At 42.9% G+C, this 139,295-nt stretch overlaps 13 protein-coding genes across 26 annotated transcripts; 1 reads left to right on the top strand and 12 right to left on the bottom strand.

The window, feature by feature from the left end:
- Positions 1-19,835: 19,835 nt before the first annotated feature.
- Positions 19,836-33,584, bottom strand: rassf8b (Ras association domain family member 8b). 4 transcript variants are annotated; one of them, XM_061667469.1, is made up of 9 exons: positions 33,493-33,584; positions 26,392-26,560; positions 24,624-24,974; positions 23,762-23,964; positions 23,441-23,644; positions 23,288-23,362; positions 22,930-23,052; positions 22,351-22,504; positions 19,836-21,222 (listed from the first exon to the last, which is right to left on the bottom strand). In XM_061667469.1, the coding sequence occupies exons 2-9, from the start codon at positions 26,528-26,530 to the stop codon at positions 21,122-21,124; spliced, it is 1,350 nt and encodes a 449-aa protein (XP_061523453.1). In that variant the 5' UTR covers positions 26,531-26,560; positions 33,493-33,584; the 3' UTR covers positions 19,836-21,121. The 4 variants fall into 4 exon arrangements, with proteins under 4 accessions (XP_061523453.1, XP_061523454.1, XP_061523455.1 ...); XM_061667470.1 differs by lacking the exon at positions 33,493-33,584 and adding an exon at positions 31,850-32,152; XM_061667471.1 differs by lacking the exon at positions 33,493-33,584 and adding an exon at positions 29,900-29,986 and having other exon boundaries at positions 23,762-23,961.
- On the bottom strand, positions 33,532-41,552 carry pkp2 (plakophilin 2). Of its 3 annotated transcripts, none has more exons than XM_061667466.1 (13): positions 41,229-41,552; positions 40,236-40,306; positions 38,968-39,503; positions 38,768-38,903; positions 37,947-38,154; positions 37,688-37,865; positions 36,905-37,022; positions 36,670-36,831; positions 36,396-36,572; positions 36,034-36,187; positions 35,765-35,957; positions 35,604-35,676; positions 33,532-33,619 (listed from the first exon to the last, which is right to left on the bottom strand). In XM_061667466.1, the coding sequence occupies exons 1-13, from the start codon at positions 41,413-41,415 to the stop codon at positions 33,554-33,556; spliced, it is 2,259 nt and encodes a 752-aa protein (XP_061523450.1). In that variant the 5' UTR covers positions 41,416-41,552; the 3' UTR covers positions 33,532-33,553. The 3 variants fall into 3 exon arrangements, with proteins under 3 accessions (XP_061523450.1, XP_061523448.1, XP_061523449.1); XM_061667464.1 differs by having other exon boundaries at positions 35,604-35,691; XM_061667465.1 differs by lacking the exon at positions 33,532-33,619 and adding an exon at positions 34,324-35,516 and having other exon boundaries at positions 35,604-35,691.
- Positions 41,553-45,315: 3,763 nt separating this feature from the next.
- nudt4b (nudix (nucleoside diphosphate linked moiety X)-type motif 4b) lies at positions 45,316-53,354 on the bottom strand. The gene is given in 6 exon segments (XM_061667996.1): positions 45,316-45,551; positions 45,553-45,641; positions 46,490-46,577; positions 46,812-46,856; positions 47,551-47,661; positions 52,935-53,354. Coding segments are annotated over 6 exon segments (570 nt in total). The 5' UTR covers positions 53,031-53,354; the 3' UTR covers positions 45,316-45,410.
- A 5,530-nt stretch (positions 53,355-58,884) lies between these two features.
- Positions 58,885-61,702, bottom strand: ube2nb (ubiquitin-conjugating enzyme E2Nb). The gene is made up of 4 exons (XM_061668096.1): positions 61,590-61,702; positions 60,074-60,320; positions 59,859-59,999; positions 58,885-59,292 (listed from the first exon to the last, which is right to left on the bottom strand). The coding sequence occupies exons 1-4, from the start codon at positions 61,617-61,619 to the stop codon at positions 59,225-59,227; spliced, it is 486 nt and encodes a 161-aa protein (XP_061524080.1). The 5' UTR covers positions 61,620-61,702; the 3' UTR covers positions 58,885-59,224.
- Positions 61,703-62,682: 980 nt separating this feature from the next.
- On the bottom strand, positions 62,683-63,700 carry mrpl42 (mitochondrial ribosomal protein L42). The gene is made up of 5 exons (XM_061667999.1): positions 63,553-63,700; positions 63,281-63,341; positions 63,135-63,219; positions 62,878-63,041; positions 62,683-62,792 (listed from the first exon to the last, which is right to left on the bottom strand). The coding sequence occupies exons 1-5, from the start codon at positions 63,629-63,631 to the stop codon at positions 62,747-62,749; spliced, it is 435 nt and encodes a 144-aa protein (XP_061523983.1). The 5' UTR covers positions 63,632-63,700; the 3' UTR covers positions 62,683-62,746.
- Positions 63,701-64,055: 355 nt separating this feature from the next.
- Positions 64,056-69,089, bottom strand: pwp1 (PWP1 homolog, endonuclein). Its single transcript, XM_061667821.1, has 15 exons — positions 68,929-69,089; positions 68,714-68,772; positions 68,491-68,627; positions 67,590-67,675; positions 67,418-67,514; positions 66,926-67,036; positions 66,719-66,849; positions 66,571-66,641; positions 65,958-66,054; positions 65,818-65,879; positions 65,644-65,752; positions 65,484-65,574; positions 65,275-65,396; positions 65,090-65,195; positions 64,056-64,997 (listed from the first exon to the last, which is right to left on the bottom strand). The coding sequence occupies exons 1-15, from the start codon at positions 68,992-68,994 to the stop codon at positions 64,909-64,911; spliced, it is 1,434 nt and encodes a 477-aa protein (XP_061523805.1). The 5' UTR covers positions 68,995-69,089; the 3' UTR covers positions 64,056-64,908.
- Positions 69,090-69,348: 259 nt separating this feature from the next.
- On the bottom strand, positions 69,349-79,288 carry ano6 (anoctamin 6). Of its 2 annotated transcripts, XM_061667652.1 has the most exons (20): positions 78,998-79,288; positions 77,542-77,612; positions 77,025-77,153; positions 74,834-74,899; positions 74,081-74,371; positions 73,902-74,015; positions 73,706-73,821; positions 73,190-73,324; positions 72,986-73,091; positions 72,820-72,880; positions 72,568-72,713; positions 72,399-72,476; positions 72,096-72,324; positions 71,843-72,012; positions 71,643-71,740; positions 71,429-71,559; positions 70,974-71,179; positions 70,712-70,908; positions 70,329-70,434; positions 69,349-70,250 (listed from the first exon to the last, which is right to left on the bottom strand). In XM_061667652.1, exons 1-20 carry the CDS (start codon positions 79,086-79,088, stop codon positions 70,026-70,028), a joined length of 2,766 nt encoding a protein of 921 aa, XP_061523636.1. In that variant the 5' UTR covers positions 79,089-79,288; the 3' UTR covers positions 69,349-70,025. The 2 variants fall into 2 exon arrangements, with proteins under 2 accessions (XP_061523636.1, XP_061523637.1); XM_061667653.1 differs by lacking the exons at positions 77,542-77,612; positions 78,998-79,288 and having other exon boundaries at positions 74,834-74,927; positions 77,025-77,148.
- Positions 79,289-80,125: 837 nt separating this feature from the next.
- Positions 80,126-86,585, bottom strand: ints13 (integrator complex subunit 13). Of its 4 annotated transcripts, none has more exons than XM_061667599.1 (18): positions 86,208-86,585; positions 85,851-86,101; positions 85,700-85,774; positions 85,042-85,244; positions 84,862-84,942; positions 84,651-84,741; positions 84,449-84,577; positions 84,132-84,155; positions 83,003-83,087; positions 82,834-82,926; positions 82,655-82,744; positions 81,997-82,175; positions 81,763-81,927; positions 81,534-81,688; positions 80,865-81,095; positions 80,661-80,791; positions 80,420-80,552; positions 80,126-80,335 (listed from the first exon to the last, which is right to left on the bottom strand). In XM_061667599.1, exons 2-18 carry the CDS (start codon positions 86,073-86,075, stop codon positions 80,299-80,301), a joined length of 2,127 nt encoding a protein of 708 aa, XP_061523583.1. In that variant the 5' UTR covers positions 86,076-86,101; positions 86,208-86,585; the 3' UTR covers positions 80,126-80,298. The 4 variants fall into 4 exon arrangements, with proteins under 4 accessions (XP_061523583.1, XP_061523582.1, XP_061523581.1 ...); XM_061667598.1 differs by having other exon boundaries at positions 86,182-86,585; XM_061667597.1 differs by having other exon boundaries at positions 85,851-86,585.
- A 998-nt stretch (positions 86,586-87,583) lies between these two features.
- Positions 87,584-93,510, bottom strand: si:dkey-14d8.1 (zinc finger protein 35). The gene is made up of 7 exons (XM_061668295.1): positions 93,307-93,510; positions 92,364-92,572; positions 92,000-92,092; positions 91,840-91,929; positions 91,535-91,645; positions 91,195-91,318; positions 87,584-90,599 (listed from the first exon to the last, which is right to left on the bottom strand). Exons 1-7 carry the CDS (start codon positions 93,329-93,331, stop codon positions 88,948-88,950), a joined length of 2,304 nt encoding a protein of 767 aa, XP_061524279.1. The 5' UTR covers positions 93,332-93,510; the 3' UTR covers positions 87,584-88,947.
- Positions 93,511-94,146: 636 nt separating this feature from the next.
- Positions 94,147-99,453, bottom strand: LOC133397423 (uncharacterized). The gene is made up of 7 exons (XM_061668297.1): positions 99,332-99,453; positions 98,822-98,929; positions 98,693-98,749; positions 98,452-98,610; positions 98,224-98,383; positions 97,378-97,478; positions 94,147-96,616 (listed from the first exon to the last, which is right to left on the bottom strand). The coding sequence occupies exons 1-7, from the start codon at positions 99,341-99,343 to the stop codon at positions 96,497-96,499; spliced, it is 717 nt and encodes a 238-aa protein (XP_061524281.1). The 5' UTR covers positions 99,344-99,453; the 3' UTR covers positions 94,147-96,496.
- A 2,234-nt stretch (positions 99,454-101,687) lies between these two features.
- lmod2b (leiomodin 2 (cardiac) b) lies at positions 101,688-106,051 on the top strand. Its single transcript, XM_061667467.1, has 6 exons — positions 101,688-102,136; positions 102,610-103,020; positions 103,794-104,054; positions 104,131-104,340; positions 104,408-104,848; positions 105,796-106,051. Exons 1-6 carry the CDS (start codon positions 101,861-101,863, stop codon positions 105,820-105,822), a joined length of 1,626 nt encoding a protein of 541 aa, XP_061523451.1. The 5' UTR covers positions 101,688-101,860; the 3' UTR covers positions 105,823-106,051.
- Positions 106,052-107,808: 1,757 nt separating this feature from the next.
- waslb (WASP like actin nucleation promoting factor b) lies at positions 107,809-120,180 on the bottom strand. Of its 3 annotated transcripts, XM_061668025.1 has the most exons (11): positions 119,769-120,180; positions 115,980-116,114; positions 115,805-115,891; positions 115,223-115,319; positions 114,383-114,406; positions 112,839-113,019; positions 112,680-112,722; positions 111,605-111,758; positions 109,565-110,091; positions 109,379-109,487; positions 107,809-108,962 (listed from the first exon to the last, which is right to left on the bottom strand). In XM_061668025.1, exons 1-11 carry the CDS (start codon positions 119,871-119,873, stop codon positions 108,901-108,903), a joined length of 1,524 nt encoding a protein of 507 aa, XP_061524009.1. In that variant the 5' UTR covers positions 119,874-120,180; the 3' UTR covers positions 107,809-108,900. The 3 variants fall into 3 exon arrangements, with proteins under 3 accessions (XP_061524009.1, XP_061524010.1, XP_061524011.1); XM_061668026.1 differs by lacking the exon at positions 114,383-114,406; XM_061668027.1 differs by lacking the exons at positions 114,383-114,406; positions 115,223-115,319; positions 115,805-115,891; positions 115,980-116,114; positions 119,769-120,180 and adding an exon at positions 113,267-114,373.
- A 3,979-nt stretch (positions 120,181-124,159) lies between these two features.
- tmem229a (transmembrane protein 229A) lies at positions 124,160-126,959 on the bottom strand. 3 transcript variants are annotated; one of them, XM_061667786.1, is made up of 2 exons: positions 126,700-126,959; positions 124,160-126,598 (listed from the first exon to the last, which is right to left on the bottom strand). In XM_061667786.1, exons 1-2 carry the CDS (start codon positions 126,715-126,717, stop codon positions 125,765-125,767), a joined length of 852 nt encoding a protein of 283 aa, XP_061523770.1. In that variant the 5' UTR covers positions 126,718-126,959; the 3' UTR covers positions 124,160-125,764. The 3 variants fall into 3 exon arrangements, with proteins under 3 accessions (XP_061523770.1, XP_061523768.1, XP_061523767.1); XM_061667784.1 differs by having other exon boundaries at positions 124,160-126,113; positions 126,246-126,959; XM_061667783.1 differs by having other exon boundaries at positions 124,160-126,956.
- Positions 126,960-139,295: the final 12,336 nt, after the last annotated feature.

Consider the following 139,295-nt stretch of genomic DNA (forward strand, 5'->3'; position numbering starts at 1 on the left):
GAAACTGAACTTTTGCTATGAATACATTTACTGTAAAAGTCTTTTGTCTCTCCCATTTTGTGGCTCAAAACGACTTGTTCCAATCAGCAAAATCCATGTCCCCTGAAGCGATTTTTCTGTGTATCCTCTCAAAATTAAAAATTAATCGCTCAGTTTCCAAAACAGCTGAAGGATTGATGAAAATACTCACAGGCAAAACACATATCAGAGCATTAATGATTTCCACAGCATGTTCTCGCCTCAAATCCCACAGCTGCCTGTGTGGCTCCGAGTCCCTCACTGTCACATTGTTGAATGTGACTGTGTGCTGGCCCAAAGGCAGACACAGTGAATACAAGCAGAACAAACTCCAGACAATAAGAAGGCTGCACATCAATAACCGCTAGCCTGTAGCTTAGCGGGGGGGGGGGGCTTATTGGTTTAATTCTCAAAATAAGCAGAGATGCGAGGCGGCATAAGAGCAAACAACTGAAGCGATTGGAGGCGTTTATGTGTGTAAGCATGCGCTCAAAATCCAATCGAGCATATTTTTCAACACGTACAGAAGGCCTAGTGCAAATATTAACACTGCATCTATTGGGAAGCAATCTGGCCGTCACCATATTGTTGGTGTTTTTTTTTTTTTTTGCAGAAGCGTAAGCAAACAAAGCTGAACAGACAGCAAGCATCGACTCCGTTGTTTTGCTGCTGTTGGTAATCAGCAGTCAGTTCAATGGCCTATGCAGCTGCAGCTGCACAACGTCTGGCTTCACGCGCAGCGCCTGGAACAATAGCGCGGTTTGTGCGTTGTTTCGATTGAATGGCAATTTATTTAGCGCGTTAGCGCCGTGGAGGGTGGCACGGCAGGGTAATCCCACCATTTTGTGTGGCAGCTAATCAAGTTTTAGTTTAGCGTGGACCGTTTTTAATTACACTTTTAAATCTGTTTTCCTTCCCTTAGGTCATACATCTCTTTCATCTATCGGACTAAGAGAATTCCTCAGAGGGAGTTTCCTCTGCATCGAAGCACAATTGAAGGTAGATGAACTCATGAAGATCCCGCAATCGATCTTCATGAGACATTGGCAACATACAGCAATTACGAATGTCACGTCTCTGCTTTTACCAATAGAGCTCCTTAAAGCCTTCAAAAGCTGTAGCTTTTTTCTTTGAAGCAATCATCATGAGGGCTCCTTTCCCCCAAATGAATATAAACGATGCTGACAACAATGCTAACACGCAAAGACACACGCCCACGCGTACACTGACATCTTGGTAAAGTTGTCGTATATTCGTACCCTGTTGAACAGATGACTTTGCCTCTGTGATAATGTGAAGCCTCTATCTTAGGTGGGAGCTGTGACGTCTATTAGATCTATAAATCATGTTAGCTGGTGGATGGGGAGGGGGAGGCGAGGGGGGGCGTGCGGTGAGAGCTCAGGGTCGTAAATCTCATTACCTGAGACGGCTGGCGAACCCCCCGCTGCTGCCTCACCCTGTCCTCAATCTCTCCCATTATCAGCTGACCTTGACCGCCAACGCAGACACTTACACTCAATCAAGGCTGCACGGGTTGTGTGTGCGGGTGTGTGTACCTGTCATATTTTTGTTGCCACATTAAAGGCCCAATCCCCGCCGCCCCCCACCCCATCCTATCTTAAATGAGGCCGCGGGATACTTAAAGATGAAAATTGTTGATTTCTGCTGCTGCCATCTTGTTACGGTCTCGTTTGCTCGCACACAGTTGATCGATCTGTTTATGCAAATAGAGCTTGCGGTGATTTGTTTGTTAAATTAACAACGGAGAGACTGAAACCAAAGCTTACGAGTCATCTAAAAGGTGAAAGGGAAATAAGGAGCAAAACACATTTCAGTACACATAAGTTGCAGTCACCAGATTAGGAAATATAAACCCTGGCCAATTGGTCAGTTATCGACCCACATAATGATTTTGGTTATCTGTAAATATCAGCGGTGACACAACAGCCAAGACGCTCTGCTGTCTGTCTTATATTGTGGCCATTGTGCCAATTGCCTTATATGTTAACAAAGGCACATTTTATGTTAAGAGACGGAAGAGGAAGGTGAGAAACGATCAAACACGTCATTGCAATTACGGGATGCTTACTGTTATTCCCTGTACAGTGAGTGCAAAAAATAAATGTGTGCGTGTAAAAGCAGCTATTACGTGCAGGTCACTTTCTTCCTTTGAAAGCCCATCAGCACCTTGGATCGTGACTAAAAAAACACCACACATCTTAGTTGCACTTGCATCGAGCTCGGACCTGTGGCAGGTGGTATTAAATTAACTTGCGGAATGAGACTTACAACACAGATATCGCCACTGTAAAATATCGCTGAAGCATAATACAAAAAAAAAAGGGAAAACTATAGTGCTGTTTATGATGACAAATATGAAACCTGAACCCAGACTAATACCCAAATATTATTTATTATATGCAACGAAACACATATCGTCGCTGTCGAGCGGAATCCTCGTGTTTCCGAAACCACGACTTCTCAACAAATCGAAAAACATTACCTTGCTTGAGTTATCAAATATCGCATTGTTAAAGTTGGTATTAAATTGCTGTCATATACTTTTGCGTACCAACATCAACCCAACACAGCCTCATAATCGTATTCAATTTCGGATTTAATCCACTTAAAAAAAGAGTTAATTCAGACACGTGATCGTCGCCAGTTGTGCCCATCAAAGTCTGCAATCCGGCCAAGCCCCAATCTAGAGAAAAGGCTTCAGTACTTCACAAAAATTCCCAAACTCTATTTCAAAGGTCTAAGAGCCATTAGTGATGCAATTTAAAAGAACAAAAACAAAAAAAAAACAAAAACAATAAGATGACTGACAGTTTCAAAGGCGGAAATGAATCTGCACGCAAACTTACCTTGGTGGCTGAAGCATTACTATTAAATTTGAACAAAACAGGCCTTCTCAATGTATCTGAGCTACCTATTTCCACTTGTTTTTGTCAAAAACACACTTTCAATCTTGAGACAAGAGAATGCCGCCAGGCTCCCGCGGAGTCAAGAAGAGGTGGAGTTTTACGACACGTCGCAGAGCAGTTGAAGTGTCAAGAAGAGTTCATAGATTTGCTCTCAAGACATACTTTAGATTTGTTAATAATTTGTGACCATAACAGACGATGTGGGAACTATTAGTATCAATTTGTGAGGGGGGAAAAAAAGTGGAATTGATCATATTTGGCCATATTGGGTTTCAGCTTGAGAGTGATGATATGTTTCTATTAATATGGCTAGCCTGGCTAAAAGCTGGCGAAAAGATTTAAAAACAAAAAACAAAACAGTAGGTGGTTCTGTACCATAAGCAACACACTTCCAAAGGGTCGTTTTTACCAGCTGACTGCCTGCGAGACAAAAACAGGGAGTAAAAATGACACTGGATGCTGAGGGAACTTAGCAGTCGTCCGCATTGACACCCACTCCAAGTGCAGCGATATTTCTCGGTCAATAAACTTAGCGAAACTTTGCCAAACAACAAATCTCATGTAGGTCACAATGGGTGAAAGTCTTTTGTTGTCTGTAAATAAAAGCCCCGGTGATGCCCTCGGTTCTTCATCTGGCTGAGCTGAGCTCGCCAACTCTCCAGTGCCTACAAGCGGCACTCAAACAGACATAATGGATGTTTGACATCCAAACAGAGTCATTCGCTTTCTACACTCAATATCTCTTGGACTCTTCTGCCTTTGTTGTCCACTTCTGCCTTGCCCTGTGTTTTTATTTCTATTTATTATTATGATTATTTTGTTGCTTTTTCCATTTTCTTTGTGCTCTCCACGCTCGGTTACTCTCCCACTTAAAAGCACGGAAAAGATATTTTTGCGTGCCACTAGAAAATCATTGCATATAATTTAATCTGTGGCCTGCGGAATGTGATGGCATGTGCATGTGCTATGGTCTATAAAAAGTGAAATGATTTGACTGCAATGGAATGGGATTTATCAAATTAAAAGAGTCCTAGTGCGGACGGGGTGATAATTTCAGTCTTCCTCTTTACATCATTTCTCCCTTTTCCTTCCTCTACTGCCTCTTAATGGATTTTCATGCCCGGAGCACATTCAGGGCCAGTGCGGGAATCTTCAGCATTATGGTATATCTGTCTGCCTCCATAATAACTTATATGACAACACTCTCGGTTATCATCCAAACCGCAAAGTGTCACCGTTCCTCTACGGAGCCTTTGGGAAGAAGTTCACCCTGAATAATTCACCCGCAGAGAGCTAGTTTGCTCGTGGAGAGATGGTGAAAAGTGCATCATGTGTTACTGGAGGCATCGTCTGCCGGACGCCGACAGCTTCGGTCATGTTCGATGGCGGGACGAGGTGGACGCCGGTGATCAGTAGTACATCCGGATTCATGATCCATGAACAGTGACATCCCCTATAAAGCTATTGGAAAAGCTCTATCTTTCCATTGTACACCGCCGATTCACTTATCGGCATCATAACATCAGACTGCTCACCGCGTGAGGGGGTAAGTGCCACTCATCTTCTACGATAAAGTGAAAAGTTTGCTCGAATACTAGAAATCATTTCTTTTGACTCTCTCTGAGGTCGAAGTAAATCCCAGCACGCATTGAGCAAGGGCACACGCAATCATGGGTAACTTTCTCCTTTTTCCTCCTCTGACTATTCCTGATTGCAAAAGTCACTCATGGCAGTTCCGCTCCGGCGGGCTCAGGAACACCTGAGGGGGAGCACATCGCCCGTTTGTTTTTCCTGTGTCTCTTGCATCCGAGAGGGGAGCGGGCCTCATTAGCGTTTTGGCCCTGGTAGGGTCCCAGAGCCCTGCAACCTACCCAGCAAACCAACCTGCAATGGCCCCTTGGGCTTAGAGCCCAAAACACAACTAAATGAGGGAAAGAAAAGAGTGCGCTAGCATCCCTAATGCCCAAATCTTTACACTTCTAAAACACAATTATGCTAATTCAAGGAATCATTTGCCATTCCATCTCTGATTTAATGCAGCCTTTTAGTGGGGGAAAGCTAATTAGCGGCGTTAATTAACATGTGCGACACAAACTGAAGAGAAGTGCGAAGGAGCCTGTCGATCACGCGGGAGGAGCACGGCGAGAGCGGGGAAAGGAAGTCTGAAAGCTATGCAAATGAGGCACGCGGGCACCGCAGGGAGGTGCGGATCGCTGCCGCTACAACGCTTTCGGTAAATATCGGCGTGACCCCGAGACACAGCGGACTCATCTCATTAACACCGACAGAAAGGCGGCCCCCAGCGTCGAGCCGGCCGGGGTCGGCGGTCAACGATGCAACCTGAGATCGGCTCGGGCGCAGTCATTAAGCACCCGCCGAAACACCGTAATGCACCGTTTTAAATCCTCGGGTAACTATCGGAAGATAAAAGTCCTGTATGGTGCTCATCACGTTATGCGCCCATTTATAGCTACGCAAATGCAGACAGATACAACAATAGGGAATGACATTGAACAGGTCTTAGTGGCACCTTGGCAACAAAGATTTTCCATTTGATTGTGGCGTGTCTGTCGAGCATTTGTGAGGTTTTTCCAAAAAGTGTTTCAAGGTCTCGAGGTCAGAACTAGACCAGTTCTTCCATACCAAAATCATCCAACTATGCCTTTATGGATGTTTCTTTGAACAATGGGGGACACTCATGTTGACAAAAAAAATGACAAAATCCTGCAAAACGTCAAAAGGTCTTGGATTGCTGAAATGGGCACCAAAGAGGCCTTTCAGTCATGTTTCTTTAAATCAAACTGCAACATGTGGACACATAAATCACCTCAATCAGGCAGTATGACTCATGCCAGTTTCTGCAGTGCTATGAAGAAAATTGTTTGAGCAGCAGAGAGTAGAAAGATTGCACATAGCAGATGAAAATAGGCAAAGTGGAGGAAATGTACCGTTTAAGGCATCTAGCAAACAAATATTCCGTTCTTATTGACTTTGACTGAGCTTTCGGTGACTGCAGAATAGATTTGCGGTTTCCCAAGGATTGCTTCGCAGGCAGCCTGAGACTCAATTTAAAATATATTGCAGGTCTTTATTCACTCCCTTTATTTGGCTGCCTTAAGTGCTTTGTGTTTCTTTTGGTGGATTTCATTAGCAAAGGAAAGGAGCGGAGGATTACATTTTCAGTTGTGCTGCTTCAACTTAGATGAAGTGAATGAACATTACACAGCAATGTGATATTTTTCTCTAGAATTTTTCATTTGGTTGTAATGGAGTTTAATGGATATTAGCTACGTACTATGTTGGCTTTTCCAATGAAAAGGAACTTTTTTTAAACAAATATTAGTTATTTCTTGTGCTTTGTGAGTCAAAGCCATTGCCAGCGTGCCTTTGCTGAAGTTTTCACTTTTTGCATTTCCCCTCCAGCTTTCCCACTTGGGGATCCATGCAGCAGCAGAGGGTCACCAGTGAAGTGAAAAGTGCAGATACTTGAATGTTTGCGTTTGTACCACTTTAAAATTCATAGAAAATCTGTCCCCCTAAATCCTGGGCGTGGGTTGTGTTTGTGTTTTTTTTCCCTCTGTGTATGACCTTTCAGGACATTGTGCACATATAGCCTAAATAAATAATAAATGCATGTTTTCCCACCCGTACAGGTATTGAACGGAAGCCTGGGATTTACGACGTCATGAATACACAAGCGGTAGACTCTTGCTATAAAACATAATAAATACCGTAAAGGATCGTTTGTCTTGTCACGACTGAGACATCAAATGCTGCTCACACTCTATAACGGCTCATCTAAACCACCATCGATCATTTTCACATCCTTTTGGTATTTTTCTCTAAGGAGCCAGAAAGGGCAGTCAGGCCAACCTGTGTGCTCGGGAGTCTTCTCACAGGTTTCCACTTCTTTGTTGCACTTCAGCGCAACGTCTGGACCTAATGGACAAAATTGTGATGTTAGTGAAACACCCAGCCCATGAATTTTGAGCTAATGTTCCATGACATTTAAGAATAAATGGTACTTAGCTGGTTCAGTTGAAAACTGAAGGGGTTAGGACCGGTACCACTGCAGCAATACTGCTTCCTGTAAATGTGAAAAACGAGCTCTCGTTATGTAAAATCCAATTTCCGAAAAAGAGGGCCCTCTTTTTGTACAGGGCGCCTTCATTTTCATATCAGTCTGCGAGAGCAATAAGCTCAAGAGAATTCTCATTACGTCGGTACACAGTATTTTATATAAAACACTCATCAGGAAATCAATATAGTATGCCGAGGCTGGGATGAGGGAAAAAAACTAAACAAAAAAGGTCGTGTTGCTGTGGCTGGCGTCAGAAGGGCCTTTATAGTGAACTTGATTAAAAGAAAATTGCTTTCAAGTGCTCTCAGCAGGCCGGGAGGTTGAGTGGGTGAGCGCTTTCATGCAGTGCCACTTGAGTTTCACAAACCGGGCTCAGGAAACGAGATGAAGAAATGCCGTGAAAGCGCCCGAGGACAATGAGTGTGTGCCGGCACTGGCGACGGGGTGGCGCAACTTTAGTGCCGCCGCCGCCGCTGTCGTCGATACGTTTGCTTTCTGTTTCTCTAGGATGTCTGGGAAATTGATTGAGTTTCTCCTCCTCCACAGTTTTTCCTTTTTTTTTTTTTAGAATATCTCTACTGGAAGTTATTATCGCTTTGTATTTTTTTTGTGTGCCTTTTTTGAAGAGGAAGTTTGCAGTCAATGTCTGATGTCCTCTGTAAAATGTTGCATAGTCCTCATAATCACTGTCATTCATCAGCGGAAGTGCCGGAAAATAAATTCCAGGAAGGCGTGTGCAAGCAATATTTGTGAGTTTTAGCTTGTCAAAAATTCACCTGTCAGCAATATCAGATTCAAGGGCCCCTTAATTTTCTAGCTGTCAAGAATATGGAATTTATCCCCCCCCCTTAAAATCAGAATGACAGCAGCATATCAAACATCTCCCTGTTTTCCCTGAAACGCTCACGCAATTGGCTTTTAAATGGACGGAGCCAGCGCCAGTGAATAATTTAACTACTTCATTTTAAAGGAGTCTGATATCGCTTTTCTCTCTCTTTTTTTCTTTCTTTTTTTTTTTACCGCCAACTGCCCTTTAGTATTTGAATATGATTGTAAATCCATTACTGCGCTAGTTTGAACTTTTAGAACTGATTTTCAAAAATTAGACGAAATTACATTTGATTTAAATATCAGCCCCCGCCGCCATAACCCACCAGCCACAGAGGAAAGATAATGGACTGTGACTAACAGGTGCTTCCGGACCGTTAATCTGCATAAAAACGCAGATTTATTAACACATTTCAGCGCTTGTGACTTCACAAATAGTCCCTGCAAAACCCTGGAAACTGCGATACCGCACCGCAACACATTATCAGTACTTACCAGAGTCATACAATCACCGACACTGGTGCCACCTAGTTGAAGAAACTGACACCCGCTGCAGGAAAGAAATATGAAAAAGGAGAGTCATATTTTTTGTTGTTGTTTCCAAAGCTTGAAAGACAAGACATGATTGCATGGTTGAGCATGTGGCAGTTTTTTTTTGTTTTTTTTTTATCTAAACATGCCAGCTGTTTCTAGTCGTAACGCCAAGCTAAGCTCATGAGTGCTTTACATTCGCCGTTATGAGTAAGGAGAATGAGCATCAGGCCTACAGGCTTCCTGGCACTTGATTTATTTCAGTGGACAAATATCTTATTTTGAACTGAAACAATGTGCAACAGGGCTGACAGTTGTACTGACTTGACATTAAGACAGAACATGTAGCCCGGGGACACACGGCGCCGGCCGGAGACATGGTGGGACACTCCAGTGACCACGGTCAGACGGGTGCAGCGCTCGTCCTGACAAACTCATCCGGCACGATCGATAGCTGCCCGGGACGGCGCAACTTCTCGTCACGGGCCGGCGAACACGGCGCCGTCAAGGTCTGCGAACGGAAGATAGGCGCCGGAGGGGAGCGAGGCTTGATTTACGAGCCGGAGTCAAGATGGCGGCTCAGTCGCCCACGTACGGTGGAGCGTCTTCCTGCCTCATCAGTCATACCCTCCCTGACCGCCTGCCGTTGGAGCCAAAGTCCTTACGCCGTTTCGTTAGCTTGGCTGCTGACAGTTGGTGTAGGCTGAGATGATGCTAGTCGACTTTGAGATCGATGGTGGTAACCCCATTGTTGGCCTCGTGTTCATCTACAAGGATCTGAAACCTACGAAGCAGATCCACTTCTAGCGACCAGATTTTCTAGAAATGCCAAAAAGCAGAAGAGGAAGACAAACGTAACGGTACTTTTGGTGTCACTGGACTGCTGTCGCCTCTTCTCAGAAGGTTCTGGTAGTCCTGGTGGTTCAACCTTAAGACCCTCAAGGAATGCCTGATCTTTGCAAATACATTCTTCAAGTTACTGACTGTCCTGATCAGATATCAGCCCCTGAATCGCTTGTTTGCAGTCAAACTGATAGCTTAAGGTGCAGAGACTTAACTAAAATGTATGCGTTAGACCCCGAAGGAACTGATCAGTGAGCCGCCTGTGCATAACCACCCTTTTAAGTCCTTCCAACATACCGCATTTACCACCCCGCACCCATGGTGTGCATATACACCCTGCTTCCCCTCCCTCTCCTGGGGCGTATCAATATTCATAGGTCTGCCGGGTGCGTTTGTGCGATGACTGCCTCATTAGCCTTTCATTCCCTGGCGCGAGGGCCTGTCAGCGCCGACAACACAGCGGCGTTTGAAGTGCGCAGAACAGCTGCTCGCATTGATCTCCATCCACTTTCTTTGCGCGCGCCAGTCCACTCGCAAGCAGATGCTGCCCACAGGCGCCGACGAATACTTGCATCGAGTGTGGGCCCCGCGTCGGTTGCCGTTGCGCGCCGGGGCCCGTCGCTACAACTGCCAGCGTATATTCCCGCCTTGTCGCGTTGGCACTCGAGCGTGTTCGTCGCGACATGTCAATAATCACGCTCATTTGGGGGATAACACGTCAAATTATCTGCATTAGTCATGCAGATGTGTCACCTGCGGTACAGCTTTCTCATAATGCCCAGATTGGCTTATCGTCTTGTATTAATACGCACAGGCAGGAAACGAGCAAAGATACGGACTCACGTTGTAGGAGGTTGGACAAAGACTCCAACAACATATGTAATTCTGCCTTCAAAAGAATATTTTAAAAATTGCTCCAGGTGAGCGCCACATTTTGTTCTGGTGTTTCCGCCCAACACTTGACGGCTGTCAAGCCGGGAAGGAAAGAGAGGCTCTGGCCACTCTGATGACATCATAATATCTGCACACTGGCGCTAAGACACTGCGCTAGTCCACTCAATAATTGCACACTGTTCTGAGGAATCGTATTGGCTTGCACAAAGAGCACAGTAAAAAAATAATAAAATAAAATAAGACAGAGGGAGGAAGGTGCACGGGTCGGGCTGTTTGCCTCCCTGCAAAACAGGTTCGGCGGATCGATACAGCTGATAACATTAGCGCACCTTTAATGGCACTAATGAAGAGAGTGGTGGACAGATAGCGAGACCACACCAATGGTCTGTTGGCTGCAGTGCCACAAGGATCATCACATTTTTAAGCGAGAAAATACATATTTAAGGATCAAGAATATACACGCCATAGGTTCAATCGATTCTAAATCGAACAGTGGAGTTATGTTCGGAAATTAGCAACAGATAATATGAAGTCATGAACACAATACTCTCAAGTTAAAGGCACAAGCATCATTGCAAAGTTTTCCACTGGGAAATTTATCATCGTGACAGAAGGCTATCAATATTCAAATGTCAACGGCTGACATTTTGATAAAGCAGACCCTATTTTCTATGACACGCGAGACTAAAAAGACTAGCTACAACGATGCTTGGTGGGAGAAGAAGGTCTTACCTCACAGCGGGCGTCTTTGCTGGAACTTCAGAGGCGGCCGGGAACTTGTCGGCTTGAGGATGGAGACCGATGAGGAGATGCTGCTCCTTCACCCTCGCCTCCTCTTTGCCTCTGGCTCCGCTCGCGTCTCACTATCAAACCTCCCTCCGATTCGGCTCGCCCTCCTCTTTTTTTTTTGTACTCCTCCCCTTCCCTAACCCGCGCACCCCCTCTTTCTCTCCATCCTCCGACACCGCCCTGCTTCTCAAACTCCGTTTCACATAAAAAACAGTTTCAGAAGCTCTGTTCGGTTGTGGTGTATTGTTCCAAATACAGATGTGTAGATGTGTCATTTGTGACCAGAATGTTCACAAATGGAGACCTTAAGCTCAAGAGCTCAAGCTTCAATCAAGGTGAAGTTCTCTTGAGACAACATATGATGATGAACAAAATGTTTATTTGACAGTCCAAAGTTGTCTGGTGGATCGATGAATAATATATTCAAATGATCTTTCAGGGATGATAATAATGAATTTGAATTGTATGTAACACACAAAGGCAACATTCTTTTCTAAAATCTAATGTCAAGCGGATTATATTCACTTGACTATGTGGCCAGGGCACGACTGAAATCATTACCTTGTGTTTCATTTAAATATGGTTGTCATTAGAGAAATGGCTGACAATTTGGCAGTAGAAGTGCAGATGAAGAGCAAAGGAGGTTGGAATCTGTGTCTAATGGGCTGAGAAATGGTGCTTGGATTAAAAAAGAAAAAAGATTGAGGCACTTAAGGTTTAGCAAAGTGCTTTGAGTAAAAATAAACCTCACAGCTGTGCCTCTCTTCCTCTTTGAGTGGTGAATAAAATTCAGTTGTTACCTCCCAAATTTTCAGTCCAGATGACCGCTGGTGGATTCCACAGCCCATCTCTTTCTTTCTCCGCTGCCTCTCTCCCATCGAGAGCCCTCCACTGCCTCTGCCCCTGTTTCCATAGTGACACTTTCCCCGACTCTGGCTCCACATAATCAAGTGAGCCAGGGGTGGGGGTTGCAGCCGAGCGTGGGGGAACCAGGAGCGGGGGGTGCTGAAGGAACGGCAAAGATGGGGAAGATGAAGGGAAAAATGGGGGGGCAAAGAGCAGCAAATAATAAACACAGAGAATGTCAATGATGGTTGGTCTGCGGCAAACGACGGCTGTGCCTTTCAACGCTACTCGCGCCTCGTGTTGGGTTCAGATCAGGTGCTTTTAAAAGAGCGGCATATGGCTGACATAATTATCAACGCTCATCAAACAACAGGGCGGCCACTTGTGCGCGGTGTCAATGCACCCAGCAGCGAGGAGATAAATCGTAGGATGTGATCAATCTGAATATTAATGCGAACGCTGCTCAGCATGCGTGCACGGCGCCAGGTGGAGGCGCTGGAAACCTCCTCCGGTGGCGGAATAAAATCATGCACAACATGCAGGCAGAATATGATTCCGCTGCACCATTCCAAGGGACAAAATGTGGTTAAGTCACTCATGGTGCCGCGGAGAAGGGCTCCACAATGACTTGATGATTTTCCTACAGCTCCTGAATGGATTGCATTGAAAATGGACTCTCACATTCACAGTTTTAAGACGATAAAACCCAATGACTTTCTGCGAGCTGCTGACTCCCATCGCCAGGGCCATCATCATATAAAATGTTCACTAAAATCTCAACATTCATGTGAAGGGATAAAAGCAAAATTGACACTGACGTGCTTAAGTCGCCAAATGCTTAAGCATTTGGCGAAGGATCACAAATTTGAATCCAACTAATAGCTATCCCCATCAGCCTCAGGAACATTTTAACGATCATGTATTAAACGTCGCGGCACGGTGACCGACTGGTTAGAGCGTCAGCCTCACAGTTCCGAGGACCCGGGTTCAATCCCCGGCCCCGCCTGTGTGGAGTTTGCATGTTCTCCCCGTGCCTGCGGGGGTTTTCTCCGGCCACTCCGGTTTCCTCCCACATCCCAAAAAACATGCATGAATTGGAGACTCTAAATTGCCCGTAGGTGTGACTGTCAGTGCGAATGGTTGTTCAGTTTGCATGTGCCCTGCGATTGGCTGGCAACCAGTTCAGGGTGTACCCCGCATCCTGCCCGATGACAGCTGGGATAGGCTCCAGCACGCCCGCAACTCTAGTGAGGAGAAGCGGCACAGAAAGTGGATGGATGGATGTATTAAATGTTTAGTGCTAATTTGCAATTATTACTTATATACTTTTAAAACTTATCAGTTTAGGGGTATTATTTATACGTTTAATAAAACGTAGATGGCTAAAAAGACAACTGGGAGGGGGGGGGAAAAAAAAATCAAAAATCACATCAATGCTATTAGCCTAACGTGCTACGGCGCGTCGAGAACGAAATAGACATTAGCTGAGGTCGTTTTGGGGTAATAATATCAAATGTATATTTGCTTGAAGATGCTCTACAATGAAACTTACCTCATACGTCGTTGCTGGAAAATGTGCACGTCTCAAATGTATATGTGCTTAAAGATGCAATACAATGAAACTTTCCTTACACTTCATCGCTGGAAAATGTTCACATCTCCAGGTAAAACAGAAGGGGGCGCTAGTGAGCGAAGAAGAAAGCAGGTACAGCGGTAAAAGAAAATGACCGACGAAGAAGAAAACTATACAACTATACTAACACAAAATATGCAAATAAATGTCCTTAGATTATTTTGGCTGCTTGCTTGCCTGCAGCATACGTACGATATACATATTCATTTCGACATGAGCTGTACTAGTTACAAGTACTAGTATAAAGCCGCTAGCATTGACCGTCCAGCACAGGTCACAGCTCCACTCCGGTAAAGGTTTCATTATTTACTACCGCAGGAGGCCATTCATCTACTTTAGCTACCACTGTTCCCCTTTTAAATGTGTCTCCGGGAGGAAAGGGAATGATTGTGTCGACGCAGATCATTATTTCACCGAATTAATCACCGTTGGAAGGGATTATCGTCAGGCACCGGCTTTTCCGGCGTGATGAACGACACCGCGCGTGAACTTTTTCACTGTCGATCGATAGTCGCGTCCCCGTGAGCGTGCGCACGCGCGTGGCCCCCGACAGCAAGGTCAGCGTGGGCACGCGTGGGCCTGCGGGTGCAGATTGACAATGGAATTTGTACAGCGTGGATGCCAGGGGTTCTATGAATGTGCCTATGAAACACCCCATTCATTTGCAACCTTGAGCGGCCAGGCGTGCCTTTACAAGCAGGGATGGACATTTGGCACGTGCTTGGTGCGATATTAAAGCGTTCATTGCCCAAAGTAGGCAAACAAAACGGACAGGAACAGATCAGCACCAAATGGTGTAACTTCATAGATGAGCAACCTTTGCATAAGCATCAAAAGCATGCATTATTCATAAGTAGGCAATATCACCTACCTTGCAATGGTAAAAGTGAAGACAAATTCCTGTAGCCACAACTCTCTTTATCCGGATGCCCAAACAAATGGTGAAGCAAACACAGCCTCCTTGGAGATATTAATGGGGAAATTATTATTCTTCATCAAACATAATTTGCATTTTCCACTACCTTTGGTCTCTCACAAAAACAACATTTGGCTTTGCATAACAAGAGATAGCACATTTTCGTGATTTGTTTTTAATAGGAAAAACAGCACTCTTTAATGTTGTACTTTACAGTAATGCCATTTAAATTAAATTGGTTTCGCCACGGTTTTGCATTAATTCACTGGACAGTGTCCTACTCCTTATGAATATACGTGTAGACCGTGGTCACAACTCAGTAAGCTGCAGTAATATTAGTTGTTCTTCGCAGAGGATAAAGACTATATGTCAGTGTGTGCTGTTGTCGTATTATATGTGGGTATGTGGATATGTTTAAGTGAATTATCTGTCAAGATGCACACACGACAAAAGCAATCTCAGTCCCATTTGTTTGGATCGGTCCGAACTAAACAACCATTTTGGCAGGGGATGTGGTCACTTATGTATATTTGCAGGAAAATTGCCCAAACTCGTCTTCTCACGACAGGCAGAATTGGATCCCGGGCTTCCCCCCGAACCGGCAACATGGCTGTCATCCACTCCAGTAATAGCCCGACTACCTGGCCGTGCACAAACTTGTCTCCCAGATTTATGTCTGTCCAACTCTAAATCCCAATCTCAGCCTGTTAGCCATGCCCGGCTTTAGTTTAGCTGGCGGAGTGACTGACAGCCGGCTGATTGGGGAGCTGTGGATTCCGGTGCCCTCCAGTCAGATCGTGGAGGGATTGGACCAATTACTGCTCAAGGGCACGGAGACGAGGTGCGCCGGGTTGCGCGTAACCTCGGCCCCGGCGTGTTCACGCCAGGGATGCGGAAGGGAAGAGATTACAGGAACTCCATCAGCACGGGCAGGTTATGTTCAAACGTAATTGGGTGGAAAAAGTAGTCAGTGTGGAGAAGGAAAAAAAACCTACAAAGGAAAAGGCGGGGAGGGAATTGCCAGATAGCACGGTCAGCGTTTTTTGTGAGCTTTTCTTTATCGGGCCATAAATACAAACAGACCGAATTAATTAAGCGTATCGAGCTAAACACTTGACATTATCATAATAAAGAACAGCACTTGTTGCTCCTTTTGGAAACGCAACACTCTAATGACATGAATCATTACCACCATAGTGAGATCTCGCAATTTCAACCCAAAAGGTTTGTCCCATTGCAATTTTATTTTCATTGTATTAAGTAGATGTTATGCTGGTAGCAATGCATATGGGTCAAGCTCCCACAGCTCCCCAGAAATGCTAACATCAAGTCAAAAACGTCCACCCTGTCATTGTCCACCACATCGTCATTATGAATGAGTGATTCTGAGGACACCCAAGGCACTTTATAGTAACATTGAATGAATGCACATTTAAGGATTTACAACACGCTTCAGAACAAAGAAATGTTTCAAATTCTGTTACCGGCCCATTTTTTAAACTCTCTAATGACCTCATTTTGCAATAATACTGAATTTGGGTCAGTAAAATATACTTTATATTCAAGGATAAAAGGTATCAAGTCCATTGTGTCATCTGATCTTTGTTTTGTATTAATAGATTTACTGGCATACAATGCAGTTTTGCATTTTATGTGTGTGCGTGTGTGTGTGTGTCTTCTTCCAAATGATGTCTTTCATCTCCTGACTTCAGATGCTGCCGTCACCTTCTTCCATTATCTGGCAGAATGAAGTGTGACACACAAGGCAGATTGTGTTGAGAACAAAGCACAAGGATACACACACAAAGTAGTTGGAATAATAGAGAAAGCGATAAAGGAATCAGTTGTTCCTTGAACTCTTGTGCAATTTGAGGACACAAAGGGTGTTCAGTTGTTTAAAAAAAAAAAAAAAAAGGCAAGCACATCTGCCGTGGTGCCTTCAAGGACTTCAAATGGGTCCGGTGGAGCTGCTGCACGCTGGCCAACAGCAGCAGACTGGCTTAGCTCAGAGAATATGTCCGCAGCCTATAAAGAGATGCCAGGAAAAACCCTCTGAGGATGTTATTTTTTAATTTTTTTTTTTTTTTTTTAAAGAAACTAAATCCAGTCTGTGCACTGCAGCGGGGACTTGTGATTCATTGGAATCAAAGCTACATAATTCCTTGGCATAGTCGCTGTGGCTATCCCGGATCAGCTGTTCAAATTCACGCGACGACAGGAGCTTTCTTTCCAAGCAGTTTTTCTTTTGAACGGATAGTGTTGCATTGGATTGCTTGTAACATTGAAAACCATGAAATATCAAGTATGAAATTTGAGTAGGTAGTTAGTACAGTATAGGGCTTTTTGTGGCTTTTATTTGTAGCCGTATTTGAATATTATGTAATCACAAAATAATAGTTGTCCTTTTTCTTCAATATTTCAGTTTTAAAAAGTTTATTTCTGAAATATTTGTGATTATTTTTTGAAATGCTTGTCAATTTCACCTTTGTTGTCCTTTTTCTTCAATATTTCAGTTTTAAAAAGTTTATTTCTGAAATATTTGTGATTATTTTTTGAAATGCTTGTCAATTTCACCTCTATAAATATTTTAACATTTGAATTTGCCCAAACACTATTCATAATTATTCTCAATCGAGGCGTATCCAGTCATCTAAATGCACTAGAAAAGTAAAAAAAAGAAATATATATATATATATATATATATATGTATAAAATCCTCAATACCACAAAACATCTTCCTTCAATGCACCCATATTAACTTTATGATGATAATTTTCAGCCTTGAACAGTCAATTTGGGAGTAATAATTAAATAGAATGTAAAGAGTTATTAAGTTTGCGGATCATGATTTCAGGCTTCATACCCATTGGCATTGTGCTCTTTCTGGAGTGCACGCCTTGACCACCTGGAGGCAGTATAATACACCCAAGCATAATACACGAAGAGGTTTCACAAGTAAGTGACTCAGTAAACGGCAGTAACATGAGTTGTTTTTCACAGAGGATAAAGAATATATGCCTGTGAGTTTTGTTATATTGTCTGTCCACGTTTCGTTTGCCCATCCTTGACGTTTTCCACTGTGGACCTTCGTGAACTGTGTGCTTCGGCGACGGCTTGTATCTCGGGGAAAAAACCTCAATACTCACGACGTAAACAGCAGGGCGGCCATCTGCCTCGATCGGGGGAGCTGGGAGAAGAATGCACATAACAATCTCGTCGTAATAAGCAGCAGTCATAATTTACAATGATAAATGGAGGCCCGAGCGTCTAATACAGAGGGGAGACACAAATTAGTAAAACAAATAAAATTAATATTGTGGCGAAAGATGGATGGAGGTGCATCATGGGAAATCCGCAGCCATCGTTACAAAGCTCATCAGAGCACTGAGCGCTGCACGTTTTTCTTCACTGCGCCGCCGAGGAGCATTACAGTGGACGTTCCGGCGTGTTCGCATCACGCCGGCTAAATCAAGATGCCTATTAGCTCGTGTCACAGCTCGCCCTTCGTGAGGACCGAGCATCAGAAAAGTGATAAATGTATACCGCGGCAGCCATTTCCCATCGTGTCATTAAGGCAAGAGTGTCAAACGCCAACATTTGCATGTTAGGAAGGGCAAGGCGTCCCCTCTCCCGGGATCCTAATGAGAGGTGGTACATAGCGCACCCCCAAAAAAGATCACCCTGAGGACAGCGAGAAGGCTTCATTAAGCGCGCAACACTATGGGCTGTCACTCCTGGCAAAGGGGCGAGGCAGCCAAAAGGATGCCAAACAACAACACTGTAATAACGTTGACATTTAAAATAGGCTTCGGGTATCATATCCAATTTCTCCCTGTGCACACTTAATTCCCTTTTAATTGCTTTGCAGTGCTGGTCGCCGAATAAGGCTGTCTCTCTTCATTTATGAAAGTAAGGGGATGGGGACAATGTGTGTGTGTGTGTGTTGGTGGTGGGGGGTGGGAGGGTGGGGTCATCCGCTAAATGGAGGCACTGCCAAATTGCGCTGCCAATGCAAAGATAATTGGTAGCCCTTCCAAACCAAATCAAACACTTTATAAAAAGAGCTTTGATGAAACACTTTTGGAGAGCCAACTCCATTTGAAGACAGTAATTAAAGAATTAAACAGTGATTGGGACGAGATGCGTAATTAATGATCATCAAGTTGCAAAACACTGCGTCTTCGTAAAGGAGGTGACTTGAATGGTAATCAATTCGACATTTTACAGGCCAAGAGGCACATGAAAAAGGTTCTTGGGATGACCACTTTCTTTAACTCTTATAAACGGCACATTATCATCGACGACACGAAAAAAAATCCTATATTTGAACTTTTTTGTCTACTTACATCAGTAAGTGGCACGGCAATTAGCTATTACAACTAGTATACTATTTTATTGACAAGACCCCCCCCCCCTTTCTTCACTCTCTGCTCACCATGCATACCACAACCTGCCCTTTACGTTCCAGCATTCTTACGAACCTCCTCGTTCCCAAAGTCAGCCCTACTTTCGGACTATCTTTTCGGTTTAGAATGTTCTGTGTTGCCTTAAATAGATACATAAAGGCTACAAGTAAAACTTGTAACGAGTTGTACGATTTGAGATTTTTCTATTCTCCTAACGCAATTTTTTTTTGTTGCCATCAATCCCGTGCTCGGGTGAGTGACAGCGCGGCTCGTGCGCTCAACTTGGCAGCACCCAAGTTACTTTCATCCAGCGGGGGGGGGGGGGGAGAACACGCTGGTTAATCAAAGCCCATCATTTCCATAATTCATGGATGCCCATCTGTTTGCCACTTCCTCGCCTGCCCAGTGCAGAATAAACACATTCAGGAGAGGTGGCCAAGGGGTTATTTAATGACAGTGTCAGCTAGGCCATGCCCACACACACACACACACACGCCACAGTTGTCCATCTTCATTGTAAACAGTAATCCAATCCATCTAATGATGCGATATTTGCCTCATACGTGAGAAATGACTAATTGATTTTATGGGTTTCTATGTGTTGACATCCTAGTTGACTCCATATTCATCACATTTAGAAGATGTCAAAGCTTACGTATCTCACTTTCACGACACCTGGCTTGGATTTATATGGAACATCGTTGCCTTATTGAAAGGACAATGCTCCCGCATTAAGCTTTTTTTTTTTTTTTTTTGCCACATATCAGGTTTTCAGGGGTTAAATGGTCACAGATGTAATCCGAGCCCCTCTGACCTCTGATAAAAGTATCAAATAAAGTAGCGCTATAACAGCTAGGCCGGTGTGATGGGCAAGGTTTTGTTGCACAAGTCCCAAATTGAGTCAACTTTTGTTTGCGTTCTTGTCTGAGAACAGGTGTGCACTCGGAGACACATTAAAAATTAAGTTGTTTTCATCCTTTGTCCGCCAGATGAGGGTTTCTGCTGCTTTCGCCTCATCTGGTCTGGTCAACAAAAAGGTTACCTCATGTGTCAAGACACTTTCTACACCCCAAAAACTTTCCTGAGAAGGCGTATGACATTATATATATACCTTATGCTTGTGTAGCTCAGTCAATATCACCTCAATTGTGTAGTATTTGCACATTTTATTTAAAATCAACAGATGGCACAACAGAACTCCATAACAGGCAACATTTGTACATGTGGAAAAACATATCCAGCCTTGCTGCGGCTTCATTTTTTTGAATCACCCTTCAAAGCAATTTTTGTGTGTGTGTGTGTGTGTGCATATTATGGGTTCTATTCAATGCACACTTTCCAAGTAGTGCATCTTAAAATGTTATTTACATTTTCTTCACGGTAAGGCATGCCAATATTCTCTTATTAGTAAGTTACAGTGCTCCAGTCAGTCACTACTATAACGACGACACTATAGTGGATTTCTTCACTGTTGTTTGAATCAAATGGATGCTGTCCAGGGTGTATAAAAAATACATTCATCTAACCTTTTTATTTCATGTTTTGTCACACTAGCTTTGGTTCATAGTAGACATCTTTTGTTTGGATAAAAACACTACAGAGTCCCTGCTTTAGTCAACACAACAGACACGTTAGGATGCAGTTTAATGCTAGTTATTTCAAAGTGAATGGAGTGTGATTATTCAAAAACGTCAGTCTGCATAATCTTGGTTTTGCTACCACCTCGTGGCCAATCTGGGATGTTCAAGCCTATAGGCTTGAAATGTCCTCTCGTTTCGGAACTAAAGGATAAAGTGTTAAGAATGGAACAAAAAGCAGATATTAATGGCTCTCGGAAATTATAAAGCTAACTTGAGTGACGCTAAATCTTTGATGCACAACAGAACTTAAACAGTTTCCCGGTTTCCTTCATTTTTCTTCAAACTTCAAATCAATACAAAATAAAACTGACGGCTAAGAATTTCCCTGAATTGTGGCGAAACCCATTTTTTCCTCAAGTAAAAAACGATGCGGCTCTACCTACTGTGAGTTCACTTGATGTGCGCTTTCAGCACATCAGAGTAAGGCAATCAAATATTATGGTTGTGCATGATCGTGCATGTGTGCATTGCTGACATCCTGATAAGATTCTCTGCTATTGATGTTATTTTAGCATTCCAATACAAAAAAAAACATTCCTGTAGTCAACAAAAATACATCTGCTGGCCTGACTTGTCTTCTTTTATATATACAGCATTTGAACAGATATGAAAAGTTGCAAATGCACTGCGTATTGACATCATTTGAAGTCCTAAAGGTAGCTCAGAAAAGATGGGACTCCAGTTCCACTCAGGTTCAATTACTTGCACGAGAGTTTGGGTGACATCAGCCTAACTTACCATCAAAATATCGTCTAACGGTTACCGCTTTTCAAACGTAGATGCCTTCTGGGTTGAGTCCGGAGGATGTGGTGCTCTGCAGGGAGCGCAGGTCGCTGGGCAGGAGGCGTCTCAGAGAGGCGCAATCCTCGTCTGTGGCAAGCAAATATAAGAATGGTGAGTATTTCAATGAGCGCCTGAGAAAGGCTGAGGGGGTGATGTGTAATTCAGTTGGTATAATAGGGTTACACACATAAGCTTTTAAGCACCAAACAGTTGCCACATTGAATTCAAATCTACCTTTTTATACTGTGTATGACCACAGAGTGGCACTGTGCACACAGATGTGCAGGAATCTCCAGCTTAGCTAGGAAAATTGTGATATCGTTATGGCAGTTCTTCTCAAACTTTTTACACCAAAAAAAAAAAAAAAAAGTACTTAGTTCCCAAAGTACCACCATCATCCAAATACAAAATAAAATCGCATAGAAGGAAGTGTTCATCAAAAACAAGACAGAGGGTTTACTCCTAAAAAGTACACCCCTCTATTCAATAGCATGAGATAATGTTTCAAAACTTTTGACCAGTTGTATATTTAATATTACTGTAAGCCTCCGTAACATCATGCCAAAGTTACACATTACATTACACTGTGCTTAAATATAGGGGGAAAATAATGATTCAATTGAAATGTATTGTCTAAACAAGATATTGCAAATGTATTGGACTAAAGGGTTAAATACAACTGAACTGTACTTTGGCGGTGATTCTTTCACATATCACTACAGGCAGACCACGTACCACAATTAAGAGAATTAAGCCACACTAGTACAACGACTGTGCCTTACTAGTAACGTTTTAGTAATAGTAATTTAGTAGTTGACATATTCAGTGATGGTTTCTGGCATGTGCATTATGAGCGGCCAACACTCCCCAAAACTAAATAAATAAATAATTTTTGAAACGTTGCGATGTAGAATGTCTTTGTATTGCGTAATGGCGTTATTGGTGTTTGTATGGGGGATTTGCGCCGACTTGTGGAATTGCTATCCGTAGAAGAGATGCAGGGTGGGAAGCAGAAATAAATCAATATAACGGGGGAGCAGATATACAAGGACATCATAGACTGTGAAATAATCTAATTCTTAACAAGCAAGCAAGTTGAGAAACAAAGCCGTAAGATATTTTCATTTTTGCAATGCAAGATTTGTGTTTTGTAAATTCACTGTTTTCTTATTTCTAATTATTCTATTCACTCTTGTTGCATGTGTGTTTACATACCATTGTTGTTGTCGTCGTCATCGTCGTCGTCGTCGTCCCCCGCAGGTTGCTGAGCTGGCAGCACGGTCACCTTGGTGCCCGTCTGCTGAATGAACTGCTGCAGGTTGACCTGGCGAAGCTCTTTGGTCAGCTGCTCCAGCTCCTGCTCCTTCTCCTAGGTGGAAAAAAAGCCCATCTCAAGACATCATAGTAGGCTTTCTAGAAGACATAGCCTAGTTAAAAAAAAAAAAGTTAGCTATGCAAGTGCAGTCAAGGGATTGGAGACTTCTTGGGGCCTCTAATAAGGCAAAGAATGCTCTAATATCCCCCTTCCCCTTTCTCATTATGACCTCACACCCAGGGGGAAATTGTGTATACATTTGACGCTTTGAATCAAGTGCAGCAAAGGATCCTTCGGAGCCTTCCTGCAAAGTAGAGATTGAACTCGTCTTCCCTGTCCGCGACCTAATGAGCTTAGATTTGCACGGTTCCACTCGAGCGCGGAAGGATGGAATTTGCAAACCCCCGCGAGCATCTTCCTCCAACATTCGGTTTTGTGCTGGATGTGAAAAATGCTTCACAGTTGTTTGGGACACGGACCTGTAGTCTCTTGCCGGACTGGCCGAGCGAGCGTTCCAATGCCCTGCAACTGCTCTCCAGGCGATCCGTGTGGTGGCTCTGCATGCCCAGCTCGGTTGTCACCTTCTCCAGCTGGGCCTCCACCTGACACCAAACCAATAAAAAAACAAAACAAAACATTTAATCCCCCACAATTTTGGATTAGCACCAAATCGTACAGTCAACCCTGAATATGTATGAGTTTTGTGAATATTTGTGTATTATCTGTCTACATAATTGAGTGACATCTCATAACAAACCAATGTACCACGGCATTTGTTTCAATCTGTCTATGCATGCATTTGGCAATGTTTTGCAGTCCAAAATGAACCGACGTTACCTCCTCCTCATTGATCATGTGATACAGCTGGTCGTCCTGCAGCAGACGTTCTTGCTCCAGGCCACTTTCCATGCTCTAAAACACAGAAAGCAGTCATTGTTTTGACTTGAAAAACATACCAGATTTTCCACTGCGGGCGCTCAATAAAACAACCTGAATGCGTGCTAAGTATTCCGAAAGCTTGGCCTCGCAGTCGCGTACGCGGGCCTGCAGCTCAGCCAGCTGTTGCCGGAGTTGCCGCTCGCTCTCCTGCTCGATGTGCAGCTCGTTCTGCCAGAACTCCTCCTCGTCCATCTCGGCATCGTTCCTCCTCGCCTGCTGTTCCAACACCAGCAGCTCCTCTTCTAGGCATCCTTCCTGGTGGGCGGAAAATTGATTCAACTTAAAAAACGATGGCGTATAATATTATTAACGACATACAGGGTTTAGTTGGTTGCCAGGCAACACGGGCCGCTGATGAGGATCCCCACTCACCTCGCCGGCCTCCTCCCATTCCCGCAGTTCGGCCTCGCAGCCCAGCAGGCGGCTTTCCAGGACTTGCAGTTTGTCTCTCTGCAGCTGCACCAGTCGGCCCAGCTCTCGGGCCGGACTCCCCGAAGCCGAGGACCCCCCGCTGCCGCCCCCGACGACCCGGCTCAGGTTCAAGCTCACGCCGCGCTGCTGGGCGAGCTTGGCTGCTTAAACACACAGGTGGCAAAATAGTGGGTTGAAATGTCATCAACACAACTAACAGACAAACAGTCGACAACTACATGTTACTAGTGCGGCAAAACTGTGCCCTTGACAAACTAGTACCATTGTAGGAGCCCTATTCAGTGGCAGTTTCTGGCATGTGCATTATGTGGGGCCGCACATGGAGGCATTGCAGAAATGTTATACAATAGTAGAAGGCAGTTATTTTTTTTACTAGTAAGACAGTTGTTCGAATAGTACGCCCTAGTTGTTCTCCTAGTGTACTGAATTGTCTTATTTTGTTTTAAGACAACTTTGCCATACTAGTAGGACAGATACATGTTATCAGTGGAGGCAAAACTGGACTAGTTGACATCTGCACACTAGTACTACTAGTCAAGTGCTAGATGTTAACAAGTAGAATTGTATAATATCACTAGTAGCAAGGAGTGGTCAACGAGTTTTGCATCACCAGTAACGGAGTTGTCCAACTAGTGTGCAGAAATGTCCTACAGAAGTATGTCGATGGCCACAAATATATACTACTATGACGTTCCGTCAGTTTTGTAAAAGGAGCAATTTACATAAAACTACCGCATTGGTTCACATTAGATGGTTCTGCTGTTCCTAATTAAGCGGATGAGAAAGTAACTCCTTACGCTACCTTCCGTATCTCGGCTTTTTCCGAATATCTCCCGCAGACCTCTCGCTCCTCCGCTGAAGGTCAGAGACTTGCGTTTGGGCTCCCTGCGCTTGAGCGAACGGTCAGCCACCGACGGGCGCAGCTTGGCCAGCGGGGGCAGGCTCTGGCGGTAGAAGGCGCGGTCGGACCCGCGGGCCAGCCCATCCGAGGGGTCTCGTTCGCTGACGGACGGGCCGGTCCGCTGGAGGATGAGCTGCACGTCGCTGGCGTACTGGCCCCACTTGTTGAGCGACACCACGGGGTTCTCGTGGGGGGCCAGGTGGCGCTCCGTCTCCCTCCATTTCTCAATCAAGGTGTACCTGCCTGTGCGGCCTGGGACAAGAAGAATAAGTGTGTCATAACTCAAAACACCCGTATCTCAAATCATCTTTCCCATTGAAATGAATTGAAATGCCATTAATCCATACCACCCCCCCCCCCCTCCATATGTGTATATGTATATATATGTATCCATATGCCTGTGAATATTGTTACATTATCTGTTTACATCTGTTGCTTCAAGGTTTATAACAACGTGAAACAGATGCTATTTGTAAGACAAATGTTTTGCATTGGGTTTTTTTTAGCATTAAGGTAAACTGACCTTTAGCTAAAGCAAAGCTATGTGGTTGTTTTAAATACACAATGTTTAATCTCTTTGTTTTATGTTTAGTTTGAGAGTAGCCTAAACTTCATCTGGGCTTGAGCGCTTGAAGCCACATTTTGGTTAAATTGTTGATATCTGCAAAACTGTTGCTTGTTGTGGGTTAGTGGGTTAACTGCCACTATACAGCTCTCAAATGTTGTTATGTCAAGGCAGTGGGACAGGTACAGTTATTACCAATTCAATTTTCAAAGCGAGTTAAGTGTCAGAGGAGTTCACATTAAAGACCTATGAGGTTTTACTGTAGAAGCTGGTCTTTTAAGTTCTATAGAAAGACAATTGAGCTTTAACTATATATGGTCAAAGCAACCCCCATCTAATGGTGACCTTTGGCACTGTTCAACCCTGTTATTTCTATTTCCACTCACAGGTAATAACTGCACTGTTGAGAACTCTTCAACTCTAATGTTCCCACTTCTTTAAGGTGTAAGGTGGGCTGTATTTCAAAACAATTCTTCACCCACTCCCCCACAGCCGGTGCGGCAATGGAAAAGAGCACTCTTACAGTAAACATTAAGGAAGGGATTTTATAGCGGGCAAAATTCCACCTCAACAAAAACTGGGAACTGGGTTCAATGGTTCACAGCTCTGTGAATTCTGTGTCTGCGCAGATGGAGCGTGGGTGCGAGCAAAAGAGGCACATTCATCACCGCAGACCGCAGGATGCACAAAGGACAGTGAGCGCCATAACTCCTGCTCCACAGTCACCATTCAAGACCTTCAGGAGAACAATATCTTGAGCTGGGAGCTTGTGGGAAAGAGATATAAAATGGGACTCTTGGTGCATTTCAGGGCTGAATTCAGGGATGGAGTGTACAATTGTGACAATTTCTCAGCAAATTATGAACTCTGCAGGATGACACATATTGAGGAAATTTTGTATTAGGGCAGTACCCTGTCAAATCCAGCAAAAGGTGCTACTTTACGGATTGGTGATTCAATTGTAAATTTGATGTTTACAAAATAACACGTAATCCTAAATCAGCATTTTTGGGAGTGACTTCGTCAATGTGTGCATGCTATGCTATGAACTCTGCCTAGCAACAAGTGTCTATTGACAAGAATCAGTTTAATTCAGGGACTTACCGATGGCTTGAGCAAGCGCGATGACCACTTCCTGACAAGTGGTGAACTCGGTAACGCCACACACGATGCGCTGCACGCCGTCCACCCACACTTTCAGCTCCATGGCCTTCATCCAGACGCCCTCATTCCTCCACACCATAAGAGGGTGCTAAAGGGTTCAATGGCCATCCTAACAAGGAGAACAGCGATAACAGCATTGCTTTGGTGGAATCAGGTTGCCAAACAAACAATTAGAAGTGAGTTTATGAACTTCATTTAGACAAAAGTAGTCCTTTGTCGGCAATAAATTTGAGGGGGGGGGGGGGGGGTTGTCATCAATTGTTTGAGGATTTTCGCTATTCAAAGCCGGGCTCGAGCCCTATCCCCCACTAATAATGGGGTTCAGTGTATTTGATAGCTGCAACCATAAGTAAGACACATTCGTTCTACTTGTTCACTGAATTGTCTCACTTATTTTGTTGTTAGACAACGTGTAAAATTCGACCATATTCTACTAGTTAACATCTAGCGCATCACTACTAGTAGCGCAAAGATGTCAACTAATGCACAGATTTGCCTGAGCAGTGACATTTTTTTTTTTTTTGGTCCTACTAGTATGCCAAAGAGCGTACTAGTACACGGACCTCAAGCTGGATATTAAATATTTCGAATAAATGCTCATATGGCTTTTCAGACAAAAGGCCTCCCCCGCTTCTAGTTTGATTTCCATGCGGCAAAGCTAACAGCAGTTGCATGCACGCAGCTGGAAAGCTATTTCAAAAAGCTGACACAAGCACCTCGGCGGACTCATTATCAACCTGGCAGAGGCTGCACCCAACGGCGAGCCAGAGCGGCCGCACGGACCGCAGCAGAAGGCGCCGGTGCTTAGCGCTCGGGCCTTATTTTGTGCGCGCAAATCTCTCAGTGTGGGTCTCTCCATTTAAATGACGGGCTAGCGAGGAGTGTATTACAATAGGCACATTTGGCATCTGGCCGGGGAGCATTTGGCTGGGGAGCATTTAGCGGACGATGTGATGATGTGTCGCAGTTTCACGAGAGCGATTTGAAACGTCGGAGCAGAGTGTTTATTCGGCGGTGAATGGATCCACACATCACACCGTGGTTCTGTACAACAAGGAAGAATACCTTGACAGGCATCACTCACGAACATGTATTGTATGTACATACACACACTTAGCTGGGCATATCTGTGAGAAATCATACTCAAGTCTCGGGCTCAGCAGTGATGGGACATTGCGATTTCCTTGGAATAGTGTACAAGTAATCATGGGGCTATTGGTGATACGGCTGTTATTATGCCCAATGCGCTCTTTTGACTGGATTTATGTTGATAGTGATGTTTCCAACCTTTTTAAATCAGTTGATAATTAACGTGAGAAATCATGAACATGATCAGCATTTTCACTTTTAATAATATAATTAAAGGTCATTTGAGCCAATTTGTTTTTGCAGAAGTGTGTATCAAACTGGGAGCCCTTCGCATTTAACAGTACCCAAGAAGTAACTCTCACTTTCAAAAAGGCTGGTGATCCCTGGAAATTGTGACTCACAACGTTGTCTATACCACTGACTTTGGGAGTTTTTCTAATAGGTAGTCATTTAAATGTGATTATTATTGTAGTGGGGTCAAGTGCATTTCAGCAGCACACAGACGTTTTAAGTAAGTAAATGAGAAAAATGTTATTTTTAAAGCTGACTTGAGTGGGATTCTAGTGTTTTGTAACACGCAAAACGGCCAGTATATAGATTGGAGCCATTCGATTCAACCAAATCAAACTGTTTGAAAGTCTGATCAAAGTTAAGATTTCTTGGCACTTTTTCTCAGTCGTTTATTGAAATTTGCTTTCATTAAACATAGAGCTTGGCCTGAAGAGCATTGGAAGAAACCAGCTGTTCAGGGGCAGCTGCTGTTCTTTTTCATCCTTGTGATGAAAAGGCACTTTTCTACCAACTAAATGAAAAACACAGCACTAACTTAAGACTCCCTAATCAAATTTGCTGCGCGACATCACGAGCACTCCAGTGTGCTTCCTTGTGGAAACAACCTTTGATTTTCTTCACTTGTGAATAACTACACTTGCGCGCCCTTAAAATCACTTTGATGCCAGCCAATGGCAGCCGACGGATAAATAAATCATCCCAGACGTGGTAGTGAGTAAACAGCGAGTGCCTATTTTGGTGCAGCTTGCTTGTAAATCTATACACCCACATTTAGACGCCGCTATACGTCTTGTAGCCTCAGAAGCTTCCGGAATTCTCATTCCTCACAGGAAATAAGAAATCTGATGAAAGGGTGTGCACACTAGCTGCATTCTTGAGCAGCTCAAAATCTTCAAAATAGATTCAATTCTCAAAGTATTTATGTTCCTATATGGGCGTTTGCATTATGAAGACTGGCCACAACATTAGGTGAAACCTGCACAATGATACAATTCCCATCAGCAGCTAAAACAGCCTTAACTTGCACTGTTGGCCCATTTAAAAGCAAAATAAATAAACTCTACACAGCGTGTGCAGCATCTCCTTTATGATGTGACATTTCCACAGGCTTTTCTTTTCCTTCTATAATAATGTCAGCCATACTAAGTGCGACATTTATGGCTGCCAGGTCAGCACGGACGGCCAGTGTTTGGACACAATAGAACGAGCACAAACTGCAACGCAGACAAAAAAAAAAAAGCTACAAAATAGACAGCTGGATTCACAATACAGTACTTGGACATGTGCGCCGCCTGCGCGGTGAACTGAGCTAAACTTAGCTAAAACTTCACTCTCTTCGAGCGTCATTCTCGGGATGCCACAGGAAAGCGCAGCGAGGGAGGGAACACTGTGGTTACACTGCAAACGCTTGTGAAGTAATCAAGAAAAAAAGAGGAGCAATTCCCTTAAAATCATATCATGGAATATTAAAGTGACAGTGAAAATCACGCACAAACAGATGATGTCATCATTTTTTAAAGGACGACTTCACTCAAAACAAGCGACGTGCCGACAAGAGAGACCGCTGTGTGTGTGTGTGTGTGTGTGTCCACATGGCTAGCTGACGGCCTGACTGAATGCAAACAATTCATCACCATGGCGACGCAGCCCGCTGGCCTTTTGTGCCGAGCCTCGCTCGCGCAGCACAGATGACTGCATTGATCGGGGAAAAGTTGAGCAGAAAAAATTAAGAAGGTAACCAGCGCTTTCCTGTCACTGACTCTATCGAAATGCAGACGACATTATAAAGTAATCGATGTCTTCATCGCATCTCAGATGAATTACTGTAATGTACTTCACTTTGTGGAGTCAACCAGTCCAAAAATCCCACCACTCGCCTCGCATCCGGAACATAACTCCTATTCTGTATTCAATTGTCATATATTGTCTGTTCGACTTCTATCTACGTATAGCACTTTGTTACAACCAAGGTTTTTTTTTTTTTTTTTTTTTTGTTATCATCAAAAATGTGGTGAAACAGGATAGAGTTGCGTGTAAAGTGAAGATAAACAATTTTTAATACACATACCTGAATCTGTGAAGCGTGGAGAACAACAGTGTCACACAACCACAAGCACTATAAGTAAATGTGCTGTTTTTGACATTGAAATAAAGCTATATCTTTGTACTCTTTCATGGCTATGATGTTAACAGAAACTTGTGTCTTTTATATGTTTTCAGAGAGTTTAGCAAATACACAAAGGATGCAATCAGACTGCTATATGCTTGCACGCTAGCTTCATTGCCAGTCAGGCGAGATCACGCAACACTTGTCCTCGGGGAGACGCATTTTGGCCACGCTAGCAGTATAGGAGGACAGCAGCATAACAAGGAGCGTTCATGTCAGCAGTTGCTTTAATACAAAAAAGTAAATTAGATTAGATTGACCCGTGTCCCCCGGACAAGATATCAATTAGTTTGATGGAGGCACTCGGGCCGCCAGTGAAGTAATACGCTGGTGACCTTGTCATTTTAGTTGGCACACATGGGCTTCAGGTTTATTTCCCACTGTCCCATCTGACAGATATGATACACAGTAGAAAAACATGTGGCCTAGCACACAAAGCTCAGTTTAAAAACATCCAATGAGGACTTTCGCATTAATTTTAAGCATGGACAGTTAGTAGAACTCATCAAACCTTAATTGCCATTTTTAGCACATGTTGAGGTCTGAAGTACATGCTACAAATAAGCCTTCGTTAAGTGCACAAAAAATATCTGTGGTTCACTTGTGTTGCGCCATGCGAGGGTCAAAATATTAGAAATTGCTCTCAGTAATCTCCGTGTAATATCAGACACCCACAAACATGGCAAATTTCCAGTATTGGCAAATTATCAAAAGTGAACATGACTGTCTTTGTGTTAGGCTGCATGTTTTAGTGCATCTTTACATATTGATACGGACTGGTGTTGATACTGTCTGTACTCATACTCGAAAAAATGATTCCATACTTGGACACCGATACTACTTTACCGGCATGACATATAAGCTGTGTGTTGATACTTTAAGGTAAATACAGAAGTCAGTACTTTTTAGCCGGCCGCAAATTATGTTCTGGTCTGATACTGTGATTGAGTATCACTTCAGTTGTCCTGTCACAGTTTTATTTTATAACTTGTGGTATTCTCATGAATCAGCACTTTATTTTGCAGTTAACAAACAGAGGCAACCTGGCCTCCATACTCCTCCTTGTACATCCACCGGACTCTATGTTCTTCTTACGTGTCATCAAGACGTATTGGCATTATCAAGTATTGATACTTGGCATCGGCCTATACTAGTACTTGTACTCGGTGTAAAGAAAGGTTCTATGGGTGCATTCCTACCTATGGAGACAGTATTTTGACCACGTTGACACTAAACGACACCTCGCAGTCTCGTAAATTCAAACTAATCAGCTTGGTGGAGACAATAAGCCTGTAAGACTCTGAGCTCAACTCAGTGGGAGGGGAGTTTCTGCAAAAAGACCCACTCCAACGGGATTAGTTACTCAACAGCACTACAAAGAATTTTTAATGTTAAGTAAGTTCAGGATCGCTAAAGAAATAAAATTTAAAAAAAACAGCCTTCTCGGACGTGAAATTGGATTTTATCATTTCCTAGACTGTCGGCTACAATAAGATAAAACAGTATAACGATCATTTCAAGTGTTTTTAAATGAGTACAAACATGATGCAAGTATATTTACCTGAGGTATTAAGCATTTAGATGCATGTCCTCAACCAAGGACATATTGATGTATGTTATTTTAAAAGGTAAACAAGCACAATAATTTGACTTATTGTGTTTATATCAGTCCAACACAAGCTTGCTGCTGTTCCAAAAGCGGCAATCATTGCACAACCACTCTGTATCATGCCACGTGCATGCCAAGTCAAAGTATTCTGATGATTATTATTAGCATTGAATGCATAAACAAGCAGACATTAGCTAATCAGTCACCATAGGTTGGCTTGACCTCACCAAAACAAAACATACCTTCTCACAGTGTCCTGTTATGCTCACGCATGTTCCCCTCCAAGCAGTTTATTCCCCTATGGATTTAAAAACGGTCCCCTACTCAAGGAAAGGCAGCAGCCTACTTTGCGGGGATAGAGGGATCGATTGGAGGAAGGAGAGGAGGGGGGAGACGGGGAGATGTCGTCTGCTGCGGGCCGATGCGCGTCACGCCGCCGCCGCATGCGCACGTAAACACGGCTCGCTCGCACGCTCCACTCACCGGACATCCGACACGGAGCGTTCAGCATCCGCAGCTCTCTCTCTCTCTCTCTCTCTCACTCCCTCACTTTGCTGGTGTGTGCACACTGGCGAGGGCGGGGGGTGAACGAGGGGGGCTTGTAAACGTGGGAAAAGAACTGGGCCACTGCAAGGCATGACGGACCCGTTAAAGCGACAGCGACTGCCGCACTGGCCGGGACCTTTCAAACCGGAGCTTCTATAATACAGTGGCGACAGATGGCGCAATTTTGCATTTTTATTTTTTGTTTATATTCAATACAGAGCAGTGATTTAATCCATGGTGTTTATGAAGGAGGTGTCTGTCTGACCTCTTTTCGAACAAAATTAAGAGACCACTGCATGACAAATCTTTACTGAGATGCAAGGGAACTGAAGCATGTGTCATTTTCTGCATTCACAACATGGAGTGCTAGTACCACAAGTGGTACACTGGCTCCCTCTCGTGGTAGATTAAAGAATCACACAGCAAGTTCAGTTCAGTTGTATTTTACATTTTTAGGTCGATTTAATCTTTAAGAACAGTTTTTCTTTTTAAACTTTTATTTAGGTAAAGTTTTCATTTAACTTTTAAGGGCAATCAATTTATTTAACTATTTTTTAAAAACGTTTCACTATATTTAAGCGCAGTGTTAATTTTCTTACTGTGCAGTGGCTGACAATAATATTAAATATTTTCCTGTCTCGTTTTTGATGAATACTTGCGCTTATTACACTACGGGATTTTTAATTTTGGTCATGAGTATTTTGTTTTGGGTGGCACTCAGTGAAAAAAGGTTTTGCCTCTTCCCTCAGTGATCGCAAAAGAACTATGCAAAACTTTCTCAACTTTGATTATGCAGCATAAGGGAAAAAAAAAAAAAAAATCCCCAAAGGGAGGAAATTTTCTGCCTTACATTGCAGCTTTAAGTCACACTTCCATTGATGCACCACTCCATAAATATTGAAGACTTGCGAGTCATATCGCGCACGTCTCCAAAACAATTTGCCTCTCGGCGTGTAATTGATGGCTCAGGGATCTCTAACATTTTTTACATTTCTGTGGATGATATGTTTAGACGGATGACGAGCTGAAAACAACTCGTTTTATTTATGTGAGAGGGACTACAAGAGTACTGTAAATCATGCTCAATTTGCTCAAACGTGTTGATCGAAAATGAAGCAGGTTTTCATGTGGTATTTCAATTTTACAGGACAGGAATGAGCTCCGAACTCATATTCCGTAGCTTTAATTTCACTTGCACCCTGATTTCCTTGACATGTTTTCCTCTAAGCTTCTCAAATCAACCTCCCTTGATCCCAGTCTGGTCACGAGTACCTTTAAGTGCACTCGGACTTAAGCGTCAGACCGAAGCATTAAGAAGTTTGAAAAAAAAAGCACTCACTTTGTGGTCTTCGTCCTCCTTCGACCTCGGCACACAGCTGTGTGCGTGACCTGCGAGGTTCTCAGCATACCTTGGATACCCTCAATAGGCGCTTTGGGAGTTGCCTCGCTTGACCCAGGAGATGGCGCTGGGGTGGAAATATAAGCTTGTTACCTTAAAAGAAAAAACTTTTGGAAATAGAAAGGTAATATACGCTTACCTTCGAAAGGAAACCATCACATCATTGTTGTTCCCCCATGATGTAGAAAGGTATTGTATAATAAAACCAAATAAAACTAAAGGCTGTAACCAATTACAACCAAAACATTCATACAAATTCACATTTCTCATTTCTAAATCTCTAAAAAGACTGTCTCAGCAAAATAAAGACCTTAATTTGCTTATGAGCAACACCTAAATGCAAAATTAAAAGGCTTCAACGAGTAAAGTTATCAGGAATCCATTTAAATTACGATATTTATCTTGAATTTTGTGATTTGTTTTTGTACTTTCTCATTGTTTTCCTCTTTGGCTGCTTTGAGCTATCCATCCATGCATTATCTGTAACGCTTTTATCCTCACAAGGGTCGAGCCTATCTCAGCTATCTTCGGGCAGGAGGCAGGGTACACCCTGAACTGGTCGCCAGCCAATCGCAGGGCACATATAAACAAACAACCCTTCGCGCACACATTCACACCTACGGGCAATTTAGAGTCCTCAATCAACCTAGCGTGCATGTTTTTGGGATGTGGGAGGGAACCGGAGTGCCCGGAGAAAACCCACGCAGGCACGGGGAGAACATGCAAACTCCACACAGGCGGGGCCGGGATTTGAACCCCGGTCCTCAGAACTGTGAGGCAGATGTGCTAACCAGTCGCCCACCGTGCCGCGCTATTATTATCTATTATATTATTATTGTCACAGTTAGCCAGGTTAGCTCGCTAAGCTAACTGGAATCGTAACCGCCAAAGTGGCTTTTATCAGGGTCTGTCCTGACAGTAACAGGGTGGTTCTTCACTCCCAAAATTCTTGAGCGCTCGAGTGGGTTCAAAAGACACAGTACCCTGGGAAATACTCATTCCTTCTACCATTTTCCCCGGTGTCTAGACTTCATTAGCAGAGGATGAGCCTCTCCCTCGCAGCGGCCGTGTAAGCTGCACTGACGACAAAGAGGCCTATTGTTCAAAAGGATTTGGGTCTGTGCACAGCTTTTCCCCTCGCACTGGAAATCGCACACACTGCACCAAAATAGCTCTCAAACACACACACATAAAGCGAATTAAGAGATGATTAAAAGTTGACTGGAGTGAGTTCCGCAAATAGAAAGGCTGAGAGTTTAATCAGAGTGTTAAAGCACTTCAAGCGTATGAGGATTCGGGGGAATTTATGCATTATGAGTTGAAGGCCACTTGGGGACACATTAAAGGACGGCAAAATTAGACTTCATTAAAAATGGTGCACTACTGCGCTCTAGAGGATCAAAAACCAATAGCATACCCTAAAATGAGGAAAACAAGACAATATTAACCTTTAGAATGAGTTTTTAAAAATTCATACGTAGCCAAGTGTATATAAATATCTTTTCTTATTAAGTGGCTGAAGGTTTTCCTTGCTTCATTCACTATGATTTATTACTCTTGTTATTAGCTGTCACGTGTGCTTGTTTGTGGGCTTTGGCATTTCAACAACGACATAAGGTTGATGTTTTTGATGAACATCTCAAAACAGTAAAAAAGAGACACCAGCTTGTTTAAAGTTGCACAAGATATTTCTGTAACTGTTTCAGTGTGGTTACTTTTCTGTTGCAGGTGAAAAAACAAGTGCCAGTCATATTTTCTACATGATTATATATATATATATATATATAAAAGCTACAAAAATATGTAAGTCAACTATTGAATAAAATATGAATGCACTTCTATAAAGTTCAGTTGTGAACCAACAACGTGAAATGTTCCACAAAAGTGACATTTGACGTCTTCTAGATGGAGTTTACTGCCTTTGTGGTCCTTGCATTTATAAAATCAGCTTTCCTGAAGCCACACTGTTGAACACAGATCCATAAATTGTAAGTGGATGTCACTGTCACATCGAAAAAAAAACGAATGAGTCGGCCTCCATCATTGCTGACCTTCTTGTATGTCCCATGGAGATCGCTGTGCTTCCACATGGCGTGCAGAAGGAGACATGCTGCTACACCTGCTCTACTTGGGCCGTAACTACAAAAAGATGGATTTTTTTTTTTTAAGAATAAAATGACACATGACGGGCGTACAGGAGCTGCTGACTGACCCGTTGTCCTTCTTGCTGATGTTGCAGATCTTAGGGAGGGCGTCCTGGCTCAACATGGCTCGGACGTTCTGCACATCACTTTGGCTCAGGTTGAAGAGGATGTGACACAGAGACGCCGTCACGTCCGAGGGAAGGTCTCTCCCCGTGTCGTTATTGGGCAGAAGCTCCACTACCTCTGGCAGCACCTGCCTAACTACATGGTGACATATTTGTTGTTGTTTTTTCTTTTTAAAAAAAAGCTTCTAATGGTGATTAATGAGACAACTAACCAATATCGGGGTGCAGCTTGAAGAACCGAGAGAGGTTTTTGATGAGTGACACGGCCGTCCTCTTTACGTCGCGCTCGCCCTCCTGCAACATTTTCCTCACGTGCTGGAGGCCATTTTCCCTGTGGACGATGGTGTAGGCGATGGATTCCGTCACCTGCAAGTAAACAATTTGTTAGGAAAAAACATCTGCATTGATTTCTTACTATACTTTTCAATGCACAAAAGGCAATTCATGGGGATAAACTTTGAGACGAATTCACTTTGTTAATTGTCAGATTTTTCCACAAGAGGGAGCAGAAACATTCTCTTGAAATTTACAGTTGGGAATTAAAGAGTCCAGATGACGTCCGCTAGGCTCTCACCGCTCCGTTCCCTGCCGTGATGTTCTGGAGAGCTCCAATGGCCGCCTCCTGCGTGTGGTGTCGCAAGCTGCGGGCGATGAGCGACAGGTACATACGGATGGTGATGGAGCTCCACAGCCACTCGATGCCGCGGGGGTTGGCCTTCTCCTCAAGCAGCCTGCAGTGATCCTGCTCTTGCTGGGCAGACACGGGATACATTCTCACTTATAAGATTCAGTGGTGGGAAGTACCAAAGTATTACTACAAATATGAAGTCGTTTTTTTTTTTCTATACCTCTTTGGTCTTGGCGCTGCGCTGAGCGAAACATCCGACCGCCTTTGGCTTGGGCGTCACGTGTTCTTGCGATAGCAGGAGATTTGCGGCGTACTTATCGGGCAGCTCCGACTCGATCTGATAGGACAGGTTGTGCAGGATGCACACACAGTTCTCTGTGGACTTTTGGAGATGAAAGCATCGGATTAATGGGAGACGTGAGTGTCGCAAGAGGAAAGAAGGCTTTCAACGCTACCTTGTCGTCAGCCTTGTAGTCGGACACGGTCCGTCGAATGTAGTAGACCAGAGAGTCGATGAGGTTCTCGCACTCCCGCATGGCTTTCCTTCCATCTGGACCAGATGAGCTCAGGTTTCTAAACACAAAAACTTCAAAAAGTGAGTATTTTATTTTTTTTAAACAAACAGCAGCAGATGGCGTTCTAATGTTTGACAGGAGGCTCGTTGTAAAACAGTTCTAAGACCAAGGGATAGGGGTTTTCCAAACTGGAAAAAGCAGAACTTTCAGAGAGAATGTGATAATTCAGTCCTTAACTCTTTTCAGACTTCAGTTTCCACATATTGATGCACAACACTTATTTAAACCACCACCAAATGTAAGGTTTATTACAGTAGTTTTTTGTAATGGTTACTTAACAATAAAAACAATTGTAACACAATTTGCTCAGCGACTGTTTTTCTCAATGTCTTTATGTCTCAAAAGTATTCCCTGTCAATTGACTGTCTGTTGTCGTACTAAAGCATCTCCAACTACTGGAGACAAATTCCTTTTGTGTTTTTTTTTTGGACATACTTGGCAAAATAAAGATGATTCTGATTCTCATTCTGATGTCATTATTATACTGCCACCCGGTGGCCACGGTACACACAACCGAGGAAGCAGCACAACGTCCATTGAATTGGGTTGGCAAGGTCACAGAACAAATTCAACATATTGAGGCACATCTGTAAATTAAAAAAACTTTTGGACCAATTAGTTAAACGGGACAATTTTCCGCACATCTACAGTCATGTGGCGTACCTGAGGCAGCCAGTAGCATTGTAGAAAACCTCATCGTCGGCGAGCAATTCATCTTTGGGATTCTCCCCTTCGGAAACGCCCGAGCTCGGCACCAGTACGGACTGCGTGAGGACTGCCAGGGCCTCTCTGGAGAGGTTTTCCTTCAGGAGGTCATGAGAAGACAGGTTCCACAGGAGGCCTGAGAGGTTAAAGGTCATCAGATAAGGAAACAAATCCTGGTTGCGATGCATAAATGGTGCTTTCTAAGTACAAAACTGACCGGCAAGCTGTCTTCTGGTCTCTGTATCGTGACTGTTCTTCAGCACGCCCAAAATAGTGGCCAGGCCGGCGTGGTCCTTCACCTCCATTTTGTTGTCGCTGCTCTGGTACACCACGTTGCGCAGGGCGGCGGCAGCGACGCGCTGCACCTCGTCCTCGTCGTTGTGGAGCAGCTGCAGCAGCTTTTTGATGCCGCGCATGAAATAAACCTAAAAGAGGACTTTGAATGTAACTCACACACTGGTCACAATATTCGTCATTACACAGTAATCCCCCACATATTCACGGTTCACTCTTCACAAATTCAACTATTGATCTTTTTTGTTTTTTTGTGGAACCTATTTCCAGGTATTTGCTGCTTGGGCTGTTCGTGGAAAGTATGGAGCGTCTTTGCCACCTGTGCATGTACACATGCACAATCGGCACATTTTTTTCTAAATCAAATAATCAGAAAGACATTATTTGTTAGAGTAATGTAACTGTTTGAAGAACATGGGTTGTGGTACAGTTCCGGTTTGAACTGACTAACATTTTAGGGGGAGACGTAAATTACTGGCAGTTTTTCACTGTTCTTGGCAGGGCTCGGCCCCAATTGGTTTGCTGTAAGTCTGTGGCACGCCAAGGAACTTGTTTACCTTTTGCAATATACTGTATATAGCATGTGTGTCAGGCCCATTCCGAGCGCAGGGTCAACAGAAATCTGCGCCACCGTGCACAAATGCAGGGACGTCTGAGCTGTCAGCAATGTGGCCACTTGGTATTTGGTCGTGCACAGTGCCATTAGCGAGGGATTACAAGTATCGGAACACGAGAGGCTCAAACCGTCTTCCTTGCGTCGGCGCTCTTGAAACACTGAGATTGGATGAGCGCGGCGGCGTTGATCAGCGTGTACTCGTTGTCCTGAGACAGCAGGTTGACGGCCCTCTCCAGCGTCATTTCCGGAGATTTCTCGGACCTCCTGGGCAAGACGAAAAATCAGAATCTCCATCCATACAGTAAAATGTGTCAAAAAGAGGTCTTACGGAGTTGAGACATTGTTGGCTTGGATCTGATGAAGCTCAGCCCCCGCTCGCCCCCCCATGTCCGCCTCCAAACTGTTGCCCGATGGCGGGTACGTGTTCAGTCTGAGAAGCCTGTGACTTTTTGACATCCAGGTTACGTCGCGTAACCGGGGGGCGGCGGCCATCCCTTCGCTCTGGTGGAAAGCCGACTCATTCCAGCCTGACTCATTCCACCCGGACTCGTGCCCGCGCTGGCGAAACGAAGCGTCCGACCAAAAGCGGAAGCTCCCGTCGGCGGGCATGGAGGGGTTCGTCCGCACCCAACGCGGGGCCTCGGAGAGGGCGTAGCGCTTCTGCGAGCCCAGCGAGCGGCCGAGCGGGGAGCAGTTCCTGTGGGACACACTGCGAGCGAGCAGGGTGGATGGACCGAAATGGCGGCCGTTGAAGACAAAATGGCGCTGAGCCGTCTCGGGCGTCCCTGCGGGTGAGACCTCCACCCTCCTGGACGGCCTCCGCACACGCTCGGTGTTTGACAGAGAGCAACCAAAGCCATTTACCTGTGAAACAAGGTATCAGTAATCAGCAAGGTATCAGCAAGGTAACAATGTATCAGTATTTAAGGTTCATTATAAGGTATATAGTTAACTTACCATTAATAATGTACAGTTGTCCTTAATTATTTGATGTTTCTGTGCTAACGCGAGTTGAGGAGTATCCTTTAGACAAAGGGCTATGTGCTGCAACTCGTGGGTATTCAGTTCAAATAATACATAACAATTACATAGAATAAAATGCTTAAAATATAAAATATATGAATCAAACATATTGTATCTTTAGCAAATAAATGTTTTATATAAAATATAAAATAAGCAAAACTATCGAGAATCACATGATTACAATAAAAATGACAATATGCATAAATATATAAAAATAATGTAAAATGTTAATGTAAAAACAATACAAAAAGAGATCAAATAAAAATGTATAATATGAATAAATTAATAATAAACAAGATTAATACGAAACAAATAGATACATTAAAATATATATATATATTTAAGTATATAAATAAAAATCAAATAAATATATTTTTTTTAAATAGAAAAATACATTAAGTTAACGGTGTCATAACTGAGAGGCATAAACAGTTCAGCGTACAAACAAATTAGAACCATTTCTCTGCTTGCTTGAATTTGGCAGAGTGAATAAATCACAAAGTAGCTTCAGCATTTTCTTGTTAGTCACGCTTTAATAAATTATGAATGAACATACAGTAAAGTCAAACTTACCGCGGTGTGAGGCCTCAGTCCGTCCGCAGCGTCGAAAATCTTGGCGGCGCTTCTCTGTAAGTGGACACTGCCTGAAACAAGTCGATGAGGTTCAGTGGAGAGTGTTGAGTTGCACGCTGACGTAATCACCTGAACGCATCGCAGACACTTCCTGGGAAGCCGAACCCAAATATACTACAACACAAACGCTCATTTGCATGAATGGGTGACTGAACGATGATGATGACGCTCATCATATTTGGCATCCAATAAGCTCCAGAAGTAGGTCAACCAGTACAAACTATGACCATAATAATTAACATAGTATTAAAACAATAGCTGTGAGAGTGTCAATCAAAAGTGAGCATTGTTGACAAAGCTACTAGCTCTCATTGGTGAACCGAATGTTGTGACTGGTGTGTGTAAGCGCACAATAGGATGACACGATAACTCTGTGACCAGAGTCCAAAGTCTGTTATTGCCTCATCAATAAAAGGTAAATATTTGATACAGTTCAAGCCAATAAACTGCCTCCAAGTTGCTTTTTGGCAGATGAATGAGCTCGCTGAAACCTGTTGGACCACTAAAATACTATGTGACGTGCATTCCACTGCAAAAATCAGTTTTGCATTTTAAGTCAATCAAAGACCTCAATGCAATGAAAGACTACCTCACTAAAATACACCCTTTTATCCAGGTAATATTTACTTTTACGAAAGTTCTCCAGCCCTGAGGGTGTGGCTCTTCGAAGTAAATCTGTATACAGTAGTGTGTGATTAATTGCATTGGGTTTTGGTTAGTTTTGATAGTCTAGTCCTCATTTAAGATTACATGACAACAGCAGCTGAGAGTGAATGCAGTGAAGGTGGAGTTTAACTGACGGCAAAACACAGCAAGCTGTGTACTACTACTACTACTACTAATAATAATAATAATTACAGTATATATGTAAAGTATGTTTAGCTTCGCGGAACAATGCTAAATAATGACACATAAAGAAGAAGTCGTGTTTACCGTTGGACACGCTCCTTTTGGACTTCCGTGCCAACGTGAGCTGAACCTGCTGCTGGACCCGCAGGCTGCGGTCACTGGACGGAAGTCTCGCCGACGACCGAGCGCTGGGCTCGGCCGGCAAGGCCAGCGTGGTGTCGGTGTCCTGCCGGTGGTAGTCCAGCGCCGACTTGAAGAACAACTCCTCCATAGTGGGGCGAGGCTTTTTATTTGTATTTTTCTTTTTCCCCTTTTCACGGCCTCGTCGACATTGTTAACCCGAGTACAACGAACCCGTTCCGGTAGGAAACTTTTTTGTTGTTGTTGTTCTTCTCCTGTTTTGTCCTACTGAAAATCCATCCGTGTGGGCTAGTGACGTCATGCCAGGCGTGGCTAAATTTACCTGAGGTGTCAGGTGACGCCTTTGTGGACGAATTTGAGGTTGTTTTTTTGTATTGTTGTGTTTTTCTTACTAAAACACGCCCAGTCCCAACAGGACGTCTCCGTTTAGAACTTTGTTTTTATTTGTTTGTGCAACATATTTAAAAGGAAATATGTCAAGCAATGAGACCCCACACGCCCCTGTTTGGGCAGGTGGATGGATCTACTTTTTGTCTCCGCCAGATTTAATTTGCACTGTAATATTTGCATCTATAAAATGATGTATATTGATAATGTTTTAATAAAAATGTTTTAAATATTTTGTAAATAAGAATTTCATATTGTTAGACGTATTAGCAGATGCACCTTCACACTCTATAATAAGGTTCCAGAGTTGTATCCAAAATATGTCTTTAGAATGATGAAAATGCCAATTTTAGATTGATTTAACAATAGGTAAATCTTGTGGTTCTATGACACGAAGAGCTTTTTCTAATATATATAGAATGTACCCTCTCATGCAGCTAAATGACAAAAATATAAAAAACACTGTAGGTACATACTCTAAATAATTACACTCAAAAGGTTCAAAAGTATCAAAAAATGTGCTGTTGAAATGCTAATTCTTGATTGAGTTAACAATATTTTGTACTTACATCATACTGAGAGCCAGTGGCGGTTTCTGGCATGTGCAATATGTGAGGCCACACAGGGTGACGTTGCTGGGGGCAATAAGGTCCCCCTAAGATTTTTCCTTGATTCTAAATTTTAAAAATTTAAAATAAATCCATTGTATTGTCTCTCATCAAGGTGTCTAATAGGCTACACAGTGGCCTTCTATGACCACGTATTCTTTGTAAGGGTACTTTTGTATGGCTCTCATACTGTATGTTGCTAGGATACTATTTTTACTACAGGCTCCATTACCTGGTAAAGGGTCTTTGAATATCGCCCCTCTAGTGTCATTGCAATTTAATAGGGTGACAAAGTGTCACATTTGTCAGGCAGTAAGAGGAACATAAGAGGTGCGGGGGTGTGGAAATTGTTGGGAGTATTAACCCCATAGAAGCTTTTTATAAAAATGCAATGACATTTAACTTACGAAAGGGGGGAGAAAAAAAAACACCACCAACAGTTGCAGTAAGAGTTTACCCCCATTTGATGCCGCCCCCCCCACCCCTCCCCAACACAATATTTCCAGTTTAAAGTCAGTCGATTTCCACTTCACCGTGCATAAGAATCAATTACATCTCTCCTGGTTCCTTTGATTTAACATTCAAAGTGTGACAGAAACATCCTCAATGAGGCTTGCACCAGTTTACATTCACTTGCATTAAATACATGGGACTTTAGGGTGACTGAAGGTTCAATAATTGCCTGAAAAGTCAACGTTTGGGGATTTAATTTAAACATATCATGTGCTATTACATGACAGAAGGGATTCATCAGTCACAAGTTCAAAAGTACACTCTCGACAACACACACTTCCCCCCCCCCCCCCAACCCACATTAAATCATTAAAAGTGTATTTTTCTCTGTCTACATGAAATTTTCAAATTTGGCACATAATTCACTTCCGTAAGAACACTTTCACACAAACATTTTAGTGATGTTGGGAAACTGCAAGAGAGACTTTATAGTGAAAAATTAAATGGATTTTCTTCCAAATCTACCCAATAGAGTTTGGAGTCAAGGCTATTTGTTATTCCATAAATGCCTTTAGTGAGTTTTAATGAATTGAATTGCTTCCACAAAGACACATCCAAATCATCGTCAGGACTGTACAAAGCACACAGTGGGTGTGTGTTGTGGTGTGTCGGGGTTCTCCAGTTATTTGTACGTAGTTAAAAAGATACAAAACAGTTAAGTACAGGTTCATTTCAGTTAAAAACACAATTCCGATATGTTTCCAAAGGCATTGACAAATTAGAGCATCGTCATTCAGCCATCAGCAGAAGCAAATTTACAGCTTCTGTCTTATATTTGACTTTTTTTTTTTTTTGGCAGAAAGTGTATCAAAGCCTCCTGGGCAACACCATACATTTAAAAACAAGAGCAGCTCTAGTGAGTTCAAATGTTAAAGCAAAGGCCATCTAAAAAGGTGTGTGTGTGTGTGTGTGTGTGTGTGAATGTGTGTGTAAACGCTCGAACAGGAAGCAGCCCGTGGCAAACACGCACGTTATACTCCAGAGACCTTCATATAGTTTGAAAGGTGGGAACCAGGCGGCTTTTTCACGCGTGACATCACCGGCGGATGCTTTGGGAAAAGTGTTAACGACGAGCACAGCAGTGTTGTTGTCAGCAGACAGCATCCCCAACTCATCCACTTTTTTTTTTTTTTTTCTGGACTGAGGTAGCAATTCACAGACAGCGGGTCCAGCCTCGTGTGACCTTTGAACTGGCCAACAAGGGCCCAGAAATAATTACTAGTAATAAAAAAATACATCCAGCATGGGCCATACTTTCAATTTGTTCTACTAAGTCTACAACCAAAAAAAAAAAAAGAAAAAGTGTATTAAATACTGCTTTATGAGAATTTTTGTTTGTTTTGTTTTGAGTAAAATAAGTTTTTGAAATTACAGCAGGCAGCCAACATATGGACTGTGACAGTTTGGTCAAAGACACAGTTGAGGCACTGCAGGGGTTTGTTTTTAAAGTACCGGTAGTAAATTATTATCCTAATAGCATGATCGTCTAAGTCATTTTTAAGTAATTGTTACCAAAAAAAAAATCCTTGCTAAAAATTGCTTCTTTTCTCCCCTTGTTTTTCCAAAACATGAATATGTGACTTTGAAGATTATGCTATTAGGCTAATGATAGTTTAATTTGGAAAATATTGCTGTTCATATCTTATTACATTGTTTTTATTTTTTAAGTTGCAACTTTATGTACAGCACCTTTTTACAGCTGTGGATGTTTTTTTTTGGGTTTATTTTTTTAAAGTGCTTTAGAAATAGTCTGATTTGTAAGTGATACATTTCCAAAATTTCTTTGACTGTTATCTTTCTTCTATTAAGTATTTTTGTAACAAATCTACATTTTTGTGCAAAGAAATTGTGGCAAAAAAATAGGATACTGAGTTGATTTCCCCTTGAGGGATTATTATGAATATAATAAATAAATACAATTCATTTTTTCACATGCATTGTAATTATGAAATGTTCTTTTTCTATTATCTGTATATTTGATCATTTTGTTATGAACTATGACAATTTTACACTCATAATAGTCCAACTTTTAAATTTATTTTAGTCCTGAACGGTTACTTTTTTTCCCCTCATGAAAATGACACTTTTATTCTCACAATTTGACTTTTTTTAAATTATGCTTTCCAGTATTGCCCTAATACCCTTTGCAATGTAACATCAGTTATTAATGTTTTTTTGTTTTTTTTAATGCCAACTTGCGGTGACTTAAAATAGTTGATAATGAATAAAAACTAGGAAAAACGAGCACCTTCTATGTGGATGATGTCACCACCATGCACTAAAAGCCATCCTTGTGTCTGAAAACGTTCCCGCCATGGTCATGCTTTGTGTTTATTGACCACAGATTGTGTGTGTTGTGCCAAAAAGAGAACAGAAACATTCATATAAAGTACTATAAGGCATGCCAGCAGCATCCACGGCGTCCTCCTGCTCGTCACCGTGATAAAAACGTGCGAGTTTGCCGCATGAGCGTTGCCATCTCACTGCTCAATCACGTGAGTCCTTCTCAAGTTCTGGCAATGGCTTTGGTCCGTCCAGCAGGTAAGACTATTTACACAACTTGCTGAAGAGTTCGGCTTCCATGCGAGGCTGTACAAAAACGTCACGTATTGGAGTCCTATCTGCGGGAGGAGGCCAGCGTACTGCCCGTGGAAGGCGTGGTGGCCGTGGCGCTGTAGTGCGGGTAGTTGTCGTTGGCCGGCGGGCTGGCTAGGATGGAGTTGCCGTTGGTGGGCGAGCAGCTGAGCTGGAGCTGCTGGAAGCCTCCGCAGGTACTCGGCGTGCACGGGCTTGTGGCTCTGCAGCACTTTGATGGCCTCGTCCACCGTGAACCACTCGCGCTTGCGGCCTGCAGGGGGAGACAAAGAACAAATGTTGACACGTGTATGTCTAAAGTACCAAGTGGCAACATTGCTGAGATGAGTGGTGCACATTTATGCACATTTACATTTATGTTGCCCCTGCGCTCCGCATGGGCTCGACAGACATGCTATATATTGCAAACTCCTTGGCAGGTTAACGTACACACATAAATACAGGAAACCGAACGGGATTGTGCTCTGCCACCAATGTGGAAAATTGATGCCCCTCATAGAAATGTTTATATTAATAGTTTAAACACTAAATATACCCCAAAACTATCATCTTAAAACCCTTTAATATCATGTCAAACCTATCTTACAACATTACCCTTACAAATAAATGGCTTACAGATGATTTGCTTTTCAAAACAAAAATGCACCGGAATGATAGCAGACTCGCTGCAATTTCCACTAACCCAGGTTAAACTTCGCTCCTCCCGAACATACGTGTCTCTCAGTCAAGATGCATCACTTCAACTTAGTTTCCCCACATATTTGCTACTTACAAATTCACTGATCTGTGGATTTTTATTTTTTTTTTAAACCTATGCCCCGTTTTTTATGGAAAAATGGATCTTGTTGCCATTTTTGTGCTGAGTCCAAGCAGGGAACACTATTGCCTTGACACCAATTACTACTTTCCTATTATCCAGAGCTTTAACCTCATCTCGTGGCATCTTAAAGTGTTACTGGAAGTGCGCAAATAAGATAAATGGTGAAATTTCCGCAAATAGCTAAAGATAGGGTCCACAAGAGGAAAACAAAAGGAAAAAAAAACAAAGCGAACCCTGAATAGTTCACACATGGACAGACAGGAGTCAAAACGATAATACACCTATGTTGACCGAGTCTTCCCAGGCTTCCAATGTCTCGGTGACGGTCAGCACGTACACGTAGGTCCGGTGCTTCCGATCTTGGTTTTGCTGTTGGGAATGAGACGGACAGCAAGGACATTAGTTAAAATCCGAACAATAAATACTGGAACCGCCTTTTTGTTTGAATGTATTCTTTTCGATTGCTGTAAAAATTGACAAAAAAAAATTCTAACAAAATTAGAAGTTGTCAAATCTGCCCTGATGACAGTAATGATATGCGAAAGACTGGCAACTACTGGCAACTGGCCAGCTCCTGGTTCACGTGGATATCACAAGTCTTACCTCAAACACGCCAAGCAGACGTCCTAGCTTGCCCTTGACACCAGCCTGAGGAAGAAGAAGAAAAAAACGATTTTTTTTTATGCTTTCTTTGTTTGTTCTGAGTCAATATATGGCCCTCCAATGCTTTTGAATCGACACGACTAGCTTCCTTGGCCCAAATCCGAGCAAAAAAATAATGCAAAACGACATTAAGGTCCCTCTCCTAACACATGACATGAATTTATTTACTCAGGTGTAATTTGGGGACATCAAGACATACGACACATTGGCCATTCGTTTGTCCGTTCCCCTGCGAGCGGGCCCGCGAATGCTCGGGAATCCTGCGAGGATCCAAGTTTAGACCGCCGTCGTGCCTGAGAAGACAAGGGTCTCAGCGAGCGACGCCTCCGATGCAAATATCCTCACCTCAGATGCAAATACTGACCTCGGCATGCTCACTGCTGCGCCACCAAGTTCAAAAGGGTGCATTTTTTTTTTACCTTCACAAAGGAAATTATACACCCATCCATCTATTTCCTTAATACCAAGGAAAGACACTATGTTAAAGTAAGGAGGGGAGAAGCTTTGATTTTCAATTTAACAAGCCACAGTCGTGACATCTATAGGCAATTATAAACATTTTTGAGAGTGGTGGGGCGTCAATTACTCGCAGGGTTCGCTTCATATCACACGGAAACAGCAGAACATTATTGTATAAATAATGAAACATGAATGGAAAAGGTCTTTTTTTTTTTCCCACCTCCTCAAAGACTTCCCGCACCGCCGCTCCACAAGGCTCCTCCTCGGGCTCCATCCCTCCTCCGGGGACGATCCACTGGTCCGGATGCCGACTGCTGCTGACCAACAACACCTGTGCAGCAAAAAAAAATAAAAATAAATAAATAAATAAAAATACTATGGTTCAAAATAGGCTACGTTTTGTATAATAATTGTGCATTTGTCCCAATTTAACAACAACAGTTTGTTTATTTCGCTGTGACGTGACTGTCTTAGTATACAAAATCCCCCAAAACCAAACAGGGGCCGCTCAGTTTCTACCAGTACACTTGTGAGCACCCGCCAGCGGGTGGGGGGTGGTAGGGAGCTGGCATTACACGACAACTGCAGTGTGCGGCGATATATGCGGATCACTTTCTGGAAGCCTCAGTGAGGTCGGCGGCACAACACAGCTGCTGTAAACATTAGCACACTTTGACGCAGTTACTATATACACACACATACATACATATATGAAAAATAATAAAAGGATGTTTGTAATGGGCAGACAAGCATTTAATCCAACATACTGCAGCCCTTAGTTTTAAATACCAGCAATTCACACTTTAATGTGCCAATTTCACATAATAGGTCCAAAAATTCTCATTTACTTACTAAATAAACCTGAACTGAGAATCGCTGTCTTTAGAAAGGCAGCAATTCTGCTTACGTCTTACAGCTGCTTATGAAGTGCCAGTGTACCTAATGGAGTGGCCAGCGAGTGTACACACACCAGATGGGTCACGAGGAGCCAAAAATAGCTCAAGGGCGCACACTTGCACTCTTGTTACAAACTGCTGATTTAAGGTTTTTTTCAGTGCATTTTTGTTACAAATCCACAGTAAAATATAATATTCAAATAAAAAGCATCTTACGCAACAGATGGTGACAGACCCGCATGTGATCCCGCATAATCTGAGGAGTTGGCTGGCAACCTTAACAGGATTTGGACGGCGAGCAAGAGGCCTCTGTAGGGTCAGAGCGACTGCAAGATGCTTCCTTTTGGACACGTGCAGCCATCTTCTGGAACATATCTGTGCACCTTTCGGCTTCTATTGTAGCTGCAGTGTTACCACCGTACTAGTACGGCGTTCCCCCCGACTGTAGTTTAGGGATCAGCAAAATAATTAGCAATTTGAAATGTACTTGTTAAAATAATACTTTCTTCCTTCATTAGACTTTGACTTTAGTATAATATTTCAACTTTATCTTGGAAGAACACAACTTTATTCTCACAAGATGATGACTTTTTATTTTGATAGAATACATCTTTGTTCATGTAAAGATGATTACTTTATATTTCTGGAAAAATCATGACTTTATTCTCTAACAAATACAACTTTTTACTCTAAAAAATATGAATTTGGGGTTTAAAAGTTTCTACTTTTTTTCTCAAAAGCAGGCAACTTTTTAATTCCTATGGCAGTGCTTCTGAAACGTTTTATACCACCTATAATTTTACCAATTAAAAAAATGATTTGCTCTCAAAGTACCACCAGTAAGTAGCACACAAGGTCAAAGTTTTCATCAAAAACAAGGCAGGTTTTATGTCTGAAATTAATAAAACCACTTAGATAATGATTCCATTCAAACATATGGCACATACCTGTAAGATAAATAAAAATTGTACCTACATAAATGCTCTGTAAAGATTAAATTCAAATGTATTGCACTAAAAAGTTAAATACAACTGAGCTGTACTCTGGCAGTGATTCTTTCACCTCCCACTAGAGGGAGCCCATGTACCACACTTTGAGACTAAGAATGACCGTCCTATGGCATAGCAGTTATATTTAATTGGCATTAGGACTACGAGAGGGTCCTTGGAAAAATTTCTCTACCTGGAATCAAAAGGTCCGAGAACTCCTGACTAAGCGTGTTCTGCAGCTAGATGGTGCAAATGCCACAACGGTAGCACATAAAGGTGTTTACAATGTACAACAGGTGCAGTGGACAGTCTTTGAAAAGGTGCACAATGGAACTGTGACCCTCACGGTGAGACAAAAGGACTTATATGCCGAGCGGTCACCTGCTCAAAGTGCTTGCCCCTCGAAGAATTCATTCATTCTTTCTTTGCGTTTTGGGCGTGTTCCCACACTCCAGCCCTCGCCGTCCTGTGGAGGCTTAGCTCCGAAAAGAGGTGGGATGTGTGTCCAAAACAAAAGCTGGCGTGGATAGGACAAAACACAAACGGACCGTCAGGTTGCCAGGTGCGCGGCGGCAACACGGGGCTCCATTTGGTTTGACTTTAATGACTAGAGGAATTTAGCGCACCAAATCTACATACTACAAAGTGTGTTTAATTTGGACTCGTCATGTGGAGACGCTTGCTGATGTGCGACATTGCTGAGACGCCTACTGGAAGCTACTTAAATGCAGAAAATAACGCTATGTTCTTGGGAAAATAGGAGTCATGAAAAGTAAGATTCATTATGCAATAACACCAAACTACACTACCAGTCGAAAGTGTGTGGCAGTGAACAGTGTCTTCTACCATTTGAACGCTTGCGACAAAAACAAAATAACTCACACCGTCGTGCAAAGATAGGTCAGAGGACAAGTGACAGCTGGACAGAAACCCAGGTTAAATTTGGAAAGAGGGTCAGCAAGGGTGAAAAAATAAATAAAACGAAACCCCAGAAGTGTTTCCCTGACTGTTGAGCAATTCACACCAGCTCCCAGTGTGGCGCTTGCTTGGAGGAGGAGGAGCCACTTACAGTAAATCGCCTCAATAGAAGCCTGACAAATGTCATAAACTTAGCGAGCAACACTTCTCGGTAAAAGCTACATGCACGTCGTTCGCACCAGCGGAGGCGACAATATGCACGGAAGGTATCTGAAAGGACATCTTCGTGGAATTCAAAAAAGCACACAATCTGATCGTGTGAGCGAGCAAAAAAAAAATAATAAGAGTTGACTTCGTTTTTGTCGAATTTATCCATCAATTTTCACTTTTCTTGTTGAAGGTTGCACGGTTCCACGACCTTTCGCTCCCTGCTCACCATGCATACCACCACCCGCACTCTCTGTTCCAGCAGTTTTTAACCTCTTCATTCCCAAAGTCTGCACTACATTGGGTCAATCTTTTCAACTTATTAAGTGAATAGTAACTATATCACATTGTACAGTTTATTTGAATTTGCTTTTATTTTGCTTTGTGTTACTCTGCTGTCAGCAGCCATAGCAGGTGGCCATTGCAAATAATCTGCATAACGGTAAAATAAAAAATATCTTATAGTGGGTAGCCCATATCACCTTGTCAAATATGCTTCCTTTACCAATAAATAATTTCAATGAGTTTGTGGAACTTGTGGACATGAGAATAATCAGTAGTGTCGACATTTTCAAGTGTGGGAAGTAAAACAAAAAATACACTTGTGTTCTGCACACAACATTAAATCGCGGTGGTTATACAATAAGAGTACCTTGAATCTCCCCTAGTCACACAGCAACAGCAAAACCTCCGAGCGGGATATTCTGGACGACATAAACACCTCATCTAACCCGTTGAGGAACGCCTGTAGCTGTCAAATAGAAAAACGGGGCTCCTGATTATCACATGGCAGATGAAATAACTATTAAAATCCCTTGCTCTTTCACCTGCTATCCACAACTAACAAGCCAATTCTAAAAGTTGATGAGTCACAAGGGCCGTTTAGTCCCATTGTACAGAGTTGCAGGAGTCAATTTGGCTCTTCTTTCACAACAATCGCCTCTCATGTCTCCAGGCTCGGGCACTGATGGGGCAAAGTCCAACATCTAAGGCTGCTTTGGCCTGAAAAGGAGCTCTTTGTTACCAACTTAGATTACAGTCGCCGCTGGCGACAAAGCGAAGTCACCTCTGCGATTACATGGGCGCCGACTCGATGCCAGGCTCATAAAATTCAAATGGTCACGTGTCCAAACCTGAGCAGCAGTCGTACCCTCAGATAGGCCCTTCCTTGAAACACTCAAGACTGTGTCCTGTGGCCAATAACCATGACATAATCATTCCACAATCAACACTAGAACTGTTTTAACTAGTGTAGCACAGTCACATAAAACAAAAAAACTACAAAAACATTAACACACTTCTTCCCTCAGAATATTATGGTGTAAATGCTCAAAGTAGTAATTCTAGTTTGTGGGTGACTTCCCTATTTGTGCCGAGGCTACGCAGGAGGTTCGAGGAGCTTCTGTTGCCATCTTGAAAAATGTGATGGACTGTCGACTAACGTGCATAATGTTGAGGGATTGGCATCAGACTGCAAATTAGAATCCAGGCCTGCATGACGTGTCATAATTATTCATATAGATTAAAAACACATACAGGTTAAGCAAGAGGAGAGTGTGTAACAGGCTTGAATAAGACTACATTGTGATTGTCTACTGTTCCATACCATGATGGTGAGTCACTATTTTGATAGATTGCCCACTTGTCGCCTCTTGTGAAATCTTGCTGAGACATTTAGGCACAAATGTTTGATTGCTTTAAATTAAAAAAATAAATAAAAATCGAGGGACTGATCCGCTATTATGAGTTAGCGTCAACTTTCTGGGGTAACTATAGGTCACGGATAAGAATACCAACGTAAGGGGTGAGCTTAGAAGACAACAACTCATGCCCGTCAGCTCGTGTTCGTTATTTACATGCTACGGCCCCTTTAAATCCTCATACGCACCAACGCTATGCGCCAAACTGGCCGATCGAGATGCAGTAAAAGACATGAATGACACCCAGCTACTACACAGTAAGGTAGTGTTATGATGAAGGTCGGGTGACAATTGATGTATATTCATTTAAACACTCATATGATATGATCGATACACTCGAGTACGTGGGAAAACCCGGTGGCCGTGCAATAAAGCGCCTCGCCCCCTGCCTCCGCGCCTGCAAGCTAGCGAGAGGCTTCGCGGAAGTACATATGTTAGTGTTCAAAGTAAAAGTATAGCATCACAACCAGGCACGGGTCCAATACAAAAGTAGCGGAAGTGGATTACTTTGAAAACCCAAACAGGTAGTTTAGTGCTGTCAATAGATACCCCGATGACGACACTCGTTTTTTGTTTTTTTTCTTGACTCCTCAAACTAGCCCAAACTGGATGGTCCAAGGCGCATCAGTGGAAACCGTAGACAAAAAAAAAGGAAAAAAATATTTAAAAAAAAAAAAAAAAAAAAAAAACATCTAAATTTGAATATGTTGTGACGCATTTAGTGAGAATCTTAACGTAATCTTAACACTTAACGTAAGAATTGCTGAAGCCAAACGACGTTATTTGAAGTCACGGCCCCAGTTAGTGTGTGATGGACGGCGTATTTAGGTAGCGAGAAGGCCCCAAAAGTATACCGGCGTGTGTCATGTGCACAGCCACACGGCTTCCCCTTACCTCCTCTTCGCGCTCGTTCTTGAAGCACAGGCACGCCGCTCGCTTCTTAAAACCGTCGCCGTCGTACGTCCTGGTCTGGTTGGGTTTCAGCTTCATCCTGAATGCTGTCTTCACTCGAGGTAGAACCGGCGACAATTAGATAATAAATACCGAAAATAGGGGCTAGCAACACAGCCGCCGCATCACCACCAAAATCCTACAGTCAAGAGAGGAGGAGGGGACTAGTTGTGAGGCTCCAAGGTTTTTTTTTTGTGGTTTTTTTTAAGTGTTCCTCGGTTGACTATAAATCAGGAAAGCAGGTCGAATCTCCAACGGCTGGGTTAAGTTCTCTGGTAAGGGGTGAATGGAGACCCCCGACCCCGCCAGGGATTTTATGTAGACGGCCCTCCTCTGGGTCCATATGCGCATGGCTGCCGCTGACTCAGTACACAGCAGAGTGGAGTTTGACATATACAAGCCACGCCCCTGTGGAAGATGACGCGATCTCATTGGACGGATTATTCCGGATGGGCGGTCATCCTCGTCTGGTTAGCGTCATCTGATTGGCTGTGGTCTACCAGCAATCCACTGGCAAAATGCCCGAAAATATCAATCGATGGGCAACCATAGCAACCCGCTATCAAGTCGTGACAATAGGATAAACATAAGCAATAAAATAATATTTAAATCCAGTTGCATTTAATGACTACTTATCAATATTCTTATTATGATTTAATAAGTAATATGCCCTCAAGCATCAGAGCATTCTGATTGGATGCCTATTAAGCACTATGATCTTTGGGAAATGCTGTCACATCATTGCAGCTTTTAGCTTGTGGAAAGATATCAAATATTTCACAATTGGAAATCTGTTAATCAAAACTTCAAGCGTTTAAAAAAACAAACAAACAAAAAAAACTGTAATCTGGAAAAATACACACAAATAAGTGAGAAATCCTAGCTAATTTAAAAATTAAACTGGCACATAAGTACCATCAGCAACTGACAACTTTCACTTCCATTTCAAATAAACAAGCCTCAGGCTCTGGTAGTGTGCAAATGCCAAGAAAAAGGCATGCATAAAATATGAATTTGTCAGTCAAATGTGTAATTTTTAGCAGTCTGATCACTTTTCGATGTTGGAAGATTGTAAATGCCCAAGAGAAAGCTTTAAATGTCAACTGCTGACATATTGCAATACGTTTTGGATTTAGACACTATCATGTGGTTTGCAGTTTCAGGCAGGAATTCCCAACCATTGTGCAGTGAGATCATCAGGTGTGTTATGGGAAATTATCCACTTTCACTGACAGGAATTGGTCTGAAAATTATTTATTTACTACAAAGGTCCCCTATGAGTGAAAGAATCACTGAACACATACAAATACAAAATGAGAGAGCTATAACATGAAATACAATCAAACATACAAGAATGAATGAAAATATCTGCATTGCATTTAAAACCGAAGCAGCCTAGGTACAGTTCAGTTGTATTTCACTTAAGTACCATACATTTGCATTTACTCTTAAAGAAATGTTTCAATTGAATCATTGATGTACTTTTAAAAATAAAATTCTATATTGAAGTGTAGTGATTATGCTCACACTTTGCATAGTGTTACAGAAGCTTACAATTTATATTAAATATACTTTTTAGGACTAATAATTGCTTTTTTTATGAACAGTTGGGCCTCTAACTTTTGTGTATTTGGAAAGAAAAGTATCTTTTGAGGGGATATTTGGTGTAAAAACTGAGAACCACTGAGAACACACTTTGTGACATTTTTGTCCGGTAGTGTGCCGTGAGATTTTTTTAAGTCAAATGTGCCTTGGCTCAATAAAGGTTGGAAAACAGTAATTTAACTGAAACGCTGCGAAGATGTTGTGCTTGTAATGAGTGAAACCTGTACATACAAGCCGCACATTGAGTCCTCTTGACTCATAAAATTAGTGAGTACGTCATTTAAGTTCTATTAGTCACCCCAACAAACAGGCAAGCTGACAATGAATTGTTGGTGCTATTTTGTCCCCATTAACATGAGATTGATGAGATCAATGGCTCCTATTTGCGAGTGTAGCAAGCAAACAGATACCGCTGCTAAAAACTGCTTCCACTGACAAAACACGTTGAAAGTTAAATATGTCCCACATGTCATGACACTCTCATGTTCCACTCAGTGTCAGACATGTGATAGCGGCTGATTTAACAATGCAGTCGCTGCACTCATTCACTTCATTCGCATCTGGGCTGATAATGAATGCGTAGCACAGTCCTCCGGTGCGTGAGTGAAGTGTTCAAATGTGTCAAGGTGCATGTGGACCCTAAACCTCTGTTAACCTTTCACCTGTTAGCTGAGGAGAATCCACATCATAAAAGTTGAGATAACAGAAGACAGGGGAGACATCCCTGTGGGAGATAACGATTGATCAAAAGTGGGCCATGTGAGACAATCGACTTGTTGGTGGAGATAATGGAGTCGAAGTTGCAGACAATGGAGGCTCAATGGAGAAAAGGCCTTGGTTGTCATGAAAATAACACACTTGTCAGGATTGTGCGTACACTTCCAGTCATCTACACTAGTTGTCCCCAACCACCGGTCCGTGGACCGGTACCAGGCCGTGAGGCATTTCTTACCGGGCCACAGAGAAAGAATGACCAATTTATATCATTTCTGTTGTATTGCAATTTGCGTGTCAATGTGTTTTATTTTGAAAATTGACCGGATCGTCTTCGCTGCAACAGCTGCGCGTCTCAATTGACGCGTCGAGACTGCACAGAACGCTTCCGTTTCCGGTCCCAGTCGGCTCGAACGCTTCTGTTTCCGGTCCGAGTGGGTTGGCTAACGGCGGCAGAGCTCAAAGAACGAAATCATTTCATAAACTAATTTAGCTCATTACGTTTAATGAAAAGATTTGTTCTTTTGAACGTAACAACACTACATCAAGAGTCCTAATATGGGTTTATCGCAACAGTTAACTCTCACGTCCGCTCTGATACAGATACTGTCGTAGGTTGCTGCTCGACACAGGCAGAACTACTTTTACGGAGTTCAAAGTCTACTCTCATTGAGGAGCTACGGAACTGCAACCTGGTCTGGCTGCCTACAATAACTTCGACCCACACCCCTGCATCGGGTCCACTGTGGACGCACCATGAACGGCGAAGGGTGAAGCAGAAGCGAGGCAAGCGTGTGCGTGTGTGCCGGTCCGTGAGAAAAATGCCGACTCCTAACCGGTCCGCGGTGCAAAGAAGGTTGATCTACACTATGATCCGATCAATTGTGGCTTTCTAATCCTCATAAACTCACCCTTTACACCCCCACAAATATGTCTTGTTGACATTTTTCATCTTGCTCCAATGCGTTCTTGCTTGTTCCAACAGGGAAATGTTGTCACATTGTCACATTCACACAGCGATTGTAATCTTATTTAGTTGCGATGCTTCACTCGGATTACGCAGAGAAATCCTCATCTGATTAGCTCGGAGGCCTCCGATGGGATGGCCACAACATTAGGTACACCTGCGCGATGTAACGCCATCCAATACATGCGCAGGAAGCGCTATTTCCACAAAATCTTCCCATTATTACATAAAACTGCTGACTGAATGTTGCATTGAGATGCAGAATGTAGCGGCCGGCGAGAACTATGATGTTTGCACTATTTTCAGTGCGTTTTCCCCGTGACATGACTTGACCGCTCATCAGTATTCACACACTGCAGCAAAAAATCTCCCGGTGAAGACATTTTGTCTTAGCCTCATCCCTCCCTGAGGTGTGGTGCTGATTTATGAATGAGCTGTTATGTAAGGTGGGGGGGGGGGGGGTGGAGACCTGAATACAGGCAATGCATGGATTGAGGCGAGGGGAGGAGGAGGAGGAAGGGGCTTGAAAATGTGTCTGGAATTGCAGTGACATCACGTTCAAAAGGATTGTGTTTTTTTTAATTATTGTGGTGCTTTGCAGCACAGCGACGGCGCCTTTGTGCTAATAATTATTTGTGTTGACATTTTGTGTGCACTTGAGATGTCAACATGGGCTAAAAGTGCTCTCACCTCCTTCTCACTTGCAGTATGTTTTGGAAAAGGGATGAGGAAGATGCAATTCACCAACCTCTCCAGTAGGTTGTGCAACTACACGCTAAGGACGGTGTACTCACTTCACTTTATCGTCTATTTCTATTGTGCAAGTTGGCCGGGACGTATAACTGGAGAGAGCCATTGCCTTAAATATGACATGTACATTGCTCCCATGCATGTACCAGCACTCCTTGGACATTTTTTGTGGATTACTTCTAGTTGTCACATTTATTTCTATTGCACAAGTTGGCTGTTAGCATTAATAACGGATGATAGGAGCCATTGTATGAATTCCGACATATACATTGCTCCCATACATACATGTGCCAGTGTGCGGCTTTAGACTTTTTTTTTGTTGATTCCAAGTTGTTGTGTTTATTTGTATTGAGCAAAGTGGCTGTTATCATGAACTAGTGAGAGGCATTGCATTTTTTTTTTTAATGTTGATTATTTCTAGTCATTGTTTATTTCTATTCTTCAAGGGGACTGTTATGATTAACTGGCAGGGAAGGGTTTCATTACAGTAATTGATACAGCTACATTCCTACAAAGTGTATCAAACCTGCGCACTTGGGCGAGCTAAACGCAGCGGACGTTATGTGTCAAGTGGGCCCAAGCACTTACTGAAACACTGAACATTTGGACGTCTGCATTCAAGAGTTTAGAGGTTAAAATAAGTTCAGCTGTAAAGGTCACAGTACATTTAAGGTAGATCCTGAAATTTTACCTGAAAGCCGAATAGCCCTAACTTTTTGTTACTGTACATTATGAGCGTCTCTCTACCACCATAAGCAAGTATCAGGTGTTCGATAAAAGTGCTGATGCGGACCTAAAATGGGAGCCGGTCGTCACCTATACATAGTGTTTTCACCACTACGTATAGGATGCTCATCTGTAACCTGCTGTCGTCATCGTTTAGGTTTAGACCCTGGCTTCAAAACAGGTTCATATGACAAACAAGGCCGTCGGAGCAATAACGCCCTCGAGTGACAACAAGCCACGGTGATGAGTTAATAATTAGTCAAGACATATTCACATTGTTTCCTGCGAAGCCCAATGTCTGGCCGTTACCATGGGAACCAGGCCATTAACTTTCATCCAGGCGTCAGGGGAGGACTTGGAAGAGGACAAAAACAGTTTCAGCCTAGATGTAGCGTGCTATCACTAGATCACAGAACTAAACCTACAAGTTAACATCTGTGTCATACTGTACCTCAGAATGACAGTATTAGGGGGTCCCCTCTGTCCCCAGTAGGACTGGCTTATGGCGCCATCTTGTGGACGTTTGTAGGACAGCAGAGACAAAGACAAGACGAAAACATTTACAGTTAGGTTTTCTTAATTTTTTGGTCATAACACAAAATGTGTGATGCTGAAGCTGACATTACCTGAGAGTCAACAGCTCATTTCCATGGTCATGTAGAAAATACTACTCCTGCAATTTAAAAATACATAAATAATTAAATACGGAAATAAAGTAACTGTGACTGAGCAGATCAATGTCTACTAATTCAGTTGTAACATTTTGGTACCTGACAATTCTCAGTAGATGACCACAGTGCATCCTTATCCTGCCGTTCAAATGTGGCTGCTCTACCTAGCAGGGAAAGTTATGTACTACACTGCTTATGCATATACAAGTTTTTTTTTTTTTTTTTTTAAATCCAATTTTTTTAGACTACAGCTCCTTTCACTTGTAGCATCATCACACTGTTCCAAGTGAGCTGTCAATCACAGAACAGGAAATGTGTTTTAGCTTTCCTATGTAATCACAAAAAAAATAAAAGCACACCTTCGAGGAAACCCTACAATTTCAGCAACAGTAATCATTGGTAGAGTGAGTGTACAGTACACGACATAAAAAGACAGATGAGTTGACAAATGATGCATGTATTAAAAGTAGGACAGCTTTAATGCATGAGGATTTCATACCAGTGTGCGCCTGGCTCTTCCATGATACTGTATATGAACACATTATTCGTCTTAAGACTGTAGTGAGGAGGGTGTCATTCTCTGTCCATGCATTTAAATAGCAACACAGGGGAAGCGTGGAAAGGGAGAGGGGGGAAAAAAAGGCTCACAACCATTAAACGCATCTTAAAAAGGAAACAAAAAAAGTCACCCCAAAGGTCTGCAACAGTAGATTTCTTTCAAATAGATGTGGATTTATAATCTGATTTTTTCTGTCAAATTCAAACATTGACAGTAATGGAGTACACATCGCGGATCACATTCAGACGCCAGTGCTGCTACTGTGACGCTCGTTGTTGGAGTTTGCGTACAGCTTGGTCCATGTTCGGGCTGCAGGAGGGGGGGGGGGGAAATAAAATAATAAAAGTTAGTTTATCCCATTGAGTAATCGGATAAAAACTGATGTTGCATTATTAAACAACAAAAACTGCATGTGAGGTACTTATATTATTGTGGTCCACTTTGGGTCACCATCCGCACATTCCACATTGGAATATTTGTGACTTTGAGTTCTGGTCTGGTGAGTGATGTAGGAGTCACAGTTAACTGGCTAATTATCCTCGTTTTAACTAGCGATGGTAGGCTATATTAAACTAGCCAACACTGATATCTTGTGTTGGCGATGGTAGACGTGCTGTTGTCGTACGTTAGTTCGGTCAGTAGACAAATTGCTCTTTATCTTCTTTTTCAAGTGTGAAATTATCAAAAACTGTGGCCACTGTCTTTTACGCACTCTTGCCTCACTGCCTTCGTGCCAACTTATTTCTACACAGAGCGGTGCACGAGTCTGGAGTAACATTAGCGTGTGTGGAAAAATTCAATGCAACAAATCAGTGCTTCGATTAATCGTTTGAGCCAAAGAGTCAAAGTGTGAGTTTCAATCAAAAAATCCAGACCTGTCTCTATGGCGGTGCTTTCGCTCTTCTTCCACTGCTCGGCGACATCGTTTGCCAGGGGGTCGTCGGGATTGGGAGCGCTTAATAATGCCTGGATGGAGAGCAACACTGTGCGGATTTGCAGGGCCGGAGACCACTTCTCTGGAGGAGAAAGGGGAGACAATTACTAAAAAAAAGGTCACATCCAGAAAGCAACAAGTATTAAATGAGGTTACCTTTCAAAATATCTAAACATATTCTCCCCAGTCGGTCGACGTTCGGGTGGTAAATTCTGGTCATGAATCGCACTTTGGGGGCTGCCATGGGGTACTCCTCTGGGAGAAATAGTTCAAGTTTAAAAGTGCCTCCTTCAAACGGAGAGTCTTTGGGTCCCCCGATGTATACGTGGAAGTAGCGCGCGTTGCCTTCGTCAGGCGTCGCCGTGATGCCGGGTACGGGCTCTTGCATCAGCCGCAGCGTCTCCTGAGGACGAATCAGAACACATTTTGGGGATCACCGCATGTTGTGCCAAAATGAGCCACTCAAGATGGACTTTAAGAATTTCATTTGCAAATCACCACTTATGAAGACTCCTACTAAAAATGTTTCCTGGAGAACACAATATAAACTATTTGTTGAAAAACACACTTGTTTGCATTTATCTGCATTATCTTTGTAACACCGTGCCCTTGGTAAGGCACCAACAGCTAGCGTTGGCCACCAGCTTGACAGCAAACAGCAGTGTGACAGAAGATTCCAGTCAAGGTCTGATAGGCAGGCGAGTCGCCTTGGATAAAAACGGGGTGGTAAACTTTTCAAGATACCGCAAAGAAAGTTCCGGATCGCTCTTGGCATATCATTTCATTGATTAACACTTGGGCCTTGTATGTTAAAGTAGTTTAAAGTTGTTCGATATGGTGATACTTCGAGAGTAAATGATCTATTTTAGGAGGCACTTAGTTTAGAATGTTTGAGAACCACTGGTGTGTATGTAATAATATGAATAGGCGTTCATATATATGGTTTCAGTCATAACGGCCCTTTGAGGAAAACACTGACTGCAATGAGTGAAACACTTAATTTCATGCAAATCGTGACGTTTGTGCTTTGATGCACATGATCTTTTGATTGTCTCACCGAGGGAAGAAAAAGCCTCAAATTTCGATGCGACAAGGAAGTCGTTATTAGATGGCGTCTGTCAGTTAGCTTTGTTATGCTAATCGCCGTTCAATCCTGCTAAACTTGATTAAAAGCTGTGGCGGAAGTAGGCTATCTCTCGGGTCTAGCCCTGCAAGGAGCAAAGACCACCCCTCTTGATAAACTGTCCTGAGTGGACCTGGATCTTTGAACACATTTAAAGCAGGAATTGAACGGTTTGGTACTGTGAATTCTTGCAGTTAGAATGTGAAGCCACCACCATAGCGACACAGTTGCTAGCCTGGCGAATGCCATTCATATGGCCACTCGAAATGTGTCATTAAATTCGCGTGTTCACGAGTTTCAGTTAATATAACGAATTTAGAAATTTAAAAATTGTATAATCCAACGTGGAGAAGAGTGGACGCGAAGAGCGGAAGTGGCAAACATAACACTTCAGGCAGCTATCCACGGAGCTAACCGTGCTAACGTCAACCTCCGCGTCCCGAGGACAGCAAAAAAAAATAAAAAAAATACCCGTTCGCGTTCAAATAACACCCACGTCACGCGAGTCCTGTTACCACCCACGCTCAACGGTGTGTCGCTGGAGTGTACCTTGACAATCCTACGAGGCAAACCGGCCATCTTGTGTTGGCTTTTGGGGGGGATATTATTAGCCGTGCGGTCGCCTTCTCTTCGGCAGGCTTTATGGACTGAGCGAGCTAGCGAGCTAGCGAGCTAGCGAGCTGCCGGGGCGGGGCCCACCACGCCCGCTTCCGTTTTCAAGGGACGTCACAGGAAAAAATGCGGCCAGTCAGGATGGTCTGCTTTTTTTGTTTTCGATTTATTTTCTATTTTCTCATAAACAAAACTCACCTGCTTGGAGACACGAGCAAAAAATATATAAATTTAAAAATAAAAATATACAGTATATTATAAGTAACTTGGACTCCAATAACATCCCTGGGAGACACCACAAGTAATGGCCAAACGTGTTGAGCAGTAATTATAATTAATCATCACACATTGTTATCCCCTATCCAAATAACTTTTAACCCACTCCAGTACAATGCTTCTAATCCTTATTTTCTCTAATATGTTAAGTATAATGTCATAATTGATAGTGTCAAATGTGTTTTTGAGGTCAATGAATAAACCAGTTGCATTGCAATGGACAAACACTTGTATTTATGACAAAATTGAGGAACTTCTAAAATGAATTCAAATCTATTCTAAACAAGACAAAACGGATTTAGATTTTGCATGTTGGGACATCATAGTCTAATTATGTTACAGTAGTATTTGTACAATTAGTGTAACGTGGGAAGAACAGCATAATAATATTGAGTGATTATACAATAACATTAATTATGATACACACAATATGTACAGTGAATGAAACATGCGTTCTGCTGATATGCATAATAGTTACATTTCACATTGAAATGAGAAATGTACCATCATTTTTTTTCAGTGAATTTTGTTGATTGAATATTTTTTTTAATCTGAAATGTACATTTTGCTCAACTTTTAGTGTTGCAACATTATTTTGCAGTCTAGTATGTCATTGAAAATAATGATTCTGAAAGGAAAACTAAGGTTTTCTAGCAAATGTTGGGACGTACCCATTTCTGTTGAGCTTAATCTGTATAAGTAATAACACAACACATTTTATTTTATGTCCATAAAGGCCCACAATAACGCAAAATACTGTGCACAAACCTGGAAGTTTATTTTACAGAAACATGCTCATAACATATACATACAGACAACTATCTGTCCTTTGGAGTATTCTTTTTTATGCGTCTCATGTGGTACCTGTAAATATAGCGTGGGGAAACAACAGTAAGCGCATATAAAAAGAGCTAATTTTCCATTAATTGTGCATTGTGTGTTGACTTACTGTCCGACTGGATACCAGCGGTGTTTGGTGGTGAAAAACATCTTGCTCAGCTCCTCTATGGTGGGACCCGGTTTGTCCCTCAGCACCTCCTTGCTGAGGTGGGCCTTCAGCACCTGCTCGTGGGTCTCGGGCGGGCTACTGAGCGGGTCGGGCCTCTCGATCGGCTGCAATGGAGCAAAGGAAAGGTACATCAGATAACAATGCATGCAATGCATGATTGCAATGTGAATTATGTCTGTCCTGTACTGTACTACGACCTGGGTGAGCTCATAAGGAATATCCACGGTTGGATGGTAGCACACAACGGTCTTCCCGTCTGAAGTCAAACCGATCTCCACGTCACTAATAAAGAGAGTCAATCAATTACAGGATATTACAGTAATTAGTTTGACAATAAACAAACCTGCAGTCATCAATGGAAGGACCACGGACATTGGACGCATCTCGAACTGGACCCAAGAAAGCTGCAAAACACATTTTGAGATTGTTGCTTTCAAGTAAGGCCTGGTGGCTCGCTATGATCGCGATTTACTAATAAAATATACATTTTAATATTTTCAGCTGGTCAACAAACGTCAAGGTTAGCTGTCGTTAGTTTTACTCGGCATCGTTAAAGGTCAACGGCGCACATACAAACTAACAAATAGTTAATTCCAAATAAAAAAATTTACTTACTTTGGGCGAGCCAAAATCTGCTACATTTGGAAAATGTCGATATTAGACTGTTTATTTTGCTCAAGTGACCCGACGCCATGCTGTTACTTCCCCATGTGCGTCACTATTTGCTTCCGGGTGGGTTGGTGTAGCCTTTATAATTGGTTCCGCATTCCATTAGCTCCAAAGACGACGTCCTTTAATTTTTTTTATCAAATAATAAACTGCATACGCAATAGTCTGTATTATTGTTACATGTTACCAGAGCTTTACATTGATCTAGAAAATTTTACTTTCCAATTTCCCGGGAAAATGCAGACAAGGTGAGCAGGAAATAGCATAGGGTCTAATATTATTTTTTCATCTAACTTGTATTTGCAGACGGATTACAATTTATTTTTGTGAATAAGTTTACTTACCTATTTGAACGCCAAAAAATAAAAAATACCGAGTGTTAGATATATCTTAGTAGTTATCATTTATTTGCTTAGCTTGCATTAGTATTTTGCATTAGTAGCCTGCATTAGTATTATGGACAATATTTAGATAGAAAGATGTCTCGCCTTCAAGAAGATGACTCAGCAACATTTGATGGAAGGGCGCCTTGACCAAGGACGTGATCGGATGTGGTCGGGGACGGGACAGGTGTCGGCTGGTCCTATGTTTTGTGTTGTGTCTTAATGCTTAGAATATTATGTCTTGTAGAACTCTCCTATTTTCAAATAAATGTAGGAGCGACGGGGGAGATTGTTTAGAGCGTGTTGAGAGGCTGTAACCTGAACAATCTCCCATGCGCCCTCCTCATGAGTAAAATGACCAACGTCTTCATTCCTTTTGTGTTTATTCATAATAATGTTTGGTGAGATAAATCCAACACCGAGTTACTGTAAATTACACACAACTCACAAAAATAAATGGATTAATTGCAATCAGTCTTCTTATAAAGTGTAAATAAAAGATTTGATAATAAAAAAAAAATCTCATTTAATAACAAGACCGATTACAATTGAATTTACCCAATTGCAGTATGTCGCCATGGCTCCACCACTGTAACGAGTTTGCTCATAGTTGGAATAAGTTGCAATAAAAAAGAAAACATAACAAAATATGAAGCTAGCATATTCAAAAACTGTATTTATACATTGGATATACAACATTTTGATTAACACTTATACCAGTAAATATGTAAACTGTATTATTATTCTGGGAACTGTACAAAGGATTTGCAGCCTTCAGCAACAAACTGGTAATTCCAACAATATGAATGCATATATGAACTTGTGTCTTTGAGAATCTAACAAGAATTTGCCGTGAAAGCACATTGTTGTAAATGAAAAAGTACAAGTATTTTGATATGAGCAGACTGTCGTCGTGCCACTACGAGGTGTCCATCACTGCTGCAGCTGCGGATGTTTCAGATCCTGCATTCACCACCAAGCGCTCCCGACTACCAAACGTCGCAGCCACTAGAGGTAAATATCATCAACAATTAGACATTTGTGACAGAAAGGTCATTCCTTTTTACGGGAGATTGATTCCGGGAGAATTTTGGTCATACCTGCTGCAACATCGCTTATATCCCAAACCCGCAAGCCGTCTCTCTGTCCCCCAAAAGCGTATGTGAAGGGCCGATCGGGACAACATGCCGCACAGAACACCACGCCCTGTGCGCCCCATCGCAAACATCAAGTGTCACGCTTCTTCTTTCTTTGCCTCAATTTAACCGTTGCACAAAATTCCTACCATTTTCATGTCCCTCGAATGCACCAGAATGGGTTTGCCGCCCAAAATGTCCCAGATCTTGACGTGCTTGTCTGCCGACGACGTCACCAAGCAGCCTTTAATCTGGCTACTGAGATCCAAGCCTAAAAATTCATACAAAGTTGGAGAAGTGCAAACTAACAGAGAACAAATACCTTATTACTGTACTAAAGTAGATTTTTCATGCACACCTGACACTTCTTCATCATGTGCCTTCAGTGTGAAAATGGGCTTATCGGCGCGCGCATCCAGACAGTACACAAAGCCATCCTCCGTGCTGGCCTGAAACACAATCACAGATCACCGGCGCTGTTCAAAATATTTCAACCTGAAATAACTTATGTCACCTACCAGGAAGTTACACGGTGAAAAGTGGTTCCACACGAGGCGCTCGACTTGACCGCTGAATCGCCACGTGCGGTAGCCGTCCGGGCTGCGGCAGTCGTACAGGAGGGCCGTCCTGCAAAGACAGCGCGCCACGCGTTTCAAACATGCGCTCTAAGCAAATGTCAACGTGTAACATACTTGTCATATGATCCCGACAGGAGAGTCTGCGCCTCAAATGGGTGGAAAGTCAACGTCTGAACCTAGAATAAATATAACAGGAAGAGTAGGAGTCAAGTGTGATATTCATTTAATAATATCCCCATTAATCTGCATCATACTTTATCAGCGTGTCTGTGGAGGGTGGTGGCGGGTTTGGCTTGAGACAGATCCCACAGGATAACCGATGCGTCTGCTGATCCGCTGGCTAAGACATTCCTGAGAATTAAAATGGGACATGAAATATATAATGATGACATTTCAGAACATTCTCGTCACAAGAAATTTGCATTTGTAGGCTGTCGAGGAAATGCCAAAGCAACAGTAAGTAAGTACATTTTATTTCTATAGCACTCACAGTAGGACTCAAAGTGCTTCACATGGTTAAAATACAGTTAAAATAAAGCTAAATAAAGTTAAATATAACTGCACTGGAGCTAACAAATGTACTGTACTGAATTACAAAAAAGTTTAAGCCACTGTAACATTACACACAGTTTGAACATTTTTATTTATATATTTTTTTGCGGACCACTCTGGAGCGTAGCACACAGAGTATCACCTTTCATTAAAAAAATACATATATATATATATATATATATATATATATATATTTTATTTTTATTTTTTTTTCCCCCCCAGATTATCTTTATACTGTAATGTGTTAATGTAAAAAATATATCTACATCAGCCGATTTAATCGGCTGGGCCCTAATATGAATATGTATTACCAACCTGACGAGCTTATTCCAGGACAAATCCAACACTGCATCAGTGTGTCCTTCCACAGTCTCCGCGGATGCACCCTAACATCAACCAAAAGAGAAATGTCACAAAAAAAAAAAAAAAAAAAAAAGAAATCAGACAGCTTTAAAATACATACCTTCTTGCTCTTTTTCTTCTTCTTGGCCGCCTCTTTGCTTCCCAGCGTGAACGCGGGCTCCAGGCAGTCCACCACATCCAGGTCCCACACGTCGATCTGCGGCGTCATATTTCCCACGGCGGCATAGTTAGCTGGTCACACAAGGGAAAATTATACATCTCCACTAACTATTTAATAGCAAATATGACACTTGTGGTTTTATCTTACATAGAGTTTCCTCAGGGTTTGGATCAAAGTTGAGCCACTCGATGCTTAGCGGGTACGCCGGCAACAGAATGTCGTGGTGCACGTACAGAGAGTCCTCCTCAGCGTTGTACACTGGAATGGAAGTGATTAGGGTTGTAACATTATTTTTAGAATTGAGTATTCTTTCGCTTAATCAGTTAAAAAATTATTTTGCATTATTAAACACAATTAACATAAGCATGTGAGGCTCAGGTATTATTTTTGTCCACTTGGTGTCACTATCTTCACATTCTAAAATAGTACTTTGTATGGGATTAAAAGATGAGGGCTAAAACTGGTGAGTGACGTGGGCATCAACGAATGAGAGTACAGAGTTGGCTGGTTGTTAAGTCTGCGTGTTGAATGAGTTGTGGCCATCGGGAACTGATGAATGAATGCGTTCTGAATGACTTGTTCCATTAATTGTTTCAACCCTACTGGATTGTTCTTGGTGGCGACACGTCTGAGGTTTACCATAGATTTCCAGGTTGCAGCAGTCCTTGTCAGCCTTGCCAGACAGGATGAGGTTGTCGGTGGGCTTGATTTGGAATTCGTCTCGCTCATATTGATCCTCAAAATGGAGACCAAAGATGATATTTTACATTTAAAATGGCACACTTCCACATTCGCCGAGCGTTCAACTCACAGTATCTTTGAGCGTGATGTAAGGGTCCTCGTCATTCGAGCAGAACACGGTGAGCCCAGCCAGGCTGTCCCCAAGGTTGGCCGTTGCTACATTGGAGACACAAATGATCTGGTTAATAGACTCCCAAAAAATAATGTTGTACTAAACCTTGCTAGCTGTTCTCTTTAAAAGGCATGACAGTGGAGTCCCGATACTTGTATTTCTCTAATATGTATAAAACATATTTTTTAGTATATATACATATAGAGTCAAGAAAAGGCGACAAACTCTCGTGCCCCTGTGCACCTTCCAGACGCATGCGGTGTCATCTGGAATTATTTTGCCTACATGGCCAACCGCCAGGGCAAGCCGATAATTATGGCAAAGTCTGTCTGCAAGGCGTGGTAGAAAGCTATTGGAAGAGATTATCGCTGACCGGTGTCCTGAATTATATGACCAATTAGAAGAACGAAAGGTTAGCATGTGATACACTGACTTCCTTTTAAGTCAAACCAGTGTGAATTATTTTGTGATAATCAATCTTGTTCCCGACTGGTTGCATTTGCCGAGGCAATTGTGCACATATCTAGTCCCATAATACATATACTCTAGTGTATACACGTGAAATCTTATAGAGTAAACACACCTAAAAAAAATATATATTCAATTTAAATATTTTGTGTCAAAATGTTAAAATGTGTTTAGATTTTGTATTTTATCAATAGTAACCTAATTAGAATCCTAATATAGTGAATGAATAAAAATACAAAGAATTAGAATTTGTTTTGTCACCTATTATTCCACTGCCTTTACTCATGTGTTGGTATCGGCATCATTCAGTACTAGCATCGAGGTACTTTATGCAGGTATAGTATCGAAGAACACCAGGGGGGACTGGACAAAATGTGGTCAAATCCCTTACCTATGTCCTCTTCATCATATTTATCCAGGTCATATTCTCCAAGTTCATCCTCTTCTTCATTTTGCGCTCCGGCAACATCGCCAATATCATCGTCAGCTACAATGCCGGCATCCTCCTCCTCCTCTGCTCCTTGTTCCCTTATTTTAAAAACAACAACAACACATAATTCAGAGTTCAAGCATCATTTGAATATCCTGACTAAAAATACTGCACATAAACGCACCCCAGCTCCTCCTTCGCCTCATTGATGATGCGTTGCAGCTCCTCCTGACTCAATTCAACCTGTAAAAGAGCAATCATCTTAATAAACATCATCACTTCCTGAAAACCTCTGCCGTCATTATTTAAACAGGTGGATAGGTGTCAGACAATCTTGTTTACACATTAGGACCTGACAGGCTAACGTTAGCAAGCTAATCGTTCTACAACTTTACTTACTTTTTCCGGAATTTCCTTGGCAGCACCTTGCTTCACCCAGCCGATACAAGTAATTTGAGAACTCATGATGGATGAAATACACTTGTAAAATTGTGGATAAACTACTGTATACAAATGACAAGTCGTGAACCAAAATGCAAGAACTGGATTTGCCAACAAGCCATGTGGTTTCTGCGCACGTTGATGACGTCAGGTCATCACAAAGACACGCCCACCTGATCATAAATGTGAAAACTGGCGAAAACACACACTATTTTATTTTAATAACGCATTTTATAGAGTATAAAATGTCAACTAAAGCTGCCACATACATTTAGTTAAATCAAAAATAATATTAGCCAAGAAAACAAGAATAAACACTTCTAAGATGAAGCTATTTTGTTTTATTCCCCCCATGACAAAAATGACTTGAAGCACAAATTTTCTTGATAGAAAAATTTAATAGGTCTGTATAAAAGACAGATACAAATGAGAGAGGCCCTTTATAGTGGTTATAGTACCATCATAAAGCATGGAAATAATACAGCAGAGGTATTGCAGATAACTGTTTTAACACAGGTTCCAACATGCAGTCAAAAATACTGTGCAGCAGTGGTCACATAAGTTGAACCCTGTCCATAAAAAAGTGCAGCAGAATAAATTGAGTTTTCAAATACAAAATTCATCATTTTGACAGAAACATAATAAAACCGTGGCAAAGAGCTGACAGACTCTGTAAACATTACATTTTGTGACATGTGCCACACAGACTATTTTGCTGCTAAAATAAGAATGTCTCATCTAAAACACATTATTCCTATTATGCAGCCCTTTTCTAATGAACTCATTGTATGTATATATTGTGAGATTATTGGCATGTGATTGTAAAGTAAAAACAAAGTGTCTCTCTATGGCTTTCAATAATACTGAAATATGTCAGAATTTAACAGTTAGGCTTATCACGTGACCTGTCGGAAACACCAATTTACACCTTACATTGTATTCTCCTCTCTGAATCGCAACACATGAGCAGTGTTTCTCCTTACTGTCCAACTTGCTTGCTTATATCATCTTTGAAATTGTCAGTTTTGTTCACTTTCAGTCATTCGCAAGCATTTTCAAAAATCCAGATTCAGCTCAATTTCCTGGTTCGCCGGCTTGCCCTCCGAGTTCTTGTGCGCAGCGTCGTGGGCCGGCTTCAAACGCTTGGTGACCAGCTTGAGGTTCGTCTCATGCAGGATCACCTGGGTCAGGTACTTCTCCCGCTTCATTTGCTCTTTGACGGCGTACGGCACGTCGGGGATGACGTAGGACAGGATGAACTTGGTCAAGTAAACGATGTGCTGTCGACAGACATCCATTTGTAACTCAAGATAAGGTATTTTTTCTTAGAGTCTGAGACTTGCTGCTTGTGTTCCTACCTCGACAACAATTATAAACGCCATTTTGGCAGCGATCACATGCCAGTAGTAGATGTTGTACTCGTACTCCTTAGGGTGCCCAGGAGGGTAGCGGAAATCTCGATACCTGAAAAAAATTTGTTTGTTTGTTTGTGCGGTGAGAAGTAAGAAAGTACAAATACTTCATTGTACCTACATTTTTCACAATTACGTATTTGTCTTTTGACTTTTCACTCACTACACTGGAAAACAGATATCTGCACTTTCTACTCCTTACTTTGTCAAAATTGTGTGTAAATGTGGCGGAAACAGACAGTTCACAGGACTGTTTCAAGCTCCTTCCTAAACACTGTTACAACTGTCCCATAAAACAAAAGCTATTTATGGCGTTGTCCTCTTTGTACCTGCAGGTACTGATGTTGTACGGCGCGCTCAGAGGCCTGCTGAAGTTGGAGAAATCGCTGATATTGAAGATGGACAGGGAGCTTTCGATGTAGCCCTGCATGGTTTGAGAATCGTGCTCTCCATACGGGTACACGGAGAAAGACCAGTAGTAGACCAGCCGTGGGATCATGTCAGAGGTGAAGGCGATGATCATAGCCTGGGGACAATTCAAATGAATCGGCAATTGACGACGTCGTACGGCAAACTCGGACGGGAGCTCACATTGGTGGCGACGGCCAGGATGGCGACGCCTTGAAGGATGGGCTGCCAGGCGCCGATGTCCTGGGCCTTCTCCGGAACGATGCGGCGGAATTGCGTGGTGATTTTCCAGGCGTCCACGCGGATTTCGAACAGGTTGTTGACCAGCGCCAGGACCGGAGCCAAGGGGAAGGAGGCCACAAAAAGGGTGACGAAGCCAAACTGGATGACTGCGTGATTGGAAAAACACACCAATATAGTCATATCTACAGTGTATTATTATACTGTATTAATGTATTACATTATGCATAATTCTGCACAGTTAATACCATCCATCCATCATTTTTTTCATACCGGTTGTCCTCATTAGTTCTTTTTTTTTTGGTGAGCAAGCCAACATTTCATGCATTCTTTAATATTGCTTTGTGTAAATGGTGCTAGTGGGCTTTTGGCTTTTGAACGCTTCAACTTCTTCTTACCCATTTCCAGATACTCATAGAAGAGTCCCAGGTTGGACATGGACTGAAGCTGGTAGTCCTGCTCCCAGCGAGGAATCACCTTCTGCGACGACGCACGCGTGCAGTGGCGGAAGATCAAATTTTTCACCCACCTGCGAGACGCACGGTGTGGAGGTCACAGTACAGCTGAGCTCCTATAGCGGTATCGGCTCGTCGTGCATTTTTGATTTCTTACGGTAATAGGACCTCTTGAATGTTGTTCCAGATGGCTTTACCGCCCATGATGATTGACAGCTGAGTGGTCAGTTCAATCAGACATCCACCAGGATCACACTAATTTAAAAAAAATCACAATAATAAAAAATAAAAAAGCGAGAACACAAATCCAAACAAGTTCAACCAGTAAACATGCAAACAGAGGGAGAAGAACCTTACCTCCTCATTGCGGTATTTTCCCAAGAGGTAGACGGGTCGTCCGGGATAACCGACGGCTTTCCCTTTGGCGAAGGCGATGTAAAAACAAGACGAGTAATAGTTGACAAACTGGAAGAGGAACATCTTGAGCGTCAGGCTGTTCTCGTAGTCAGTCTTTGTCCTTGGCAGCTCTGTTAGGAGAAAGAAATATATATCGATATAGAGAGAGAACACTGTAAACATTCACATTTCTGTTTCGATTACAACGACTCACCAAAGTTGGTGATCCAGATGGCGACCCGCTCGTACAGCATGTTAAGGATCATGATGACCACGAAGCTGATGAGCGAGGCCGTGACCGACGTGGCCACCTGCGGCGTCACATACTCCTTGAGGGGTTCCAGCTCCTTCAGGTCCTGCGCTCGCAGCCTGGCCGAGAAGGCGAAGAAGGCGGCCAGGCGGTACACGGTGATGGCCACGATGGACGCCACAATTAGCAGGATCTGTGACGCAAAGATTAAAACTTTAACATGATAGATTTTGACTTAAAGGAACAACCTTGAAAGAATTATATTACCCAGAATAAAACTGTCCCCATTCCTATTGACACCCGAATGCATCGTCCACAGGTTGTGTATGGCACTTTTTCTTTCATCTAAATCACACAGACACACGCACACACATAAAACTACTGTAACTTTGAACCATTGCAACCAAACTGAGATGACAAAAAGACTGAAACTCACCCCTGTGACTGGGTTTTTCCTCTCGTATATACACTTGGCCTCATATTCTGGCCGGGGCGGCTCCTCCTGCTCCAGGAACTCCACAGTGTCCCACTGGTATTCCAGCTCGGCTTGGTAGCGCTTCCAAAATTCCAGGAACAGCGTCACTGCAGCGAGGAGACCAAGACAGACACATCTGCTGATTAGAAGAATGCCTGAGTAATGTTTGGGGGGGGGGGGACAATGACAACAACACTCAAATCAGAGACTTACCCCAGATTGCCATGAAAACTGCAAACACCAGAGTGCCAAAATTGTCAAATATGCACAGTTTCTACAAAACAAAAGAATCAAGTTTAAGACTTTTTGTACCTCATTATATTTTGGGGAGAATAAGATGACCCATCAACAGACAAAGAGATGTACACAGTATATTGACCTTTGACGCTTCACAAGTGCTGTTTAACCGCCAGTATTTGCACTCCTGGTCGCACTGCGGGCACATCACTATTTTGCCTCCAATGTTTGGGTCGCAGACCTCTTTGCTGCAAACACACGAGACAGCAGATGTCGTTGTTAAGGAATAGCTGGAATTAGCACACAGTGGAGATTAAGACTCTCTGTATGTACTTGCGACAAGTACCTCCACGTGCTGGTTTCTTGCGTTTTGTATCCGTATATGAAACAACTGAGACCCACAACAGCAGCCAGAGCCAACATGATGGTGTAGAAGCCCAACCAGGCGAAATAAATTCCAATCTTCTCACCGTAGTACTTCCTGTGGAAAAATTGTAGAGCAGTGTTTCCCAACTTTTATTGAGCCAAGGCACATATTGGACATTGGAAAAATCCCATGGCACACCTCCATACCAAGACCGTTTGTGAACCGAACATAGTGCCTGAAGATGTTTTTTCTCCCGAAATGTTGTTAATAAAAACTGTGTTCTTTGTTAACTGATGTTCCACTGTATTATGTTGTACGAATGGCAACAGGTGGATACACAGGTTAACTGTAATTTCTGCCATTTCCTCAAAGAGCATTTAATTATCCTGGCATAGACAGATGAACAAAGATACATCATTTGTGGTAAATAAATCATTTTCAGACAGCACACCTGGTTGAGAATCACTCGTTGAGCGCACATATGAATGATGTCACCTTATGAGGACTAGTGGCTGCATCTTGTAGAAGCTTTTGGGGTGTGCCCATTCTTTGTAGAGGCGGAACCTCTCGTTGGGGCAGCCTTCTTCTTGGGACTTCACATTGAACCTGCACTGGATCAACACATGACACGGGATGAACCTCCAGGAAACGTCCTGCGAGCGAACACCCACGGGTGACGGTCAACACTTACGTCGTGGAGCGGGTAGGCAGCTTTGTAAACGCCGCCGTCTAACAGTTTTCGGATGCCAAACTTCTTCAAGCTGCCTCGTATCTCATAGGGAGCTCGACTCAAAATGTAATAAGTCTGGAAGAGAGCGTCGTTGTCCTTCATTGTGATGCTCGAAATGATCATTTCAAGTGCGAGCTCACCATCCTGTTCCTCATGGATGACGTGAAGAAAAGGTCCTTGTCCTTGACGTAGAAGTACTCCAGACGGTCTTTCTCGAAGGGGGCGGTGAAGAACTCGGCCTCCTTGGTGATGAGGCTCTCGTCCGGGTAGAAGGGCTTGGTGACCACCGACAGCCAGTGCCACCACGGCGAGCGCTGCGACGACAGGTCGTTGGGTTGGATGGGCAGCTTGATGTGCAGCACCTCGGCGTACGTGCACAGCGTGTCCCACGGCATGTGCACTTTGACGAACATCAGGTTGTCGTCCGCCACCTGGATCGACGTGGCATTGCTCTTTACGTTGTATTTTATTATCAAAATAAAATATTTTATATGCTACATTAATTTAGCCATTTGGCCACAAAATAGGTACATTTAAATGTAATTATTTATTTAAATTGCTCCAAAAATAACTGGTTGTTTTATTTTTAAATAATAAAACAAAAATTCAAGTTGAATAAGTATTTTTATTTAAAAATTTAAAACAGGTTAATTAGTTCGAATTAAATTACTTATAAATATAAAATATGATAAAATAATGAAAAAAATGAGCATGGATTAATCATGAAAATAAACAATTTCACATATTTAACATACACATTTCAACCATCTATGAATGACTTGGCCGATCTTTACGACTTAAAACTTTGTCCACCCTTGGGTTCTACCACAACTCGCACACAGAGAAATCGCACACAAACAAACAAACAACCAAACCTAAAAGAATCCACTCACAGATCGTGTCGCCTCTAACTCCATTCCCATTTTCATCAGGCTGGCCTCAAAGTATTCCCGCCGTCTCTGCAGACCAGGAAGACACCTTATTATGCTGCACAAATACAACAATTGACTTCATAAGTACTCATTTGAGTAGTGCATTCTGGGATGTCCTTAATCTTGTGGCTTTCAGCGGGACCCAGGACGTTTTCCCACGTCTTCTTATCATTCCCATGAGAAGGCATAACATACACGGAATACCATCAATGGTTGTTTTGGCTGATCTGATCCAAGGCAATCCCTTTAAGAGGTGCATTTGGATATGGACACACTCACGAGTGACTGGAGGAGATACAGAATGGCAAAACCTGTCATGAGATCACCTTGTGGGAATGCATTTCGCAACACTGCAGGTATAAACAGAGCTCACGAGCATTCGGCAATACCTACTGTGCACCACCCAGTTGTGAAATACAGCAATAGAACATACTGTATGAGTGTGATGCTGTTCATTTATGTCCTGGCAGGGATTTAAGATAGCATTAAAAAAAAAAGAGCTACTACATAAATATGAATGGCTGTGACACATTTAAGCTGATGGAAAACTAAAACTCCCTGTGCAAATAGTAGTCCAGAGTCAATAGTTATTGAAATGCATAGGTTTCGACTGTACACTCACGGGACGCTACAATGGGTATACCCACCTAAACAATTTAGCTCTAAAATAAGAATTGCATATTAAAAAAGGGCTTTTATAAAAAAATAAAATAAAAAAGAAATGCTCAATTTTGATTAATTGTGGCTGCGGTTTAGAGTGAACTTATCTACTTCAGTGAAGAAATACATCCATCTCATCCATTTTCTGAGCCGCGGGCATGCTGGAGCCTATCACAGCTATCATCGGGCAGGAGGCGGGGTACACCCTGAACAGTTTGCCAGCCAATCGCAGGGCACATACAAACAAACAACCATTCGCACTCACATTCACACCAACGGGCAATTTAGAGTCTCCAATTCATGCATGTTTTTGGGATGTGGTAGGAAACCGGAGTGCCCGGAGAAAACCCATGCAGGCACGGGGAGAACATGCAAACTCCACACAGGCGGGGCCGGGGATTGAACCCCGGTCCTCAGAACTGTGAGGCTGACGTTCTAACCAGTCGGCCACCGTGCTGCCTAAAGAAATACAATAAAATAATAATAATGCAGGTTACATTTACAGACTTAGCTTTTTTTTGTTTTGTTTTTTAATATTTATTGATGGATTCTACGAGATTACCATATAATGCGTTCCCAAATATTTGACATAGATTCATAGTCTAATCATATCTTGAATAATAACGAGATGTTCAAAAACTACAGTCACTAAGTGTAAGGTTAAACTTAAGTTTAATGTTTGACTTTTTTCACATTGAAAAATGACATTCACTGGCAATGAAAAGGCATTTTGTGCGTTACAATATGCTTAACCGCATTCAAACAACAGTGTATGTATTTGTATTTGTGAAGCTTGGTGAAATACATTCTAAAATGTTGTTGGCATTTTGATGCCAATGTATTATAGCCTACTGTCCTTAAGAGTTAAATACAAAAGCATTGTACTTAATAAAATCTAGCGAACTTGAAAAGTAAAAAAAATTTACTATACTGGAATAAAAAAAACAAAAAAAAAACAGGCTGCATGCATAGCTACAAGCTTCATTCTAATATATTTGATTGAATTGCATGTTTTATATGTTGTAAATGTATTTTTTTATTGATTCTTTTGCATACCAATAGAGAGAACACGAGTACCACTAGTAACATTAGTAGTCGTAGTAAAGTAACATTGCAGTTTGAACATTAACACTGGACTTAAACATAGGAAAATAAAAAATGGAATAAAAAAAAAAAAAGCTCATAAAGATGAAGTACAAATGCATTGTAGCCTCCTGTACTTAAAGTTAAATACAACTGAACTGCACTACTTAAAAAACGTACGGTACTTGAAAAATACAAAAGAATACTGTGCATGAAAAGTACAAAATGTAGTGTACTGGATTAAAAATTATAAACCGTAATGCATGTTTTAAATGTGATTTTTATTTTTAATTCAGCGATTCTTTCGCCACCAGAGACAACCCGTATAGCCACACTTTGAGAACTACTGGTATAGCACATGCGGATAAAATACAGCAGGCCATTACTCAGTAGAGTTCCTCAAAATTACCTTTCGGCGTGCAAACGTATGTCGCTTCTCAAACTCCTTCCTGTCCTCATCCTCGTAGACCAGGATGAAGTCGATGCGCCGGACGCCGTCGTTGAAGAACAGCGAATCGGGCTTGTCGTTGAACTCGGCCTGCGGGCAAAAGCGCGGCCCGTCGGGTAAGTCGGCGGGCCGGAACGCGTACTCCTCTTTCTCCATGACTTCGTACATGTCGGGGAGGAGAGGACGGCTGCCCCGTGTCCTGCGACACGCTGATATGGCGCTGAGGGTTTTAAGTGTGGTCGCGGTTTATACGGGTGATGTGGCATGTGCAAACATTACGACACCCGTCCTCCACCTCCACTCAAACAATAAAACATGACAAAGCACGTGTAGCTGCTTTCAACAGTGTGGTTATTACAGTGGGTTTACTGATGTGGAACGATACCGCAGCATCTTATTTTATATTTGCAGTATATATGACATTCCAATTTATTGAGTCACACCTGTACTATGGAAATATGGAATATGCCAGACTCACCAGTTGCACTTTAGTTACCGTCGAACCTTCTGTAATACTGTGATATGTTGGTAGAAACTCCTCAGGGTAGACTGTAGAAGGAAACCAAAGGTTAAACAAATAAAATAAATGATGGATAGATTGAAATCGTGCAGGAACGCAACGTTAAATCCTTTCTAATTTTTGCTTTGGGTGGGTGGTGTATGGTTGTCATGTCTGCAATCTCAGCTAAATATGATTATCTACAGAGGCCTCACCACTTCCTCTCGAGCGCATCCAGCTGCCAGATAATAATCACACAGAGAACAACGATGCAACATTTGCATTCTTAGAGTGTTATTTATTTTAGACACGCAGCAAGGCTGGTTTGATGCCCTCCCCATTGTGAATGGTACTTCCTGCCTGTGTTCCAGCAGCTAGGGTCACACTTTTTTATTGTGTGATTTTTGGTTCGATATCACAATAAAGGAACAACACTGTACTTTGTATCTCCATGCTTTCAGTCTTAATAATGCTCCCAAAGTCTGGGTGTGAATAATTGATGAGTCATGAAAGCAAAGTGCACTCACTGACATTGGGCATCGATAATATCCTCCTTTCGAGAGGCGCCTGTCAAAATCGGTGCAAAATGAGCCACTTCATGCGGCGCTTCCGAAACAATCTCATCAGATACAACACAAGCTGAAAAATTCGAATAATGCATGTGATAGAGGAGCACAATTTATGCTGATGGACAGCTTCTGGATTTCTGCATTTTAATTTTTAAATTTGTTCCATTTCGGGAAATAGAACCAACACATCGATGACATCGCCAAAAATATGATATGCACGTTCAACAAATATGTTATGTGTAAGGACAGCACGGTGCAATTGTGTTTAGCATGTCTGCCTCACAGTCGAGAGATTCGGGGACCAGTCCAGGTGTATCCCAGTCAAGTGAATAGAAAATAGATGGACGAGACTGATTGGTTAGATGTATCTACTATTGTGACATGGCCATAAAGCAAACACACAAACCCACAACAAAAGTTTCCCCTTGAAAGACAGGTTGGACTTCATTCTCGCCCACTTCTACGATGCAGTGCGGTTCCACTCAAGGAATGGAAGCAACAACAAACGAGCTGTTGCTTAGCAGAACCACAACATCCCAGAAAATGTCAGCGGGCCCATGTGACATCCCTGAGGAACACGAAAGGGCTGTTTTATTTATTTATTTAATTATGACGGGCATGGAGACACGCCCAAGCGAGGGAAAAACACAAGTTTGTGTTGCCAGCAAGTCACAACAACACAGTTTAAAACACTGCAAATTGCAATGCAAACTGATTTCAACACAGTTTTAAGTAATGACTCATGCAGAGTTGGCATGGGCTTCCCTTTTGCCATATGTGCGCCTGTGTGGCCACTTTTGCGACTAAGCTTCCCAAACTAAATCAACAAAAGAAGTATTAAAAATCAGCTCCAGTGTCTGTCTCACCGACGTCTTCTGCGATCATTTCCAAGCGGGCATCTGCCTCCAGCTCCCCGGCGTCAGAGAGCGACTCCATCTCCAGGATGTCGTTCTCCATTTTCGCCTCTCTAAAGCGAAAGTTTTCGCTTATTGTCTGGAAGTCACAGCAGCTGAACGGCGCCGTCCCGCGTACATTCTTAGGTTAATTTCGCAACACTGACCAACCGTTCAGTACACTTTGGACCAAGTTGAGACTTTAGAGAAGTGGTATAACACGGGTGGGGTCGAAGAAGGAGGTGTAACGTTTCGTTTTCCACCGTAAATCCAAATTTGGTGAGGTGCGATGACGTCAGGCACGTCGACAACCCAAGATGGCAGCCTCCGTGAAATGACTTGACGATGTGAAAGTTTTTGTAACACACTTTAAAAATAGATACATGTTGATGACAATATCACGCATATCGTTTTACTTTTTCTTTTTTACTGTTACTTTCTCCCCGTAAATCAAAGTTTAGAGTCTAATATCAGATCACAGCAAGTTGGAAAACCAAGACGGCTGCCTACATGAAATCACTTCGATCTCGAATTTCTTTTCTTTCTAAAAAAAAAAAAAAAAAAAAACACACACACACACACACACACATTATAAAATCGCATCATAATTTAACTAAGAAAAATAACCAAACTTTTTTTTGCACGGAAGTCCGAATTTGGTTGATAATGACGTCACAGCAAGTTGATAAATCTATTTTGTTAAATTAATCCCAATTGTCACTCAATTTATAAAACTATTAAAAAAAAACATCAGTAATAGACTGGCTCCCAATTGCTCCTGTCATTTTGATGTTTGGTTCCAGTCTGTTTACTGTGAGATTTACCTATTTTTTTTCCAATCTCCAGTGACTTCCTTCTCATTGTTGCTTGCATATAATTCCGACTAAATGTTCCACTTACATGCATACTACTGCCATATATGTTTGCGTACAATTTCACGCCGTATATTCACTCTCTAATACGTCAAAACATCAAAACTTAGTTTTGTGAGTTAGTTAAGCCAGATAACATCGTGAGACTGTTTTTCTGTCAACTGATTGTTAATGAGCTACATGTAGGGTGTGTAATAAAAAGTGAGCATCATCTTAATGTATTCCAGCGTTCTCTTTTGTGTGCTTTTATTGCAATATACAATTCAAGAATGGCATATTTACAAAAATGGTTAAAAAAAAATTAAATTCTTCCTTTCATTTCACTGGCAAGTCGTGCTTTTAGGGCGTGACTGACAGCCAAATTTAAAACATACAGAGGCACCGCTGCTGGTTGGAAAAGTATCATCTGGACGCCTTGCCATTTTCATGAATGTCCATTCTGTAAACAGAGAAAATGTCCATTAATGCAACATCCGAGCATATGTGAGTTGATTTTATCTTTGGGAGTCGATTCCCAACTCACCCGTTTTCATCTTTGAGGTGCTGGTACAGCTCGAACTTGCTGTTGACTGAGCGCGCTCTGCCTATTAACTCCCGGCGCTTCCTGGACTTGGCAGTGATCCGATTGGTCCACAGAGAGAGGAGCGAGACGGGGCCTGTGGCGACACAAGGCATCAAGTTTAGATGACACTTCCAATAAAAATACATCTAAAATGGCTCACTCAAGGTTGGGAAAGAAAACACAAGCACCCTGATTCAATTACCTTTTGGGCCCTCTGGTGCTTCAACCTCGTCAGTGGCCAGGCGGGGTTTCTTGATGAGGGGCTCTGGTGAGTCCGGTGAATCCTTGATGACTTCCGACTCCTGATCCTCTTTATCCGGCACACTTTTCACCCTAAAAACAAAGAAGTGACAGTTACCTGATAAACTGTCCAGTTTGCACACACACACATGTGAAAGTGAGTCACCTTTCTGAGTCCTTCCAGCTTTTGTCCTCGACATCCTTGGCCACGTTTTTCTCTGCCCGTTCTTCCCTGTCCTCCCTCTTCCTTCCTCGCTTCTTCCTCTCCTCTTCCTCGGGAGGTTTACTGCGGCAGGCGACGATGCATTCCAGGACCCTCTGGTGCCTGTCGGTGGCCCCGGCGTGGGTTTTCACTAAAGTCTCCAGCTCGTTCCACATTATACGGTACTGCTCGTCTCTGCGGGGAACAAATCTCATTCAGGTTGATCAACACTACTCAAACAAGTTCACTTGTAAAGGTTATAGTGCAGCTGTGTAGTTGGTGGGTGAGTGCTCGCCACCACTCATCTTCAAACAACACAATTGATGAATTGCCTCGTCAAATGCAACCACTGGGGCACAAGTTTGCTTGTCACAAAATGATTCATACTCGTTAGACTTCTGTTTGGGGGGGGAGTTGTTTCAATGTGTCACCCTCAGTGAGCTGTTTGGCCATACCGCTCCCTCCTGTGGTCTGTGCGGTTTAGTTTATAGTATCTTTCGGCTTGCCCTGCCTGTCGGCCGTGTAAGCAAAACATTTCAACATCTCAATCTATGCGTCTTGATCCCTAACTTTTTGTGAGTAGTGTTTGAAAAAAAACAAAAACGATACACAGGAAGTTGTACACAAACCGACCTCTTGGGGCCTTTGCCTCTGGAACCCACAGTGGAGATAGGAAGCGGGTCGTTTTTCCTCTCCATGTCCACCAGGTTGTAGACTGTCTTCTGGCAGGTGAGAACGTCCTCCTCAGTCAGAGCCTCTTTCACGATCAGGTTAGCCAGAGGAACCACCTTAGCAGATGGGAACACATGCCAAAGGATGCCCGATTGATTATTGTGAGAAAGGCGAGGGATTATGTGCTCACTGCCTGCATGTTGAAAATGGTGGTCTGGGAAATGATCATGGGCCAGTAACGCGTGTGGCGTTCAAGCTGAGCTTTGGCCCGCTCCGCTGGCAGCTTCGCCGCCGGATGATGGGAGGCCTCGGAAACGGGAGTCAGGCGGTTTTCCTTCATGAACTCGCCAAAGTCCTGAAAGAGACGAAAGGAATCAGAAAAAAAACAGGAGATCTTTGGGCTGTGTTTTTGTAATAAACGCACGGTGATGCGATAGTCTGTCACTCGGCCGCCACAGCCCTCACTGATGGAGGGCGGGTCCTCCAGCATGGAACGGTTGTTATTGAGCACGTGCAGGAAGATCTCTCCTCCGTGGCAGCTGAGCATGTGGCTGATGACCTTTGACCCCGACTTCCTCGGCTGCTCCAGGAGCACCGATCGACCTGGAGCGAACAACAACAAATTATTAAATGCAAACGTATTGCACGTGAACGTTTACCAACAAATTTTTGTTTAAAAATGAATGTTCAAGATTATATGCAAATTGTCACTGCACCTGCAAAACTACAATTTTAAAGTATATAACAAAAAAAACCAAAAAAAAAACCAGTTTGTTTCGTTAATAGTTTGTTCGGAGTGACCAATAGTATTGATTTATAAAAAAATAAAATTGGCCAAATTGGCAGCAAGAAAATTTATTGTACTGTTAAAAAGTTGAATACAAATGAACTGTCCTTAGGCAGTGAGTCTTTTATGTACCACTACAGATACTAGAGATACTTATGTACCACTAGAGTACAACCACACTTTGAGAATCACTGCCTTAGGCAAAACTCAGTCGCAATTTACATCGCCCGTCTGTCTAAGACGGTGTTTGCAAACTGTTATTGAGCCAAGGCACGTTTTGGACTCTGCGGCTTACCATTGAGGAGAAAGTTGGTCAGACATGACGAAGGACGACTGTTGACGTCAGTGGGGGAGATGCGATAAGCTCCCGTGCAATAATGCAGTTCTGAATGCGGTTTAAAAAAAAAAAAAAAAAGTCATAGAGTCATTACACATTTTCAAAACAATTCCATCTCCCACTTGACTTGAACGCACCTATGGAGATGGTCCGCGGCGTGCACCATTTCAATGTGACCGTTTCTTTGAGTCCATTTTCCCGCGTGCTGGTGCCGGCCATATGCAAGTCTCCTGTGCCGCAAAAAAAAAAGTGACAGAATGAATAGTTTGTCTTCTTAACAGTTATGACCTGTTTCATTTTACTCACCACTTTTAAAGAACTCCATGTGGGCGTCCTTGTGATGCAGGAGCTCCACGTCGTAATTGGCCGACGTGTTGGCGTGCTGCTCTTCCTGTCCGTCCGCAGAAGAAACACAAACAAATACAACACGTTAGTATCCCGTCTAATAACAAAATACAAATTCTCACACACTGCTGATTTCATGTTCTGGTTATGCGAGGTGGATTTCTTTTACACTCTGGGGTGGAAGGGGAGGGTAAGCTATATGCTAAGAGCTAAAGGTGTGTTTCAACACTGAAGTGATGTTATCAGGATAACACAGTGGGGGATTGGTTGGGACTGTAAGTGGAAGAGTGAAGGAGGAACACACAGACACTGAACAGATTTAAGGGTGAAGAAGAGACAACACTGGTGGCAGTGATTTCAATGATCACACAATTTATTTGCTACAAAAAAAACAACAGTTTGAATAGATAATTTCCTTTTTAGCAACTACAGTGGTGCAGCCCACATTGTTTAACATTTGAACAAATGTGGTATCAAAAAAGGTGTCTCGGCCGTACTCAGATTGGAACAATTTTTTTTGATTATTTTTTAGAAACTCCCCAAATAACTCCCATTGAGAATGAATGGGCCACTGAAGATTCTCACAATTAACAGGTCTGACATCAATTTTAAAATTGCTCTATAGGGAAAGCCCCGCCTGTCGCACGGAGATAGCTGGGATAGGCTCCAGCACACCCGCGACCCTGGTGAGGATAACTGTAACGGAAGATGAATGAATGAATAACATCGCTCTGCGGTTGGAATGGATTCACTGAGTTTCAATTCACTTCAATGGGAAACAATACCTCAGTTTGAGAACATTTCGGTTTGGGAACCGGGTCACGGAACAAATTAAATCTGTAACCCAAGGTTCACTGTACAAGTAAATTGCGTTACAAGCTTATCACGGAATGAATTCAACTCATAACTTAAGGTACCACTGTATTAAAAACAAAACAATAAAGTCAGTGAGACCAGAGTTGTCTGTTCTTAAACGTCTCGCAGGTCATACACACACACAACCACACACACAACAAAAAGAGACGACACATGACTCGGACTCTGCCCCTTCCTCCGCACGTGCGTGTGTGTGTGAGAATCAAGTACTAACCTGTTCGCAAACATTTAATGTGGGCTATCAAAACAGAAAATACAGCATGAAACCAGCAGCAGGGTTCAGTCGCATCGACATGCAGGTGAGATGTACAAAACAGGGGGGGGGGGGAATAATAAATAAAAAAGAGCGTGAAGTTAGTCGTTGGAGGTGAGGAGGGGCTCGCGAGTAGAGAGCGGGCAAGCAAAAAGAGTGAGAACTCAAAGCAGACGTGAGTGGTGCAATGCATGCGGCTTGTGAGAACATGTTTACAAAGCAAAGGCATATTTGAATGTGTATGTGAGTATGGACGCCGGGGGTTCAAGGGCGCTTACCTTCATGGGGATGTTAGTGATGGTGGTGGAGGCCAAGTCGAAGTGCTGCTGCACCAGAATGTTGAGCTTGGTGGCCAAGTGCCTTCCTGCGCGGACGCTGTGGACCTCGCTGGTCAGCAGAGGCGACACCTGAGAGAAGGAGAAATTCAAGAAATAAATGCCGTGATATAAATATAAAAAAAGACAACTTTGAAGCATCCACCTCTTTCTTGGGCCGGTCCGACACCAGCGTGTCGTCCCCCTGGGGGTAAATGTGAATGAGGACCAGGTCACACTGCTGGATGCCCATCAGCCTGAAAGAGCCAATAATGTACTTTATATTAAATATGTATGTATGTAAAGAAGTTCAAATTCCAGGTTTTTGTGATGTAAAAAAAGAGACCGACAACAGCTATAAAAAGAAACAAACTGACCTGTCTGATCCTGCTGCTAGCTTGTTTTGCTCCAAGATGGTCTCCTGAATGCAGTCTTCTAACATGCGCACGTGAGTGTCACTGCAAAATTCAACAAATTACGATATGTAACGTATATAGTACTTTTCCTTTTTTGGTTGACGATAATAATGATGAACTTTCTATCACTGTCATGTCTACCTCTTAGCATTCGTTAGACAGATAATACGACCCCTGTTGGCGACCCTCTCGGCCGTGTCCATCAGGGCGATGCGCTTCTCGTGCTGCAGTTCAGTGATCTTGCACAGCGACTCCACCGCCGCCACCAGCCCGTGCAGGATGCTGCAGCATTCGGGGTCTTCGCGCGGGTTGGGCGGCCCCACCGCGGCCAGAGATGACATGAGCTGTCGGACAAGGAAACAAAGGAAATGGAACTACATATAGTCCACATTTGAATTTGTACAAAATAGCAGGCTTGCGTTTAATGCAGTGATTCCCAAACACTGTGCTTTGATGTGAGAGATAAACATGTGAAGAATTAAATCGTTTTTGCCACATTTTTTGCTTCAAGTCAATGTACATTGTACTGCTCCATCTGGACAGACATAGTTAGCTGCAGTAATGTTCTTATTTCACAAAGAACACAGAATACATGCCTGTGATTCCTGTGTATTGTCTGTTTCCATGTGTTGCTCCACCATTTGTGTTATATCAATTGCTTATATGGTTATAACAAAGCTACAGCGATGGTATTCCTTAGCCTGTCTGTGGCGTTTTGAGATGATCATTGTTTCAGATGCAATACTTTTTGTGGTGTTTTCCCATGAGATTTTTCTAAAATAAAAGGGACGTAACTAACCTCATGAGTGCTTTGGCAATCACGTTTCCAGCTATTCAAGAGGTGGAACTCTGAGTCACTCACAATGTAATTAATCTGTAAAGAAATATAGATTTTAAATGAAAGCATCTGGCCTCCCATTGCCGTAAGGAACCAGAACAAACTCACTAACCAGTTTGTCCAGTGGATAAATGTCATAGAGGATGCGGCAGTACTCCATAGAGCACTCCACGGCGCACGTCCACAGGGATTTGGACACTGGGGCCAAAGGGATGACTCCTTGGCCTCGGCTCTTGGTCAGCACATCACACTCCACCTGCTGGCGACTGGACTCAGCCATGTAGGGACAGTGATCCACCACAAAGACAGTCTTGTGAGCCACTGAGAACATCTTCATCTTGTAGGCCTGTGGTGAATGCTAAACTGCAAGGATGGTGGGGAAAACATCAAATTAAGTATATCTAATGAGACACATTAATAATTATGTATTATACATTACTCACGCGACGAAAATCTTTTCAAAGCTTACCGGTCAGGAAATTATCGCTTGAAACATGATTACACCAGAGTTTACATTTACTTGTCTGTAAACCTATTGGGAACACACTAATTATTCGAAAGATGTTAATGACAGCCGACCACAATTCATAAGCAGGCTACATGCTAAAGGAGCAAAGCAAGTGGCTATCGCAGTACGCTGGCCGATCGGAGGATTTTTGGGTTATTTTTGTTCTGTTTCTCTTTTATTCCCAGAGATTATTGAATACTTATCAGTAAATTAAATGTTATTTTCATCACAGTCCTCCATGATGGTTTCCAAAGTGCACCGAAGCACAGTTGCTAGCACAAAACAATCATTGGGTCAGCTAGCTAGGGTTGTTATTAGCGGAAATATGGCCAGCGGTGGTCCGCCACAAACTATCTCCCCCGAAAAGGATAAACGGTTCCGGCTTCAGAAGTTCCTAACGGAAGACAGAATATCTCCCGCAAAAAAAGAATATATTAAAAAGTAGGTACAATATCTGACGCATAAATAATATGTAGATAATAATTTAAAAAAAATTTATTTACTTGTCTACTTATTTGTCCTTTTGAGTGTAATTTTAAAATTCGCTTATTTTTGAGGAGTGAATCTTTTCTGAACATTTAAAAAACTCAGTGGGCCCAGACCATCTGTTTTACATGAGCTGCATTGTTGTCTTACATGTCAGATGTCACCGTCTCCCAGGCAACAGACAGTGAAGTCTGATGATTCAATTACGTACTAATGTATGTACTATGGGGCCTCGTACTGCTGCTGGCTGGCCATAATGGTCGAGGAAGGCCTCCTGGGGAAGGAAAGGAAGTGACTCACCTCTTGACTGTCCACTTGCTTTAAAAAAAAATGGCCCACATGGTAGGTTATTACACATCAAACTAAGCATTAATTCAAACCATGCATTGCAAAGACAGATTCTCATTAAGTGAGTCTGATCTTAATGCGCACTCTACAAAAAATGTTGTTAAAGTCAGACAAAATGGCCCACATGGTAGCTTATTAAACATCAAACTAATCATTAATTCAAACCATACATTGCAAAGACAGATTCTCATTAAGCGAGTCTGATCTTAATGCACCCACTACTAAAAATGTTTTTAAAGTCAGACCTCATGATCATCTTTGCAAAGGCTGGTTTTAATAGTGAGTAGCAGATGTACGGGAGGAGCTCAATTAAACATGAATGGGAGACAAAAAGTCACAATGGAGTCAAAGAGGGGTGGGAAATAAAGGGCTGAAAATTAAAAAGTCATTAGGACAAAACATTTTAAGTGTTAAGAGGGTGACTGCCTCAGGTCCAGTAAGGAAGATTAATGGTGGACGTCTTCACTGAATATAAATGAGTATGTGAAATAAAGGCACTAATGTACTCTTATCACTTTTATTGTTCTGAGGTGTCCAGCTATAACTTCATCATCATATTTGCATATAAAAAAAGAAAAAGAAAAATCTTAATACTATGACACTGAACGTTCCACTCGTAATCCATTAATGCACTCCAAATCAAAAGCAGAGCGTAGCCCAATGCAAATGTCAGAATACTACAAATGTCACAGTCAAGTCACATGCACTTGAATACTACTGAGGAAAATAATACATTGTCACTTTTTTTTTTTTTTTTTACACAAATGAAAAGGATTAATGCCATGCTTGCCTTTCAGTTCATTGATTGCATACACACAGACACACACACACACACACACACACACACACACACACACACACTTGCTACAGAAGAAAGCTACTTATGAGCAAAGCAAAATAAAATGTTACAAAGCTAGCTAAGATAAGTCATAGTTGATAGTAGAAGCAAAATGTAAAACAAAAGCCTGATTACAGATTAAAGTCTTGTGTTCACCGTTGGATGCTTTTTCAAGAGCCTTTGAAAATAACAGTTGTGCCTTGAGATACAAGTGGAATTCTTTCACTGACTACTCTCGATTTCAAATCTTTTCCCATTGAAACGAATGGAAATGTCGTTCCAGTCTTCCCCCAAAAACAACAAAAATTGCTGTATTGTAGATTTCAACAGAAAAATAGCACTCCATATCAGTGTACTTTATAAAAGACAGAAACAAATATCCTGTTTATTGAGCAACAAGTTATTGCCAACTAATCAATTATCAAATTAATCGACTATTTTGATAACTGATGAATCGTCTGGAGACCTTGTTTAGCTTTAAATTGTCTAAATTCTCGGAATTTCAGCCCCTCAGTAATAAATATTCTCAAATTTCTGTAGTCCTCCATGAAAGCAGGTTGATTACTCGTGTTAAAATTATTTTTAGTTGCAGCATTAATTGCGACATCTCTCTCCTCTCTCAGGTTATCAGTACGGCAATAATAGTTCTATGCACAGGATAAAGACTGAGTCCTGTTATATTGTGTTCAATTCATTACGTAAACGGTTAAAGCACTGCAACATAGATGCTTTTTTTTAGAGTTAGCATTAATCTAGCGGACGGAAGGGCTAAGGTGTTTTTTTTTTTTTTTTTTTAAATACGCAAGGTGCAATTCTTTTTTAGTGTGACACTAAACTTCAACGGGGAGTGGCAATAAACATCTTGAAGCCTCTTTTGAAGAATTGTTCACTCATTTTAGCTGCCAAATTGCTGCTTGTTGTGAAGTGAGTTGAGGCACTGCCACCAGACAGCACTTGTATCTCACGCTTGTAAGTCAAGGCAAAAAAAATGGCGCAGTCAATCGTATCTCAAGGCACCACTATATTCCATCAGTATTCGTCGATGCCTTCCTCCTCCTCCTCGTCAAACTTCCTCTTGAGGGAGTTTTTCTTCTGCTTGCCCCTGTTCCTGCGCTTGGCAGCTAAGTCCGGGTTGGCCTCGCGCAGGTGCACCTGCTCGTGGTTCTTCAGCAGGCCCGGCACGGTAAAGCCCTTCCCGCACGTGTCGCACATCCACGGCTTCTTGCACGAGTGAGTCCGTTTGTGGACGTTGAGGTGCGACGCCAGCTTGTACGTCTTGCCGCACACTTCGCAGCTGAAGGGCCGCTCGTTGGTGTGCAGCCGGATGTGGACCTTCAAGTTCCCCACTTGCGTGAAGCTCTTCTCGCATATGGAGCAGCGGTACGGCCTCTCCCGAGTGTGGATACGCAGGTGCACCCTCAGGCAGTACTTGCTGGAGAACTTCTTTTGGCACACGGGGCACGGGATCTTGGCTTTGGGGATGTGGTCCTGCTGGTGTCGTTTCAGGTCTGAGAGGTAAACGAAAGTCTTACCGCACTGGGAGCAGAGGTACTGGCGGTCGCCAATGTGGTAGCCCATGTGTCGCTTCAGCAGGCTGGGCACCAGGAAGCGCTTGCCGCAGCGCTCGCACATGTGCGGGCGGTCTCGGGTGTGCCAGCGCTCGTGGTTACTCAGCTTGAAGGAGGTCGGGAAGCTCTTGTTGCAGTGCTTGCACGGGAACGTCATCTGGCTGGTGTGGCACTCCATGTGCCTCTTGAAGTAGGTGGACTGCGTGAAGCCCTTGTTGCAGATGTCACAGTAGAAGGGCTTCTGGCCGCTGTGGGCCAGCATGTGCTTGGTGAGGCTCTGCAGCTTGGCGAAGCACTTGCCGCACTGGCCGCAGGCGTACGGCCGTGCCGTGCTGTGCGTCTTCAGGTGGTTGTTGAGGAATGCCTGCGTGCGGAAGCTTTTGTTGCACGACGTGCATGCGAAGGGCTTCTCGCCCGTGTGGATGCGCTCGTGGTCCATGAGCTTGGACTGGTAAGGGAAGCTTTTGTCGCACATGCTGCAGTTGAACCGGTCGGCGGGGGGCCTGATTTGCTTCTTTCTCCGGATGCTCGGCCTGGAGTAGTCGTCATCGCTAAGCCTGTCAAGGGGGAGCGGCGGCAAGGCCGGGAGGGAGATGGTGTTGGTGGCTATCTGCGACACCCACTGGTGCAGGGTGACTCGCTGCGTTTGGACCTTTTGGCCATCTTTTGTCACGGTGGAATGCGGCGACGCCGTTTTCATGGGCACCGTCACGACCTTGAAGGGGATGGATTTCAAGGGTGTTCGTGGTTGTTCCAACTTGTCTACCGTCACGGCCTCGTCGTCTCCTTTTCTTTGCTCCGCCTCCAGCCCCAGATTCGCCTCAGAAACCGCTGTTTGTGGGAGACCCTTTGCGGCTCCGCTACTGGCTGCGGTGTCGACTTGAGAGGCGGTGACAAGGACCGCCATGTCATCCGACTGGTCTGACATGTCACCTAAGTCGTCGTGGTCAGCGAGCGGGCTTGCGATCGGGGGGCTGACCACGGGCTGTGGGGGGGGAGGGGGAGGAGGAGGAGGAGGAGGGGGAGGAGGAGGCGGCGGAGGCGGCTCGACAGGTTTGGGTCGGAAGGCTAGCGACGAGAGCACACACTCGCCCACTGAAGACGAGATGGTTGCTGGACACATGGAGAAGTTTTGGTTAGGCTCCTCAATGAAAACAGATGTAAGAGGATTCACCACAGTAAAACCCACAAATACTGCAAAAACACAACTGCCTCAAAATGTGTTATAATTGCCTATATTGATAATCTTAAACTAGGGATGCAGCTATTGATTATTGACTGAATCAATTATTCTACCAATTACCCCATCGTTTAATCAGTAAAAAAATTATTTTGCAACTTGGAGTTGCCATCCTCAAGTGCTACACTGTAATATCTGTGGCTTTGAGTGTGTATGGCTTAAAAGGTCAGGCCTGATCTGGTGAATGATGTGGGAGTCAGCAAATGAGAGTAGAGAGTTGTCTGTTAGTCTGTCAGTTGTGATGTATAACTTCAACATACTTCCTTGATACCAATTACTATTTTTTTTTTTTTACCAAGGAATTTGGTAACTTTTATTTTGGAATTTGGCAACTTATGGCATTACAGAAAGAGCAAACAATAAAAAAAGCGTGATTAGGTGAAGAACACAGATCTGCAGGGTTTTACTGTAATGGCACCATTTCGTGTTAGGTCAGATAATCTGCTATAAAAGCAAGCTCGTTCATACCTTTACCAGACAGGAGGCCCTTGGACTGCTGGTACAGGAGGAGAGTTTTGAGGTCGCTGCCTTCGGGGATGAAGCCCCCACATGCGTCCAGATTAGTGGGCTCTGAGGAGATCATGGCACTGAGCTGAGGTGGAAAAAGATGACTCAGACAGTGTTGCAGACCCTCAGCTGCGAATGACCAGATTTGATCCATTTTGGTGTGATTAGGCAGAGGCAGCGCAGTTGAATAGTGGTTAACAGAGCCTCAGAGTACGAGAGGTCCTGGGCTCAAATGTGGAGTTAGCATGTTCTCCCTGTGCTTGGGTTTGTTTTCTTCGGGTATTTTTGGTGGAGTGCGTACCTGTGAGAGATTGGGAACAGGAAGCAGTTGCTCCAACTTGCACACCAGACCGGCGGTCAGAGTCTGCAGCGCCGTGTCAAACTTTGTGCCATACTGAACTGGGAACACTTCCTGTGGAATAAAACCCAATGCGTGAGCTTCGATGACAGTGGAGACCTCCAAAATCTGGGAAAGCTGACCAATGCCACAGTTACCATGGATACATCTTTTGTTATTCTTATTATACAGGCCCCATGAATCCACTGTATCCATGACAACTTGGACCGGAGCCCAACAATGTATTGTTCCATGAAGTCAGAGCGTACCTTAAAGAAGTGCTTCCTCTCTGTGGCGCTTTTCAGCAGATTCTGGACCAGCACCATGAAGTTGGTTTGACATTTCTCCACTTCCGCATCCTTTCGTGTCAGAAATGATTCAATGTTTAACACTGTTTATGTTTTAGAAAGAGAGTGTTCACATTCTTACCCCTGGATGTGTAGTGATCTTCAGTTTATTTATTAGTGTTTGAATAGTGCGGGAGTCTGGTTGACCCTCCCTCTGGAGTAAATCCAAAATGATCTAAAAGAAGAAATAAGTAGACAAGTAAAATAGTACCTTGACTTACAAGTCCCTCAACATCCCCAACCAATTTTTTCAAGTTAACAGCAGTAGCTTTTTTAGCTTTGTGTTGTGAGCCAAAATGGCATTTTAATTCATTTCAATGGGGGGAATTAATGTGCTATACAAGATAATTGAGTTATGGAACAAATTAAACTTGTAGGTGAAGGTATCACTGTACTGTATAGTAGTTGGATTCGTGGACATGTGTATAGTGAAGATACCCTCTTACCCTTGCCCTCAAACCCAAGACGAGCTGGGCCGTCTGCTTGAAACTCATGAGCTCCGGAACAGTCTGTGTCACCATGGTGACAAACTCCTCCACCTTCTTGTACTGACTGACGTTCCTCTGGCGGATCACCTGCCACATGTAGGAGTACGTCAGCTGCAGCGGGGAGGCCATCAGTCGGAGGGAGGCCAGGGGGAGAGCCCCTCCACCGCCTAGGCGGGCCACAACAAGCAGTTAGCGGCCTGTAAAACTAGCCACCCATCGATGTACTATTGTGTTTGTCTGAGTTAGGGTCACGTGAGGCGAGACTTTGTGCGAGAAGTGGAGTACACCCTGGACTGGTCGCCAATCAATTGCAGGGCACATATACAGTAGCGGTTTCTGGCATGTGCAGTATGTGCGTCCGCACACGGTGGCATTGCTCTGGGGGGGTTACTTCAACTCGCCCCAGAATTAAAACTTGAAAATGCAAATAATTGTACCATGCCAATGAAGATAACAATGTGCGCAAACGCTCGGTATTGTGCACCTAAAACCGGAAGAGTAAACAGCAATCGTTGTACATCAACTGCAAATGAGCCGAACCGTGCTACGTGAACGGAACGGGCGCCCAAATGCATGTGAGTTTTCATTAGAAACAACTGATCAAATAAAGTGCTTGATTGCGTTTACGACATTAAGGGAAGCAGCAAAACCCAACATGCAGTGGGCGATCGGAACATCCGGGCAACTCCTGTTTAATTTTTTATAAAGCGCGTGCAGGGTCTCATGTGCTATTTTACTTCGCCATGCAGGCCAAATTTAAGAGTGTGTGTAACATATACGGTCATCCTTAGCTGTCAATATTTAGCTTATGTACAGCGACATATTGGGGGAAAAAAACGCATTTTATTCAACTGTTCATGGCGGCAGCTGTTAGCTTGCCAACGTTAGCTTAGCAACTTACCAGCGCCCTCGGACCGCCTCTCCATTCTGTGGCCGCCGGGCAACGTTGCAAACTTACGTGGGTACAAACGAGTTACATAAAAGGCTGAAAGCGTGCTCTTTGCTTAAAAATATATGATAAAAATAAAATAAATTTGTAAATAAATGTTTTGCTCGAACGTCAAGCCAGGAAGAATAATGGCGACCGTGGCTAGTAGCTTTCCAAAACAAAAGCTGAGGTGTTTCCGGCGGAAATGACTGAATAAAATAAAAGCATCGCATAGTTGAAACTGAATGTTGCGTTTGGCTACCTCGGAAACCGGAGAGTTAATGACGGTACAGAGTAAACTTGTCAAAAATACGTTTATTATATTCTATTTCAAGACGGGAAAATCATAACGCCAAGGAAATTAATTTAACAAAGCGTTTAAAGACTTGTTAGATGTAAAAAAAAAAAAAAAAAAAATCTTACCTTTCAATGGTTATTTAACCGTGTAGCTAAAAATTCTCTTACAGAATGTAATAAAGTAGCATTGCGACGATCAATTGCTTCACTCCTCCTTTTGTCCTATTAGGAACACCATCTTTTCAATTACTATTCAAACAAGAACGCATTCAATGACTGTTTGGTTGTGCTCTCTTCCCCTTTGAAATTTGCAAAACACCACAAAACAGAACCCTCTCAAGACGATCATCATACACGTCGTTGTTCTTGCATTAAATACAGAGTTAACACGCCGTATAAACGTCACAACAAAATATGTGACAAAGTCAAAGAATCCAACACAAACAAATTTTTTGGATTGAAACTTTAATAATAATAAAAAATACATTTAAATACATGTTTCATTCAAGTGGGGCGCAGTGGTGCAAAACTGCACTGCGTCATACTGAGCTGTTTCTAATTGTACTGTAGTTTCATTTTTACATTGTGGCTAGATAAGGCAACCAGAATATTAGAAACACCTCTAAACAGGTTGTAGATTTGTAATTGTAGCCAAAAAAGAGTAGGGCCAAACACAGGATATCATTTCACACTTTTGAGTATACTTAACAAGTTATGATTATACATGTCTCTAAAGCTGGTAAAAACTGGCAAAAACAGTATAGAAGTGTTAGTCTTCAGACAAAAACGTGTAGGATGAACAAATGTGCTCAATGCGTTTTGTTGTAGAATGACTCACATTTACAAAAATACTTTCCCTGGAAGGGTCCGTAAACATTACAACGCTTTTGAATACTAATTTCAAGGAAAACACACACTGGATTGTACACTACTCACCAAAAGTAGGGATATTGGGCTTTTGAGGTGAAATTCTAGGATGAAACTGAAACGTTAAACAGTTGTGCATTCAAAAGTGTAGATCAGGTTAAATTAAGTTCACCGTTAAAGGTTGCATTTTAAGTTCATCATGAAATTTCACCCAAAAAGCCCCAAAATTGTTAACTTTTTAAATCTGTTTTAGCTGTTTGCACTCGTGTATATTTTAATGAAGGGGTTCCTTGGAACGCAATCATTGGAATACTGAAAAACTGTTATCGCAATATTAATCACCGTTCGCAGTTTTGTGCGGTCGGCAGAGATTCCTAGCGCGTTTATTCATCGCACTGGGCCGACATCAGTCGTGTTGGTAAGTGGCATTTCCCCCAGCCTACGGCCACGTCTTTTGTGGGCCGAGAACAAGCGTCCCTCTTATGCTCCTCATTGAGCTCATCCGCCCGTCCGTCCGTCCGTCCGTCTGTACATCGTCGACGCTCCTGTCTTCCCTCTGTCTGTGTGTGAGTGTGCGAGACACTCTCTCCACACAGTCATGTTCTCATGACCGAAACAGGATTGACTCAGTGAATGAGGCATTAGAAAGTCCAGCGCTTTTTTGCTGTGGCGTAGAAGAGGAAGAAGAAGAAGAAGTGATAGATCACGGGTGGAAGGGGGACACAATGGAGGGATTCACAGCCGGTCTAGCCGCGGCTATCTTTGCCATCTGCTCCGAGCTTTGATACACAAAGTGGGACCCTTGTTGAACCGCAGGCGCAGTGTTGTTTGCGACCGGCAGCTTTACCATCTGTGACCGATCATCGCAATGTCAACAAGTGCACAAGTGGCTCCAACGCATCACTTTCTATGTGTTTATATGCTGAGAAGGCATTCAAAGAAACACCAAGACATGCGTAATTAAACTCCAATGGCTATACTGTAATATTACACAATATATGTTAAAAAAAATAGTGGGACGCCTGTTTAATGTGTTGAAAGTCGAGTCGAAGTCGATTCATCGATGATGTCACTGATATCTCGAGCGGGTCCAAGGTAGAGGTTGAACTTGGGGATTCATCGGCTCAACCCGTTAGTCCCAAGTCATTTTGCCTTTGGAAAGTCAAATCAGATCACAGGTTACCTCAAGTCAAGACGAGTCTTGAGTCAAGTCACCTTTGCAGTCTTACCTGCAGTATCTGGTGTTCGTAAAGAGAGAAGACCAGTAAGGTCGGACAGTGATATGATTGGCCAATTTATCTCACGTGAATGTGTGTACAACAGCTCTTCACACCTCTAGTCGAGTCTTGAGTCTTTTAGTTTTTGTCACGTTAAGTTACAAGTCACCAAAATAGTCAAGTCAACTTAAGTCCATGTTGCGATGACTTGAGTCCCCATGTCTGCCTAGAAGACGCCTGATTCTAAAACCGCAGGTCATCCATTCCCGAGGTGTTTGATGATTGGTCTCCTTCCACAGAAACTCCATCCAAGCATGCTTTCACTGTGCTTTGTGAGCAAAGAACACAATCGGCCTTCCCCATGCACCCGCTTTTCCAATGCTCCAGAGTCCAGTGGTAGGACATTTTACACCTTGTAGCATTGCAGGAATCCATACGTGATGCTCCGGCCTCCATTTTTACATTGCCTTTAATGTCAGAGGAACACCAGTAAGTCAGTTGGAACACCAGCAACATCCTGGTTGCTTTACGTCTGCTTTGCTGCATTAACACCACTTGGATAGTAGAAATCGGAAAGCATGGAATGATGAAGTGGTTCTTTCCAGTTCCTTAAGTCCATATACGATTTGTATAATATGTGGCCCAAGAGAGTTCTGCGTCAGGGTAACCACACGCTCGCCGTCGCAGGAGGTGGTGTCAATTTGACTGACGTGCCACATCTCGGCAGAACGAGCCATCTGAGCCCGTCCCGTACAGATCCTTCCCCCCTTGGTCTTTATTCTTCATCTGCTTTCATGGGCCCTTTGAAGCGGGATGGAGACAGTCACGCTGGGAACGGTGTCACAAGGTGCCATTTCTATATCCTCAGCAGCGTGCTCTGCTAAATGTCTCGTAGATGTGACCTGAAGAAAATGACGATTAGTTAATCACCAAGCGGACGCCATTAGGTGAGCTAATAGGGAGCCATAAAACACTGCTGAATATTTTATGAGCACTTGTTAACAGGGATTTCCTTTCAGGAAGTGCTCACTAAGACAGGAGAACATCATTATTTATTGGAGTGGCCCTTGGAGATTTCATGTAATGGGATTTTTTCCCCCCCAAAATATATAGATATATTTTGTATTATTCATGTGTATTTATTATTTTTGGTAGTACTACAGTTTAAACACATTATTAGAATAAGAGTCTGGCTTGGATTCATTTTCTATTATTTTATATATTCAGCTAACAAGATGTATTGGTCGTAATAATTGACATGAGCTCCAGTTTGAGTTTATTACATTAATTTGTGCTATAAATTCAATAGCCAACAGAAAAAAAAATGTCATCCTCTTCAATAGACAAATTCTAAAATGGCTTTAGGCAAAACATAAGGCTGAAGTACTGAATTGTGCGGTGGGAGACGTGTCGACGACACCACGATATACTAACTATGCCAAAAAACATAAACTAGTCCTGTTTCAGTTTGGACACTTTTAAACAACTGTTTGCAAGGCGATTATATTGTTTGCATAATGTTAATATGTTCTCATAAACACAAGAAAGACGACAGAGTAAAAATAACTGCCTGAAATCGTACATGTCTTGCCGTGAGGCGGTGACATAGCGCTCATGTGAGGAAATACAACAGAACCGAGCGTTATAAATTTCATCCACTCACCCGCCATATGATGAGAGCGACGCAAGCCGTTACAGGAATGAACACCAGCAGCAACGGCGTTCTTTTCCACCATATGTAATCACGACCTTCCTTGTGATCCCCTGCGGGAAGGACATGTTATCGGAATATATTCCAACTACGAAATCTGATCACAGACTGTCCAAATCCCCTGATCTTGAGTTATATTCAAGCGTCAACCTATTATCCATACTAAAAACAGCAGTGATTGTAAAGTGATAATGTATGTCATTTTCAAATTACTGGAATCCAATTTTAGCAGATTAACTTTATTGATACACATTAGTGAGTTTGAATCACAGTTCTGTATTAACTATAAAACACATATTGGCAAGAAATTCTCCCTGTGCTTGCGTGGGTTTTCTCCGGCTACTCTGGCATCCTCACACATGCCCCCCCCCCCCCCCCCCCCCCCCCCCAAAAAAAAACCACACATTAGATTCCTTGCCCTACCTCGCCCCTTGACATCTGGATTTTGGCCTGTTTTATTGCCACCTCTCTCCCTCCCGTTGATTTTTGTGAACTGTGGGCTTGTCAAGCCCTTTGAGACTCTTTTGCCATTAAGGGCTATATGAATAAACTTGATGTGACTGAAAATTGTCCATGTTTGAGTGTGAGATTGTCTATTATGGCCTGTGATTGGGTGGCAATTAGTGCAATGCACTTTTCCCAAAGTCAGCTCAGATAGGCTCCTGCTCACCCGTGACCGTAATAAGGATAAACGTGGCTGGATATTGGTACAAAAAAGCAAAAAACTGCCCCACGGTCACTTCTGCTCCCCACTTAATGCAAATATTGGAAGCATCTATTATAAACATGCATGTTCACCTGGTGCATTTGCTGTACTGAGACACGATGGTGGCTTGCAGGAGAATTTGGATGTCTCTTGACCTGCAACGTGGAGGATATCCTCGATGTAGTTGAAATACAGCTCGTTCTTCAAGCTCCCCTCCTGGTAGTGACACTGGAAGACTTGCATCGCGGTTTCCTGCGTGACGACGTCCAAATAATTTCCCGTACGCAAAGACTGAATAGAGGACAGCCATGTCGACTTACCAGTTCCTGGTGGTCAAACGTGAAGCGCAAGCTCTTCAGCATGGCGATGAAGACCAGGATATTTTCCTTGTTGGAGGAGTCGGCGCCAAACATGTTGGCCAGGTTGCGAAGACTTTGCTCCAAAGGATAGACGTTCAACACCACCCAGCACGCACCAGCCTAAGAAATACACCATTGACCGAGAATAAGAAGATATTTTCTTTACGTTTAAGGTCTAAGGCAATATTTGTCACATACATACCACTTCTTTGGGAATGTAATGAAGCGGAATCTCATAATCGGAAGGGATGTTGTGCTTCTAAAAGGAGTGGCATCGATCTAATTAAAACGAACAATCACGTGTGGAAAATGTACGTTTTAAAAAGCTCACCAGAAGCGACAGCTTGCTCACATCATCAGTTATTGGGGTTCCAAATTGTCCACAGCACAGATTCAAACTTGTGAACAGACTCAGGAGGACACAAGGTGCCTTGAAGATCTGCAAAGAAGTCCTAATATTAGGGACGCAGTCTAATCATATAATAATGCTCATTTTCTGACACTGTCACTGAGTTGTACCTCTCATGTTGTGGCCTGGCACGATGAGTGAATGAAAATGCAATAGCATATAACACTGAAAGTCAATATTGTCTCACGGCAGGCTTAGCACAAGCTCATCTGCCTTTGTCAACATCATGAGTGAAAACAAATGTCAGCGTTCACTTAACACACATGCGAAAAAAAATAATAAAATCCACCTTTTTACTGCTACAAGAGATATCCTTTTAAACACAGAATGCCATTGTCCACACACGTACTCAGATGACAGCCCATACATTACATACACAATATACTGTCTGACAAATGAGTCAAAACACAAAAATAAAACAACCAGACTTACTTTCTCCCTCATATGGAGCACAAATGCAAGGCTGCCCAAATCCGCTGCATGAAAGTCGGTCTTTATAATCCGAAGCTGGAGATAAATGTGAGCCCGTATGTGTGTGTGTGTGTGTGTGCGTGTGCGTGTGCGTGTGTGTGTGTGCAAGGTCCAAGCAGTGAAACTTGAGGATGGGCCAGCCGTCTGCCTGCCTCCACGCAGACCGGCAGAGGCTTTTTGAAGGACTGGAGAGGCCGCCTACGGGCTGAGTCACCGTGTCACACGCTGACCACGTCTGAGACTTCTCCCACGGATCAACCGGCTTGTCACTGGCGCGTGGGCGCTTCGGCTCGAAACGCGGATGGGTGTATTCCATTCGGAATATGAGAGGGTTATCCCCGAGAGCTGCTCCTTTTGAATGTAAATGAATGCAGGTTGTTCTTCCGCCGAAGGAATTTTTGGCTTTGATATTCAACCAAGGCGCATCTACTTAACATATAGCATCCACAAATGATGTTATATACGTAAAAGCTCATTTTCAGACAACATGCAGTCGCTTCGTAATGACTGATGCTGTGACATCCCTCATTCCACTTGAATCAATAGCGGTCACAAAAGAAAGGTCCGAAAATGATCCTAAATTAAGCTCATATAAAACTAATAACAAAGCTACGCTAAAAATGTGTTCACAAAATTTTTTCTTTCCGGATAAATTGCATCCATAACGGCCGTGGATGTTTATGTTCACTAAACGTCTAACCCAACCGTTTACTGCATATTCGTCAAGTACGTTTTTCAACGGGTAGGTGTGTCTCGCCCACATTGTCGGTGACACTCAGCTTTGTAAACCACTGTAATGACTCACAGATCCCAGTAGATGGCAGCGTTGCATCGCTTTGGATTTGAGATCAGCACAGCTTTTGAGTAGAAGATAAAGATTAGGCAGTGAATGTTGGCTCGTCACGTCGGTAAATGCAAACACTCTGGGAGTCAGACAAGTTTGGACACATTACACTCGAACGGAGTATGCATATGTACGGCCGAAATCGAGTATGTGTCACGGTAATTAGTCAAAAGTCTGTGTCACGATGGTGAGACAAGATGACAGTTGAGTGAATGACAAATGCCATGTAAAAAATAAAGTCACCGACATTGAATTAAAGCAGTATATATATGTATAGTATATAACAATAAATCAGTTTGCTATCAAAAGCACTTTCTCAGTCAAGTTTTTATTTTTTTTTCATAGTTTGAGGTGTCACAAAACTAAAAACAAATATTCACGTCAAAGTCACTGTTCTGCTTGATGTTTCTTTTCACAAAAAGCTGTTTTTCTCCACTTTTTGGTCAGAAACCAGTGTTTTTGGTGAAACCAACCCATGTCCCATTGCTATTGACTGGCAATATGGGGAATTCTGCTTTGCAAATTTGTTAAATTTTTGCTTTGCAAATTTGTTTAATTTTGTGCCGAAATGAGCCTTAAGTATCAGCAAGGTCCCTCATACATACTTTACATTTAAATAAATACTTCCCAATCAATCAAAACTGAGCCTTATTATCTTTCAAAAGGCAGAATTTTTAAGACAACTGAATATTTCAATCGCATATTTGCCTTGTGGCCAAACACGTTTCCTGTTATATTTGAATTAATCCAGTACAATCTGCCCTTTGTGTGGCTTCCAGACCAGTTTTCTGTCACCTGCATCCTATTAATTCAATGAGTTGCATTTTTTTGTTAAGGTTGGTTGTTTCTCAGTATTCCCTTGTTGTGAGCTTGTCAAGTAGGCGGGACTTGGTGATATATATATATATATATATATATATATATATATATGTCTATATATATATATATATATATATATATATAGATATATATAGATATATATAGATATATATATACACACCTTCAAATACTACATAATACAAACAACAATATTAATAATTCATGTATAATGAATTATACATTCAAATCACATTTTCAATTCACTTAGAAGTTATGCTGAGATGCTGTCTCCGGGCGGAATTGCCAAAGAAATGAATTAAGGAGATGGCGAAAGCATACATCCAAGCATAGCATAGCAAAGCCCGTAAACCATGGAAATATACACCCCCTAGTGGCTGCAATAGGGATGGCTATAAACAATGTCCATGTACCCAAGAGAGGTTTGTGATGCCATGTCTCCATCTGTGTTTGTTATTGTGTTTTCTGTTCTTGGCTATGAACAAAGCCACTCAGGCATCGGTGACACGCCGCAACGATGACAGGCCGCAGCCTCTGAGCTCACATGCTTTTCGTGGCTCTGTTCCCTTTAGAGCGGCGGCCTCCCAAAAAAAGACGGCGCATCATAGGGGCCGCCATTTTTGCTACATACCCCTCTTAAGGCCGGGGCGGCAGCTGCGGGAGATTAGACGAGGCGAGGACACCAACGCGCAGATATCTGGTTTGGACTGGAGACCGATCGTGACTTGATTCAGAATTCCAAAGATCAGTTTTTACCAGAGAGTCTGTGTTTTTTAATGTGAGCGGTCTATGCTAATCCCGCTTTGGCGATGAGTTGTTTCGGATACCGCCGGGAGCTGAGCAAGTACGAAGACGTGGACGAGGATGAGCTCCTGGCGTCACTCAGCCCCGAAGAGCTGGCCGAGCTGGAGAAGGAGCTGGTGGACATCGACCCCGACGCCAACGTGCCCATTGGGCTACGACAGAGGGACCAGACCGACAAGACCCCGACCGGGACCTTCAGCAGAGAGGCCCTCATGAAATATTGGGAAGCCGAGACCCAGAAAATCCTCGAAAATGAAATCGCTGGAACCAGCCCTAAAACGGTCAGTAGCAAAAGATGACATGAAATTTGTCGTTCAGAATTGAATCGGAGGGAATGTCATGAGCACGTCTGCCTCACAGTTTTGAGGTTCTGAGTTTGAATCTGTGCTCGGGCCTTCCTGTGCGTGTTTGAATGTCTAACTAGGGCCCCTGGGGATAAGAGTCAGAGCCTGCACCAAAACTACTCCGAAAATATTAGGATTATGAACTATTGATACAAATTAGTGCATTTGAACCACGGTTCTGTATGAAATATAAAATACATTATTCACTTGCGTGGGTTTTCTCCGGGTACGCCAGCTTTGTTCGACCTGCCAAACACACATGCATGTTAGATTGATGGATCTTGATCTAGATCTCTCCCAAAGTCAGCTAGGATAGGCTCCAGCTCACCCCAATGATAATAAGCGATTGGTGAATTTGGGACAAAATGTCCTTGTATAAGCAACAGGCTGTTTAAAATGTGTTGACATAGGATGAAGAAGACGAGGGTGTGACAGACAGAAAAAGCGAATCAGAGGACGAAAAGGATGACGGAAGCGAGAAAGAGCAACAACAGCAAAAAGAGGAGGAAGAAGAGGAGGATGAAGAAGAGGATGAAAGCGAAGAGGAGGAGGAGGAGGTCGTAACAGAAGAGGACGAAGAAGACGACGACGAAGGGGAAAAAGCTCACGTGGAGCCCGTATTGCCGCCGACGCCTGTCAACGTCCCCCAGCAGCTGAAGCCGCAGAGGGCGGAGCCTGTCAGACTGACTCCTCCCCCTCAACCTGCAGACCCTAACGCCAACGGGAACCCCACCGTCGTGGACGAGGCCCTGCAGCGATCGCTCAGCGACGACCCCGAGCTTACGGAAGTTAACTTGAACAACATCGACGACATCTCACAGGTACAAAAATGCGACAAGAGAGGACGAACAACGGTAACAAAACAATGATCAATTTATGTTTAAATATAAGTTAGAATACATCAATGTTAGCTTTGTTAGCACGTCTATGGCGTTTTGGCATGAGTGTTAGCATTGAGCTCGCAGGCTTTCATAAGGCAATGTGGTTTTGTTAAATACAAGTGTAATTTTCTTTGTTTGCTAGAGTTTGCTGCCACCATCTAGCATTCGTAAATTAAACTTTTGCTCACAACCGAAGACAAGAAATCCGCCGAGCGACAGCTCTTATCTTGAGAAACTCGTCAAATTCACTTCGTGTGAAATCTAGATCTGGTTTAGTTGAACACAACGCTATTATTCTGTTGCATGAATGGCAACTGGTGGATCCAAAGGTTAATTGTACCTTCTGCCACCTCGTGGAACAGCATTTCATTTATTTCCCTGTCACTGTAAGTCGCTGGCAGAGATAGATGAACGTTGTTTGTAGTGAATAATCAATAATTTTCAGACAAAGCGTGTTTCCCGCAACACGCTGTGGTTACCATTATTGAGCATAATAAATCTTAATACCATATAACCATATACCGTATTGAAATGTCTTTGTTTCTTCTTATTCTTTTTAATCTGACAACTAATTTTACATTTTTTGGGGCTTTCTCATCATTACTATTATTAAGACCCAACAGCAAAACGTGTTGACGAAACAGCAGGTAAAACACAAGGGATGACGCAAGATAACCAAGAAGTACTCAGAGCACAAAATATTGCTTTCGTAGGAGACTCTTATCCGATTCGCGGAAGCTCTGAGGCCCAACACGCACGTGCGCGTCTTCAGCCTCGCCAATACCCACGCGGACGACCCGGTGGCTCTGGCCATCGCCAAGATGCTGCGGGAGAACTCGTCCATCGTGAGCCTCAACATCGAGTCCAACTACGTGAGCGGGAAGGGCGTCCTGGCGCTGGTTCAAGCCCTCCCAGGAAACAACACCCTGACCGAGCTCCGATTCCATAACCAGAGGCACATCTGTGGAGGACAGGTTGGTGTCTAGCCTCGCTCCTACTCTGAATGTCCTTTTTTTTTTTTTTGCCACAACATGGCTTCCTCTGCTTTAGGTAGAGATGGAGATGGTGAAGATACTTCGGGAAAACCACACCTTGATCAAGCTGGGCTACCAGTTTAACCTACCTGGTCCCAGGATGAGCATGACGGGCATCCTCACCAGGAACCAGGACCGTCAGAGGCAGAAACGACTGCAGGAGCAGAGGCAACAGCAGCAACAGGGGGCGCCGGAAGGAGCCACCAACCCCCGGACCACTGCACTGGTAACGTCACAGACGACAGCATTAGTATTGTGTTCTTTCTAACATGAGGCTCTGTTTCTTTTTCTAGCGAGGAACACCCTGCAGCTCACCTAGATCCTCTCCTTGGTCCTCTCCTAAAGTCCCGCGCAGCAACCTGGCTAAGAAACAGACACCTCCTGCACCTCCACCACCGCCTCCCCCACCACCACCACCACCACCACCACCACCCCCTCCTCTGCCACTGCTTCCCTCTCGTCAGGAGAAGAAGAAGCCCACCCGGACCATCGCGGAGGTGATCAAATCCCACGAGGCGAGCAGCAAGAAGTCCAAGACCAAAGGGAAGAAGGGCAAGAAGGGCAAGGCCAAGGACGAGACCACCTGCATCCTGAAGGAGCTGAAGAACGCGCTGAGGCCCGTGGCGGCGGAGAGGCGGGGGGAGGAGGGCAGCAGGCCGTCCACCCCCATGAGGTCGGCCCACGACCAGCTGATGGACTCCATCCGGAACAGCAGCATCCGCAGCCTGAGGAAGGTGAGGGAAACGTTCATTATACTATCAGGCCAAGCTTGCACATATTTATGTTACATATATACGTTTTTTAGTAAGAAAACTATTGTACTTTATACAAACATCCAGTAATAACATTAATGAATGGTTTGTGCATCGTGGTTTGTTTCATGCTTCAATGCCCGTTGACATTTTGCTGCTCCTTCTGGTATGTGAACATTGGCCACCAGGGGGTAGTACAATGCATGCAGACATACTACACGCAGATTTGATGACGAACACTGTCACAATTAAGCTCCAATAATATTAGTCGATGTTCGCAGAGGATAAAGAATAGATGCATGTGAGTATTGTTGTATCTTCTGTCTGCATGTTTTGTTCTTGCTTGTGTTTGAATATAAATTGGTTTATAATTGTATCATAATTACTGCGACATTGATGCCTGTTTCGTTAGCTCGTTTATGGCATTTTGTATTGTGTGTGAGCATTAAGTTTTTTGACGTTCGTAAGATAGAGAAACGTAGTTTGGTTAAATACAAAACGTGTAATTCTTTGTTTATGTTGACGTTTGCTGCTTCATATTAACCAACAATACCAAGATTCACATTGTTCAGTTGAACTCAAAACCGTCACTTGAGTACGTACACACATTGATTCACGAAAAAGTTACATTTTCACCAAAGACGGGTAGACGGAATCCCGAATGCATCTTAAGTCGAATCGATGGTCTCCGCTAAAAACTTGCATCTCTTTTAAAATGAGGCGAGTGTGTTGTTATCTCGCGGCTTGTCACAGTGGAAAAAAGTCAGCTCTGCCCCCAGCTGCGAAATTCCTGCCACTTATTGCTGCTATTCATAGCCAAGTGTTCAGCAGAGGTTTGATAAAGGCAGACGTAGCAACAACACAAACACTGTCAGTTGACGCTGAAGTGCAAATCTTTGCTTCAGAAATATTGATTTTTTTTCTTACAGGTTGAACTCCCGTTACACCTACGATAATATAGAAGAAAGAAGAAGTTGCCATGGTAACTGGCTTTGACACAGGAATAGCAACAGTGGTTTAAAAAAAGTGGGATTTTTTTTGGGGCCCTGCTACAAGTGATCTATTTTGTAACTTTATTTTATTTTTAAAAACTTAAGTTTGTTTATTGATATTTTTTTTCTTGTCAACTTGTAAATATGATGTGCTCTTGTTTGATTGAATGAAGTGTTCATTTCTAAATACAAATTGTTTTGCTTGTCTTTCTTAACTACTACCAAGAATCCTATCCAGTTTCCATTTTTCATCTAGAATTTTTAATAGTCGTGAGTCAGTTTACTGAGATGCAAATGAACCATTCATTTTGCCCACTGGGGTTACTGTCTATAGCTCCGGTTGGGACGTTCATCATGCATGATGAGTGACAGCTGATAATAACAATTAGACACCCTCGTCATTGACATAAAAGGGGATATTATCATGAGCAATGTTTCGTTTGCAATGAACAGGAAATGCTTTGTTTGTATCATTTTATGAAGCTGCTACTTGGTTGGATGAGGCCCGGTCAACAGATGCATGAAGAGTATGTGTTTAGTAGGTGTTAAGTGCCTTAAAACCTGTGCGAGACGTGTAAAATACTATTTACTTTGGCGCCCACTCACTTGACAGCAATCTGCATGTTTTATTTGATACTTTTAGGACTTGTGACAACACATGTACTCGATATCCCTCCCCTCAGCGTGCATGCATTGCACGGCCTAAGTGTTCCTAAGAATAAAACTTACTCGCAGGAAGTGGAGCACTTTGTCATAACAATCCGTCCAAGTGCCAATAAGGGGAACCCTTTCAGTGAGATCTGCTGTAAAATGTGGAGACTTCCTGCTTTTAAATGTGGTCAGTGACCCCTCATGTAAAATTCAGAGACACGTTTGTGCTGTGCACAGTAATATAAAACCAGTCCCCCAAGATACAATGTAACAGTTAGCGGTGCAATAGCTGGATGAGGATAGTACATCTCTCTGAAGCTGCGAAACTGAATTTAAACCTTTGCATTCCTTACTCATGCAGATTTCAAATGTGGTTTTAGACCGCGTGCATGCATGTCACGATGGGTACACAGAGCGAGCGGAAAGTGACATACCTTGGTCTAATCCCGGTCAGAAGGTCCACAGCTGAGATGTGATACATGGGCATTTAGCTAAAAATAAAATGGCAAATAGAATTGATGCTGTTGTTATTGACACACTTGCGTAAATAATGGCTGGTCCATAAACAAGAACAATGAATTCTTTTAATACTGTGTTGTGGATTGATCGTAAACTATGCTTCACAATATAAAAAAACATGCACCATCTGATTGTAAACAGGCCAGTAAACACCAAAATATGTCATGAGATCCGTTTATTGGAGGACACAATGTACAAGAGGTTGCATAGAATTAAACTAAATTAGCTGCGCATTCCATATTATTCAGCCAAGGTAATTGTACATTTGTCATAACAAAAAATATTTATCTACGCTAATAATCGTATACTGTATTGAATTTCACCCCTTCTGGCCACTGTGAGCATTTTAGCCAAATTAGCCTCATTGCTAATTCAACGGTACATTCAAGGCTGTATATTTTGCCAATACTACATGTATTTTTTTTTCCTTTAAAAAAGGACTCATCAAAATTGCCGAACAATTTTTCTACTTAGAGCGATTAAATTTTCTCTAGAATACTTTCATAAATAATACAATAAAGCTTACACCATTATTTACTAGTTATGCATGACCAGTTTGCATTACTAGCTTGAAGCTTTCTCACATAATCGTCACCAATGTCAAATAGACTGTCTAATTATTATTTAGGCTCATTTTCAATGCATGTTTACTCAGTGGTGAAAACTTAAAACTGCCTATAAGTTCTTCATTTCAACAAGATTGCTTCATAGTCAATGTTATGTTGGTCATATAAAACAAAAGCAGCCCATTTTGTTTCTAATAAATGTAAGCATCAGGCGTTAAAACTAAACGTCTTTATTCCTCAAGTTTAACAATGACCCAATTCCAACAAATATTGTCAATACTCTGCTTCATATTGTAAAGTATAAAAAGATGAAGAAACAAAAAGATTCTGTAGTGACTTACAACTCCACTTGTATGTAGCGTCATGTGTTAATAGGTGGGCGGTGGGGAGGGGGTTTATGTCCAAATGCCTCAAGGATCGCAATGGTATGAGATATTCACGGCATGACTGTGTCACAAAATATCACTTATTAAAATAACATTTTATTGTGTCAGTTTATGCAACAGGAGTCTGCATCAGTTATCGATACCGCATTATAAGCAAATGTACACAGCACGATAACAGTCAAATACACCGCCGCAATTCCATTGTTCGCGCACGTATGATACAGACTACACAGACCTGAACATGTCCTGTTGTCATGCAGCGAGTCTTCTCTTTCTGTGTCAAAAAAATATATCAAGACTCAAATCTGGAGCACATTTACAGAGGACAGCAGATCAAGCTAAATGCTCAAATTGTTTTTTGTTTGTTTAAGAAAGTAGGAGTGCTACATACACTAAGATCATTAGAGTAAGAAAAAATAAACCACAATTAGGATTGGAAAATATTTTTCTCTTCCCCCGCCACTGAAGAGACAAAAGGAGGACATGTGTCAACTTTCGCCTCCAATAACTGACCAGAAGATAATCGACAGCTTGATGTCAAAATTGCACGTTATTTTGGGAAGACGAGGGCGAGCGCGACAGGATGCAGGGAATGTGCGTTGACAAGTGACAGATGGTCTGACGAGAGGCAAAACAAGCAGAAAACGGTTTAAAAAAAAAAAAAAAAAAAAAAAAAGACAGTTGTCATAGAAACAAAAACAACAGATGAGAATGTCCGACAGATTAAATGAGGTATTGCACAGATGAATACAAAAAAGCATAAAGGCAACAACAAATATACAGCAAATTGATAGAAAATGTACATTTTTTTTTGTGATTTGAAATTAGAGATTCCTTTTTTAAGAACGAAAGGAACAATTTTTTGCATCATAATCATCCAAAGGTGTGGAAGGGAATACAGGTGGGGAAAGAAAAGATCACTAGTCATCCCATTCATCCTCATCTTCAAAGTCCTCGTCATCTTCATCGTCGTCGTCCTCATCTATGGAAGAGAATCAGACTTGAGTGAGGCAGACAAAAATGACCCCTGGGGAATTCTGGGAATTGTTAGAACAGTGGTTCTTAAACTTTTTACACAAAGTACCACCTACAAAAATATTTAGCCCTCTGTAGTCAAATCAAATTTGTATTTAATGAGTCATTAAATACAAATAAGCTAAATAACTTTGCACCTAAAAAGGTGTTTGAAAATAAGCATTTCTAAACAATTAAATGCAAATGTATTGTACTTAAAAGTTAAATACAATTGAAATGTACTCAACGGTACAGTACTGGATTTAAAAAAAGCCCCTGTATTATGCACAGTTTGGCCATTTAATTCAGTGATTCTTGTGCATACCATTAGAGGGAGCCCGCGAACCACACTTCGAGAATCAGTGCTTTAGAATATTCAAGTACCTGAAGAATGAATGGCCTTGCTCCTCTTCTGCATGACCTCCATCAGCGCCCCCACGATGCCGGCTGAGGGGGCCAGGGAGGAAGGAGGTGAGTCATTTGTTTCTTCCCTCTGAGGATGAGAAAGCAGAATTCAAGGTCAGACTGAAAACAGTCGGCCAAGGTTTACAGTAATGAGGAGATACTCACAGGTTTGAGTTGGATTCCTTGTCGGATTTGGTCCAGGAGTGCGTCTCGCCCGGTGGTGTTGGACACAGGCCGCTCCTTCTGCTCTACCTTCTTCAGATGGGTGCCTTCCCGGATCTGAGTCAGCAAGGCTGACTTGCCCCCGGCGGGCGGCAGGGTGCCATCCACTCCGTTGGCCTCAAAGGACACCGGCGGGGGTCCGGGAGGGGGCGGAGGAGGCGGAGGGGGCGGTGCTCCCCCGAAGGAAGGAATGGAAGATGTGGGGGGCGGTGGAGGAGGCGGCCCGGGTGCAGAGGCGTGGGCCGGCGGCGGGGGCGGCGGCAGGGAGCCTCGGCTGGGCGGAGGTGGCGGGGGAGCGGTCATTCCCGGCCGGGACGGAGGCGGGGGCGGCGGGGCGGAGACGGGGGCTCTGGAGGGCGGCGGGGGCGGCGGGGCGCCGCGTCCGCGGGCGGGAGGTGGGGGCGGCGGGGCTGAGCCATGGTGAGGGGGAGGCGGAGGAGGGCCACCTCTGGATGGCGGGGGCGGAGGAGCTGGAAAAAGAAAAAAACTTCGATTTAATCCATTTTTTTAAGTATGTGGGTTTTCTCCAGGTACTCCAGCTTTCTCCCACAAGCCCCCCAAAAAACACATTAGATTCCTTGCCCTGCCTTACCCACTGACATCTGGATTTTGGTCTGTTTTAGTGCCGCCCCCCAGGTAGCGATGAGCAAAGTGAGATTCATTGACAACTCTGAAGTGTTCATAGGTGTGAATGTGCTTGTTTGTCTATCTGCCTCTGATTGGCCGGCGACCAGTCCAGGGCGACCAGTCCCCGCCTCTCGCCAGAAGTCAGCTGGGGTAGAATCCAACTAATCCACAACCCAAATGAGGATAAGCGGTTTTGCACATGGACGGATGGATAAAACGTCACACTCACTGCAGACATTTTTTGTTCAGGTCCGTAAAGGCACTATGCAGTTACAATGATACGCCACTGAAGGGCAGCATTCACACATTACCGTTCATATTATGGTGCGCTAACATGTTATAGGTGTGTTTTTCTTAAGGCTGACGGGAAACAGAAACCACAGTGCACACCAAATCAACCACATAGACACCTGGTGTAAAAAACAAAACAAACAAAAGGTCTGGGTTGGGTTCCTAGTTTGTGTTGTCAACCACTGTGTTGCTTCTCAGTGTGAAAACTAGTGTGACATTCAGTGGATAAAAGATTATACCTTTTTCTTCACCCAAGTTTAATTGAAGAGTTCAACCGGAAAAGCCATGAAGTACCATTAAGACGAAAATAGAGCCATGCCTAAAAGCATACAGCCTATCACTGCATCTTTCGATGCTACATTTCCTAACAGAAACACCAAGCGCCATGAATATTTGGCTGCAGCTGCCGTCATCTCATTTTCATCACAAACTCGTCATGTACGTCCACAAACATGGCAGCGGCAGCTATTTCTAGTTAACTCACCGCTATTACAGCTTACATTTTGCAGGAAAGTGAGTGCAAGTTATTTTTTATTCTCAAAGCCTAATACTTACCATTTTAGTGTAATTTTAAAGTTACGCGAACATTTTTGACTTGTCTGTTATTTTTTTGGGAGTTGTCTGGTTTTGCCATTAAAAAATAAAGACCTCTTTGAAAGACTTCAATCAAGAGTGAGATTTGTTTCCCCAAATTAGCCTCCTAGTGAGGTTAAGCGGTTCGTAAAATGGATGGATAGCTTTAACCTGGAACCAGAACTAAAAAAAAAAAAAAATTCACTACACCAAAACAAAACAAAAAATAAAATACAAAAAAAAAAAAAACAAAAAAAAAAAAAAAAGATTTAAGACGCCTGCTTTTTCGTTTCAACTCTTCAATTTTTGCCATAGCTTTTTATGACAAACGCGGTGCTGATTATCATTTGACATGCATGGTGTGTCACACCAGACCATGCGTGGAAACGTACCAATGCAGGGAGGCCCTGAGGATAAAACCACAGCACCGGTTACGTTGACGTCAGTTACCATTTTCAGAAGCGACACATAGCGCACTCTCGTGTGGCCCACCTTGTCTGCGCAGCTCATTTTTGACAGCTTCTACTCCACCCTTCTTCTCAATGAAGTCATAGATGACCTTGGAGGTCTCTTTGTCCTTGAGCTGAGCCTCGGAGATGCCGCACATGTCGAAGAGGTTCTTCAGCTCGGGGTCCAAGTTATTCAGCTGTGAGGACAAAACAAAACAAAAAAATCCCAGAATGGTTAACATAGCGGAAAATGGTAATCTCAGAAAATAAAGAATATTAGCCTGAATATCGTTACTGTCTGTCTCCATGGGTTGCTCCACTGTTTGATTTCAAATATCCATCCATCCATTTTCCGAGCTGCTTCTCCTTGATTTCAAATATCCATTGTTTAAAGAGTTATAATTATTGTCACCTCAATGCTATTTTCATTAGCATGTCTACAGAGGTTTGCATTTTGTGTTAGCATAATGCTTTTTTTTTTTTAATTTTTGTTTTTAAAAAGTGTATAAATGAAGTTTGATCAAATACATGTGTAATTCTCGTTGCTTTAGATTTCAACTTCCAGTGGGAGTGTCAAACAGCTTCAAGGAAGCAATTGGCCTCTTTTTTTTGAAGAATTGCTCACCACCACCCTCTAGTGTTCGTAACCAATTTTTGCTGAGAACCAATTGCTCTTTGAACTAAAATGTTGCAGGCCCCTGTGTCAATCCACTGATTTATACCAGAAGATGGGAACAATTCATTTGAATGACATCATCCATTCCTATCAATTTTAAGGCCTTGAAAGCATTGACTTGTGAAATGAAATCATTTGAATTTCAGCACGGCCCGGTATAATCTCATACTGGGGATGCTTTTTTTTGGGAACAAGTCCAAGGATTATGCAAACACAGGTCGCCTTCCCTCCAAAAATCTCCTTGTGTAACTGCACTGACGACACGGCCGTGCGGCGAAGATTAATATTTTGGAGCCGATGGTTAATTTCAAAGATCTGTAAGTCTGAATGACACGGAGCTAAACAGCCAGGCCTTGATTTGAAAGCATGTGGAGTGTCACGCACCCATCATGTTGATTCATACACGGCAAAGTTGCATTGTTTCCTTTAAGCCTTTACTTACGTCAAAGCCTGTGTTTGGATCCCATCCTACGTGCCCAATGTGCCTGTGCCAAAGCAGAGATGCGTGAATCAACAAAACCACAGGTGACACCTTCACTGGCAAATCGGTCTTGAATCGAAGTGTGAAAATGCCATAAACAAATAAAGCCCAGTGACTCACTGGAAGTTGCTCGGTGTGCCGATGTCAGCCTTGGTGAGCCTCTTCTTTTTGCCTTTGCCCTTCTTCTCCTTCTTGAAGGTGGAGTGCATGATGTTGTTCATCTGAGAGTTGCTATGGAAACGGTGCCCCGTGCTGATCTCTGGGTTTTTGATGTCCACAGTGGCCATTGGCAGCGTGGGGCCTAGAAGATGACATTGAGAGAAAGCCTTAACGCCATATTTCTATAGAAAGTACAGGGTGCCCCATAAGTCACAATGCACTTCCTTTTTTCTATTTCCTTTCAGGTATCATTCGGACAGATGCGGTGGGCGTCGTCTGACTATTTCGCAACTACAAGCTCACTCGGGTAGATTTTACACATATAGAGAGGAGAGTAACACAAAAACACAGTCCCATTTCTGCAGATTTAGTCCCAGAGGCTTACATACCTTTCAAACTGTCACGACAAGGACTTTTTGGTGTTTTGCTGGGTAAAGGCGAAGCGGAGCGACTGCGTCTCCTCCTCACCCTGTCCCAAATACCCCCACTATCTCGATCGTGGCATGCGCCCCCCCTGACGTCTAGCAGCATGTCGCCGATGAAGCTGTGAGCTCGCACTTGTGTGAAGGAGGGCTCCGAGAGACCCGGGTAAAGTTCATCCTGGGGGAGAACCAAGCAGTGCAAGGTGGACAAGCAGCTAGCCGGGCCCAAGCCCCTGCCGCCGGCTCCCGCTCCACCGCCGCTTTCGCCGCCGAGCTCTTCCGAGGGAGCGGACAGGAAGGTGGTGCAGAACATCATCGCTGCGAGGGAGATCCTGGAGTGAACTTGCACCGGCTCCGAAGACAGACGATTTTCTCAGGACAATAAATGACAAATTGTTTCTGGTGGACGCATCATATCCAGGTGAGAATCAACTCTGGAAAAAGAATCCTCCTTCGGTGACAAATAAATCCACTCTCGAAAGTCAAGAAGATGGTTCTGCCTGGTCTAAAAAGATTTCCAAAACACAAGAGCCAAAGGAGGTGCACATCGTAAGCCAACTTGGATTTAGCCTTTAATACCCTCATCAGACATCTGGAAGAGTGGACTGGTGTGCTGTCTGAGCTGAAGGGACGCACATCCTGCCAACACTTGTTTGGACAAGCCCTCCATCAGGACAGCTGGAGTCCCTGCTGTGATTGTCAATCGACACACATGGACGCTTTTCCAACCGACTTTCCATCGCAAGATTATCCCGCTTGGATTGGCTGGACGCTGTCATATCTCCACCCACTTTTACTGGTTTCTCCTCCCTTTCCCATCAAACCACACACACTCGGGGCTCTAATCCCGTCGTATTATTTGAGGATTTAGCACACAGATTTTATGTAACTCTTCATGGATGCCTAATCCCATATTAAATCTCTGTTTATGAACACACGAAGGTCGGGAGGGAAAGTAAGGGACAAAGAGGATGGAAATTGGTGATTGGGAGAAGAACCGTCTGGGACAAAATCCATTCACCTAAAAACAGCAAGCATACTAAGAAATGTGACGTTAGCGACAGGAAACGGTGGAGGACGTACCATTTGGAGGCTCGCGTCTCTTCTCTGTGAACACAGACAAATGAAATAGTTACAACGTTGCGCTAAGCGGTGGCTTGGCGAGAAGCTAAGGCAGAGTTTGTGAAAAAGAAAGGCTTGGCGAAATTGGGGGAGTTAGTGAGCTACGTTCGGCACATACATACAGTTATTATGACAGCCGTACATCCGAAAGAAAGTGTGGCAAAGGTCCAGGAGAAGCGACCTGGATGCAAAGATGCTGCTGTATTATGGTGCGAGTTCTCTGGAGAACAGAGGAAAGAAGCCTTCTAAGCAAAGAGTCAACCCAAAGCAGAAAGAGGAAAGTGAAGGTTCCAATGGAAGGTTTAGTTTAGAAGAAGATGACAAGGGTGAGAGACAAATATGCTTCATCAAACCTGAGCGGTGAAATTGTGCAAAGAAATTTAGACTTTTTCTTCAGGGTTTGCAAGAAAGATGATTGTCAGTGTGGTTGAAAAGATAATTATTGAATCTTTATCTTCGATTCATGACAGGTTCTGCTGTTGCATTTGGTCTCTAGTGCCCTCCTTAGGACAGGGACTACATTACATTTTCTATATAAGCTTTTGCAACTTGCCTATTTTAGAACGCAACATCTGATGGATAAATATGTACACTGTACATTTACCGATCTGCTGGGTTGTAGCAGACTGAAGATGGTGACGAACGTGTCGTGTTTTTGCATGTGATTACACACTGGGAAAATGACACGCTTAGAAGTTGACTTCTACATTCTTGAAGGCACTTTGCCATTGCCTGAGCTGAACTACAATCAATCACTAAGGGGTGGTTAAAGAGGGTGAGGCGCAATAAGGAGGTCAGTACCAGTTTTCCTTTGCCTTTTGCCCAAGAGCTCTGCCAGGTGACCTCGGAAACGCTTAGCCTCCTCCTCGCTAGCAAAGTTCAGGCCCACTTGGCTGGACTGTAGGTTTGGGTGAGGGGACAACAAAAGAATGAACACAGAAAGAAAACAAAGGCACAATTCATCATACAGTCATAGACAGCTGACTGTACAATGAGTGTTGAGTTTATTGTGCTTAATCAAGTTTGACCATGTGTACACAGCGATGAGTCTCTTATCACCACAATTTACAGTGCCGCATACTTCGCGGTCTACTACACCCACCAACACTGCGGCACAGCAGGTAACACGTGTCTTGCTTAAGACTTTCGTTATTGGATAAAATCTCAATACAATAAATATATTCAATTTCAAACTGAAGCATACAAAGGCACAGTCGTTTCTGTTTTATATTAAAAACCGGTTTCCCATCGATGAGAGGGCATGCGCTTTTGTCAATATGATGGAGATGGAGACGCCTTTAAGCTTCTGAATCAGCGTTTCTATAAATAGATGCAAAATACATCATCATTATGGTTGCCGGGGGAAGGTGGAAGTCAACTCACGTCTCCAGCAAATGTGATGAAGTACGGTCTGGAGGGATTCATGTTGAAGTTGTTGTACAGCTCCTGTTCGAACAGCATCTTACCGTCCTGTTAGAAAACACACCATGTAGGATAGAGAAGGCACAGGTGCGTTACGTTTCTGATGTTGACACTCAACCGCATCCCATTCGCCTACCTTGACGTCAAAGACTCGGATGAAGTAGGAGCGCTGCGGGTTGTCCTTGATCAGACAGGCAACGCCGCAACATCTCTTGGTCCATGTGGCGTTCCTGTCTGCAGTGAACACCTGGACCACCCCTGAGGATAATGTCTAGGATCGGGGAAAGACACACAGCAACAGAGTCAAGCCTCACTTATGTCTTACAATAATGTTGAATACAAATTTTCGGTACTTGGCGAGCCAAGTACTTTTTTTAGGTGGTACTTGAGAACCACTGCCTTAAGGTTTTAAGATCTTATTGGGGCTAAGCACACATGCTCGGATTAGATTAACTTTACACGATAAAACTAAGAACAGGAAGCTGCTCAAGAACTATAAAAACTTATTTAAAAGCCATTACTAAAAGTGACACTCCGACCTCATCACCGGCATTAAACGAGAAATCCTTCCTGCTTCTTTACGTTAACGAAGTTAAAGGATACACGTAAAGCACAGACGAGCGGTGCACCCTTTCAGACGCAGCTCAGACTCCATTTTGGTTTCACAGGTTGCTGTGGGGGTTCCGGCGTCATGTGGGGTTCAGCTATTAACGCACAGATGAAAGCATCAGGGATGGAAACACATGCTGAGCTGATGGGCCATTTTAGTTCCCATCATGTCTCGCATCATGTCTCGTGTTCACATTTGGGAAGAACAGGTTGAGGCTTGGAGGTGTTTTCTGCCACGGAAGCCCTCAGGTGTCATTTTATCTTGTGACTGACAAGCGTGACTGAGAAGCTTGCAAGGAACACAAACACGGGTTCCTGTTCTGAGTTAAATATTGATAGAAGTGACAACTTGTACTGCTCATGATATCCTTTTTGAAGCATTGCCACATTTGCTAAAGTGCATCATGCTGCCCACGGGCATTCCTGCACACAAGGAAAAGCAGCACAGACATTACATCATGGTCAGCATTAGTCAATCAGTCCATTACGATGCTACATTACTGCATGCTCCGTTAAATACACAAATAGAGGCTCCAATACATGTTTTTGCTTTGCTTATACAGTACACACATGATTACACGACATGTTCTGAAAGGCCACTTCTTTAGTAATTCCTTTACATAATAGCTTCAAATCAAATTCTCATGGCACCAGTAAAAAGCGGCTATTTTAAGGTATTTTTAATGACGTCAGGACTTAAGAGCCTGAGGGTTCTTCTGCCCATGGAGTGCTGATAGTTCCTGACAGGGTCAAAGATGACAGGAAGTGAAGCGCTGGCTGTAGCTTTATGGCTTCATGAGCTCGCTTGCTTCTTTTACTCAAACCAGTGACGACAATTTTTTATTTGTGCCCCTCGAGTACAAGGAGACAAGAAAGCTTGACCTCATTTGTGCAGGAGGTAGAAATAGATAAAAGAAGCAGTTAAAATTAGATTATTATTATTATTTTTTTTTAAATAATGGTGACAGGAAGGAGATAGATAGGGCAATATCGAGTGGAATCATGTTCCACTTATCCAGCACAAATCACCAAAGGAGGTCTGACCACACGACTTCCTGTAGGATGGGGATTGCTGATCAGGCAGTCTGTGCACGCGCACACAAACACACAGCGTCGATTGGACCCCTAACAACCCCCCCCCCCCCCGAGGCCGGCAGTACTGCTGATGGTGAAAAGCGAGGGAATACCAATGAGCATCTCTGCACGTGCATGAGTCAAAGCAGTCGTGAAATCATGTTCCTCGATTTTTTTTTATTGCACTGACTAAGCAATAAAAACCTCACTTGACCCATTTTCCACAGTCAACCAGGAATACAATCAAGAAGTAGAAGCAAAAAGCAACAAGAGACACTATGTGCAATATATAAGACAGCCGTTAAATCACTCCCAGGCATTTTAATTAGATTATTGAGGAGACACAATGTCAGAGACAAGCTACCCTCTCTGCATGCAAAGATCTAGTACAATTGCGAGGAATGCTCCCAATTCCCCCGTCTCATGCAGAGTGACACAATTGCCAAAGAGCGCCGGAGGAACGTCGTCGCCGTATTTCTGAGCGGGCCTACGTCAACCTACGGCACACCCCAGAAACCTGTGTTCTTACGCAAGAGGGAAGACAAAGAGAGCATAGTGTGAGGTGAGCACATGTACGTCTGTCAAGGCTCACGGGGAAAGGAAATGGAGCACAGGTAGCTCACTGCTGTCAGGTGAGCAAAAAGAAAAAGAAAAAAAAAACGCTTCCCCAACCACTGCAAACTTCACCTTCACGAATCAGTGAATACATTGAGGAAGCAAACTGAGATGAGGTCACATGAAAATCAGAACATAAGGGCCATTACAATACAATAGTGTGGCTGATACGCCATGACACTTATAAACAACATTATAAAAAGGGTGATATGGAAGTAATCTTAAAAACTATGACACTCCAGATCAGTCACTCCCAACCACTGTCCTATGGGAAATTGTACAACTTCACAAATTTTTTTCACGCTTTACAAATAGCATATCATTGTTCATCTATCTATGAGAGTTATGTATGGTGACAGGCAGAGCAATTAAATGCTTTTTCCACTAGATGGAAGAAGACAGCGATGCTCAAATAAACGGGCCACATAATCACACCGAGTAAGTACATTATTGTATCAATTGAGACAACACCATCATCATTATTTCAGTATATGTACGTTTGGTAAGATGTGGGATATTTAAAAAAGGAAAATATGTGCCTTGGCTCAATTCGGGTTGGGAAAAACAGCTCCAGCCCACTAGGGGGAAGCACACTGACAATGTTTGATATAACCACCTTTGACCAAATGACGAGCTACATAATGGACTAAACTGATAACTGAAAATTAAAAAACATACTCCAATATCCATCATCCATTCTGCAGAGCATAATTTGCCTTTGACTAACAAAAGTATTATCCTCTGCGTTTAACTTGAAAGTATCTCCACAATGCTGACGTGACTCCAATGCCACCTTCCCGGAAGTTACGTCAGACTGTTAAAGTGCCACAGGTGTCAAAAGTACTGGAGCATTTGTTTTTTCTTTTCTCTCGAATGCCAGCCATTGAAAGTGGATAAATACATAGTGTTAAACTAAGTAATAGAAAAGGAGAGAAGGGACAGACTCAAAGGTGATTTATTTGTATTTTAGGTGACACGGCACTGTAGTCAGACTGGTCGAGCAAGACTTCAGATTTTTGGGGACTGAAGACGGGACGGGGGGATAAAATAAAATAAAATGCCCCGATGAGTTTTCACTAGTCAGCGCTGTCCCCTGCCAAGCCTTGTCGGCACATTCCTTCAGTGAACACACTTCCCGAAAACAACCCAGGTTCGGCTAACCTTATATAATACCGACACACACACACACACACACACACACACACACACACACACACACACACACACACACACACACACACACACACACACACACCACACACACGCTACTTTTGCGAGCCGATGATTGATTTAGCAGCTAACTATATCAACTCGGTCGTAGCGGAGGGGCGGAGCTATGTCAGGTAACAACATTTCCTGGGTGACTTCAGGTGTGTCAAGCGTCAACTTTTAAGCGTCGAGGTCGGAAAAAACAAAACAAAACTGGATGACAACGCAGGTTACGGCCGAAAGTGACCGTCCGGAGCGAGTTCGAAGTCCCCCCTCCACCCCCGCCGTCTCGGCTGTCAAAACAAACCCACCTTCCCAACTCCAATAGGAAAAGAAAGGGACAAGCTAACGTCAAACATGAAGCGTGGCGCAATCATAATAAACCAAGTTATCGCAAGGTTAATATAAAGTAACTTACGATGCATTTCCTGCCGAGGTGGTTGAAAAGGTAGTCATTCTCTTGAGGCGTCAGTAGCATGGAACCGACATTTATATGCCGTTGTTGCTTATGAAGTCCACTCATTGTTCACCAAACGATAACGTATTACGGACTCTAAGACGGTAAACTGAGTCCGGAAAGATCCATAAACAATCCCCGGGTCATCCGTGGCCTTCGTCCGTCCCCCCGTCCCCCCCCCCCCCACTTAAGTCACTTTGATCCGATCGTCGTACAGCTGTGATGTCAGAAGTGCTGAAGAAGAAGACGCCAGATCTTGCTTGTGTGCGAAATAAGGTCGAAAATAGAGCGGAAAAGGGCAAAAAAAAACTTTCCTGGGAAGTCCAGCTGCCTTAGCGCCCGCAGCCTGTTCCATCCAACATGGCAGTGTCAGGACGAGTCCATTCTTGTGGAATGGGGTGTCACGACCTCCTACGGCTGCGTCCCACGCCCTAAAAAAAAAAACAAAAAAAAAAACACGCGTTGACGTCATCATCTCACAATTGAACATGGTTTTGTTATACTTGGATTGAAGTGGCTTTATTAATACACATAAAATAACATGTCTCGCGATATCCTCTCTTAGGGTTTGGTACGGTCCTGTCCGCCCCTGCCTTTTATGACAGGAATGTGTGCAGTGCAGAATGGGAGGAGGTAAGACACAAGGTGCATGTTGCCAGCATAATAGTGTGAGCTACTTGAGGGACTAGGGGTTGAAATTAATGCAAATCTAAATGCACCTTTAAAAAAAAAAAAAAAAAGAAGTATTAAAATGATAATTCCTTTCCTCATATAGGATTGTGCTGCTTAATTCAGTCAGAAAAGAGGGTCTGCAGTTATCTGGGCATTATAAAGAACCATTCTCCATGGATTTAAGACTTAATTTGCTCCCTGGACTATGAATGCAGCTCGGATGATTCATCACAACGCACTAAATATAGTCCATAATACATTGAGGTAAAATTAAGACTGCTCTAGTTAGTGTACATACCCTTAGGGGCACGAGGACCATGTGTGGCACATACATGAATCATTCCTAAGCTTTGTCCTTTATGTATTATATTTCTATCGTTATCTTCGCCTTTTTACACAAGTATACATCATTGCCTCCATGAGTCATACACATTTCAACAGTAAGCCTGATGATATTTTTGCAACATGCTCAGTCAGGCTCATCAATGGGTGTCACGCAGAATGGCGGTGTGGTGGAAATTTAAAAAAAAAAAAAAAGAAAATACACTCCAGATGTGAATTTTTTTTAAATTTGTTTTATTATTATTTTTTTGCTACATGCTTTATTCATGGCAGTTGTGAGACACAGTTTGTGCTTTTGTACTCCTAAATGCGTAGCCCAGTGTCCCAGTTCAAGTGGCTTTCAGTTACTTGTCCAACGCGGGCCCTTAGGGAGGTAGTGGCTGCGTTGTGCTCCATATCTGGGAACATTTTAGTGTACAGTCTCCTCCAGGCTGCACGAATCCAAATTCTTGTCTTATTGTGGCTCGGTTGGTGAATGACCGGCTTGTGAATGAATCTTAAATTGCATTCAGATGGTTTTACAGCAGTTTAGATGTTTTCAGATGTAGGTATTTCTGGCACAAACACGTGACTGCTCATGACCAAAAGAACACCATACCTACAATGAAGCAGGGTGGTGGCAGCATCATGCTTTGGGGCTAAATGTCAAAAATCTCAAATGCAAAAAACGGTCAGGAAAAGCCTACTAGAACATCGGAACTTCATTTGGGATAGATCAGAGGCACTTTAAATGGCGGCAGGTGTGTGCTGACTCCCTTTTAACATGAATTTGCATCTGATTTGTACATTGTGAACACAGCCACATTCCATGTTGTTAGAGGGCGTGTAGAACACATTATCTATTTATTTTTTTATTTCCACTCTCAAAAAGATTTTCTTTCTCAATTGAGTTGTACAGGTTATAGCTCATATTAATGGTGGAAAAGGTTTTGAATTGAGTCATCTTGAGCACAAAAACCTGACATTTGATCAGGGGTGTTTAGACTTTATATCCACTCTATGTCTGTTTTATTGATCTATCTGAATAACTCGAATCAACGCAGCTTCTACATTTTTCTTCACTAATGCGTGTTTCCACGTGGTCTTTGGTCAAACCAAATTCTGTGCATGACACTTAGATGCTTGGCCAACTTGACAAACCTGACTGACAGGTGGAGAAAAACGGGAAACGCTGCATTGCTCCACCTGGTTTGATTTCTAGATAGCCACAGCGAGAGAACACGAGAGGCTTCGCTTCCTTTTTGGTGTGTGGAAGTGAGTTCTGAAACTGTTGCTTGTGCCCGCTTACATCTTACAAATACCTCAAAGGTAAACTACGCAAGTTAAAGTAGCAAATGTGACGTGAAACAGTCCATGTATTGGAAACTCCATCTCAGTGCCAGCTAATGTCACTTGGTATCCACATCCTCAGGCAAACATGTAAGAGAAGAATGTGTCCGTTGTGTGTCTGCATGGTCATGTTGTGTGTGTTTTTTCTGGAGACACCAAGCAGGGGGTCGCCCTCATGAAATATTAGTCTGACCCACAAAACAAGAGAAGGAGGGCAGAGGATGACATGAATATTATATTTTGGATCTTGGAGGAAGACGTGCCCTATAGGCTTTCACATGCATTTTTTAACAGGTTGGCATTCATACAACTGGTCTGTATGCCTAACAATGGGAAGATTGGTCTTCACTTGGGACCACAATGTGCAAAAAAATAAAAATAAAAAGTCAATATCAGAGAATAACGACATATACATGATTTAAAAATGATGAATACACTATAGTAACAGGGGTGTCAAACTCATTTTTGTCACGGGCCACATCGTAGTTATGACTTCCCTCGGAGGGCCACTACAACTATGAACCCATATAAATTAAAGATTACCTTATATAGTGTAAACACATAAAGTATACACAACACGTAGATGAATAACCAGTTTTGAAATCAGAAGCCTATAAAAACATGTTTTTCGACGTTTTTTCAAAGTGGGATTGGTAACAAAAAAAAAAAATGCTTGCAAATATCTCAATGCTATTACACCAGAACACAAAGAGCAAATACATGCAAACTTTAGCCGAATTTGCTTTCGCGGGCCACATAAAATGATGTGGCAGAATGAATCAGGCCCCTGGGCCACCAGTTTGACACCTGTGCTATAGTAAATAAAACTGCAGCCATACTATGCTAATGTTGTGTGCGCATCACTCAAAAACTAAAGCGAAACTCTTCAAGTCAACCACAAGAGAGCAGCATTTCACTAGAATAAGAGACAGATTCAGAAAACCTTTGTCAAACATGCATTGTCGAATTAAAATCCAGATCAAACTGTACTCTTAGGAATATTTATATTTGTTAAAATTAAGAGGTGTTGTGACACATAATATAAAATTGTATCTATTTATTTGCTTGCTGCATTGGTACATTGTATTGGAATCCTGACAAATAAAATTGATATAACGATTAGATTGCTACACCAAAAGTATTGCGCTCTTAATGAGCTCTTTTTGGTCATATAAAACAAGTGAAATGAAGCAAAAATATATTTGCTTAAGTGTACCACAAAAGCGCATCATTTCACGAGCTCAGTGGTTCTTAAGTACCACCACCAACAACAAAAATACTTAGCTCTCCATGTAGAACCATAATGACCAACATTAAAATTCATTAGCCAACAAGACAGAGATTTTAGTCCCCCAAAAGTATATTTAATATTGTTGTAAACCACTCTAACATGCATAGTTTGAACTTAAACTCTGCACTTCAATATAGGGGGCAAGTTCTGACTGAGTGAACGTAAAAGTTAAGCAAAAATTGTACCGAAATAAATGTTTGAAAAAAAACAGTTGTTAAAAATTAAATGCAAATGTTTTGAATTTAAAACTGAAATACAACTGACTGTACTTAAGACAGTGATTCTTTTGCGATAGATGTATAGTCATGATGGCGGTATAAACAAACTGTAGTGTGCATTTTTTTTTGCTTGCTGACTTCCTCCCAGTGCTATATTGTGTTAAAACTCAATGGAAAAACAAAGTGTATGGCTTCCATTTTGTTACAAATAACTTTCAATTTTTAGTTTGCACCCAAATTATTGCCTATACAGCTCTTTTTGTTTGGTGATCGCGAAGTTCATTGCAAGAAAATATATAGTGTTTTGTACGGCTGTCTTACAGGCAGTGTTTCATCTGTCTGCTAATAATTCTTCATGGAGGTCTGTGTGTGCAGTATTCCCTCACCGGCGTTATGTTGTGTTCAGGGGGCTGAAGGCTGGAGCATGCAATCGTGTTCACGTCAAGTCGACAGAATGTTTCAATGAAGAAATGCAAAGTCAGACGCAAGAACATGTAATATTTTATTGCACTTTTATTCTTCTTATTATTTTGACAATCCATGGCACAGTGCAAGTTGACGTCATCACATCCAAACCGGTCTTACTCACGTGGCATTCAAAACAGGTTTGTCATGTTGGGACTTGATGTTGCGTTTGTAATGAGGAGCCAGCTTTATGAGAACAAATGTTACTCTGTGGTCCAATTCATGCCGTGTACCTGCAACGACAACTAGTTGAACAGGATTTACAGAGATTTGATTTGATCATCACAGTGCGAGGTATCATTTTTTTTTTTTTTTAGTATGCTTTACTAATATACACATAATTTGAGCACAAGAGCAGACTATAATGTTGGATTAAAACAACTCAATGGAGGATTCCATTCACAGTGACTACATATTTACGTGACCGTAAGATAGGCTATTTTTGTGAGTAGAAACATGGCAGAGCCAGACAGTGTGGGAGGGTCAGTATCACTACAAAGTGCCTTTGGTATCTTCATCAGAATCACTCAGTCATCATGAAAATGCAGCTGAATAATGACGCTTTAAGGTCTTATTATAGGTGACCAAACATTTGCACACATACCACTACAATGATAAGTCTCTTAAAATTTGTTTCCTTTTCTTTACACCGTTTTTGTTCATCGGCTATGCATGATTAAGGCATTTCCCAAACACTGCTCGGGATAACAGTGTGTGTAATACGGTGTTAAATGATACTAAATCCAAATTTTATTGCATGGTTTTATTGTCCACAACAAGTTACTTGATAAAACGGGTGATTTTCACCATGTATATTCTATTTTCATAATCATATTGAACGTTTTGCACGTGTCCCTGAAATTGCTGTCCACCTTGTCATTATCGCGTAACTAACCGTTTAAGAAGCTCTATAATGTTTACAGTGATATATTACGACCAGCATTTTGTCTTCAGTAGAGAATGAAACAGTGGATAGTTGCGGGGTAAATATTTACACTTATGTTTTGTGATTTTTCTCATATCACAGTATGTGTGCAGTTGGATGTTGAGCGTGTCAACTCTGTCATAGTGAAATATCAAAACCGTATTTTTTAAACAGTACGCGGTCGGGTTTTTGATTGAATCATATTGCTAAGTGATGGTGCACCATGTGCTCATTACATAATGTTCATACATAACTTTAGGCAAAAATGTCCAACCTGTCATTGTCCACCCTGTCAGCAAGCTCACATATTTTTCTGTTTGCGTGGACGTAATCTGCTTGCAGTTAATTTCACAAAAAATAAACTAAAATGTGGGAGCTTGACCAATATGCATTTCTAACAGCACAGCATCTACTTAATACGAGGAATATGAAATACTTTTTGTTTTTTTTTGAGGTCTCAAAGGCACCTTATCCTGATCCTATTGACTGAATTTCATTTTTAGTTAAGCATCTCTCTCCTAGTTTCATATGAAAAGTTAAAAAAAATAAAAATAAATAAAATGTCCGCATTGCACATGCACGGGTGAAACCGCTGTATAAATACCCTTTGACGTCATGTAATTATCGACTCTCCCTCTTTAATTTCTTAATAAATGTCTCGCCTGTGTGAATCACAGTCAGTGTTAATGTAACACCGCTACGCCAGTTTGTACATTTAAAATATTTTTTCCCGAGATCGAGGCTGTCCATTGACTTCTCGGCCAGCCACGCTTGATCGCTGAGTCTCTCTGGTGCACGTGATGCCGAGCAGGATGTTGGACAGCACATCCTGGTAAAGACTCAGGCAGGCCCACCCCGGCAAGTAGAGGAGGGTGATGAGTCCCATGAAGTTGTGCGGATAGTGGGAGTAGTCCCAGGAGCAGGCGCCGAACTGCCTCAGACCCAGACCCCAGCACAGCTCCCAGGTGTAGATGAAGCAGATGTAGATGGGGAGCCTCCGCCAGGTCCTCCAGCCTCTTTGGAAGTGCAGGTGCAGGTAGAGCTTCTCCATCACGAAGCTGCAGCTGCCGTACATGAGGAAGGACCACAGGGACGTGTAACCCGTCAGGCTCCGGTTCTCCACCAGATTGAACACGGAGGTGAACGCCACCTCGTCCAGAAAGCCGTGCATGCCAAAAAACAAGAAGCGGAAGTACCCAGGGAGGCTTTGAAGAGGAAGGGCTCCTCTGGTGGGATAGTACTGCAGCCTAGACAGCCCCTTGTGGAACACCTGACTAAAATAAAGAGCCAGGATGTAGTGGAGGACCAAGTGCGTCCCTGAAATGACCCTCACCTGCTTGGTCAGTGCGTTGCGGATGTTGCCTATCAGGACCTGCAGCCCGATGTAAACAGACGGATAGAGGAGCAGATGGAAAACCACTGGCCTCCCTGGAAAGCACCTCTTCTTCGAGTAGACCTTCTCCAGCGCTAAGTGGGTCAGTGAATGCACCACGCACAAACACGGCGAGGAAAAGCCCAGTAACTTCGGGTTCCGGTCGGATAAAACCCCCTGCACCGCGGAGAACAGCACATCCAGGGTGACGCCGTGCATTCCGTAGAAGTACAGCCGCATCCATGGCGCCAGCCCGCGTGCGGACTCATCAGACTCACCGGAACCGCTGGACTCATCGGTCCTGATCCGAGGAGTGTCTCTGGAACGACGGACCATCATTGGTTATCGAGATACATCTGCTTCCCTGCTCCGAAACATTGTTTTCAAAGGCGCTCTGCAGTATCCGCAGCGGGTGCGAGCGTCTGATGACTTTACTGGTGCGTTCAGGTACACCCGGGGAAAAAACAAAACCAAACAAGACTTGAGCGTCTCACGGTTTCCGCACTGCTTTATTGTGAAATTGTAGTTCTTGCAATTAATGTGGCGTTTCAATGTTCAAATTTAATCTCAAAGACGTAGTAGTTATTTGCAGTTACAAAAAAAGAAGCATTTCAAAAGTACATGCTATACGACTCTACAGATATATCCTTCTTCAGCTTTGATTGACACAGTCAGAAAAGTATTAATTGATCATATCCTGGCATTATGCTTTAAATTTTTTTTTTTTTTTTTAACCTATCCTGTTCGGCTACTTGGTCATGCAGAATGGTGGATCTGTACTTTTTCCCCCATCTTAAACAAATTTAAATGCCGGAACAGTTTTCTGTGGGGAGAGTTGAGCGTTTGATATACTCCCTCTGTGTTTTTTGTTTTGTTTTTCGTTTTGTGATGGATATTTATTGGCCGGAACAAAGTTTGACTGTAATATTCTGTAGTACCAAGGTTGCACGGTAGATGGCAGCAACGTAACGTTGTTGTGTCTGGCTTGGGCGGGCCCCTTCTGAGCCTAAAATCCTGTTTTCATTCACAGAAACATGAGCAAAATGGTTGCTCATATATGCATCAGTGATGCTCAGGCTTGTCCCAGTAGTACTCAGCAGCCATCATGTCGTAAAAACACCGACACAAACACTGCAAGCACCCCCACCCTCCTGTATTGCAGTCATTTTTGGTGCTTTAGCTAACACATAATAATATTTTCCTGCTTGTCAAGAACACTAAGCCAAACGCCCCTGTTACGTCTGCATCCCATTAAGGTGCTTGACAAGCCTGCCGTCAGTAGCGTGACGATAAAATTTTCTCATCAAATCCGTTCCATTAGGCTCATTTCAGGCGGCGAATGGCCTGGCGGTGAAGCTGTCTTTGGGTGATGCTTGACTTAGTCCCTCCGGAAATTAATGTGAGTCTGTGGCCACGCGCTTAGAATGAGGAGCGCAGAAAATGTAATTTCAGAACCCATTTCCTCCAATTTGAGCCATTATTGAATGGACAGATGGGCCTGTGCATTTGTGTAGCCTATGAGAGACATTCATAATAAATGTTTTTTTTAAATTTTTTAAATTTATTGTTTATACTATTTGTTGTCATGTTTTTTTTTTTTTTTTGCGCTGGAGATATTTCCAAGGCGCCTGTTGCTCGGATAAGATTCGTGCTTCCTCCAGGGCGGGAAAGATGAAGCGAGGATAAAGACATTCCTCCCAAAAGGAGCTTTGCATTATGCCCGGGAGGCGTTCAACAGTTTCCTCATTAGAGATTCAAAGCAACCCCCCTGACCGCGGAGGGCGCGTCCCGTCACAAAGAAGCAAAACACCCGTTTCTCCTCTCTCCCCCTTTCTCCTCCTTGAGGTGATATTGTAATCAACTTGTCTGAATGTCCCCTGTAGCAATCTTATGCAGCTTCTCTCCTCCCTTTGGATTTAATGAACTTCCCCTACTCTGGTGGCTTGTTTTTATTCATTAAATACAGCCTTGATAGTGCTTTTGTTAGGTTATCTTGTCCAACACATCCGCCATGCATGGAGAGGTCATATTTTACGTGTGCATTGTTTTTGTTCGTGGCAGTACCTAAGAGCGTAAACATGGGCCAGAAATGGCATTTTATTCTTCAGTTGTTACCTTTTTTACGGCTTATTTTTGTTTAGTCTGCTTAACTACATTAAACGGGGCCTGATAGTCTGCACTGCATAAACAAAAAGGACTTGAAATCCCAATAATGGCCAAAAATAGTGGTTAGAATGTCCTCCCCGTTACCAAATCATGCATGTTATGTTCATCAAAGAATCTACATTTTCTATAGTTGTGAACGCTTGTTTGTCTATATGTGCGAAATATCTGCTTTTCTTGCGAGAGACCCCACTGACCTTCCTTTTAAGGTCGTCATCTGAACTAACCCCAATCACCACCTCGTCCTCGCTTGTACATCGGTTCAACCTCGACCTGACCTTCATTTTCACCTCTCCTCGTCTTCAACTGTACTCCAGTTATCTCCAATAGGCTTCAGCAAGAACATCTCTTTACTTTGAAAACCTTTATGCACTTCCCTTGATGGAATCTCAGTAATGTAATTTTTTACACGTGGTGTGCTTCCCGCTGTGTGTCTTAAAATCAATAAAAAGTGATCATCATGGCAACAAAGCGCCCAGAGCCCCTTAGTGAGGAAAATCTAATGAGGATTATTTGTCACAATTTTTATGAGCCTGGGCCTGGTTGTCCATGGCAGCTTTATAGCAACTGACATTTACAAGTCTTTTGTTCCCCCTTGTTGACCTTTGCTGGTAGCTGTCATATTCACCGCCCGCGTACGCCCCCTCTTTGTTCAATCAGCGACACACTCCGCTGTCTGGCTCTACGTACCTGCCGCCAGACAGTCTGTGTCCCGAGTCCCAACCACCTCCAGGTTCCAGCGAGGGATGATAGCTCAGTCAATGCATGATCCAATTTGGCTCAAAGGTGTCCGCTAAGGTGGGGCGAGTGTGTTTCTGCTTTTATTCTCACGTTGAAACTGTATACTGCGAGGGTTTTTGTGCATTCTTTTCAAATCCTGTTCAACATCCTCCGTGGTGCCCAGAGGGGTTTGTGGGAGATTGTAGCCATGGGTTACGGAGACTCTATGCGTGATCCAATTGGCCGAGCCCGACGCCGACATTTAGTCATATGGACACTTGCTGATAGTTGTTGTTGTTGCGCTCATTCTCCTCCTCCGCTTCAACTCAGACTCAGACAGACGAGGCAGTGCGTAGGAAGTTGACTATCAAGTGTGGCGCCATGGGGAAAACAGTATGACCTTCAGATGACTTTTGAGTTGGTATTTTAGTGGACAACAAAATTGATCAGGCAAGACTTAGAGCTCCAGCTCCCTTCAGTATAGAAAATGGATGGATTGAAATTTATTAGCCTCAACAACTCCTCAAGACACAAAATGCTCATTCCTATTGAAGATGAATCATGCTCTACAAAGTCTATTCTTAGCCCAAAGTGTGTCTTTTAATAAACATCCACACCGAAATGGAAATTAGACACTGTGTTTATATCTGTCATGTCAATATGTCTTAGAGCCCCCCAAAATAAAGGTACGAAAATAACAAATAAAGACGACTATCACAGCAGTGGTTGTTCCTTTTCAGAAAACGCACAACAGAAACATTTTTAATGAGATCCCACGGCGGCCTCCCCGCTTTGGTGAACACTCGAAAGTCTCCAGTGGGCTTTTATCAAATGTTCCACCCTGAAATCCAAGCGCTTTACAATGTAACACTAGGCAGACTTCATTACAAAATAGACTTATACTTGGGTTGCATTAACACACAAACACAACAAATGTACACAAATGCAGCCCACGGTCTACCCTGATGGGGAGTATAGAGCCTTTCTCTGCATATCAATGACTAATATTAAGTTACATCGTACTCCCTAGAGAGAGAATATGATGCCGTGCGTCACTGAAGGATGAGTAGGGGGAGGAGCGGAAATGGATGGATGAAAAACAAGCACGTGACGGTCAGGAGAAATGATATGTGCTCCAGTTAAGAGGCGAGGGGCAGCATTTTGAGCCAAACAAAGACATTTAAGAAAGTGCTGGCTGACTCCAAACGATAGGCCGCCAAGCTGCAGACAGCAGATTTTCAGATTTAAATAGAAGAGCTGCAATACAGGTGACTTTTCTTCTTCTTGCCAACATTTCGATGACATTTGCATGTTTCCCATCAAGGTCAAAATGTTAAAATTGGAACAGCAATGGTTGCGTTAGAGTCACTCCATCTGTCCCCCATGTCCAGAACTCACATCTGCGCTTTTACTTCTCCTCATTGTGATCCTGCCGCCGATGCCATCTTTCGCACCCTCCTCCTTCACTTCCCACACGACGCGGCACCCACGCACGCTGCTGTCTTCGCGTCTGTTGAGTGCGTGCAAACACATTTGACACGTATATGCAAACACACACTTAGCAGAACCAACCCTTTTTTTTAACAGTGAAATGTCAAGGGAGTGCCAAGTTTGTACTGATTAGAGATTTAAAAAAGAGGTGGTAAATATGTGATAACAACCCCTTGTCTTTTGGTGTTACTTGATGCTCTATTGGGGCACCACGGTGGACTAGTGGTTCGCAAGTCTTGCCTCACACTTTGGAGGTTCGTGTTCTGGGCGGGCTTCCTGTGTGGAGTTTGCATGTACTCAGGCTCCCTCCCACATTCCAAAGACAGGCATATTAGGTTATTTGAATATTTACAATATGTGCGATTGCACAGGGTGACATTTCTGCTGGTTTTCTATCGGCATCATGACATGTGAGTCATGACATCTTCCTTGTTTGAAGATTGAAGATGGGGGAGGAGCTAAGGGTAGCTTGTTTTTGGTTTAAAGTGACTGAGAGTGTCTTGGCCGCATGTGTAAAACTCCACCTTTTTCCTCACTCTGCGGGATAGGCCCCAGCGACCCTGCAACCCTACTGAGCTACAACATAGAGGAATAGAGGGTTAGATAGTATATACAGCAACACTTTGCTGTTTAAAACTAATAGTGTGGACTGTGTCTGTTTGTCTGAGCGTAATTCGTGCCGCGGCTGTAATGACCAAATTATCATTCATCTCACGCACATGGACAACAGGGCCTCCATGGCCACCACATGGACCCCTCCTCACACACGCCAGTAGCTCCAGAAATGATTGTTTTCGTGTGTGTGCATTATGACCGCTGCGCTGTCAATCAGGAGACGGGGTCACCGGGCCGCTGAATTCCACAGTTCAATTTGGATTTGCATAATCCTGACGTTAATTAGGAACGGGTGTTTCCGTTTCGTAGATCCCGACAGGTGACGAGGTTCCGACAGCTGCACCACACCGGAGCTAACACAAGAACAAAACGGAAAAAAAAGACTTCAAATTGAATGAAAAATTAAAAACAATGACATGAATAGCGAGATTATCCCTGCCCCATTCACCCAACATGGCCGTCACAATAAATATTTTTAAGCTATTTCCTTGGCATACGGACCCTTGAGGCTGCTTTTATCCATGCATAATGAAAAACACGATGGATTATGAATATAAGATGCTCATTTGAACACACAAATGCCTGTAATACATGTAGGCGAGTCGGGCATGTAAACACTCTCTTGTGGTATCAGAAAGCTACGATGACACTTTTAACCTTTTGAACCAACCTATTAAATGACCGCGCAGTTGTGTAATAGTTGCGGTTTCATATGTAAATGGAACATTAGCATTTTAGTCAAGCCTGATGTTCAACAGATTAAAAGAAATGTCACAATAAATACTGCAGAGGGAAATGATAAAGATCAGTAAATGCCAGAACTTGTTTATTAACGTCGACTCTCTTCGCAGAGTGTGACAATTTTAGGGTTTAATGGAGAGTTAAGTGCTCCACTTGGTTTGTGGTGCATCGTCATTGCTAGCCACACAACTATTCAGGACAAACTGATAACAATTAAGATGTGGTCCAATTAGAAATAGTTGCTTATAGCCTTTGCACACTTTATTTGCTGCAATCAAATGAGATCTAATGCAAGAGTTGTGTCGTAAATGACGCATTTCCAAAGATATCACAGTGATGCCTTGAAAAACAAGAAATAAGAAAAAGAGCAATATTTAATGTGGTGCTTCATAAATGCAGTAATGTAAAGATATAATCAAATAGAATGTAAAGACTTTTGGAAACAATTTTTGGCACTTTTTTTGCTTAAATTCAATGGACATTGTGTTGCTCCTGGTGTGTACGCCTTGGCCACTTGTAATACAGATATACAAGGAGACGGTGACAGCTCCTCAGTAAGCCGCAGCAATATTAGTCGTTCTTTGCAGAGTATAAAGAATATATGTCTCTGTCTCGTTTTAAACTGACCATTTTACCGATTGTACTAATGTACAACAAATAATGTGCTTACAAGCCTAAATTCCTCTCTGATGCAACGCAACCTTGATTCCAATACTTCTCATGAGAAGTCACTCCAGCTGGAATTGGGGTAATCGGACAGTCATTTAATAGAAGCCAATTCCCCCCCCCCCCCCCCCCCCCCCCCGGGTTAATTGAGGTGACAGTCGGCGCTGTGGCACCAACATCTGCCTTTGACCCACTGACACACTTCCTGTTCCATCTGTCTACGAGGAGATCCGAGGAGGGGCGAAGGCTCGGACGTGAGCGTGTTGACTCGGATGTTTACCCGACGACTTCCTTGAATAATTCAACCTTGGGCTTTGCCGTCCTCAGTGGCACGCCGCCCCTGCTGCTCACTTCTCCTCTACAGCAAGCGAAAAAATCCATAAATCATACATAAATCTCTTTGCTGGCCCCTTCTTTAATCCATCATTCCCCAGTGACCCCCATCTGCTTCCGTTCCCTTCCTCATTTTCCTTCGTTTTTCCTCCGTTCACCACGTCACCTTCGCCTCCTTGTCTTTTTGTCATGCATGAATAACCCACTTCTTTCCGCACCCTTTAAAGTGCATAATCAAGTAGTGTGCATAAAGAAAAGTCGGCATTATTTCCAGCTTCATGCGCAGGTGCTAGAAGACAGGTGCAGAGCAGCACGCTTACTGAGCTTTATTAATCATTCATGTAAGTCCTGCCTGATTCAACTTTTGCTCTATATTGACTTTTGCTTCCACAATGCAGAAATAATATTCTGAATTGATTCATCAGGAGACAGAAAGAGAGGAAGAGGGAACAAGAGAGGCAACAGCAGATAATGAGCGCAAGGGGAGGAGAGTTCACCATATCTGCCGCCAACAATCCCTATAATCTTATAACACCCCTCAGAAATCTGCTGGATCAAAGTGTGTCTGAAATACATCCAGGCCCGAGTGCAAGTGTGTGTGTGTGTGTGTGTGTGTGTACATGCCAGATTCTTGTTGTGTGATACAGCAAAAATAAGTCTTTTGAGACTTTTTCGAATATATTTACAAGGCTCCCACATATCTATCTATCCATCTATGGCCATCCATCAGTGCACAACATGTTTGCATTCGTGCTCAGGTGCTAATCATTTGCTCACACGTGCCAGTGCACAGATCATCCAGACTGATGTATTTGCTGTCCAATTAGCCCGTGACCCCATTCTCTTCCTGACTGGCTGTCCTGTCCAGGCGTATTTCTTGGCTTCTAATGGTTTTGCGTCATCATCACATCCTTTTTTCTCCCCCACTCCGCCTGCATTAAGTCGACTGCCACTCTATTCTGTCAAGGGCACTCGCATAATACCTGTGGATTCTCCGACTTTCACTCTCGTGTGTGTACTCTATCTGGAGAATAGTATTGGGATATTGGGAAGTAAAAATGGAAGAAAATATAGAATTCATCCATGATTTTGCAGCTTACATTCTACAAGATTTTTGTGTATTTTTTTCGTTTTTTTCATTCATTTATTCATCCATTCAAAAAAGGTCTTTGTCCAATTTGTAAAAGATATTTAATTTCCATTAAAAGGCGGACATGTTTTCTCTATCACATCTACATCATCAACTCCCTGTTTTTTGTGTGCGCTCATGTGTGGGTCCCATGTATGCAGGTGCATCCACACATATCGGACCACCTGTGTCGGACTCTGCTGTTGCCATGGTGAACTCCATTTGGCCCACAGCTAGTGCATAGGCGTGTGCTCTAGCGTGCAAGTTTGGATTATTTTTTTTTTAAACCACCGAGCAATCGTGTGTGTGTGAAACACAATTTAGCTGGGGTTTACCCACCTGAATCTCCGAACTGTACTTGTCTATTGTTCTGGTCTGCATCCTGCCTGCCTTAGCTCACTAACATGAAGTCTTCAAAAGGATCTCTGTCGCATTGTTGACTAACCTACAGACTGCAGCTGAGATTCAGCAAGATGCAGATGAACAAATATGCGTCGTATTCCGCTATACAATCAATAAACAATCATCCTGCGCAAACCAATCAGTGGTTTCAATCCAACGGGCGGAATGGGAGGAAAAACATGAATCCGTTGGAGCTGTTTATCCTCTTTTATTACCACTGACTGCTGTCGAGAAGCCCCAAATCTGCCTTTTGTAATTGAGAGTATAAGCTTTTGGATAATGAGAGCTGCTTGTTGTTCTCGGAAAAGCTTTGTGCAAGGGGCTAAATATTAGAGACACACACTACACTACACTATTGCAACGATAAAAACTGTGTTTCTCTGTCGGGGTCTTCACTGGGGATCGAATTCACGCGAGCAAAATCCTTGCTGTCAGCCCGATAGCCAGCCGAAGTGTGATGTCTGAATGTGCTTTCGCACAGCACGAGCATAAAATGTGTCTGTTTCCCATTAAACAATTGTAATCATATTTACGACCATATATTGTTAGCTTAAGCAAGAGTGATGAGTGACGTCTTCAACACGCAAACCAAAGCCAAAGTGCTGTGTGCATGGAGAGCCAGCCAAGATGTGACATAGGTCATTTCGGGGCACTGGAATGTGCCCCACCTTGCTTCTATTTTATTGCATTTATGAGAAGCTGCTACGCATGTCAAACTTTTAACAAGAGTCAACGGGTAAAGATTTCCGCACCCCCAGACTGGAAGTGCACCATAAAATCAGACAACAGAACAAAACTCATAATTAATTATGATATCTTACTCATCTAAAAATAGATCTCCCTATATTTCAAAATATTTTATTCTATTATCAGTATTTTTATTCCATTTCTTTGTCTTCACAGGATGTAACGTGGTGGGGCAGCGCCCTATTGCCCTCTATTGATGAGCCGACACTGGCTGAAATGCCAAATATAAAGTGAGGGCTACAATACTGAATGCTATCACAGCATGTCATAACGATGTCCAGTAATATAGTGATGACATGAGCGCACGCTTATCTTTACAGCTCTTTTATTGGATGCCATTCAATTGTGCAGGCGTACCTAATATTGTGGCAAGTGAGTGCCTCTCCGTCAAACTAACTGCAAATACAGTTTGTGATTGCCCCTCCCTTTCTATGTGCGCTTTTCTTCCCACATTTCTTCTCACCACCTCCTCTCCATCCTTCTTCTGCCATTCCCTAGCTTCATCTACATGCTGTTCTATATTTTTACATCCAGGTCCACCCACGGGTGCTGTTGCGGCACAAGCGGATTTTTATAAACGAGAGCTTTTCAGCGTGTTTCGAGTGTAGTTAACCCAGCCTAATCTGCCTAAAAAGCACCAGTGCGGCTCCACCTAGCAACAGCCTGCCCCCTCCCTCCCGTCGCACGCTACAGCTGGGAACATTGGGAGCGGATTTACATGCTCCCAGTGCCGCTCTCTTACTGATCTCCGAGCACATCTCCTGACGGCTTCCACTGCGCGAAATCTTCCAAGGGATGATATTCAAAAGGAGACATTTTTTGTTGTTGTTACTATGGCAATGACTGCGATATGAAACGTGGCCGCGCGGAGCACATCTTTGTGTAATCATAGCTGAGAGCTCACTCGGCACACAAGGCAAATATTTTGTCATTTGAGGAGCTCTGAAAAGGGACCTCTAATTAGAATATATTACACTGACGTGTGCGCCAAATTTGTGAAATTATATTTTTCTCGCACACAAAACACTAAAATCTAATTTCAGCATGAACAAGGACATCCAGGTTCCCATTTTTTTAGTTATTCATTATTTCCAATGCTAATTCAAAGCAGGAGAGGTAGGTTAATTCAAGCATAGCAGCTCAATTGTGTATTGCATGAACTACACAAGACTTGTGTTCGAGCTGATAATATTCATGAATTCTGAAGTGTTTCCCCCCTAAAATATACAAATAATTTAGAAGCCCATTACCTTAGTGGTGGTTCTCAAACTTTTTACACTAGAAGCCCCTAAAAAAGACTTAAATATACGAAGAGTACAAATGTACTTAAATAATGATTCCAATAAAATGCATCGCACATAAGTCACACAAAAAATGTACTTCAATAAAAGTGTAAAAACAGAGTTCTTTAAAACTAAATCATATGTATTGTACCGTACTTAAAAGTTAAATACAACTGAACTGTACTTAAAAAATGTACTGTGCATGAAAAGTAAAAAGTGCCTTGTACTGAATTAGATAAGATCGTTATACATATTGAGACAGTGGGCCAAATGTTGATGATTTGTAAACTCTCTATTTTGCCTCCAAACTTCACATCTGAGACTTCACACCGTTATGTCGACCCCATCTGGGAATACCATATGTCCTCACAACTTTCCAATCAGAGAGGCAGAGGTCCAATGAGAATCTAAGAGGCACGCAGTGCTGACTTGATGCACGAGCACGCAGGGGCCGCTTTGCATCCGTGCACAAAAGCATGTCGCTTCAATTGAAGTATGACGTAATAGATGGGCAAATAGAGGAGGAATTAACCAGAAAAGGCCAGACTCATTAGAAAAGACGAGGTGTTACAATTCTTAGCGACCGAAAATGAGGCTGTAAGACCCCGTCTCGCACCTCCTGCATTCATCCATTCACACTAACGTGCACACAGGATACAAGGTAGCACACACAAAGGCTGCCATGACCACAGAAGAGAAAGTGAAATCGGGGTAGTGGCCAAGCCTCAGTGGAAAGTTACAGCTTCCCTTCCTGTTTCCCTTCGTCTTTGTCCAAGTGTGAGTGTTTGTGTCGTGCGAACAAGTGCGGCTTTGACTCACAAACTCGGCACTTGCCTCCCTTTGTCTTTACACTGTACACTTTGTGTGTGCGTAATCGAAGAAATCTACATATCCGTGCGAGTGGGCCCGACAAGACGTGCGTGTACGTCCGGTGACAGGGGACTGACCGATCCGTTTGGATCACTCCCACACGTCCCAACACAAACACAAACACAGACACGCACGCACATGCGCACGCATATTCACACACACGCACACACGCACACAATGGGTATTGTTACAACTTGACCCTTTTGACCTTGGAAGTGACGTCCCAACCTTTAACAAACATTTGAATTGGGATGCACCAATACCACAATATTACAGACCAAGTACGAGTACAAGTACTTACATTTGAGTACTCACCGGTGATGAGTACCGATACTTGATAATTATGTCTTGCAATTTTGATGAAAATGCGTTTTATTTTAATAAACTACTGTTCAAAATGTAATAAGCATAAAGCACAAACTGTGCAAATGTAACACTTGTACACACAATCAAATATTGTTTCAAACTTGTTTTTCACACAATAGAAAGAATATCTACCCATTTAAAGTTTGATACTATAATGTCAGTGCTGTTCGTTCACCTATCTATGGCATTTTGCATTATGTGTTAGCATTCAGTTAACTAGCTCTGTGTTTGCATAAATATACAACGTAATTCCAATTATTTTGTGGTAGTTTTACTGATAAATTCAACTGGGAACGTCAATAAACGGCTTGAAGGAAGCACACTATTCTATTTATAAGAACTGCACACCGCAGCGCTGAGGGAGGATAGAATAGTACAATATATGACAACCTGGTAAAGGGTATTGGGTGTCGTGGTATCGGAGCATTTGTACTAGTCCGAGTACGTGCACAGATGTATAGTATCTCTAATTCAAAGTGTGTGAGCGATACTAAATACTAAAAAAAGCAAATCTCAGACATCCAAATGTAAATAAAATGTGTGGTGCTCGACAACAATAATGCACAGTGTTTCAATATGCAACCACACTTATTGTGTAGATGCGTGTATGGTTCCATCAACCCTGAATAACCCCCCAGTACTGATGACGAGGGCCTCAATTTTGCAGCACATGACACCCGTAGTGAAGCAACGAAACACAATCTCTTCCTCCCTGGTGTAAACGGTGACATCCCCCATGCATCCTCGTTGCTGCGAGTGTGCTGTTCTTTTTTTTTTTTTTTTTTTTTTTTTAAATGGTGCAGCAACAACTGCTGCACAATGACAGCTTGTTGTGCTCGGTTTTGTTTCACGCTACCGCAAGCAAACATCTCCCAAGGGAGAAATATGACGTAGAATCACATAACTTAACTTGTCCGAGGAAGGTTGATGGACAGTATAGCGACCATGATTTCTTCCGATATGGAGGAAATGTTGAAATTTAATTGACTATAGGTTTTATTTGCCTCAGTCATTCTTCCTGTGACTCACACACATGAAAGACATGTAAATAATATGTGCACATAATGCACGAGGCAGAGCAGCCAAAGAACCTTGGACTGTTGGGCAAGCTGCAAAGACAATTTCTTGATGGATTTTACAAGGCTGTTATTTGTTGGTTTACTTGTGTGCCAGTAAAAAAACAAGGACGTCGCTACAAATATCATAACATATGACAATGGAAAAAGCAAAACAAAATGTAATTACAATTTGGAGTCCTTGTGCATTGTGTAAAGGTTATGATCCAAGGAATTGCCGCCAACAGATAGCATTTTCCAACCTTTGTTGGATAAAGGAACATTTGAGCAAA

Source organism: Phycodurus eques, chromosome 22, assembly GCF_024500275.1.
Source record: "Phycodurus eques isolate BA_2022a chromosome 22, UOR_Pequ_1.1, whole genome shotgun sequence".
Taxonomy (NCBI): Eukaryota; Metazoa; Chordata; class Actinopteri; order Syngnathiformes; family Syngnathidae; genus Phycodurus; species Phycodurus eques.

Excerpts from the sequence above, each read along its gene's own strand:
- waslb (XM_061668025.1), bottom strand. The coding sequence starts at position 119,873 with ATGAGTGGACTTCATAAGCAACAACGGCATATAAATGTCGGTTCCATG. Across the intron at positions 113,020-114,382 it reads GAGACGCGAGCCTCCAAATG|GCCCCACGCTGCCAATGGCC; the intron begins GTACGTCCTCCA and ends GTCATCTTCTAG. Across the intron at positions 108,963-109,378 it reads CAAGGCCATTCATTCTTCAG|ATGAGGACGACGACGATGAA; the intron begins GTACTTGAATAT and ends TCTCTTCCATAG.
- lmod2b (XM_061667467.1), top strand. The coding sequence starts at position 101,861 with ATGAGTTGTTTCGGATACCGCCGGGAGCTGAGCAAGTACGAAGACGTG. Across the intron at positions 103,021-103,793 it reads ACATCGACGACATCTCACAG|GAGACTCTTATCCGATTCGC; the intron begins GTACAAAAATGC and ends TTGCTTTCGTAG. Across the intron at positions 104,055-104,130 it reads GGCACATCTGTGGAGGACAG|GTAGAGATGGAGATGGTGAA; the intron begins GTTGGTGTCTAG and ends CCTCTGCTTTAG.
- pwp1 (XM_061667821.1), bottom strand. The coding sequence starts at position 68,994 with ATGAGTTCTCAAATTACTTGTATCGGCTGGGTGAAGCAAGGTGCTGCC. Across the intron at positions 66,642-66,718 it reads AGAAGAAAAAGAGCAAGAAG|GGTGCATCCGCGGAGACTGT; the intron begins GTATGTATTTTA and ends GGTTGATGTTAG. Across the intron at positions 65,575-65,643 it reads TTTCACCGTGTAACTTCCTG|GCCAGCACGGAGGATGGCTT; the intron begins GTAGGTGACATA and ends ATTGTGTTTCAG.
- LOC133397423 (XM_061668297.1), bottom strand. Across the intron at positions 97,479-98,223 it reads CAGTACAGCAAATGCACCAG|GGGATCACAAGGAAGGTCGT; the intron begins GTGAACATGCAT and ends TCCTTCCCGCAG. Across the intron at positions 96,617-97,377 it reads TCGCTCTCATCATATGGCGG|GTCACATCTACGAGACATTT; the intron begins GTGAGTGGATGA and ends CATTTTCTTCAG.
- si:dkey-14d8.1 (XM_061668295.1), bottom strand. The coding sequence starts at position 93,331 with ATGGAGAGGCGGTCCGAGGGCGCTG. Across the intron at positions 92,093-92,363 it reads TCTTGGGTTTGAGGGCAAGG|ATCATTTTGGATTTACTCCA; the intron begins GTAAGAGGGTAT and ends TTCTTCTTTTAG. Across the intron at positions 91,930-91,999 it reads AGATCACTACACATCCAGGG|GATGCGGAAGTGGAGAAATG; the intron begins GTAAGAATGTGA and ends CTGACACGAAAG.
- rassf8b (XM_061667469.1), bottom strand. The coding sequence starts at position 26,530 with ATGGTGTGGAGGAATGAGGGCGTCTGGATGAAGGCCATGGAGCTGAAA. Across the intron at positions 24,975-26,391 it reads CGCGCTTGCTCAAGCCATCG|GCCGCACAGGCAGGTACACC; the intron begins GTAAGTCCCTGA and ends TTCTTGTCCCAG. Across the intron at positions 23,645-23,761 it reads AATGGGAGGAGGCCGGCGAG|GAAGGATGCCTAGAAGAGGA; the intron begins GTGAGTGGGGAT and ends TCCGCCCACCAG.
- ano6 (XM_061667652.1), bottom strand. The coding sequence starts at position 79,088 with ATGGAGAACGACATCCTGGAGATGGAGTCGCTCTCTGACGCCGGGGAG. Across the intron at positions 71,560-71,642 it reads ATTCAAGAGGTCCTATTACC|GTGGGTGAAAAATTTGATCT; the intron begins GTAAGAAATCAA and ends TGCGTCTCGCAG. Across the intron at positions 70,435-70,711 it reads TACAACATCAGTACCTGCAG|GTATCGAGATTTCCGCTACC; the intron begins GTACAAAGAGGA and ends AATTTTTTTCAG.
- mrpl42 (XM_061667999.1), bottom strand. The coding sequence starts at position 63,631 with ATGGCGTCGGGTCACTTGAGCAAAATAAACAGTCTAATATCGACATTT. Across the intron at positions 63,042-63,134 it reads TTCCTTATGAGCTCACCCAG|CCGATCGAGAGGCCCGACCC; the intron begins GTCGTAGTACAG and ends GCTCCATTGCAG. Across the intron at positions 62,793-62,877 it reads CGCTGGTATCCAGTCGGACA|GTACCACATGAGACGCATAA; the intron begins GTAAGTCAACAC and ends CTATATTTACAG.
- ints13 (XM_061667599.1), bottom strand. The coding sequence starts at position 86,075 with ATGAAGATGTTCTCAGTGGCTCACAAGACTGTCTTTGTGGTGGATCAC. Across the intron at positions 84,742-84,861 it reads CTAGCAGCAGGATCAGACAG|GCTGATGGGCATCCAGCAGT; the intron begins GTCAGTTTGTTT and ends TGGCTCTTTCAG. Across the intron at positions 82,927-83,002 it reads CATGGAGTTCTTTAAAAGTG|GAGACTTGCATATGGCCGGC; the intron begins GTGAGTAAAATG and ends TTTGCGGCACAG.
- pkp2 (XM_061667464.1), bottom strand. The coding sequence starts at position 41,415 with ATGGAGGAGTTGTTCTTCAAGTCGGCGCTGGACTACCACCGGCAGGAC. Across the intron at positions 38,155-38,767 it reads GCGCCGACGCAAGGAAGACG|GTTTATTTCATGCGCGGCAT; the intron begins GTTTGAGCCTCT and ends GTCCTCTTTTAG. Across the intron at positions 37,023-37,687 it reads AATGCTACTGGCTGCCTCAG|AAACCTGAGCTCATCTGGTC; the intron begins GTACGCCACATG and ends TTTTGTGTTTAG.
- ube2nb (XM_061668096.1), bottom strand. The coding sequence starts at position 61,619 with ATGGCCGGTTTGCCTCGTAGGATTGTCAAG. Across the intron at positions 60,000-60,073 it reads ATGTTTAGATATTTTGAAAG|AGAAGTGGTCTCCGGCCCTG; the intron begins GTAACCTCATTT and ends TTTCTCCTCCAG. Across the intron at positions 59,293-59,858 it reads AAGCACCGCCATAGAGACAG|CCCGAACATGGACCAAGCTG; the intron begins GTCTGGATTTTT and ends CCCCTCCTGCAG.
- tmem229a (XM_061667783.1), bottom strand. The coding sequence starts at position 126,760 with ATGATGGTCCGTCGTTCCAGAGACACTCCTCGGATCAGGACCGATGAG.